The following is a 143,147-nucleotide window of genomic DNA, read 5'->3' on the forward strand; positions in this document are numbered from 1 at the left end:
TGGCTTCAGCTCCCACTGGACAGACTCACGGGGGCTTACCATACCTGCTGGTCACCCTGGCTCCAGTGCCCTGGCAACACTGGCTCCTGTCTCTGACCCACTAGACAATCAGATGGTGGGGGTGTCTTACTCAGTCTGGGCTGCTATACCGAAGTACCACAGGCTTATGAACAACAGGAATTTCTGTCTCACAGTTCTGGGGGCTGGAAGTCCTTGGACTTCCAGTCAGGGTACCACTACGATCGAGTTCTCCTGAGAGCCCTCTTCTGGGCTGCAGGCTGCCATGTTCCTACTGCATTCTCTCAAGGCAGGGAGAGGGAACTCCAGGCTCTTCAGCCCCTTGTAAGGACACTAGTGCCATTGGTTAGGGCTCCACCCTCATGACTTCATTGCCTCCCAAAGGCCCCATCTCCTAATACTACCACATTGGGGATTAGGCTGCAACATATACATTTGGGGAGGGGGGACAGTAATTTTTTGGCCTTGCCAAATACTGGAGTGCTTCACCATCCCACCTGTCAACATGTGATAAATTCCCTGTATTATATTCTCTGGTGTTCTCTGGCTTTAAATTATCTCGAGTAGTTGCTATTTTTCTAGTTGGATCCTGACTGAATCAAGTGATCATTTAGGAGGGAATAAAAATCTCATGGGGTCTTTGAGAACAGGAGAATTCCATGAGAGTCTGGTTTCAAGAACAATCCTACCAGTACAGACTTCATGCTTCAAATCCCAAACCTCTTCTGGTGCTTCTTGTCTGACTTAAGTAGCATCCCATGTTGCAGACCACAGTTTCTGCCTTACTAGTCACTCTTCTCTGGGTTTCTGCAATTCCATTCTCTGCCCTCTCTACTCCTTCCTGTCGTTGGCCTTCCTTTTTCTCCCTGCAGTGTGTCTCCCTGAGCAAATTACTGTGGGTCCGTGGCTTTGACATTACTCATTTCAGTTCTTCTGAGCCCCAGGTACAAATGCTGATCTTTCTACTGGACATCTTCAGCTGGGTACGCATCTCAATGTGTCCAAAATAAAATCTGTCCTTTCCTCCCAGCCAAACTGTTTATCCTCCTTTTTCAACTAGTCTTGGTGTCCGTCTATAAGCAGCAAACTCAGTATGTGTATATTACAAATGTCTTCATTTCACCTTCCCTCTTGAATAATTGTTTAAATGTATGCAGACTTCACGGTTGACATTCTTTTTCCCTTTGTACTTTGAACGTGTCCCATCGTCCTTTGGCTTCTACTTTTGGTAGTTGAGATGTTTACTCATAGTGTAATTGTTATTCGTTTAAAGCTGATATGTCTTTTCCCTTTGTTAATTTCTAGAAGTTTCTCTTTGAATTTGATGTTTTGCAGTATCTCTGGTGAGAGTGCCTTGGTATGGATTTGTTTGTTTGTTAATCTATGAGGACTCATTTCTTTCCATTCAGAAAAGTTGTACGGCAAGATTCCCTCAAGCATTGCTTCTACCCCTTTCTCTCTATTTCCTCCTTTTGGACTCCTACTTAGTCATATGTTGGATCTCTTATTCTTGATTTCATGTGTTTTATCTCCCATCGGGTATTTTCCACACCTCTGTGTTATATTCTTCCTGGTGTCAACTCTAGCTCTCAACAGATCAAAATCCAATGAGGTTTTTAAAAAATCGCAATGTCTAAAATTTTCTTATTTCTAAAATATATGTGTTGGGAAGTGGGCTGTCATGACATCGACACCACTTGTAATGTGGTCCAAGTCTGATTTTCCATGCCGTTTAAACTAATATACTCCTTTCCAGACCACCCAGCGACAATTTTCCCCAACGTTTTCTCCTTCTCTTTTCTCATTCCACCCTGCAGTTATATGGGGGCTGCCCAGGCTCTGTGGCCCAGCCCCTCTGGCTACAGGGACTGGCCTGTGGCCCAGGCCCATCCAGTCACAGGTCCTAATCCTGTTGGCTGCAGTAATAGGTTCCGGGATAGATCACGATGAGAGCTTGGCTAACTCTTCACTTTCCGCAGTGGAATGAGTGGTAAAAGTTCCCTTTCTTCTTGGGCAAGTGTTGGCAGACTTTTTCTTTAAAGAACCAGCTAGTAAATATTTTAGGCTTTGCAGAACAAGAGGCAAAATAAAGATATGGCGTGGGTACTTCTATGGCAAGAGAGAAAACACATTTTTACAAATTTTTTTTGACAAAATTCAAAATATAATAATAATCGAATGCTATTTTTCATAATATAAGTCTATTAATAAGAATAATAGAATTCTTTCTTGGGAGATACCATTTTGCTAATTTGGTGTTTGATGTTAGTGTTCTTATTAAAATCCATTGCACATTTTCACATGCTAATGCTGAGACGGCGTGCATTTCATTACTGAAAATGTCTTCCCATGCAGGTAAGTGCTGTCAAATACTGATATAAAGCCATGATTTTATTGAGAGTGTTCATTCCTTGGAAAGCAGTGCTACAATTCTATGACTCTAAATACTTGCATTTAGCATGCCATTGCATTTAAAATGAACCACTGCCAGGGGAAGGTTGGTGGAGTTTCTTCAATTGCGTAGTTCAATAGACTTTGCAATATGGAAACCTGCTTTTTGCTTGCATCAAGATTTGACAAACACTGCTAGAACTGCAGGTTGAGCTAAAAAAAATACATATATACATTTTTGACTTTTGACAGCATGAGAAGTGTATAAAGCTGCTTGACACTATGTGTGGCTTCAATGTTAGTTGTTACTGAAATGGTTTTCCACAGCTTAGGTGTTGGCATGCAAGTGTTGTTTCGCCTTCTAGTTTTTGGATGAATTCATTAAGAAACATCATCAAGTCTGCAGCAGAAATGAATTCCTAAAGCTATTCAGTGTGTGATAATAGGGGTGAAGTGCCGTTCTTTTTGCTCAGAAATTCCACCTGAGCCTTGAGCTGAAAGAGATGCAGTACGACTTCGCCACTGCCAAGCCACTGAACGCTGCGTGGCCAAATAGTCATGACACTGACACGGGTTAAGCCCATTAGAGTGAATAAAGTCCACGATCGATGCTATTTGTTCAATAGCACATGAGGTATTTAATGGTTTCCACCAAGTACCTACTGAAGAATATTACAATGAGTAACATAGGCTTTAAATTTGTAACCTTGTCCAACTAAGCTCTTTTCCTACTTCACACGTTTAGATCACCATCAGAGTAACACATCTTAGCAGATTCCACTTCAAGTTGTATGGAATTAGTATTTTCTCAGCCTCTATGGAAATATCCTTACCTACAGCTCTTCCACACAGACTATAGGAACTAATTTTTTGGTTACTTCAAGCCATTGATTTCTTAAACAAACAACGACAGCTGAGCAACATTTGGTCAAAAGCAAAGAAAAACCACTTGAAATCACTTTAATTTTATTTTCGAGAGAGAGAGAGCATGCACGGGGGAGGGGCAGAGAGAGAAGGAGAGAGAGAATCTTAAGCAGGTTCCATGCTCAGCCCAGAGCCTGACTCAGGGCTCGATCCCATGACCCTGAGATCATGACCTGAGTCAAAATCAAGAGTCAGACATTTAACCAACTGAGCCACTGAGGTACCCCAAAATTACTTTTCTTTTTTAAAAAAGTCTTCAAATCTGCGAGGAACTGTTTCTCACCAAATGGCAATAGATTTAAATAGGTTTATTTTCTCTGAACACGTTTCCTTGGCTACTGCTGGAAAAATATGGTTTAATTAACTCACCATTGGTAAATAGTTGTCCTTGCTTAGCTAACAAATGAACCATTAGGAAATTTACTTTGCAGCCTTATTTTCATGTTTCATTTTTGTGCAGGAATTCTGCTTGATAAGACTTTCTTTTTTAAATGTTCTAATTTTTCTGACTGCTGCTTTCCTGTGAATTGGGCGCTAAGTCTGCTGATGCCAACCTATGTTGTATTCATTTAGCACACCGCAGTGTTCTCACATGATAAAAAATATTGCTTTGCCGTCTAATCTAGTAAAGTCATCTGCATTTTCCTGTGCCTTAAAAGCAGATGTTTGATGCCCACTTTTCTCTTCTTTTTTGTATTTTGGCATGTGTATGCACTGGTAGTAAAACTCAAGATGTCATGATCTACTGGAATCAATGGCAATTGAATGCTGTCGAGTCACAACTGTGTCACTGCCGTGTGTGGTGTGCGGGGCAATGTTTAAAATGACGAGTGTCCTACATGGTCTCTGCTATGCCTACTCAACTTTGCCTGTGGTGCCAGTGCAACCAAATGAATATGTTTATGCTCCAAAAGAACTTGACAGACACAGAGGTGTACATTTCATGTAATTTTCATGTCACAAAATAGTACTCTCGTTTTGATTGTTTTTAACTATTTATTTTTTTTAAAGATTTTATTTATTTATTCGACACAGAGAGAGATAGCCAGCGAGAGAGGGAACACAAGCGGGGGGAGTGGGAGAGGAAGAAGCAGGCTCATAGCGGAGGAGCCTGATGTGGGGCTGGATCCCACAACGCCGGGATCACGCCCTGAGCTGAAGGCAGACGCTTAACAACTGTGCCACCCAGGCGCCCCTGTTTTTAACTATTTAAAATGTAAAACCATTCTTGGCGTGTAGGCTATACAAAGGCAGGAGGTCAGCAGGGTGTAGCTTGTTGACCCTGTACAGCAATCCTAGAACTCCTCGGGACCATGTTTCCTTTCTTTAGGGGTGATGTCATCTAGGATAAGAGAATTTGAGTGTGTGTGCCTAAGTGTGCGTGTCCGTGTGAGTGTGGTAGAGATATAAGTAGAGAGAGACAACTATCGAACTCCCAACTCTAGGCCCGAAGGCCTCAGTTTTTATTGTCCTTTCCTTGATTTTGTGAATAATTCCAGCCTCCTCCTTTTGCAGACAGACAAGGTTCGATTTTGTCATTTGCAAATGTAACTGTTCTAACAGTACTACTGAGTTTATCGACCACCAGCAGCCCTGGATTGGGTGAAAACATTTGCTTTTCAAATGTTGAGAGAGACACAGCTGTTAAGAGTAATAATAACAACATACCTGAGGGCTCCATAATCCTAATCTGATGAAAAACTGCCTCAGGGATGAGGAGGGTTAGTGTGACACTTGTCTTGATGACCGACTTCCTTGTGGCCCCTATTGCTAAGTCACGACCTGCATTTTTGCAACATCTGCTGTTTGTGACGTTCTCTACAAGGTGATTTAACACATGTAAAAATAGATACCTCCTTTTTCCTCCCTTAGCGAAGGCAATTGTCAGCATGCCTTAAGACCACATTTTCCGCATGACGTTTCTGTTCCTGAGAATGTGAAAAATAGGGAGGAAATGATCAGAAAAGTTCAAAGCGCTAACAAGTCCAGATGTGAAGGATTTTATTGAAATCAACCAATAATGCTATTGCTAATTATTGATGCTCTCAGTCCAGCATTCGTATCAAAGTTTTGAGGAAGCACACTTTTTGCCAATGCACATTTATTGTTGTAAGAGCCAGCTCTTCCGAGCAAACCGTCTAACAAAGAGAGCACTGATAAAAGCAAGAGTGACTGGTGTTAATGGAGTGTGCTTGCCGTGGCAGGCACTGTCCGGTCTTACACATACTATCTCCAACCCTCTCAGCAACCCTGAAAGGTAGGTACTAGTGAACACATTCTACAGATGGAGGCTAAGTACCATGATCAGAGCCGCATCAGTCAAAATCATTTCACTTTATTTTTTTTCTAAAGATTTTATTTACTTATTCGACAGAGACAGAGACAGCCAGCGAGAGAGGGAACACAAGCAAGGGGAGCGGGAGAGGAAGAAGCAGGCTCATAGCGGAGGAGCCTGATGTGGGGCTCGATCCCAGAATGCCAGGATCACGCCCTGAGCCGAAGGGCAGACGCTTAACCGCTGTGCCACCCAGGCGCCCCAAAATCATTTGACTTTAAACATGAAATACTGTGCCCTCTCGTCCTCGTCCACGGTGTGGCTGCTAGCCATCCTGTGGCAGGGTAACGCGGAGCTCTCTGTTACAGGAAGCATTAGTCTAAGTTGCTAAAGGAGACTTACCACGCTTTCTCACGATACCTCGCATGAATACATCTCTCTTCTCAGCAGAAGGGGACATAAGAGTATGGGCATCAGAAAAATCCTTGAGTGCTCCAAGCTGTCACCAATGCCTATGACTCATTTTACTTTGGGGACAACATGCACACGTCACAGTAATATGTCCTGTCTCTCTCTTTCTCTCTCTCTTTTTTTTTTTTCAAAGAAAGAATGTTGCTGTGAGGATAAAGTAAGGGTCAGATGCTGAACGGCTCACAACAGGGACCACAATGCAATCAGACACACCAAGCTTTATGTTCTATAAAGCTTCAGAAGACTTCTCGAGCCAACTAGATGGAACTTCTAAGAGCTCACACAAATTGTGTATGCAGTGTTACGGGCCACTCTACAAGGCTCATGCTTCTTTGTACTCATGACATTCCTTTAATTTCAGCAAATCACAAAGCAAATAACCACCTCTATTTGATAAGATAAATCAGAAGGATTTCCTTAGGGAGACTTTGACAGACATCTTTGAAAGGGTCTTGGTGGGTACTTTAGTGTTATTTTTTTTTAACTGTAAGAATACATTTATTGTACCGGGAGAGAATAACCAAACCAGAAAAGCCACATTTCTGTTACGTAGTTACAAGTTCATGACATTCAGATTCTTATCATTTTTCAAGTGAGGATGGAAAGTAGGAGTGATCTTCTTTTTTTGTTGTTGTGGTAAAATACACATAACATGAAATTTACCCTTTTAACCATTTTTAAGCATATAGGTTGGGGGCATTAAGGGCTTTCATATTGTTGTGCAACCATCGCCCCCATCCATTCCCAGAACTATTCATCTGTCCTAATGACCCATTAAATATGACTCCCCATTCTCATGCTCTGCCTCACTTTCTGGCAGCCACCACTCTACTTTCCGTCTCTATCAATGTGTCGACTCTAGGTTCCTTGTACGAGTGGAACCATGTGGTGTTTGTCCTTTTGTGACTGGCTTATTTCACTACTTAGCACAATATCATACTCAAGCTTCCTCCAAGTTGTAGCCTGTGTCAGAATTTCCTCCCTTGTCAAGACTGAATAACATTCCATTGCATGCGTACTATATTTTGTGTATTCATTCATTGACGAACATCTAGGTAGTGTTACTTCATTTTAATTTTATTTAGAAATTCACCTAGGGATGTCTCTTTTGAAGTTCTTTTCCAGTGAACATCTCCCTTAAGCAAATCCAACATTTGGGACCCTGGTATCTGAAGAGAGGATGGCTTCTGGCAATTTCTTCAGTTGCTATGTTATCACTGCTTAATGCTTCACCTTGAACCTGTAGATGAAACAAGGCTTACCAACCTTTAAAATGAAATAAACTGACATCTACTTGTACTGAATCTTCTGCTTGCTCTCCCTTCACACTCTGGGTTTTATTCTGCCAAAACACTTTCGTTGTCCCATTAACATTGAAAAATTCCCCATCTCAGTCTGGAGTTCTGACATTACCTTATGATGGAGATCTGTTACCCCCGCGAGGTCTCTGCCTTTCCCTGATGTTGGGAATTGAAAAGCAATCAGAAAGCTGCACATGAAGTGTGACATGAAGTAACTGATTTTTTTTTTAATGTATGTCTAAATGTATGTTGTCCTTCAAAATTATACCTCTTCAAAATGTCCGTAGAACTATCTTCACACCCATGTTCTGAGTTCTGTTACTTTACAATCACAAGTGCTGTCATGGCGGCTTACCTCGTCCTCTGCTTGACTTAATTCTGTCCTGTCCCAACTTCCTGTGCTGCTGTCATTAACTCGGGGTCCAGTCAGTGAAGTACGAGTGGAGGACGTGAGGATGCGGACTATTTCACGTATGTATTTCATGCATCAGTTGCTTGCCTGCTTGAAATGCTTCACTAAGTGATAATCAGTTGTGCACCAGAAAACCCAGCCAGAGCAGGTCTCATTGTTATAATTCCATGGCTTCATATGCTTACACGGAGGCCATTTTCTTTTTTAAGATTTTATTTATGTATTTGAGAGAGAGGGGGGAAGCAGGGGGAGGAGCAGAGGGAGAGGGACAAGCAGTCTCCACACTGAGCATGGAGCCCAGTGCAGGGCTCAATCCCATGACTCCGAGATCATGACCTGAGCCGATATCAAGAGTCGGTCATTCAACCAACTGAGCCACCCAGGCACCCTGGGAAGCCATTTTGTTACTGTCTTCTCCCCTACCTTCTTGCTGCGTCACGACATCTCACCCCACTCTTGGTCATGTATACCACATACAGTTGTGCAGGTTGTGTACTGATTAAACTCACAATATCACAGACAACATAGATTTATATATTTCCTATGACAACTTCCTGCCAGATAGAAGTAAGGTGTATTGAGAAAGAAAAGCCTTTTTCTGCTTCTCGTGAGAATGCCACATTTTGCATTCTCTGCTTCTGAAGATCCCATGCAGGTGCTTGCTTACATATGCACACATACATACACAGAGAATTTTCTCTCCTGACCACTCTTTGTGCCTAAAATTTCTCATTTTAAGCTTTCATCCCTAGTATGTAAAGTATCAGAAGATCTGAAAAGCATGGATTAGTGGCTGATATGTAATCCTGAAGTAACTGATTAGTTCACTGTTGCCTTATAGGAAACAGTGTTCTGACCAAAGTCCTAGGTCAGTTTTCAGGAACTCATTATGCTGTCTTCCAGCTCCTTGGTTATTCAAGTCTGGAATGGAGGACTGCCTTTACACTAGACAGCGATGCTGCCTGCAGGATATGATATGGAGGCTTTGCTCAAAATAATCTCCTCCAATGATAGTTTTTAGTACTTATAATTCACCAAAAAAATCCCTGAGCTAGAAGGAAACTTGAAGATAGAACCAGGACAACCAAAAGAGCCCTGGGTCTCCCAGGCCCTGCCAACCACGCAGGCAGCACTCCCAGGACAGCACATCTCCTGCTGCTTCTGGACGCACGAGCCCTTCCTAACTCCTGCTTCAGGCAACCCCTACATTGCTACTGCAGTTGGCATGCATTTGAAACCTCCTTGCCAATTCTGAATTCTAGACCAGGAGTCTCATTAAAATGCAAACACCTGCCAGGAAAAACACTTTCAGTCTTCACTGAGTAACACCTCACGAAAACCTATCACCCTGGCATACGACATGAGAGTCTTACGTGATTAATTTTTCTCCCCTTTGACCTCTACAATCAACTAGAGCTTCCACCATTCTACTTCTGAAATAGCCCTCAAATTTATCTCCACCCCCTTTCCACCATGACATCTGGTGGGTTCCTGCTCCTGTCAACCTGGGCTGTTGTGCACCTCCCGTGACTGTTCCTACTCTGGTCCCTGCTGCCAGGAGAGCTGCTGGACAACGGGTGCTGCTGCCCTGGGGGGGGGGGGTTGGGGGGGGTGCAGTCACACCCAGTGCCTACAGACTAAAGACCAATCCCTGAGCCTGATCGGGCTTGGGAGGATATTTTAGGGTGACACTAGAGTATTTCATAGAAAGGGAACTGTATTTGCTTAGAAAGATGGAAGGGGAGGCAACTGGGGTATGGACTGAACAAGGGGACACAAAGTGTACTGCGTAAAGATAAACAGGAATTCCAGGGTTGGGGTGAGATGGGGGGCCTGGGCATGGGGGGAAGGGCAGAGGAGAGAGGAGAAGACAGGGGTGCATGTGTGTGTCTATGTGTGTGTGTAGGGGGGAAGGGACGGAAGACTGCACAGATGGCCATCCCCAGTGCTGCAGCAGTCAAAGAACTCTTAGGTGACACTGCTGTACGGGAGTATTGTAACCAGATGATGAAGCAAACAGACGGTGGATGGCAGGAGCCAGGTTTCTCGCTGGGAGGAGCAAGGGAGGAGGCTAGAGGGATCCACGTCGCAATGGATTGGAGTTGGAGACATCAGGAGAAATGCATTCTGGGACCGGGGCCGGAAATACACAATATGAACCTGGAACACTTGCATGCCAGAAAGTAAGGATGATGGATTGGATAATTGAATAATTAGGTATTTATGAATGGGTTCGATGAGACAAAACTTCCTTAATGAAGAATTCCAAATAACTTATAGAGCTACGACTCCCTCGAGGAGGTGGCGTGTAAGTCCCCACTTCGCATGTGTAGGCTGTGCAGGGCGGCTTTCTTGCAAAGAGGACGGAATGGGAAGGGGACAAAGAGTAGCTGTGCAGTGGAGGAACCTGACAAACACACCTTAGCCAGGCGAGCAAGGCCAACATCAGGCTGTCACAAATCATGTTGACAGTATGAAGCCTTGACATGAAGGGACATAAATCCTATGTGAATGCCAAACGTCAACGACACTGGAAAATGGGTGCCTGGGAATGCCCTGTATTACCTTCTCAATTTTTCTGCAAGTCTAAAGCTGTTATTTTTTGAAGCATAAAGCTATTCAAAAAAATAAGGTGTATTTTTTAAAAAGACTCCTAGGAATGGGAATGTTAGATATGCAATTTCAAATTGTTCACATGGCTGGCATATTAAACCCTCCTGCATCCCCAAACCTGACGGAAGGTCTAGTGTACTCATTCATGCTGGTGCGACAGTGGGGTGGGAAACAAAGCGATAGGGTATGGAGACCTACCTCCCGCCTGTCCGTCTCCTGAGACCCGTGGTGGTAATGTCCTCTAAAAAGGGACTCCAAGGCAGGCATCAGGGTCAGCGCCCAGCAGGAAACTAGCAGTGGCCTCTGGCAGAGCTGGCATGGCATGGAAGAGAGCTTCACGACAAGCAGCTCCAGATTAAACCTCAGACCCGCTAAGGTATTTGCGGAAGATGTGTTCGCCAATGTCTAGTCCCGAAAACTATTCTAAGTATTTCAAACAGAAGGAATGTAATACAGGAGATTGGTGACAAAGCTGTTGGAAGGCTTAAGAAGATAAAGAAGAGAGATTTTGGAGGAATAAGAAAGAATGGAGTGATACCCAGAGATGAGAAGCGGTGAATGGCCCTGGATGGTCAGCCCTGGAATCACCCAGAAGACAAGCCTTGATTCTCCGACAAGATGCTCTGGACTGCTGGGGTCTGGAATCACCCACCTTTGCTAGCAAACAGCTAATGCTAGAAACTTCCAGCAATCACTAGCAATGGCCACCCTTGGGAGCCAGAAGCAGAAGCCGTCTCTTCCTGCCGGTTTTCGACCAGGACCTCCGAGGGGCAGCTCCTGCCAGCGACTGGACAATGTAGTGCATGCACCCTCAGACCCCGCAGAGCAGAACCGAGACCCCAAGTACAGATGGAGGTGGAAGTGACCGGTAAGTTGCCAGGAAAGAAAGTGACCCTTGACCAGGGCCTGACGCACTCTTGGTTTGTACTAAGCCTCAAGGCCTTCCAGAATCCTTCCTTTCCAACATCTGTACCTTCTCTTCTCAATCTCTGCCCCTTCAGCCGACCAAACCTCCCCACTGTGCCCTCTGGGATCCTCTCCCTCCCCAGCGCTCCTGCCCTTGCTATTTACCGAGGGAGACCCCGCTCAAAGTGCGTGAGTAAAAATCTCACCATGCTTTCAAATTCCGCTCACGCAGTTCCTATTCTGCCAAACCTTCCTCTCACTGTTCTCACCTGGACACAGAGGTGTGCTGGTTAAAGGGGAGGAAAAAAAAAAAAAAGCCCTGGTTTATAGCCTCATTGCCGTGGTATAAACACTCGCGCTGCAGCTGCTGCACCTCAACTTTGGTGAGCGTGTACCTGCGGACTCGGTGCCCCGAACTTCCTAGGAGCAGTGCGTCTGGTGAAATGCCTTAGCCTTCCACAGCGCCTGTCCCACCGCACTCACCACTTGCTACTAGGAATTACAGTTGTTTCTGCAAATGTATGTGGTCATTCTCCTGGCCTACAAGGCCTGGGCTAAAACCCCATTCCCAGGCCCTCAGCTACTACTGCCTAAACTCCCAGGGCTCTGTCTCTCCTCTATGAAACACAGCAGCAGCAACAGCGCCCCTATGCCATTGGGCTGTTACAAGAATTACAAGAGCCCACAGGTCAAAGCATCTGGCGTCAAAGTCCCTGGCCCGTGATAGAGGTGTAATGAATGTTGTTTCCTGCCCTTCTTAGGTTTTTAGCAGCCATATTATGATTCAGTTTTTAATCACCCTTTGGAACTAGTAACTGCTCAAAAATATTCTTGTTAACATATCCATAAAGAATGAAGTCCTTGCTAGCAAGGGCAAGGTGGGGGTGGGGACGTGAGCCCAGACCTGTTGGGGTAAGTGGAGGTGGGCGGGTTGGAAATGGACAAAAGAAAACAGAGAAGAGGGGCAGAAGGAATGACAGACTCAAGCCCCTGGTATCTTTGATGAGTTTGGAGGGCCTCTTTGGCGCCTCCTTTCCCTCACGCCTTCACACCTCCACTGGGCACAATGCATACTTCCCAATTCTGGCTTTGGTTGCGCTGGTAGTCAGGGTCCCTGGCCACCAACAGCTTTTTGGTGGTAATGATGGCAGCAGCAGCATTTTACCTGCATCCGCTGATGACATTTCCAAATACTCCAGTGGGGCAGAAGAACATGGCAATGGTATATGGTAGCAGAAAAAATGCTCAACTAGGAATGCAATTTAGTTTTGTACAGAAATAGCGTGTATTTCACAATGTGGTCCTGTTTGAATTGATAGATACCTATCAACTAAATCCTACCTACAACCGAATATGCTTGAAATCTACTTATAGCTTCAATCTGATTTTCCCAGTAGGGCAAGTGTCAACAAAATCTTTTCTCGCATCTCTGCTTCTCACCTTTAATCTAAAACTCACAGGTTCAGAGAATCAGAGGAGCCCAGAGCCCTGCCTGCTCCAGGCACTTGAGTGCAACAGTCATAGATCGAACCCAACCAAAATGTTAACGATAGGTAAACTAAGATTCACAGGCAAAAAGCGATTTGTTCCAGGCTCACAGGTGGGCTCTGGAAACGCTGCCCATGTGGGAACCTAGGCTTCTGGTTCCCATGGTAGGGCTCTCTCTGCCTCCAAACAAAGTAAAGGAAGTATCATCCAGCAGCTTCCTTTGATACTTCAGTCTGGGATCTCGGCTTCTTGAAAGTAGGCCACTCCATCTGTGGGCAGCATGACAGCAGAATGGCTCTTGCCGTGGCAAAACTGCTCAGCATGTTTCCTCCCATTCAGTGATTCTCAGCGAGTCACTGGCGGAGACCAGGGATGGGGGGGAAGGTTGGATTTGAATCACACAATCACAGCATTTGCTCTGTGTAGTTTCAAGGCTGTAACATATGACTGCTTTGACTTACTGCTAGTTGTGTATTATTCTTGGAGATTTCTAATAAAGCTAACACAAAGTATTTGATTTTGGCAAAATGACCTGGCACTCCAGAGATGCTGCTGGCTCCTCTGATTTCTCCCTGTGGCTGAGTATCAGCACTTCGAGCCAGTAGCTCCCCAACATTTTCTGGGTCTCACTTGACTTGGCATCACAGGTCTGTGCGTACCATCTTTTCTTCTCCGTCGGGACCAGCTTTCCGTGGCTCCGACGACAAGCCTCTGGTATCTGTGTACTCTCTGACACACGTCCTTGTCTGCAGCTGGCATTCAATAAATGTTTATGGAATCAATACATTCAGCCACCAATCTGTACACTACCGCAGTTCACCTCCCTAACTACTTGACTATACACTCAACAAAAAGCTTGGAATGAAAACGCATGTGCTGACATGTTCGGTGTTTTTCTCCAGGCGGAGACAAAGCGCGGTTTCATCCCTTCCTTTTCCTGGTTTGTCCTAATTCTATACCACCAGCACTACGTTTTCATAATAATAACAAACTATTTTTAGAAGAAAGACATCCCAGTCCATCATAGCAGAGAAAAAAAACAACGCATCGGGTTTTGACTTCAGTGTTTAGAGAATAATTTTCGCTGCCGCTATTGTAACTGAAGCAACACAACAGCCCACAGAACTGGTCAACTTTCTGAAAGAGGCGTTCAAAGAACTTCAAAGACATGGCTAAATTTAGTATAAATATTTCTTTTCATCGCTACAGATGAGTGCCCACCGCTTGCCACCCGCTGGGCTGGGTTCGGAAACCTGGAGACCGCGGTCCCGCCGTCGGTTAGGTGACGCTCCTTTTAGGTACAGAACCCCAACTGCACCTCGGGGGAAAACAAGCCGGCTGGCGCATGCGCCGCGCCCGCCCCGCCCCGGCTCGCAGCCACATTCTTCGAAAACTGAGGCGCTAGCGCGGCAATTGCGCCTGCGGGGAGAGGGGGCGGAGGGGCGGGGCGTTGGGAGGGCGAAGGAGGAGGCGGGGCGAGGGAGGAGTCGCGCGTGCGCGGTGGTGTCGCTAGCAGGAAACTCGGCGCGCGGGGGCGGGACCGCGCGGGCCGGAGGCAGGGGGCGGGGCTCTCCCGGGCCGCCGCCGCCGCTGCCGCCGCCGCCGCCGTTGCCGCTGCCACCGCCGCCGTCCCTGCCGCCGCGCATTGTGCAGCAGGCGGCCCCGCGCGGCAGGGCCCTGGACCCGCGCGGCTCCTGGGGATGGTGAGCAAGGCGCTCATGCGCCTCGTGTCTGCCGTCAACCGCAGGAGGATGAAGCTGCTGCTGGGTATCGCGCTGCTCGCCTACGTAGCCTGTGAGTTCGCGCCTGGGGCCGGCGGGGAGCCCCATTCATTCCTGGGCGCCGTGGCGGCGGGGCCGGGGCCGGCGGGCTGCGTGCGGCCCTGGGCGGCCCTGCTGCCCGGTCTCCCGTCCGGCATGGGGCGGGACCTGCGCTCCCGGCTTTCACCCCATTTCGGGGGCTGCGGACCGGTCTCCGCCTTTCTGCTCCTGCGGCAAAGCAGTTGGCCAACTTGGGCGCAGACCCTCGGGCCCTTAGGCCCCGCGCGGAGACTGGGCGGCCGGGCGGGTCCTTGCCCCGCGGCTCTGGGACAGCTGGGTCCCGCTCGCCGAGACGCCTCCGGCCTCGGCCGACCTCGCGCGCGCGGCCCCAGCCCGCTGCCTCGGTCCCCCCCGCCCCGACGCGTGGGACTGCTGTCCACGTCGCCCCGGCAGCCGGCGAGGGTCCAGCCGGCGATTCCCGAGCGTGCCGCGCGAGGACACCCTAGGGACAGCCGCGGCCGTGCCGCTGTGTTGGTTAAGTAGGATAAAAATACTGTTGCCGTTGGCAGAGCCCCCGCTTCGACTGTTTGCTCCGCAGGAAAATTACTCAGCATTTAACTGTTGGGGAGCCAAGTGTTGCTGGCCCCCGCTGGCCCGTGGCCTCACCCAGACGTCCGAGTGCGCGGGGTCCCCGGAACGCGGCGGGTCGGCCCAGTGGGAAGGCGCAGCGCCGGGAAACCCGGGGTGGCGTTTTGCTGTGTACGGTGTGTAAGGTTCTCGTGTCTGTCATGACTCCCAGCTTCTGCCTGAGACAAGGCAGGAGCGGCACTTCGCAGGCAGGTGGTAGACCCTTGTCTTCTTAGAGGCAGAAACGGTCCTTTGCTTGCTTGCTTTTTTTCTTTTTTTAAAGATCTATTCGATGGGAATATATTTTAATTGTTGCTATTAATACTTTGCTAACTACCACAGTTGGACTAGAAATAGCTCCCAGCGTGAGCTCCGTTTGAGTCCTAGCCACCAGATACACTCTTAAATGAAACAACCTGCTAACTGGTTGAGTTACGAAGATCTGATTCCAGAAGTGACAGGGGACTTGAGAAAGTGACTTCAGTTGAGCTCTAGGAAGACATGTGTTATTCAGACCCAGACTGTCCAGCACAGCCCAGCTGTTCCAGGAGGTGGAGCAGAGAAAGCTCCAGCTGGGCTCTTAGATCCTAGACAGTTTCAAGCCAGGGATGGGTGTTAGATGTGAGTAGTTTGAAAGGGAGAAAGCTACTCTTAAGTGCTTGTGGTCAATCTTGAGTAAGAAAGCTGAGACCCAGGGGAAAGATCACTTAAAATTGCATAATTATTGTTATGAAATAATAATACCTAAATTTGCTGAGTGTTTACATGTATGTGCAGGCATGAGTGGCACTGGCTTATTTACCTCAACAATCTTAGGAAATACTATGGTTATTCTTATTTTAGAGGTGAGGAAATAAAGAACAAGAAAAACTAGTAACATTTATGGATGATTACAGAGGTGACAAACGATAGAGAGCCAAGTTTTGAACCCAAAAAGGCCAGGGAGCTGGGGGAGGACCCAGGCTGCAGCAGGCTCAGTGTCGATTATAGAACTTCTAAAGTTGGACAGAGGTGTTTAGAATTAATAAAAGGGGATCTAGGGAGCCATGGGAAGTTTTTCACCATCCAGTCCACCAGGAAATCCTGCCAAGTCCTTACCGTTTTCTGTGACAGTGCTTGGTGTCAGGGGACGCCTAGAAGTGCCATCTTGGCGCCTAGAGCAGTGGTTCTCAAACTGGAGTGTGCATCAGAATTGCTCTGAGGGTTTTCAAATTAGATTTTTGCCTCCCACCTCAAGTTTTTGATTGAGCAGGTCTGGGATGTGCCTTTCTCATAGCTTCACCTGGGAAGCTGTTGCTGTGATCTGGGGACCACTGGCCTAGAAGGTAAAGTGGCCAAGAATTAGATAATCACACCAATGAGGGTTAATTTACAAACTGATATGAAGGAGAGGAATGCATGAGAGCTTATGACAGGGACTCCTGAGTTAGAGTGATCAGGGGCATTTATTTCCATGAGGAATTGAGGCTCTCGCTGAGAATTGAAGGATGTGTAGAATCAGGAGGTCTAGGAGGGAATGTGTTCTAGAAAGAACAGCATGTGCAGAGGTCCTGTGGTAGCCAGGAACAGGGAGTGCTATAGGAATGCAAAGAAGGGTAGTGTTCTTGGAGCATGAAAACAAGGTACAGCAATGAGGCTGGCCAGCAGACAGGGGCCAGAGTGGGCCAGCTTGGGAGAGGCCTTGGGCCAGCTTATAAAATGTGTGATTTTAGTTATTAGGGGCTCAAGAATAGGGTGAATCAGTGTTACTAATGAGCAGGGATGGTATATCTGAGACAGTGCAGGAAAAATGTTACTGGGCTTCTGATTGGTAGTGTCCTAGGACACTGAAAATGTGAGTCAACAGGGAGCCCATTGACAATCTTGCCCTCCCTGTTAGGAGTGAAATCTTTTTGAAATAACCGTCCACACTCCCACTTAACACACACCGTCACAGCTAGCCAGTCCTTGTTCTGGAAGTGCACTGCCTGTTCCTCTCTCAAGTTCTGCTAGGCTTTCTTATTCCACTTGGATCTTTCTCAAAGGTTCTTTTTGTTTGTTTTTTTTTGTTTTTTTTTTTTTTTTGCCTACTTGGACCAGAGTCTCCCTTGCTGCTCTCAGTGAACATTCTGGACCATGCCTAGGGGAGTGAGCCTGTGCCACCTTACACTGCACGTGCCTGTGTTTTCTGCTCAATAAAATTCCCAGTCCTTGAGGACAGGGATTGTCTCTTAAGTGTTTCAGCCCTCGTAGCACTTGGATCAGTGCTATTAGCTCTTTGGAAGATCTCAGAGGTCTGACTGAAAATCATGCCAGCCTACTAGGCAGAGGCTCCCCAGGCAGAGGCTACACTGGAATTACCTTTAGTGTTTTTTAACATGCAAATAGTTTGAAAAGTCAATAGCCTCTGTGGGGTTTGTTAGGCAAAACAGAGTCCCTGCCTCTATTTTCCCCCACTCAGAAGCGAGCGCTTAACTCTGGTATTTCTTTGTGCCATAGAATGATATGCTTTCTGATTTGTCATTTGTAGGTATCACCTAGTGACTTTATTCTTTGGAAGATGATTGTTTATTCTCTTAAGCTGCGCTCCCCGCCCCCGCCATGTTCACCATCTCCCATGTAGATGTGGTGTAATTTTGAGATCAACATTTAGTATATATGTGTATGACTAAATGCTGTTCTGATTGCTAGTGAGCCATGCTGTGCGCGACTTTGTTTTCCCTGGAGCTAATCATTGACTTTTCTTTCCTTTCCCTTTCCTTTTTCTTTTTCTTTTCTTTTCTTTTCTTTTCTTTTCTTTTCTTTTCTTTTCTTTTCTTTTCTTTTCTTTCCCCTCTTTCTTTCTTTCTTTCTTTCTTTCTTTCTTTCTTTCTTTTTTTCTTTTCTTTTCTTTTCTTTTCTTTTCTTTTCTTTTCTTTTCTTTTCTTTTCTTTTCTTTCTTTTCTATGTACTATTTCTGATTCAACTCCAAACGCTTTCTCAGTTGTTTGCGTCTTTCCCCAAGATGTTCAGGAGCAGCAGGACCTCTTGACAGGAAACCTTCCTCAAGAAGGGCCCCCAGAGCCCTCGGACCTGCCCTGCCCATCACAGACGTCCTGTCCCCCGACTTCCCCTTGCTTATTTCACTTGAACACGCATTGGAGGAGAATCTCAAGACTGTCATAAGTGTCTTTCTTCACCTTTAATTGATAAATTGATAATGTAGAATTCTAGAACAAGTTTCCTTCAGAACTTTTGAATGGTTCCATTACTTTCTGGCTTCTAGTGTTGACAAGTTGTTTCAGGTCTGTCCCTTTCCATGGGACTTGTGTTTTCCTTCTGGAAGATTGCAGGATCTTCTTATGGCCCATAGTAGTCATCGTCAACCACACATTTCCAGCATTCTAGAGCCCCACGGCCTCTGGCAGTCACCATGCCCAGCAGTGGAGGTGGGGTGGGGGGAATCCCTGCTTCACTTCTGGACCCAGTGAGTGGTCGTGAACATGTTGCCTACCCTCTGGTGTGATAACTGGCATCATTTAAGGTGATGGCACTCTGTGTGCAGCCCCTCCCCCCTCCCATCTCCCACTCCCTTAGAGTGACATGAACTTCAAGAATGCATCTTTGTTTTTAAGTCTCGTCAGGTCTGGGGCTTCTCTTGCTGCCATTCAGCAGAGCCTGCCCTGACCAACCTGTCCCCTGTGGTCCCAGGGGCGCCTGGCCCGCCTTGCATGCCTCTGTGCACCGCGTGCTGGCAACCCAGAAACTCTTCCGTTTCAGTTCCGGGGATTTTCTTAAATGATTCTTTGGTTGTTTCCTATCCTCCAATCTATGTTTTCTCTCTCTGGAATATTATTATGCTGATGTAGCATTGCCAGTTTTAGTCCTTTTATTTTCTATTTTCCCCCCTTTTTAAAGGTTTTGCTCTACTTTTTGGAAACTTTTGCTTTGTATTTTAATGCTTCTAGTGATTTTTTAAAAAATTAACTTTTGCTAACGTTTTTCTTTTTTTTTTTTAAAGATTTTTTATTTATTTTTATTTATTTGACAGAGATAGAGACCGCCAGCGAGAGAGGGAACACAAGCAGGGGGAGTGGGAGAGGAAGAAACAGGCTCATAGCGGAGGAGCCTGATGTGGGGCTCGATCCCAGAACGCCGGGATCACGCCCTGAGCCGAAGGCAGACGCTTAAACACTGTGCCACCCAGGCGCCCCTGACGTTTTTCATTTTAAGAGTCTTTTTTTCTTCTGGATTTAAAAAAGAACTAAAAAAAAATATGGTCTTCATTTCATGGTTATAGTCTCTTCTTGGAAGTTTTGTTTGCTCTTTCTCACTGAAGAGTCTGTTCCCTCCGGGTCCCTTCCCACTTTTCTTGTGCGAGGCTTCCCTTGGCTTTCTGGTGGCCCTAAGTTGTCTGCTCCTGTTTGGGAGGAGTACTGTAGGTCTGTCCTCTGGGCTCTGAGCTCTGGCGACAAGGCTCTGCCAGGCTTCTGCCAGACAGGGAGGTGCCTGTGTCTTGGGGGCCCAAGGGGGACAGGGCTTCGGGTCCCAGCAGTACTTTGATCATCATCCCAGGTGGACTTGGGCTCCCCAGTCCGAGACCCCCTTCCCAGGATAGGTCTGCCCATCTTCTGCCAGGGCAGGGAGTGGAGCTGCCACTCATCCTGTTGTTTAGACAGACTTGAGAGTCAGACCCTCCGTCTCAGTGGCTTTGTCACCCCATTTTGGGATGCATCAGGCATGACTATTCCTGACACCCGGGGTGTGGCCCGGCCTTCCCTGCTTCCTGCCTCATCCTCCTTTCAACTTCTAGCCTCGTTCTGTTCCCCTTTACCCATCTACCTAGGCTCAGATCTTAAGCAAGAATGAAAAATAAGTTTATTTGCTGATGTTGTAGTGAGTTTAGGAGCCATTATTTTCACCTTCAGCTCTTGAAATGTAGTGTTGTGATGTCCTGTAATATTCATTTGGTGTATCATGGATCTCGCGGTAATGACACTACATTTGTGGTACTTCCTGTCCTGTTGCTCTTACTCCACTGGAGAGGAAAGCCACTAAATGAAACGCTGAAAACCATATAGAAGCATGGTGTTTGCATTTATGGAAGAGACTTCAGCCTTGTCTGAGTTGGGCTTCCCTTAGAATACTTTTGCCCTTAAGCTAATCAGCCCCACGTGGCTAGGGGACTGTCCTCGTGAATTCCCTCAGTAAACATCCACTGGCCTGCTGCCAGGGAGACACAGGGAGTTAGCATCGTGATGCCAGCGGACTCCAGGGAGAAAAGGTAGGGGGAAAACAAGCAAACAGTCCAGGTACTCGTTCCAGATTCACCTGAGCGCGAGCATCAGCTCTGGCTTGTTGCATGCAGGTTCTCAGGATGGTCCTGAAACCCACCAGGCAGAAGCCTGGGAATCTTCCTCCTGTTCCTCCTTGGGGGTTGGGGAGGGGCACTTTGAAATTGTTTGGCGCCCTCAACGTTTTATTGTAAGAATTTCCACACCTATTTTCTATTCTTTCTGTTGAAAGAATAATTCAGTCAACACCCAAATACTCCTCTGCCCAGATTTACCAGCTGTTCTTCGTTTCCACATTTGTTCTTTCTTTCTTAATGTATACATTTTTTGTTGAAATATTTGAAAGTTGCAGACATAGTATTGCTTCACCTTTAAATACTTTAACGTAGACCTCCTCAGACTAAAAGCATCTTCTGTATAATCTCATACCCTAAAAATTAACGTAAACAGTATTGTCTAACATACAGTCCATGTTTGAATTTCCCCCAATTGTACCGTCCACGTCTTTGACAGCCTTTCCTGTTTTGTTTTGTTTTTAACTGTAGGATCAGTCAAGGTTTATATACTGCATTTGGCTGTTAGGTCTCTAATTTTTTTTTGATTTTTCATAACACTTACCTTTTAAAAAAAGCCCAGGCCAGTTGTCCTGTAAAACGTCTTGCATTCTGTGTTTATCCGATTGTTTCCTTACAATTAAATTCAGCTGGACATTTTTTATAATAGGGTTTGTTGATTTGCATTCCGTCAGGGTTGTCGCACCCTTCATCATACGTTGGACGCCTGGAAGGGCTGGCCGTCACCGCATTTCATTGTAAAGGTGCCCTTTCCCTGTACACAGTCCCGGTTATTGGGGACTCTGAGTATCTTCTTGTCCAGCCAGTGCATTCAGTGTCCATGGGCAGTCCTCGCCTGGATCACTTTTTACGTTGGGAAATCCAAAGTGGTGATTTTCTGATTCTATAAGCCCTTCTGTGTTTATAAACACGTGTTCTTCTGGAAAGAACTTGCCTCCCTTGTTCATCTCTCGCTTTCGATGGTAGTTTCCTGTGCCTACTGTAAGAAATTGCCGCAAACTAGGTGACTTTCACATAGGAGTGTATTATCTCACAGTTTGGAGGCCAGAGGCCTGAAATCAAGGTGCTTGCAAGGCCGCTGGCCCTCAGAAGGTCCTTCGAGCCTCCAGATATTTGGGCCTGTGGGTGCATCCTGCCATCTGTCTCTGTGGGTGGTCACATTGCCTTCTGTCTGTCACATCTCTGTGTCCCTTATCCGGACACTTGACACTGGATTTAGGGCCCAGCTGGATAATCTAGGGTGAACTTTTTGTCTCAGGATCCTTAATTATATCTTTTAAGGACTCCTTTCCAAGGGAGATCCCATTCAAAGTTCCAGGGATTAGGATGTGGACATATTTTGGGGGAGGCGTCACCAATCAATTCACCTCTCTCCCCCGTTTTAAAACAATCTTTGTGGACTCATAGATTCTTTGAGTCTTTGGGCACTTCCTTGCTCTCCAGATTTCCAGGCTCATCTTGCTCTTTCCCTGCGCTAGTTCTGGAATTAGCTATTTCTTGAAGGAGTCCTGCTTCCTTTCACTGGGGAACATTGTTAAGGAATCAGAGCCTGCGCCCTGGCCGTGTGCACTGCCATCGAGGTGTCCTTGCTCCCTTCTCTTTCAGGGGACACAGCCAGGAAACGTACACACTTTTTCCAATAATGAGTTTATGCCCATACTACCGGTTTAAATCTTAACAGGTTTCTGCCTTACCTTCCCCCGTTCCATATTGCTGTGTCCTTTCTCCCCCACTGTAAAAATCTCATTTCTGATATCGATAAGAAGTCATTGGCTCTCTACCACTGTACAGACAGAACGGTTTCAGAATTACTATGTCAGTACCATACCAACAACAAACTTAACCAAATTCAGGATTTCTTTGTACTTTTTGTCCTCCCAATATGTCCCACTGAGGATGTGCAGTTGGAGTATTGTGTTAAAAAGCTACTTGTGATGATTTTTTTAAATACCTGATACAAGTCAGGTTCATTTCTTGGTTTGTGTTCCGTTTTCTTCTTCTTTTTTTTTTTTTTTTTAAGATTTTATTTATTTATTCGACAGAGAGAGAGACAGCCAGCGAGAGAGGGAACACAAACAGGGGGAGTGGGAGAGGAAGAAGCAGGCTCATAGTGGAGGAGCCTGATGTGGGGCTCGATCCCAGAACACTGGGATCACGCCCTGAGCCGAAGGCAGACGCTTAACCGCTGTGCCACCCAGGCGCCCCCGTTTTCTTCTTTCTGATAAAGTATTTTAACCATATACATGGTTCAAAAGTCAAAGTACCTAAAAAATTAGCTGCCTCTTGGGGACATCTCACGCCTTCTGCACCCTTTCAGTGTGTTTTATCCATCTTGCTGCAAATGTTGGCACGTGTCTGTGTGGATGCGTGCCCTTACGGTGGGTGTTTACCCAGCAGGTAGCATCCTTGCAGACTCTTTGCCTCCCTTTCCTGGAGAGCGAGTGCTCGGTGTGGATGCACACAGATGCCCCCGCACTGTTGTGCGGCTGCCTGATACTCCGTGCACACACACCTGTCTCCTATGGAAGGCGTTACAGTGATGTCAGATGTGCTGCGGTCGCAAAGACTGCTGCAGCGCAGAAACTCGTGCACACGCCCCCACCAGGGCCACGAGCAGCTGGTTCTCTCAGCCTCCCCAGCAGAGGCTGTGGGCAAATGTTTGCATTTTCAACAGTCTGAAAAATGGCATCTCCTCGTTTTAATTCGCGTTTCTCTTATTGGGAGTGTTATGAAGCATCTGAGAACTGTTTATGGGTTTGCTCATTTTTCTATTGAGTTGTTGGTTCTTTTTTCCACTCATTTTTTTTTAAGTAGTCTCCACACCCAACATGGGGCTTGAACTCACAACGCCGAGGTCCAGAGTCACATCCTCCTCCCACTGAGCCAGCCAGGCACCCCCTCTTTTCCACTGACTTTTAAGAACTCTTTATAAATGTGTTAACTGTTCTCTGTGAAGTAAATGGTGATTATTTTCTCGTGCCTGGTGTGGTGTGGAGAAAAATATATTTGGTCTTTGTCACCTGTTGGCACAAAGGTCCTAAACCTCTTGGGATTTCCTGAGTGATAGGAGTGTCTTTTGTTGCTCATGAGAGCACCTCTTTGGTCACACTTGAGTTGATGCCAATGAAGTGATGTAGGGTGGGCTCCTAGGTAGCCAGGATGGGGCCGGTCACGAGAAGGACCAGCCCTGTGCACAGAGGGTTGGCACTTCAGCCCCACCCGCCCACCTCCAGGAAGAGAATGGGGTGTGGAACTTGAGCTCTTGAAGTTGAACAGTGGGATTTGTAGCGCTCCCCAGTTGTTGACCTCAAGGGGGCATTGGGAGGGCAGTATCCCAGAGAGGACATGGAAGCTGTAGTCCGCTCCCCATGCCTTGCCCTGGGCATCTCTTCCACTTGGCTGCTTCTGGGCTGTATCCTTTATAATGAACCAGTACATGTAAGTAAACTGTTTGCCTGAGTTCCAGGAGCCATTCTAGCAAATTATCAAACCCAGCAACGGTGTGTGTGTGTGTGTGTGTGTGTGTGTCATGAGAACCCCCAGTTTGTAGCTACTTCATCAGAAGTATAGGGACTTGTGATTGGTGTCCGAAGTGGGGCAGCCTTGTGGGACTGAGCCCTTAACTTGGGTCTGTCCTAACTCTAGGTTGTTTAGTGTGGGACTTGAATTGAATTGTTGGACACCCACACAGTGAGTGTCCAGAGAGTTGGAGAATTGGTTGTTAGTGTGGAAAAAAACAACACATTTGGTGTTAGAGGTGTTCTGAGGGCAGAAACAGATTTTAGGACCTAGGAATCTTTATTTTCAACAGTTTTCCTATTTCCCCACGTCGTTCTTAAGAAACTGGTCAAGGTATTTGACAAGAGCATTGAGACTAGGGACTGGGAAGGAATAGGGGTGCCCTCAAGGCCGGGGTTGGTACTTCAGAGGATGGAGAGGATTTGGACAGGAGGGTTGAAGGCAGAGGTGGCAGCATGACCACGGGCACGGAGGTGATGGTGCAAGGAGCGGGTCCTTCTGGTCCGGAACGGCAGCATTTGAAGTCTGCCCCCACATAAACTTCATTCAGTGAGCTGAGTAAACATTCGATCCAAATTCATGCAGCATGAGAAGGTAGAGATTTCGATGAACATATTTCACGATATGCAAGCATTAGGGCAGGGCCAGATAGAATTAGCTTTACATTTGAGGGCGGCCAACCTAGCCTGGCTGTTGCATTCTGCTGCAGGCATCCCCCTACCTTGTGTAGATGTGCTGGCAGGTTTTAGGCCTGGTGTGTGGTACTGCTGTGTAGGCCAGGATATTGAGAGCCTGGTTGTTGTGATGTCAAAGAGCGTTCATGAGTAGATGTTTAACAGGCAGGACTGGTTGCCAGATTCTCCATAAGCGTTGAATCCATATTAATGCCTACTCTTCCCCCTTTTTTTTCTTGCTTTATATTCTACAAATGTTTGGGTTTTAGGAGCTCCTGCAGGGTACGTGTGGGAGGAATGATTCAGGGTTGGCCCTTTTTGGAGAAGGGCAATTTCATCTGCCTTCATTCGGCTCATTCTGTGGCTTGGGGACAGTTATCTAACCCTGCTGTTTCATTTTCATGCACTTACAGCATGGAGCGACTGTGTTCTCTTATACCTTGCAGGTGATAATACTTTTTTAGAAAACACTATGAGGGGCGCCTGGGTGGCACAGCGGTTGAGCGTCTGCCTTCGGCTCAGGGCGTGATCCCGGCGTTATGGGATCGAGCCCCACATCGGGCTCCTCTGCTATGAGCCTGCTTCTTCCTCTCCTACTCCCCCTGCTTGTGTTCCCTCTCTCGCTGGCTGTCTCTATCTCTGTCAAATAAATAAATAAAATCTTAAAAAAAAAAAAAAAAGAAAACACTATGAGGAATTGACAGAATTTCTTTAAACAGATGATAGCTTCATTTGTGAGCCACCTGGGAAAAAGAATATTTCTAGGTATAGGTGTGAGAAAGTGATGGGTGGGGAGGGCCTGTCCTCATGTAGGAAGGTCAGTGACAACAGGCAAACAGGTGTTCCCCGGAGGGTAGGCCAAGGTGTTCTTTCTCTCCATTTCATACAGAAGGGCAAGGAGTGAATTTCAAGTTAATCCATGAGTTTCTTTGAGTTTTTGGTTAAGCTTTCTATTTTTCTAACCAAAATAAGTAAGTGCCATAAAGCAGCAGCAACAACCACTTGAACTCCCCTTATCATAGTCTTTTTCAGAAAGAGTCTGAACATCTTGGAAAATGAAAACAATTTTGATAGGGTGGTGAGACCTTGAAATTTTATTCTTAGTATCTTTGAACATTTTTATACTCTTTCTGAAAAACAAGCAAGCTGTTTCTAAGTTAGAATTCAGTTGACATATGTAATGTAAGTGAGCTGAGTTTCGTTTATTTATTTATCTATTTTTAAAGATTTATTTTTTTCATTTAGAGAGAGAGTACACGCAGGGCGGGAGGAGCAGAGGGAGAAGGAGAGAGATAATCCCAAGTAGACTCCCTACTTAGTGGGGAGCTTAACACAGACTCGATCCCACCACCCTGAGATCATGACCTGAGCCAAAACCAAGAGCCGGACACTTAACTGACTGAGCCACCCAGGTACCCCTGTTTGTTTATTTTTAAAAATGTGAGTGACAGCTGTGTTATACCAGCAACAGAAAATTGAAGGGGTAGGATGGCTCCGTTGGAATGAAGTGAAAGAATCACATTAATCTGACGCTGTCAGGGGCCAATGACAGTCCTTGTGGAAATGGTTACTAGTGAATGATAAGGGACCAGAAATGGTGGTTCTCCTTGAAACTCGCATGTAGCCGAATCAGGATCTTAGTTCTGTTCTTCCTCTTAGTTTTTTTCTTAAATTTATTTTTATAAAATTTTATCCTGTTTCCTTGCTATCCTTACTCCCAGTGCATCTTAATTATTTAAAAGACCAAATTTCTGTCCTAGGCTCTCAAAGTGATGAAAGCCCGCCCCCCACTTCCACCACTGATGCAGGTGCAGAAATGCAGTGTGAGGCGTGACCTACTTTGATAATGCTACTGTTTTGCAGTGAAGCATGGGAGAGGATAATCTCCCCATTTTATAGATGGGGAAACTGAGGCAGAGGGTGATTATGTGACCTGTGCCAGTTCTTAGTCTGGTACTCCATGGTGGTGTAGAGGGACCTGAAGGAACCCCAAGGCTGCATCTACCCCATTTCTTAGTTTCATTGTAGACTTTAAGTGACACTTGTCCTGGAAGAATGTTTCATTTTGAAGCAGCCCTGTTGGGGTGCCTACAAGGTGGAGGGGGCAGGAGGCATTTTAGAGGATCCTTGGGCATTGCCCTTGTCTTGTTGGTTGGTGATTGGCTTCTGGACCTCTTGTTTGGCCCTGCAATAGGAGTCCACCCACTTCTTTATGATTCTAACCTGGTTGATGAGCCTGGTGGGCCCAGGTGACTGCTGGATAGCTGGTCTGCAGTGGAGCCCCCACAGCCCCCATGCCCCAGCTTGGGTGGTTGGAAGGCCTGTCCCTCTGTTCCAGCAGCAGTGTCCTGTCCAGGCTGGGGTGCTGAGTTTGCAAGGCATGCAACCCTTCTGCGCCAGAGTAGCAAGTCTTGTACCTGCACCTGCCTGGCTCACCGGCCTGATCTCCCACCACGGAGCACCTGGGACCTTCTTGGGGCCTTTAAGGCACCTGCCCCGTCATGCTCCAAACACTCCCTCCCCCCACCCCACCTGCCTGCCACCCACTCTTACCCTTCCCCTTTCCACATGCTTACCTCCCCCTTCTCACACACCCAACCCACCTAGTCCCTGGTAGTACACTCCCCCCACTGTCCACTCACTTCCCCCTTCCTCTCTCCTCTCCCCCTCAATCTCACCCCTTCCTCTACAGAACGCCTTACTCTCTACCTGTCCCCTTCTCCCCTCCCCTGCTGTCCTCCCCACTCCCCCACCTAGGCCATACTACTTCCATCTCTTTCCCTCCCTGTTCTCACCCCCTCTAAACACCCCTTCCACATTAGCCCGCATCTGGCTTCTCCCATGTGCCCCTTTCCTCATGTTCTCCTGAACTGTGCCATCCCTGACAAAGGCTTGGGCAGAAGGCTGGCATTTTCCAGGCCTGTTAGGGTGACATACAGACACAGCCGTTTCATGTGATTCTGACCCTGTGGATGGCCACCCCACCAGTGGGAAATCTGTGCACTGGTCCCAGGGGCGGGGCATACCTGGGTGCCATCTAAATGACACCAGTGGGTGGTTTGAGATGTCCCTCCTCAATCCCTCCCGCACCTTCTTTCCCTCTCCACCTCTTCAAATACGAAATGAAAAGGCCGACTTAAAAGCATTGTCAAGGTTTTTACAGTTCCCATTTAAAACTAAATAATTTGTAAATAGGGAAATAGTGTACTCAATGTGGAAAAACTAGAGAGTGAAGTACAAAGATAAAATCTCAATCCTCACAATTTTAGCATTTTAAAATATCTTTCCCTACAGAAATAGTGATATCTCTTCATTTTAAATGAGGTCTTTCTTTTTGACCCTCAATAAAGTTTTATAATTTCTTTCATGTAGGTTTTGTATATATATATATTTAAATTTTATTTATTTATTTGACAGAGAGGCAGTGAGAGAGGGAACACAAGTAGGGGGAGTGGGAGAGGGAGAAGCAGGCTTCCCGCTGAGCAGGGCGCCCGATGTGGGACTCTATCCCAGGACCCTGGGATCATGACCTGAGCCGAAGGCAGATGCTTAACGACTGGGCCACCCAGGCGCCCCGGTTTTGTATATTTCTTGTGAAGTTTATCAAGTTTCTCTATAGCATTCTAAGTAAAGATCCAATAGCAAATATATTATTAATAAAGCAACTTTTAACATCAGGCTGCAAAATTACTCCCTAAAGCTGTATTCCATTTTGTAAAAATATTTCTTCTTTATGCTTTACACTAATTCTTACATATACACATATTACCTTCTCTTTCTGTCTTGTTCTTAATCATAGTGTTCTGCTTTCTAAAAAATGTTACTACACCTCTAGGTGTTACCTGGTATCTTCGCATTCTGGGTTTGGTCACATGATGGCTCCTTTCTCCGTTTGGAAGTTGTGATGAGGAGTGTGAATTTTCCTTTTCTTCCTGCCTACTTAAAAATTTTTTGGGGGGAGGTGTTCTTTGCCTTCAGTATTCTAAAAATAGATTCAACAGCGTTTGTTATCAGACTTGATAGGTGGTGTTCATGGGAAGCTGGTTGGAAAGGAAGTGCTTGTACAGAGAGCTGTGGCTTTGTCCGTTTTCAGCAGATTCATCACCCACTTGGCAGCAAGTGTTTCTTGAGTGGCCTGCTCTGTGCTGGGATGTGCAAATGCACGCTTTCTCCTGACTTCTGTTTCCATCGGTGGGTCAGAAGGGAAGAGCCCTGGTCAATTTCAGAGGTCTGTGATTGTGACTTAGCTCCACGGGCTGTCACAGGGACAGTGCAGGCAGGTGGTGCTTTCATCTCTCCTGCCCCCAGCCCCAGGCTGGGCTGGGAAGGATTCACCCTTTGTTGCTCTCCTTTTTCTTCAGTGAATCTTTTTCTTCTTTTTGTCAGAAAACTAAGGCAATGCCTTTATTTGGTAGCCTCAGGGGACGTCTATTTCGGGTTCTATTGTTGGAGAGAAAATATTGCCACACTTCCGTAGGTTGAGGCTACATCTGTTTAAGTGGGAAAAAGCAAAAGAAATAATGTGGCCACTTTGTATCATGCTAGACATCTATTGGTATCCTGAAGCTACAGGAGGGGAGAAGGGAGAGTCTACTTCTTGTCACTTATATCTGTCTCTAGTGTGATTTGAAGAATCAAAGTGCATGTTTGCTTTCTGGGGTGGTCTGGCATTTTTCTATCTTCTTTGTACCTGTTTCTCTAAGCAGCTTTCGAATGTTTAATTAAATAGTACTATGGGACATCTGGGTGGCTCAGTCAGTTAAGCATCTGCCTTCAGCTCAGGTCGTGATCCCAGGGTCCTGGGATGAAGCCGCATGTTAGGCTCCCTGCTCAGTGGGGAGTCAGCTTCTCCCTCTCCCTCTGCAGCTCCCCCTGCTTGTGCTCTCTCTGTCAAATAAAGAAATAAAATCTTAAAAAAAAAATAATAGTACTGTGCACTAGAACCTTGAGAATATGTGTGAGTGGAACATGTTTACAAATTTATTGGTGTCCTGTTGTGAAGAGGCGGAAGTCATTTTCTTAGGTGAAGTTTGGGGACAGAACGCATCTTAATTCCAGCTGCAAGAAATAGACACATAGTCGTTATAACATATGGTAAATATTGTCGTAGCTTTCTGTTGATAGATTGTTGCCTCTGAGTATTGACTTCAAGAACCTGGAGGAAACTAAGATATTTTATGGTGGTTAAGAGTTTGTTACAGTTTGGATGCAAAGTAGGGCGCAAAGGGCATTGGTCTTTTATATGTCTCCTGGGGCTTAGTTTTAATTCACAGTTTTAACATTCTAACAATATGGAAACATTTGGAAGATCTCTTTCCTTTTTCCACCTTCCAGCTAACCCTGTTTCCCTTCCTGTCAGTTACTGGTTGACATTTTAGTATGTATGTATGAATCATCTAGATAGTTTCCTCTGCATTATGTGTTCATAAAATATATTTAGGTACTTCTAAGATGTAAATGATTTTATACCTTGGATTTTTCTGTGGTTTGCTTTTGTACTTAACATATGGAGAAAATCTTTCAATGCAGAGATCTCATTTGTCTAAATGGTTGCCTAGAGCTCAGTGGTAGATGTGTATCATGAGTTGTCCTCACTTAAAGGAAGGCGTTGCGTGGCTGAGGCTTTCAATGGGACAGTTCTTTCCCTTCAAACTTGTTCTTATAGCTTTCTTGAATAAAAGTGACACCTGTTAAGTATCAATATTTAGAATTTTAAACCTTTACCTTAAAGACTGTCTTGGGTTTTCAAGGTCAGTGTGTGGAATTTCTGTTGTAATTTTCATTCTGCTAGTGTTTATGTTGCAGAGTAGTACATAGGATGGATAGAACAGGGGACCTTGACTTTGACCTCAGCAATCTTGGTGGGGAGATAGAGACAGAAGCAGGTATAAGGCTCTGCAGTGGTGTGAAAGAAGGGTCAGAGAGGGCATCTGAAGGATGGTAAGGCACCGCAGAGCTTGGAAAGACAATAGAACAGAGTCACCCAACCCAGAGAGGTGGAGGGGTAGGGAGGGCCTCTGTGAAAAGGGGAAGAATGGGGGCCATGATTTGAAGTCAGAGAAAGTGCAGTGCACTCCAACATTGGGGTTCAGTGTTGTGGTGGAGGGGGGAGCATGAGGGGACAGTGACTCCTGGGAGGTGAGGCTGGGGGGGCTGCAGATGGGTCCTTTGGACATCTTACTGAGGAGAATGGGCAGGGGGAGCCCTGGGATTGGCCTCTTTGGAGAGGGCACTCCTCCTGGGCCTCGAGCATGAGGGAGCCAAGGGAGGGAGCATTGGACACCCTTTGGGGAGAAAGTCAGTTGCCACGGTTATGCCAGGGCTTTGCTGTGCAGACTGACTTGGACACCCAGTTTCTGTCCCTGAGTGTGCCAGGTTGAGCTCATGGGGACCCAGTCCTAAGCAATCTTTGTCTCAGTGGCACCTTGCTTTCTATTAGAGATGAGACCATCTATGTTAAGGCTCCGATTATTTCATAATTGGGAAGCACAAATATGATGTAAGAATCCCCCATACATTCAGTGGGGTAGGAAGTCTGGGGAGGGTTGAGTGTGTTCAGAACTGCACTGGCCTGCTGGTGACAGGTGATGGAGGAGTGCGGGCCAGGGTGCTGGGGATGAGGGCGTCCTGTGTGGTTGGCATTAGGGTGGGTGGGGGCATGCCCCATGGAACCCTTCAGATGGAGGCAGTGAAAAGAAATTCTGGAACATATATATGCAGTTTTTACCTCCGCCTTTACAGTGTGCATATACATATAAATATGAGGTGCTGGGGTTCATGCTCAGGACTTTAGATAATTGGAGTGGGCAGTCAAAATTATTTGGAGAACTTGGAAATCTTGAGCAGGAAAATGACAAAGGCAGCAGCTTTCAGGACAGGACACCTGGTAAGGAGGGAGAAGTGCCACGCGGAGATGGATTAAGTGGGAGGACTGCAGTGGAGGGCTTCTGGTCTTGGTCGTGCAGTGATCAAAGCCCATGCCAGAGGCTGGCACAGGGTTGGAATGGGGCATGAACTGAAGGGACGTGTCACGTCAGGGTTGGCCAGTGGCCTGGGAAGGAAGGGAAGGCAGTGCAGAGGAAGAAGGGGCATCTAGAAATGCGCTACGATGGGAGGGAGTGTCCGCAGTGGGCTTATTTGGACATTGTTCAACTCTGTTGTCCTCTTAACAAAACTGTGTTAGGAGGATGTGAGTGGGGGAGAACAACAGAGATAGGCAGTTTACCGCAGGGAATCTCAGATTCTGGGTGAATCGGCATCACCTGGAGCTCTCATTAAAACCCAAGGGCTGTGCCCCACCCTGGAGCTTCTGATGCAGGAAACCACAGTGGGCCCTAGAATCTGCGTTTCCGACAAGTCCCAGGTGACGCTCCTGCCACTGCTCGGGGGACACACGTTGTGTAGCTCTGTTCTAAGCAACCATTTGTCCTGTACACCTATGGAGGGTCCCTGTGGAAGAGAGTTTCTCTTATCCAGGCTTTTAAAACGGAATGGTAGAGTTCTTTGATACGATAGTTGTCCTCACTTAAAGGAAGGCTTTGCATGGCTGAGGCTTTCAATGGGACAGTTCTTTCCCTTCAAACTTGTTCTTACAGCTTTCATGAATAAAAATGACACCTGTTAGGTGTAAATATTTAGAATTTTTAATTGGATTCTGGATTTTTCTCACTTACCAGTTTGGGGGATTTTAATAGGTCACCGTGTGCTTTTGCAAACCGTGATGCTGCCCACCTGGAATGGATAGAAGCAGCTCAGCGTCCTCTCTGGACCTAAAAAATGGATCTCAGACTTCCTTCCTGTGAGTTGTAGAAATTAAAATAATACAGAACTATATAAAAAGGTCTTACCCCATGTCTCTCAGACCTCTGTGAAGACACTTGCATGTAGTTTTAAACATGGATATAGTTTTAAAAAGCAAAAAGTTGATTTTACTAAGTTTCTGTTTTCACTTGGTATCGACATTTTTACATGTAATAAAGACTCTTCAGAGGACCATATGTCCTCTGCAAAGCCCATGGTTTCTTGCCTTTTTAACCACTTTGTAAAAAAAAAAGGAACATCTTGGGGCAAATTTTTTTCCCATGGGAATGTCAGTACAATTTTATTAGATAAGCCTATGAGACTGTATGAGTCACTTAAAATGTTTTATAGCTGAAGTTTGGGACCTGCCAGCTGGGACTGCAGGGAGCACAGGGCAGGGCCTAGAAGGTGCTGCTGTTCTGCCTCCTTCTGGTACTTGCCTGCTTGCACAGCCTGGCCTGGGGGAGGCCCCAGAGCGGGGCGAGTGTCACGGGGAGGTCGCAGAGGCAGGTGCCAGCCGTGAGGCTTGTGAAGCTCGCCAGTTACTGGAGTCTGCTCGGCCACCCCAAGTAGCCTTTTTGTCTGGGACAGTGTTCATCCTGTCTAACTGCTCAGGACAGTCAGAGGCCTCACTGGCTGGCTGCGTGGGGTTCAGGGTTTTGGGCTAGGCTCCTTCAGGGTAGGCAGGAGACAAAGATCCCCATTCAGTGACTGCTACGCTTTGAGGTGTGATGCTGCCTGACCCTGAACCCCTAATTCTTTTAGTGGGAACTGGAGGTGGTGAATCTCCCCCCTTCTGCACATCTCCCTTTCTTCGAAGAATTGATAGCAGAAGAGTATCTCTTAATTTGAACCTTCTCTATTTTAACAACTCTTTTAAAGCTTTTCTTATTGCAAGAGTAGTGTATTAAAAAAAAAAAAAAAAGAGTAGGGGCGCCTGGGTGGCACAGTCCCGGTAAGCATCCAACTCTTGGTTTTGGCTCAGGTTGTGATCTCAGGGTCGTGGGATCAAGCCCTGCGTCAGGCTCGGGATTCTCTCCCCCTCTCCCTGTGCCCCTCCTGCTCATGCTCTTGACCACTGTCTCTGTCTCTGTCTCTCAAATAAATCAGTACATCTTTTTAAAAAGTGATATATTCTTACCTTCTTTGAAAAGCATGTCAGTTGTGCTACTTCCGAGTTTACCCGAGGGGACTCAGGTATTTGCCGTGTTCTGGTTCGAGGATTGTTGAGGTTCCTTGGTGGTGAGCAAGGGGTGCCTCTTTCCTTGGCACGTTTGAAGTTCTGTTCGGGTGGAGGCAGGCAGCCTGGGTGGTTGGGGAGGGAGGGTTTCCCCAGGTGCAGCCTCAATCCAGGCTTTTTTTTTTTTTTTAAGATTTTATTTATTTATTCAACAGAGATAGAGACAGCCAGCGAGAGAGGGAACACAAGCAGGGGGAGTGGGAGAGGAAGAAGCAGGCTCATAGCAGAGGAGCCTGATGTGGGGCTCGATCCCATAACGTCGGGATCACGCCCTGAGCCCAAGGCAGATGTTTAACTGCTGTGCCACCCAGGCGCCCCGATCCAGGCTTTTTACCAAGGCGGTGAGTCTGCAAAGGTGTACCTTGGGCGTGGGGAAAGGTGCAGGTGCACTTGGTGGGGAACGCATCAGGTGGGAGGGATGAAGCCCTGTATCTTGGGTTGACTTAAGGCCCGCCTCAGCGCTAGATTGAAGGGCTGGGGACATGCTGTTTTGATTCTGCTTATGTTTTTGCTGCTTGACGAACTACTTCAAAACTCAGGAGTATAAAATAGCAACCATTTTATTGTGCCTATGGGCTCATTGGGTCAGGAATTTGAAACGAGGACAGCTCTCCTCTGCTACATGATGTCTGGGACTTGAGTTGGGATGGCTCAAACAGCGGAGGCTGGGGAATGTACTTCCTGGGGGCTTCTTCGCTGGCACATCTGGCCCCTGTGGACAGGCTCAGTGGGGACTGGCTCTTAGCACCCACGCAGCACCTGCTGGGACCCGTCTAGCGGTGGGGTGGGCAGACTTTGTCCACAGAGACCCAGTGGCCCCAGAGACAACATGCCAGCGAACTCGAGGGAAGAGCATGCTGTTTATGACCAGCTCCCGCAGCCACATCAGGTCACTTCCGGCATCCCCCATAGTGGAAATGGTCCCACGTCCTCCCGACTCAAGGGGAGGGTGCACAGACCCCACCTCCCGACAGGAGGCGTGTCACAGAATTTTTGGGCTGGTGTTATGGTGCCACCAGGAAGGCGCTGTGTGAAAAACACAATGACACCATACAGCTCTGCAGTGAGCACTTGGCACAAAGTGAGTCATAGCTTAGACGAGGCGTTCTGTTGTAGTTAACACGCTCAGAAAACCTGGGGAGGAACAGTAAACAGAGTCACAGCGGAGCGCGCGCAGCAGGGTGGATGGGCTCTAGTGTTGCTGCGACTGCCTCACCACTGATACTCATTTGCAGGGAGCCCGAGGTGCCCAGTGTTTGTACGGGCTGCTGATTTGCATGCTTCTCTCAGAGTGTTCTTGGCCTGAGCAGACGGGGATTGGAATTGCTGCGCAGTCTCTCGAGACACGGAACCTCCTCAGCACGTACAGCAGCTTTGCTGTTCCCCGAAGGATTTGATGACCTCGGTGTTACTCAGTTTTAGCTGGCGCACCTGCCGCACACAGGGCTCAGAGGCCAGGGGATTAGCTTAGAGGACAAGTTTAGAAAAAAACAAAACCAAGGTGCCTTTTTTCACTGGAGATGGTGGTGACTCTGGGGCCCTGGATGAAGTCTCCCACTTGGAAGCATTGGCAGAGTGTGCATGGTGACTGGCCGTGTGACCTTGCGCAAGTCCCATGAGGCTCCTCTTGGTGCTGGCCTTCGGCTGTGAAGCGGAGGTGACAGCGTGACCTCGTGACTAGAAACAGTGAGCAGGAAAGGCTGGTGTGGGGTAGCTGGCGGCAGTGACATCATTGCGTGCTGCTCGCATGCCTTGGCCTTGTCGTGAGACTCCCCAGGGCTGTGGCCGTCGCCGGGCTGGATGCACAGTCAGGGCCACGTTCTGTTGAACCTTTGACATGCTGGCCTCAAGCGGGTGCCATGCCTGCACCTCCAGCTGGCGCTGGCCTTCCCGGCTCTGGGCCTCGGTTTCTACTTGCCTGGTAGACGGCTTTAGCCTGGATCACTACAGAATGCTTCCAGCGGGAGTGTATGCTAATCCCCTACCAATATCCCCTCCCCGCGCCGCCATCCTCCACCTCTGGTGTTCTTGTCTCCTGATTACACCCATTCACCCTCCCACCCTGATACACCCGCCCATCCCCTTCTGTCCTCGGCATTCTCAACCCATCTGTCCCTCACACTCCTGCTTCCTGTTCAGCCAGAACACAGCTGCCCTGCAGCACACTCAGAGCCATTGCTGGTTGCCCACCCACCAGAGCCCCGCTATCTTGGAATGCTAGGAGGAGGAAGCAGGGTGCTCAGATTTGGTTCATCAGCAGAATGTCCATGGTTGGGAGGCGGGGGAGGCGGGGCAGGGGCAGAGCTTGCTAAGAAAACCACCTTGGCCCATCTGAGCCTACACCTTCATCTTTCCCTTCCAGGGTACTTCTGCTAGCATTGCCCTCCCCACCCTTCTCCTCCAAGGACATCTTCTTCACAGGCCAGTAGACGTCCCCGCCGTGTGCCGCCCGCACCCCCATCTCCACAGGTCACGGACCTGTTGCCTCCTCTCTGCTCCCCAGGACTGGGTCACCTACAGCCTTTACTTCTCTGATGTGTGTTATGTAGAGGTGGCTTTGGCACTTCTCCCTGTGACGACAGGACCTCCTACACTGGAGTGACACCTAGTCCTTCTGCTATCTCTTAGAGCAGGGATGGATGAGCAACTGTGGCCCATGAGACAAATCCAGCCCACCCTTGAGCTAAGGAAGTTTTAACAATTTTTACATGGTTGAAACAAAGTCAAAAAAGGAATGTATTTCATAACACACGACATTCAAATTTCTGTATCCTTGAATGAAGTTGTGCGGGGCAGGTCATGCTTTTACGAATTACCTATGACTGTGTCACACTTCAGTGGCGACGTGGAGTCGTGGCTTCAGAGATCAAATGGCCCACAAAGCCTAACATATTTACTCTCTGCCCCTTTACAGAAAAAATTTGCTGACTCGTGCCTTAAAGCAGTGATTCCCAGGTGTTTGGGAGAGCTTTTCATTCATGCATTCGTTCTTCCAACAAATATTGAGTGAGCACTGAATATTTTGTGGAAGTATCTCAACATCATCGAGAACAGCAGTGAACAAAATAGTCTTTGCTGTCTTGAGGCTTCCATTTTCATGGCTGGAAACATAAGCCCAGAGGCTTATAGATAGAAACGTGGGTATATTATCTGGCGGTAAGTGCTGTGAAGAAAAAGAAAGCAGGTTGAGTGTGGGTAGGGAGGAAAGAGGGGAGTGGGCGGCACTGTTAGGGATAGATTGGTCAGGAAGACCTCACTGAATTGATAACTGGATGAACTGAGGAAGGCAGATGAAGAAGCATCTGGGAGAAGAGTACAGAGTACAAGGACCCGGCGGCAAGTTGGAGAAATTACCAGGGACCAGAGTGGCTGGAGCCTGGACTGTCGGAGCAGATAGTTGGGCAGCCTTTGAGGTGTGCTGTGACAGGCCACCAGATCCCTTGGGATGCAGGCTTTCCACCTTCTCTCTCCAGGGGACTCTGCCCCCTGGGGCACTTGAGAAAATGCAACGCCTAGGCTCCTCTGCAGAGATCCTGATTCACAGGGTCTGAAGACAATGTAGGGCCTCCCAGGCTCTGGGAAGCCCAGATTTTATCCCTTGAGGCTGGAGAAGGCAGACCCTGCCTCCCCTCTCCCCCTAGACCTCCTGCCAGTTCCTAGTCACTGTTAGGTCCTGGAGAAACTTTTCAGTCTAAAGGGCACCATGGATTAGGAGCCTTTGCTGCAAGACCTCATCAAGGGCCTCACTCCTAGCAGGGACTCAATACCCAGAAGTTTGCGTTTTTAAAAAGAGACTTGCATTTATGCCAGTGACCAGCCTCTCCTACTGGAGTTTGTGGGCATGCCGTTTCTCCCACTGCCCTGTCTTTGAAGGACTGTTTATGATCTGGGTCAGTTCCCCATTGTCTTGTGGGTGGCTGGCGAGCCCCACCTTTTCCTGCATGAGCAGGGTCAAGCTGTTTCCCCTTGTGGTTCCAGGTGGACCCCTGGTGCGTCTTGTCAGCCTCGCCCTGCCTCCTCCTCTGGCCCACCTCTCTTGGGGTCCTCCCTTACCATCATGTGTATGTTGCCTACCATACAGGTGAGGTTGTGCATAGGGTCTTAGTGCTCTGCTCATCTGTAGGCACCAGTTTTGTTGGACCGATGGCTGGTGGATGAGCAAAGAAAGGATTCTAGCAAATACTGAAGACAGAATGCAAATCTTGCATGGGTTCTCCATGCGGTTATTCTGTCTAATGTCACCAAGCCGAGTTGGTGAGCCCCTAGCATGCTGGTTTGTAGGACGTCTGGTTGTCTGTGCTTGCTGCAGGCATGCTGGGTATAATTGTGTGCAGTATAGGTGTGTGCCCATTAGCCGAGCTGGAGAGTGGTTCTCTAACTCACACTCCTTCCTCTGACTTAGGATAAAAAGTACATGTGCTTTCTAGGTGAAAATGGTGACCAGGATGCCCAACAAAAACATGCTAAAGCATAGTGCAGCCGTTTAAAATGTACAGGTGTGAGAGGGAGCTGGTTTTGTTTGATCCAGGATCATAACTACTTAAAATAGGGTAATAGGATTCCTGGTGAAGAATCCGCAGCGTCTGTGAGGCCTGGCATTCGAGGACTCAGAATCTATCCCCATTCTAAAACATTCTGAAACCAGCGCACCTCTGAAATTTCAAGCTTTTCTGGGGGATTTTTTGAGAGCTTTGTATGCATGGTTTTGCATGGACTTTCAAGGATTTTCCCCCTAGACTTCCTGAGATTCATTCAGGAATCTGGTGGAGACCCACAGGTTTCAGATTGAGAAATTATGTTCTAAAAGGATTTGTCTCTAGTGCTATCTGACTAATATCTAAAGAACCATGTTAGACTAATAGGGACTACGAAAGCATTGAGCATTTTAATTTTTTCTCTGTTGGAAAAGGACACTCATTTTTTTTTTTTAAGATTTTATTTATTTATGTGACAGATACCAGCGAGAGAGAGAACACAGCAGGGGAGTGGGAAAGGGAGAAGCAGGCTCCCAGCGGAGGAGCCCGATGTGGGACTCTATCCCAGAACGCCGGGATCACGCCCTGAGCCGAAGGCAGACGCTTAACGACTGCGCTACCCAGGCGCCCCAAGGACACTCATTTTTAATCATACTCTTAAAAAAAAAATCACTCAATTTTTTTGCCCTCGATGAAAATTTCTATGTGAAAGATTTTCTTGAACGGGATTTTCCTGCATAGCATGAAGTCTGGATACAGACAGAGAATTGGGAAACCAGTGTGCCTCAGTTTGGGTACAAAGTATTTTTAAAATAAAAATCAGAATAAATTAAAATATCTTGAAAGCTATGTAATGGAATTTGATTTTAAGCCCTTTGTCAATGATGGTGAATGATTATCTTTTTAAAATACTTTTCTTAATACCGAGTCCTTGTATGTAATTGACTTAATTTAGTTCCATTTAGTTCAGGTATCTGTGGAGTCAGCTCTTAGTAATTCCCAGTGATCCCTTTGCGTCACTGTAAGGTGGGTCAGATTCACTTAAGCAGGTTGCAGAATTCTAAAAGCAACATTAATTTTTAATACTGTTTAACTTTTAAACTCCGTGCCCTCCAAGGTTCCAGGCCAATCTACACAGAATACCGAGAGCAAGGCTTCGTAATTGTTGGGAATTGCCTGTGTTTTCCTCCTTGGAATGAGTCCGCAGTAATACAGGAACTTTTCCTGCCTGCTGTTTGTCTTTGGTCTGTGCTGGGTGCTGAGTCCTTTTTGTTCTCTAACACAAAGCATGCGGAGCTTTTGAGAGTTTAGAAGGAGGCCAGAAACACTTGACATAAAAACATCTTAAAGATTAATTGGTAATAACACCTCTGAAGAAAAAAAGTACAAAGCACGGGATAAATGTAATAAAGTGAAAACATTCTTTGACCTCCTCCATTCCTCTAATTTTGGTGGTTGGCCTGCTTGTGTTTGGTGTTGCAAATGTGAATCAGAAACCCCTCCCCTCAGGGAGACCCACCTGTAAACTGCCAATTAAAAAAAAGTATGTTGTGGGTGCTGTGACAACTCAGAGGGCTCCTGATGTCCCCTGGAGCAGGCAGGGAGGTTGGCGAGGTTTTCCCAAGAGTGTCATGCTCAGGTGAGGTGTGTACGCTTCTGGCCAAGGAAAGCACTGTATTTGGAGCTGCTTTAGGGAGGGTGGAGGCTGCAAGTGGGCAGGGAATGTTGGGGGGGGAAGCCTTACATGGAGGACTGATTGGTGAGGAGGAGAGATGGGGTTCATGAAGCTCTCTGGTGGTGAACTGGGAAGAGCAGGATGAGTTTCCAAGTGCAGGGAGCCAATCGAAGATGTCTGAGCCAAAGAATGGGTTTGGGCGTTAGCCATGTATGGTCGTTATTACCTCCTTATAAAGGGTTGCAAAGATGTGGCCATGGGCATCATTCCCTGGGGCGGATCCCAAGGCCCTCACCTGCTTCCCAGGGGAGGGATGCTTGCACAGGACCAGTAGGAAAGAGGAGAGCCCCCGGAGCCCTAATGTCGTACTTCAAGGAGGGAGAAGACATCCAGGAAGGGCAGGTAGCCTTACGTGCTCTCAGATGGTCTAAGGGATGATAGAAGGATTGAGAAACATCTCTGAGACAGACCTTTTATTTATTTATTTATTTATTTATTTATTTATTTATTTATTTATTTATTTAAAAAGAGTTTTTATTTATTTGACAGAGATAGAGACAGCCAGTGAGAGAGGAAACACAAGCAGAGGGAGTGGGAGAGGAAGAAGAAGGCTCCCAGCGGAGGAGCCTGATGTGGGGCTCGATCCCAGAACGCCGGGATCACGCCCTGAGCCGAAGGCAGACGCTTAACGACTGAGCCACCCAGGCGCCCCTGAGACAGACCTTTTAAACTAACTCAAGAAAAGGCTAAAAAGAAAACTAGTAACCATGGAATGATTTGAAAAGGTTGTCAAAGGGCATTATCTACCCTAAGGCATCTTAAGGAGTAGGTAATTCCCCTCCCGAGTTTCCACAGCCAGAGAGGGACCACTTCCTGGTGTATTTAGACAAGCAACAGAATCCTAAAGCCAAAATGAGACAGTATGTTTATTTGAGATACACAGTGAAGAACAGGGCCCATGGGGTTTGGCAACTGCAGGTTCGTCCACAATGCCAGCTGCCTGAGCTGACCCCTGGCCCACGAGTTCCCAGGTCTTCTGGGGGGAGGGGCATGGCGTTCAGCAAGGGTTTGGAAATCTTTTCCCCTTTTTTTAAAAGCCAAGGTAAGAACATAGATACAAGGAAAGATAAACAATTATGTCACCATTTAAACTATATTTTGGCATCTTCAGACAGTCTTATTCTGTGTGGTTTTTAGTAGAAGTCATACTGCATATATATTTTCTCATCTGGAATTGTCATAAGTGCATTACCATGTTACAGTGTATTGTCATAACCATATTTTTAAACCAAGATATAATTGACATGTAACATTATATATAGTATTATATTAATAACATCTGTAATATTACAGATATTATAGCAGCTCCCCAATAATATTTGTAATATTACAGATGTTATAGCATCTCCCCAATTGTAGGATATTTGGGTTTATTTCCCTCTTTTTTATTTTTAATAAGTAAAGCCGTGATTTGTGAAGGCAGCTTTCCCGTACATATTTGTATATGAGGATAATACTCAAAAGTAAGCTCACACGATCCAAAGGTATAAACAGTCTTTATTTTTTTTAATGAATAAGGAATATAGTATGGATTTAGTTTAATTTCTCCTATTTCTTTCTTATTCGGCACTTTAGTTATTTATTGCTATCTTTTGTATCAGTTGCTTACTACTCTGTTTGGAGAGGAATGTACTTGTATGGAATCAGCAACACGTGATTTTGGAAACTGAGTCCTATTCAGTAAACATTTATTAAACCCCTGCTATGTACCAGACAATGACATTAAGAAGATGCCTGGGAGTAGATCCTAACCTGAAGGCCTTCCTGAGCTCACAGAATCGCCATCTCTGGGATTGGGGGTGGGGGGGGTGTTTGCATTTGCTCTCTGTTTTTCTCTAGCACCTAAGAGCATCTGGCCCCTAGGAGGTATTCAGTATTTGGGGAATGACTACAGGAGGGCCAAAGAGGAATGAGTACAAATATTAGAGACACCCATTCATGGGAAAGATTTCTTTATTACAGAATTCTCTGTTCAGTAACTTCACGTGGTGGCTCATAGTCTAGTATTATGTTTTTAAGGTAATCCATGGCAAAACTTCACGGTGGCAGCTGGGCTGGTTTATTCCCATTTATTGAGCACCAGCTGTGTACACATGATAACCCTCCCTCCAGGTGTCTATAATCAAGGGAGCAGGCCGGCAGACGGGAACCTAGACTATAAGAGAGATGTGGGAAGTGTGAGAAAGGATGGGCTTCCAGGTGAAGGTAAGCCCCAGTGTCAGGCCATTATCTAACCTCCCTGGGTTTTGGTTTCATAGACATTTAAAGGAAAAGGCTGGACTGAGCGCTAGGATCTCTTTCAGACATGCAGTTCTTTGATGCTTATGATGGGCTCTTCCTCAGACAAAGGTTGGGGACATAGTCTTTATCAAAACACAAGCACAGCTGAACTCCAGACCACAAAAGAGGTTTTCCAGAATTAAAGAGCTGTATCGGATCCTCTTTTCACTTATTTTTGGTAGGACTTAATACTTCAAAGTATGTGTTTTGTTGTCTTCATGAGCCATAATTTAGATTTCTTACTGTACTTGAAAATATTGGTTAAACATTAAAATTGTATTAGTTGGAATCCTTGAATACCACGAAGTTAAATATTGACCTATTTTCTTCTTCTTTCCCTTCCAGCTGTTTGGGGCAACTTCGTTAATATGAGGTAACTGTTTTTAATAACTTGATGTTGTGGTCGGGTTTTATGGAAACATTTCAGTTATTACAAATAGACTGTAGATGGCAGGGGTTAATTGAACATTTTAAAAATGAAACTTTTTTTTTTTTTTTTGCCATTCACACATCTGAGCTTTGTCTTTTTTTCTTATGGGTATTCTCGAGGACTACATCTGATTTTACTCTTTACTCTGGTAAAGCCCCTTTCTCCTGGCCGGCACCTCAGCATTGCCCACCTCAGGATCCCTTCCGTCGTTTTGTACACAGGAGAGGGTTGAGCCTAGTTTTTACCCTGCTAAAACGTGATTGTGTTTCTGAGTGGCTTGGACAAGAACACGGTGGGGCGAGTGTCTTTCCAAAGCCTTTTGAGAAGGGGGCTGTTTTAAGGAAAGCCTGCCTGGCCCCCGGCCCTGGGAGCAGACCAGTGCATTCTGAGGCCACCTGCTTATCTCAGGATTCAGCGCCGAGGAGCCTTCTGGCCCGAGTGTACATTATCTGTGCTTTGTGATAAATGTAGGAGGGGCACTCAGAAGAGTAAAATCCTGTGTTGATATTCTTAAAAAAAAAATTAAGCATTTGTTGTAAAAACAAATTTGGCACTGCTAGTACAGTTTTACATTTAAAGAAAAATTCGTTCCACTTTGTATTCCTTGGTCGTGAAAATCAAAGGGCAGCAATCACAGTTGCTGTGCTGGCGGTGGGCTTGGCAGTCAAATGCCCCTGCACTGGGCTACTGGGTCAAGGATTGCTGTGCCCCCGCCAGGCTTTTCATATTGAGTACGTCTCGCAAGACTAGTGGGGTGGTGATGATCTGATTCCTACCACCAGGGTGTAAGTGTCTCCTGACAAAGACTTCTGTGTGTGGCTGGGAGGGGTGCTCAGATCCAATTTAAAGAAACTGTTTTTTCACTTAGAAAAGCTCCATTTTGCATCAAATTTCCAGGAAAGCCCAGCAGAGAGACTTGGACTCCTATAGACACACTTCCTGCCTCTAATTTAAAATCTAATTTAAAATTTGAGTATAACGTTAAAGTGAGATTATTTTAGTGGAATAGAAATAACCCTTAAAAGGTAGAGGCGAGATGAATTTGATTTCCTCTCCTCCATTGTCTCCCGTTCCTCTGGTGCACCCCCTTCTGGAGGGAATTGGAACCCGGGACTGATGTTTGGGAAGGGGAGTAGCGAGATGGTCTGCAGCCTTTGGTTTGTGTTGTCATTTGTTCAGAAATAAATCTTGAGGTCATCAAGATTCTCAGTGGATCTCAGTTTCGCAGCTTTCTACTCAACAGGTCTATCCAGGAGAATGGTGAACTCAAAATCGAGAGCAAGATCGAAGAGGTTAGTTCCTTTCCTGTATTTTGCTCCTGGTTTCTCATTATGTCTGTCAATTTCGGTTCCTTTGCTTGTGCTGGTACCTTTCTTGTGGGAGCCTGATGCTAACCTGTGATTTGGAAACATCTCATCAAAAATTACTCCCTTTCCAGCTGTTACGCTGTGGATACACCTCTGTGTCAGCCATTTGATCAAGGTGTGATGTACTAAATTCTCCCTCAGGGGCAAAATGGGATTTAAAAGTTTGTCTGGCTTTTCAAGTGACCTTCCCAGAATTTCTTAGAGAAAGGGAAGCGAGTACCTTCATCAGGGATGGAGGCAAGTGCCAGCCAGCATCCACTCACCCCAGCAGTTGCTGTATGGAAAACTGGGATGCTGGGACTCAGGGAAACATAGGGAGGTTCCACATGCACACACCTGCTCACGGAAAGCTGGCTCCTCTGGTTGATTATATACCTTCTTTTTAAAAATAATTACTTCTGTTTTTGTCAAATAATTACAGATACAGGTACGCTAGTGTAACGTGGGCTGTGGGAGGAGATGGGGAGTCAGTCATTTTGATCTGAAGCCAATGTCAGAGTCATGGGGAAGCTCTAAGACTGCTCTTTCCTTCTGTCCCAGCTCCCGGTGTTAACACGCAGGAATAGGGTCTGCTCACAGCCTGCCCTTCATTTGCGTGCTGAGTAGATGATGTGGAGATAATGTGCAGAAACAAGGGGTTAAGCTTTGTGGGCAGCATTGAGGGGATTCTTTCATTCCTGAAAAGAAGAGGGTGGTATGGATCTGCCTGTTTTTGTGAGCCTCAACCACCTCGCTTGTCGTAAGGAAATTAAAAGGTTAATTTTCCCAGAGACTTAAGCGTCCGTGGAGTAAGAGTTCCGACATGCAGTGTATCATCTTGATTCTTGACTTGTGATTCAAGTGGTATAACTTAATCTCAGACTGAAGGTGGATAGAAGAAATTAAAATCTGTTTTGCGGGGTGTCGTGCCTGTGTGGAACATCAGAGAGGGGGGAAGTGGGGGAGAACTGTGTTTGCTTCAAAACTGATGTTGGTTATTTTTGTTTTAGATCGTTGAACCACTAAGAGAGAAAATCAGAGATTTGGAAAAAAGGTATGTATACTTTTGAGTTTTTGGTTTTTGTTTTTTTTAGGAAAATACTTCTATCTTGTTGACTTTAGAGGGTCAGTATCTGATATAAATTCATCTCAACTGTGCAATTCTTTTTTTTTCATCTGTGTAATTCTGTAATATGAAAGATATCAGGCACTTTCAACACAGGAGCTTGTCTGAGAGAAGGTAGATGTTTACTGTAAAATTTGGATGCAGTGTTTTTAAACTTTTTATTTATTTTTTTTGCTTTTATCATTATGAACTATTTCTGATGAAAGCTGCGGAAAGCTTTTTTGGAAGCTATGGAAGCTTTTTTTTCTCTCTAGGAAGAAAATTATTTATTTTAATAAAGTTATTTTTTTCAGGAGTCTTCCTGAAGCCCAGCCACACAGATCCTACATTAAAAGTCCTTCCTCTGTTATCCTCTGTCAGTTTGATTTCTACAAACTATGATGATGTCAACAAATGCCCATATAAATGTTCTGGCTTTTTTTCTTAACCCTGATTTGAATATGATACTCAAATAGTCCAAACATTAGAAGAAAAGAGGATCTAGGTGTGTTGAAATCTTCCTTTTCCAAACCCTGTGAATTTCTCAATTCCTACAAATTCATGGCATACAAGTTGAGGCTAAGCCTTACCTTCTTTTAAGTTATGCAGGGCGATCAGGTGGTTTCTAGCATATATTGATTCGTCTGAGAGAATTCCAAAACAAGGAAGTAAAGCTGAAAGGGCCTAAAACCTAGTACTGTGTGTAAGTACTGTAAGAAATTAGGGTCAGTTATTTGCTTGTCACCAAACACCAGGAAGGTTCCAGAAACTGAGTCCAGGTAAAGTGGCTGGAAGGGAAGAATTATATAATACGATGGGAACTTATTTGAATGAGATACCAAAGCAAATTGCTTCTTACCTTTTGTGGTGTCGTGTCCTGTCCATGCCCCCCCCGCCCACCACCATGTGTGGCTCTGCTGCACCCACATTCCCTCTTTTTCTAAAACAGTTGAGCTCCAGGTGCTGGAACTTTTCCCTGGAGTTTATCAGGGAACTGTGTGTTGAGAGTGACAGTTGGGTCTTTAGAGGTTTGGAATAAAAACTTTCATTAAAGTTTATGTAATTTTTTTTTTCTTTTCTTGGGATGAGTTTGGATGATGCGTGTCAGCGTTTGTATGAGCCTTTTGTCAAGCCCAGATTAAAAAGAAAGAAATGGAGAGGAGTTTTTCTTTGGTTTCCGTGTTTACAGTAAGTGATCAAAGAGAACTAAGGGTGGAGAAGAGTCATCAAACAAAACACATTCATTCATTTTCTTCTTGTCTTCAACTGATTATATGCAGTCAGGCAAACTATTAATTTCAACTCTTACTGGGCTACAAGTTATTTTTTAACAGCTCAGATTAAGTAATATAAATTTGTTATTTGTACTTTAAATTTTCTTGCCATCATTTGGGCTGAAATTATGCTGCTTCTAACATTACATTGGATGGGAGCCAGAAATTCCACCTTCAGTAAGGCTGGAATAATTTGAGAGATTTTAACTGAAACTTAAAAAATTGTTTATGATAAGAATAACCCACCAGGTTTTATGTTGGGTGCCCTCCTAAAAAATTGCTCACCACCAATATATTCTTTAGAGAGTAATATTTACGAAAAGTGACTTAATTGGATAACTTCCTTAAGGCAATGGTTTACAGACACGATCTCTTGAAATAGGAGAATTTTATGATTCCTTTTGATACTTTGGTGATTTTCTTTGTCCTTTTTAAATCGGAAAGTGAAATACAAGTATAAATATAATCTTGAAGAATGTACCAGTAACTCATTCTTGTCAAACTGTGAGAGTTACCTTTAAGATAGGTGCAGAGGTTAAGCGTTTTCTACTTACGACTGCTTTACTAGTTACTCATCCTAAAATGGTTCTGGTCTCTAGGTTGCTGAGCCAGTCAGGTGACAGATGAGCCCCGGTTGTTGTGTTAGCTAGAAAGTCAAGTACGGACATGACTTTGTGGTAGAAATCGATGGAGCTCTGTCTGGTTTTATTTTTCCTGACTGATTTGTATGATAAGAATGATCAAACACCCATCTTGACACGAACAAGATAAAAACGTAACTGGACTATGTTGTCTTGATGTGCTTGTCATTTGGGGGCAAAGTGACCGCCAGGAAATAAGGATATTTTTGAAAGGTAGGGATTATATGTATATGCAGAAAGAAATGGGGACATTCCATTCTAGAAGCCTGAGTTAGTGGGTTATGTGAGTTTTTTCTCTTCTTTACTACACCCCCATTTCTTAACAGTTTGATTGCCTGCCATTTGTTTAATTTCATCTCAATATCTTTAAATGTCCTGTGACTAGATAGGAAGTAATGATGAGAATTTAAATTCTAAGTAAAAAGGCTTCTTACTGGCTACCTTATTGAACAGGAACGTTAGAGTCTGTAATGGCATAAAATAATTACTAAAGGATTAATTTTGGGGTGTAAGAAAAGATCCATTATTCAATTCCTGTTTCATTCACCTCCCTTGCTTGTCTCTCTCACACTCAGAAATGCAGAATGCAGGTTGCATGTAGGCAAGGCCTTGCCTCTACGTTGTTTTCTTCTGTGTCCTCAGTGTGTGGCACAGAATAGGTGCCCACTAAAAATTTCCTGAATAAATGAGTATATGGATGAGCCAGTACACTGCTGCATAGGGTTTTAACCTACTTCAGGCCTTTAAAAAAGCCCGTGCCTTTCCCTTGCCCACTTTGCCCAATGCTGTAAAGTGCGGGAGGGGAAAGCTGAGTGGCATGGTGAAGGAGTGGCCCAGCTAGCACCGTGCCAGAGTCACCTCACACAATCCCCTCATGCCATCACCTCAGAGTCACCTCACACAGTCCCCTCACGCAGTCCCCTCAGGGTCACCTCACACAATCCCGTCATGCAGTCCCTCCAATCACCTCACACAGTCCCCTCACGCAGTCCCCTCAGGGTCTCTCACACATTCCCCCCAGAGTCACCTCAGCAGTCCCCTCAAGCTGTCACCTCAGAGTCACCTCACACAATCCTTTCACACTCACACAGTCCCTTCACACAGTCACCTCAAAGTTATCACTCAACCCCCTCACTCAGTCCCCTCACGCAGTTCCCTCAGAGTCACCTCACACAGTCCCCTCATGCAGTCGCCTGAGAGTCACCTCACGCAGTCCCCTCAGAGTCATGTCACGCAGTCCCCTTACACGGTCACCTCAGAGTCACCTCACACAGTCCCCTCACACACCCTCTTAACTCTGTCATCCGTGACTGCAGGAAGGCAAAGAGTGTAAAGTGCAGACTGAGGAGGACCCTGAAGGAGCTTACCCCTGCTCTTATTTCTGGCTTTGTGTGCCTGACTTCTCAAAGGAGGAAATGAGGGTTATAAGAAAGTTCTTCCAACAGTCTAATAACTTGATCATACTTATGAAATCTGAAACTTGGTTTGCTGCATGTTGAAGAAAAACAAAGCAAGAAGCCCAGCCAGTGTTCTCGTTTTTTAAAGGTTTTAGCACAGTGTTTGAAGTAGGTTAATCAGTCCGTGCTCCACATGGGTCCACGTGTCAGGCAGTTGTATTTTTGCTTCAGTTTTATTGAACTGTATTCTTGTAAGAAAACTGCTCTTTTGTCTCCGGTACAAATGGGCAGCACTGGACAGGTGGGAGAGGGTCAGCCTGGAACGAGAGAGCCGCCGTAGGTGCGCCACATGGCTGGCTGCGGGGTTTGGGCTGGAGGCTGGAGGGGTGGATGTGGGGTGCTTAGAGAAGACAGTGGATGTCAGGGCCATGTGAGGGTTGCACACAGTCAGTGCTATGGTTTGCTTGGCCACCAGCTGACTGATGGGGAAAGTATTTGGAATGACAAGAAGTGTCACTTCACAAACAAGGCATCTGTGAGGCTCCCTGAAGGCTTCCACTGTTCCAGCAGGCCAAATGTGCCCTGCCCCACAGCCACTGTGAGAACAGTCACTGGGCCACTGCTGTGTGGTCTGTGGTAAGGACAGCTCCTTCCCGGGCAGCCCTCTGGGGAAGGTGCTGTGATTACCCTTTGACGCAGGAAGCCCCGAGGTGCACAGGGCTTTTGGGGGTCTTGCTCTGGGTCACAGAATAATAAGAGGGAAGGCCAAGATTCTCACTTATTCCCTCAGATACTCCCACTTGCCTGCTTCTGGTTTTGTAGTCTGCAAGGGGAACTTGACCTTTCGAGAATCAGGAAGCTCTTAATAGGGGAATTAATCTGCTTTGTAAAAGAAAGCCCTCCTGCCCCAAGCTCCAATTTAAGCATGTTTCCACTCTTCCAAGAGATGAGAAACATTTGCTTCAAGGTCTTCTGTCTAATGACCTGTCATATTCTGTTCAGTTCAGCGTCCATTAAGGAAATGCCTTCTGTATCCCAGCTGGGGATGGGGAGGGGATGAGACAGTGCCCCTGGCACCTCTCCAATTAAAATAATGACTGTGAAGTTGGTTTCTCTGAATTTACTAAAAGCACTTTTGTTCCTAACTGAATCACTTAACCACTTTAAGAATGGATATTTCAAATCTTCATTTATCAACTCTCATTTGATCTTTTATCTGCTGCTTGCAGTGCCCTGCTCCCGAAAGAAACATCGGGAGGGGTTGGGGACCCATGTGACCTTTTCTGGGGGCAAGAGGCATTATGGAAAAATGAGGTGAGACTTCAGATGGGTTCAGAGCAGACCACGGGAGGCAGAAAGTGCTGATGCCCAGCTATTTGGTCCAGGGGCACCAGTGCAGAAGGAGGGGCTTCCATTGTGAAATTGCGCAGAATGAGGGAACAGGCTTAGTTAGTTTTTTCTTTTCTTCCCCTTGCAAGACACAGTGTCCTGCTTTGGGTCTGTGACGTCATGCAGCTGCTTTCTTCCTTCCAGACATCGATACAGCATTGTGAGGAGGCCACCACATCCCTTACTTTGTGTTTCGCTCTGGCTGCTCGTAGCCTGTACCTTGGTAAATTTTCCTTTCTCCAGGATGGAATCTCTACCCCAGCTTGATTCTACACAAGGAGCAGGTTGCAAATTTCTTGAATTCCTATGAGCCAATAACCACTTGGTTCCTACAGCCCTCCCTTGGAATGGATAAAAGGAGCAGACAATAAAAATGCCACAATCTAGCCTTTGTTTTGATGTAGTAGAGAAAACCCCCCACAGGAGATGTTTGACTTTTCTTTTCTCATCTCTTCATGTTCTACAGCTTCACCCAGAAATACCCGCCAGTAAAATTTTTATCAGAAAAGGACCGTAAAAGAATTTTGGTAAGTTTGTACATCTGATTAATATTTGTAGTATCAAGAAACTGGCTTTTTAAATGGAGGTATAATTCACATACCCTAAGTCACCTGTACAGAATGTAAGTTTACTGCTTTATTGTATGTTCACAAAGTCCTACGACAGCACTGCATTCTAATTCCAGAAGATTTTCATCACTCCAGGAAAAACCCCATCCCTGTTGTCAGCCATCCTCCTCCCAGCTCCTGGCAATCACTGAAACTACTTTCTGTCTCAATGGATTTGCCTGTTTTGGACATTTCCCATGAATGAAATGATACAATATGTGGTCTTTAGTATCTGATTTCTTAAACTTAGAGTAATGTTTCTAAAGTTTATAGCACAAATCAGTACTTCATTCCTTTCTGTGGTTGGATAATATTTCATATTATGGATATACCACATTTTTGTTGATCCATTTGTCAATTGATGGACATTTGGGGTTGTTTCTACTTGGAGGCCATTGTGAATAATGCTGCTATGAAACATAAGTGTACAAGTTTTTGTACAGACATAGTTTTTTGGTTCTCTTGGGAATATACCTAGTGCCACTAGCTGATGAGACTAATCGTGTCCCATTGAATTGTTTTGGCACCCTTGTCAAAAATCAGCTGACCATAAATGAAAATATTTTTTTCTAGACTCTTAGTTCTGTTCCATTGATCCTGCCTGTCCTTATGCCAGTACCACTGTCTTGGTTACTTGGTTTATAGTAAGTTTTGAAATTGGGAAGTGTGAATCCTCCCGCTTTGTCTTCTTTTCCAAGATAGTTTTGACTGTTCTCGATCCCTTACAGTTCGTGGTGAATTTTAGGATTAGCTCATCAGTTTGTTCAAAGAAGCCACCTGAGATTTCATTACAGACCACATTGAATCTGTGGATGAATTTGGGCAGTATTGTCATCTTAACAGTATTGTCTTCCGATCCTTGAACATGGGGTGTCTTTCCATTTTATTTAGGTCTTCATTAATTTTTTTTAACATTCTTTTTATAGTTTTCAGAGTATAAGTTTTACACTTTTGTTAGATTTATTCTAAAGTGTTTTACCCTTTTTGATATTAGCATTCATGGAATTGTTTTTTAGTTTCATTTTTATATTTTGTATTGCCAGTAAATAGAAATATAATAGATTTTTGTATTTTCTTATATCCTGCAACTTTGCTGAAATCTTTGGGTTCTAATAGTTTCAAGTAGATTCCTGAGGAGTTTTTATGTACTGTTCAAGATCATGTCATCTGCAATTATGGGTGTTTTAACTTCTGCCTTATCAGTGTGGATGCTTTCTTATTTCACTTCCCTGCCTAATTGTCCTGGCATAGAAGTGGGAAGAACAGACATCCTTGTCTTGTTCCTCATCTTAGGGGAAAGCTTTTAGTCTTTCACTTTGAGGTATGATGTTAGCTGAGAGCTTGTCATAGATGCCTTTTGTCAGGTTGACCAGATCCCTTCTAGCCCTGGTTTGTTCAGTTTGCAACCCAATCTTGCATATCTGGGGTAAATCTCTATTGGTTAATGTATAATCCTTTTTTATATACTGGTAGATTTGATTTGCTAGCATTTTGTTGAGGATATTTTTGTCTGTATTTATGAGAGATTTTGGTCTGTAATTTTCCTTTCTTCTGATGTCTTTTGCTTGTTTTGGTATCAGGGTAATACTGACTTCATAGGATAAGTGGGAAAGTGTTCCCTCCTCTTCTATTTTTTAAGATGAATTTGTGAAGATTTGGTATTAATTCTTATTAAAGTGTTTGGTGAAATTCACCACAGAAGTTATCTGGGCTTAAGCTTTTTTTTGTTAATATCTTTTTTAACATTGCTAATTCACTCTCTGGTTATAGATCTATTCAGATTTTCCATTTCTTCTTGAGTTATTTTGGTAGTTTGTATCTTTAGAAATTACATTGCTTTAGCCGCCTACCCTAAGTTTTGGTGTGCTAGTTCCTCATAGTCACCCATTTCAAAGTATTTTCTAATTTTTCTTATAACTTATTCTTTGATCCTTTAGTCATCAGGAAGTGTGCTGGCTAATTTCTGCATACTTGTGAATTTCTCAAATTTCTTTGTTATTGAGGTCTAATTTCATTCTATTGTAGTCAGAGAACTTACTTTGTATGATTCAATTCCTTTTAAATTATTGAGGCTTTTTTTATGGTCTAGGATATCATCTGTCCTAGAGAATATTTCATGTACTCTTTTTTTTTCTTTTAAAGATTTTATTTTTGAGTAAACTTTACACCCAGTATGGAGCTTGAACTCATAACCCTGAGATCAAGAGTCTCATGTTCCACTAACTGAGCCAGCCAGGCGCCCGTCATATATTCTTAAAAGGACTGTGTATTGTGCTGTTGTTGAGTGTTCTATAGATATCTGTTAGGTCTAGCTGGATTACAATGTTTTTCAAGTCCTTTATTTCCTTGCTAATCTTCTGTATAGTTCTGTCCATTATTGGGAGTGAGGTGTTGATGCCTCCAGCTATGATTGTTGAATTCTCTAGTTCTTCCTTCAGTTCTTTCCACTTTTGCTTTTTATATTTTGGGTCTCTGTTAGGTGTATAAATGTTTATAACTGTTTATCTACTTGATGGATTGACCCTTTTGTCATTATAAAATGCCCCTCTTTATCTATTAACATTTTTTTGTTTTAAAGTTTATTTTGTCTGATATCATCATAGCCACTCCAGCTTTCTTATTATTTCTATGCTATGTGTTATACTTTTTTACATTCAACACATTGTAACTTCCAGTCTTCAGTCTGTTTCCTTAAGATTTTATATAGTTGGACCTTGTTTTATTTTGTTTTTTTCCAGTCTGGCAGTCACTGCCTTTTGAGTGGTTGGTTTAATCCATTCACATTTAATGTTATTACCAACATAGTTGGATTTATAACTGCCATTTTATTTTGTGTTTCCCATATGCCTCACATCTTCTTTGTTCTTCCAGTCTTCCATTTTTCTTTTCTTATGCATTAAGTAAATCTTTTCTTATGTGACTTTTGAATTCCTTTAATTATTTTTTACTGTATTTTAAAAATTCATTTTGTTGCTATTTATTCTAGTGGTTACCATCTACATTTTAACTTAGGATACTCTACTTCAGTTTTATACTGAGTTCCAGTGAGATATAGAAATGCCAGTCCTACGTAGTTCTGTTACCCACCCCTTCTCGTGATATTATTCTATACATTTTATGTATTACTTTAGTCCAGGTTATAAACTCCACAATACATTGTTATAATTGTTTTATATTTTATAATGTTTAAATTTTATATCTTTTAAATAAGCTGAGGGAATAAAGGATAGTTAAGATGTATTTACAGAATTTGTTACATCATCCTTTTCATTACCCTGTCTAGTTTCCTTCATTTGTTCCTGTGGGTTTGAGTCAACTTTTGATGTCATTGCCTTACAGTAATACAACTGCCATCTACCCACTTCATGCTGTTGTCAAATATATTTCTGTATTTTACAGGGCAAATAATACAGTAATATACATATTATTTTATACAGTTGTTTTGCTGTGGTGATGGTGGTCGTAAAATATACGTAACACAATTTATCATTGTATCATTTAAGTATGTAGTTCTGTGGCTTTAAGTATGTTCACATTGTGCTATACAATTTGGTCTTTAAATCGATTAAGAGTAGAAAGGAGAGAGTGCCATTATATTGTCTTTTATAATTACCTAATTACTTTATTTGTTCCTCCCTCTTTTGTTTCCTCTGTGGGAAATGCTGCCTGGGATCGTTTGCTTTCAGCCTGAAGAACACACTTTAGTATTTCTTGTATGGCGGGGCTGCTGGCAATGAATACTCTCATTTTTTGTTTATCTGTTTTTGTTTTTCAGTTTTAGAAGTTTGAGTTGTATATAAAATTCTTGGCTGACAGTTTTCTTTCTTTTCTTTCTTTGAATGTGTTACCCCACTTCTTCCTCCGCTACTTGTGATCGAGAGTAGGCTGTTATTCATGTTAGGGTCCCTTGTATGTGAGGAGTCCTTTTCTTTGTCTCCTGTCTACTTTCTACAGGCCTCTGTCACAATTATGAGCTCAGCAGCTTAAAACAACAGAAACTGAAACTCTCCCACTACTGGAAGCTAGAATTCTGATGTCAGGGTGTTGGCAGGGCGCTGCTCTCTCTGGAGTTCCTAGGAGGAAATCTGTTTCATGCCTTTCTCTTAGCTTCTGGTGTGGCCACTAGTCCTTGATTTCTTGTCCTGTAGACACATCCATCTTTGTATCCATCATCACACGGTGTTCTCCCGTGGGTCTCATACTGGATTCAGGATTTACCCTACTCCAGTATGACCGGATCTCAACTGATTACATCTGCAGTCGCCCTGTTTCCAAATAAGGTCATGTTCTGAGATTCTAAGAAGGATATAAATTTTGTAGGGCAGTATTGAACCCCGTACAACCGCTTCCAAAATTTTATCTCTGTCTCTGATTTTCAGCATTTTTAGTATGATCTGACTACATGCATCTATTTCTGTTTGCATTTATCCTGCTTGGATGGAATTTGTTGAGATTCTTGAATGTGTAGATTCATGTGTTTTATGAGTCTGGGTAACTTTTCAGCCATTATTTCTTTGAATATTTTTTCTGTTCCTCTCTTTCTTCCTTTCTGGTGCTGCCATTACATGCATGTTGGTGTGTTTACTGGTGTCTCATGCTGGTCTGAGGTAATTCACTTTCCTTTCTTTTTTCTCTCTGCTCTTCAGGTTGCATAAACTCTCTTGATTTATCTTCAGGTTTGCTTTCTTTCTTCTGCCACATCCAATCAGTTGTTGACTCTCATGAATTTTTCTATACCTGTCAACCCCCAAATTTCCATTTGGAAATTTTTAGTCTCCGTTTACTTCTTCAAGCATGGTTTCCTCCCATTCTTGTGAACTTGTTTATGCTGGCTGACTTGAGGACTGTTGAATGTGACAGCTGGGCCCTGACACAGGCAGTTTTTGTCGCCTGGTGGTTTTCCCTGTGTCCACATCCCACATTCCTGTTTCTTTGCATGTCTCAAAGTCTTTTGTAGAGAACTGGGTATTTTGGGTAGTATATTGTAGCAACTCTGGGTACTATTTTCCTCTTTCTCCAAGCTTTGTTTTATTTTTCTTGTTTGTTTACTTGTTTAGTGACTCGGCTGGTCTCTTTCAGTGGTGTCTGCTCCCCTGGAGTATGGGATTCTGATGACCGCTGCTCAGAGGCTACAGCCTTGGAGATGGACACAGTCACCCTGGGATGGCAGTGGTTCTACCAGGGCTCTCTTTGACCATCTCTTAGCCTGATTTCTCTGTTAAGCTGTCTGCCTTGTATGGTATCACACTGACCGTTAGGCTCTAATAATTGCTAGTTGAGCAAACTGTGCTTTAATCAATGCTTTGCATTATAAATTGCTCCTCAGTCTGATCCCATTAAATTCTGGCCACTTTGCGGAGGTAGATTTTTAGGCCAGTCTTTGAGGTTTACTCTGACCCCAAGAGAGTCTGAGACGTGTCTTTCCCTGGTTCTCTCTACTAAACTAGCTGGCCTGTGGCTAAGCTTGTTGCTTTCATAGAGCTACGGGCCTCTTTTTTGTTGCTTACCACTTAAATCTCTGGTTTTTGAGACAGCCTTTATGCTTGAACTTTCCCACTTTCTCTTTCAAATTAAGTCCATCTCTCTGGGGAGGGCTTTGGAACTCTTGTGTTTTTATTGACTGCCTCTGTCCCCAGGGGAAAATCTCTGAGCTACTACTGTGGAGCTGGAGGAGGGAGTGACGTTCCCTACAAGCAGGAGGCTGGCAGGAGCAGTAACCCTGGTCTTCTTGCCTTATCTCTCTGGGCATGGAATCCATTCCATGAGTGAGCTGGGGCAAGGGTGACCACAATCCCACTACTCAGTCACAGCCTGCCATGCCTGCAGTAGAGCCCCTGCCACATGAGTGGGAGCTGGAGGAGGAAGGTGTCTCTTAACCACTTGGCTCACACCTCAGGAATTTAGCCTGTGCAGCTCACAGCTGGGGGGAATGAGAAATGTGGATGGCCTGCCCTTCCTGGGGAGATACCATTTATCTTTTGACCAGGAGCACCATTGTTTTGGCCACACCTAACACCCACCCACTCTAAACTATGAGGGTGGGAGTGGGCCATGGCCCAGGTGTCACTGATTCTCTCTGTTCTTACTGAATTTTAGTAGATCTTCTTGAATAAATGTTTCTTCATTTGCTTTATACCCTTAAGACAATTTCCAGAAACTTTAAATGGCTAGATTTTTATTTTTATTTTTTATTTTATTTTATTTTATTTTATGTTTTTTTTTTTGATTTTTAAATTCTTACCAGTTATGGTTCTTTTGCCGGGGGACAGGTCTGTGGAGCACCTCACCTTGCCATTCTGTAAGAAATATTTTATCTGTGACTTTGATATATAAATGGTTGGTACACAAGGTTGTTTTTTGTTCTTTTACCTGTTATCTAGGCTGTAGGACTGTGTATCCCAAACACCAAAGTAGTAGTCTTGAATCAGTATTAAACTGATTCACCCATAATCTCCTTTTTCTTCTGGAAGTTATAGAAAACCTCTTGCCTTTTTAGATGGTTTATATAAATCTCACCCTGAGCAGACTCTTAACATCTGTTATATTTGCACACCCATATTTTGGGGTTATTTCTACCATATCAAAAATGCGTAGGCATTTAAGCATGAATTGAGAAATATAACCGTGTCTTCAACAGCAGAGAAAAGTTAATTTTCCAGTCTTTCTGCTGCCACATGTTGGAGCGATCAGAATATTTGATGCCCTACACTAATATATGAGCCATGCATAGTTTCGCAAGGGTTATTATTATATTCACATGGGATGATCTTCCCATCGATGCTGAGTATTACCGAATTTATTTCACTTTTCACATAACCACAGTAAGTGGACTGAGTGTCCTTCACTCCTCTGCCATCTCGTAGGTTAAGCCGCATTTCATAGTCATCTGGTGCCACATTGTTGCTAAAACCCAAAGCCTTTTCAGTGATTGTGGAAGCCTTGGCACAAAGAAGAGGTTTGTCAGAAAGGCATTCTTCTTGCTGACTGAGCAGCATGAGTTTGAATGCTGCCCTTGAACTGGACCAGGTTCGCTGCCTGTGAGCTCCCACAAGAGCAGGAAGTACAAGCAGTTGAGATGAGCTCATAACTGCAGAGCCGTGCAAAGCTGTGTGGAGTCCATTCAGTTCCACTGTAAGAGGTCTCCTGTCCTTTCTTCCTGCTCTCTTTTTGGGGTGTTAGCTCCTTGTTATTCAAAGGATATGCCTGGGTTTGGCGATTTGTTTTCCTGGTAAGTGATGAGATTCTGCCAGTTTTGTTTCTGTTTGAAATGCTTGCCTAATGGGCTGAAATTGATTAGGGAGTGACATTGTATAACCACCAGCTCCGTTACATAAATCTTTAAGTATTTTCGATAGAAAGTGCTTACTCAAGAGAAAGAGTTCAAATGCATTTCAACCAAGGCTGAGGCGCTTCCAGCAAGTTTATGTCACCACTAAAACTAGTGAAATGTTGGAGGCAATCATGTATAATTTAGTACGCTGCATTTCTGCTAGCTCTGAGTAGTCGCTCGGTTATTTTAGGTGTGGAGATAAAGTTAGCATGTGACAGAACATCTTAGTTTAGGGAACATTTGCATATAGATATAGAGTTACATTAAAAAAGGTTGAATTTCTTCGAAAAGAGATGTAATTTTTCTGATTTATGAACTGTGGAAGGCTTGGAAAAATGGAATAAATGAAGTCCAAATAAAATGAATTTTCATCCCTCGAGTTAAGCACTAATAGAGCTAGATTTGGAATTCATGTGTTTTTCCTGAACGTTCTGTTTTCAAATCATCATTCGGTTATACAGGTGAGATGTAGGCATTCTGAGGATAAAACATGAACCAGACAAATCTACAGGTAGTGGAGAGAATATGAAATTAGGAAGACTCTGAGCTTATTCTGTCCTCACTAGTGATCTGGGGATCATGGTCCAAAATGCAGTTCCCCTGGGTGTCAGTTTCCTATCTGCGAAGCAGAGAGGGTTTAGGAAATGGTGCTCTCCTTAAAGAATGAATGCAGCTGTTTGAAAGCTGTTGAGCGTCAGGACTTTTCAAGCATCCACGTTCTCAACCATGATACAGCTGACCCTTGAACAACTCAGGGGTGAGAGGCGCTGACCACTCACCCCCCACAGCCCCACATGCTGTCCAGAATCCGTGTGTAACTTTTGACTCCTGTTGCCTGCTGTTGACTGGCAGCCTTACCATAACACGAAGAGTCGATTAACACATATTCTGTGTGTTACATGTATTACATATTTTGTTCTTACAAGAAAATAAACTGGGGAAAAGAAAATGTATTAAGGACATCGTAAGGAAGAGAAAATACATTGACAGCCCCGTTCTGTGTTGATGGAACACAAATCTGCATAAGAGTGGAGCCTGCAGTTCACACCCATGTCCTTCGAGGCTCTGCTATGTTTGCATTTTCATCAGAGCATATGTAAATGTCTGGACGGGGTTGACGTGGTTCTTCTGCGGCTGGCATGACCCCGCCCCGTCCCCCAAATCTACTTCCTTCGCCCCTGGCTGCTTTGCTCTCGCCCGTGGTGAACATTTGAATTATGTGTCAGATTTATCTGCACTTTGTGGCAAACTAAATGCTTTAAAACCGTGTGCCTAAGGATTTATGTGTGGTTTCTTTTGTTGTTGTTTTTTTTTTTTTTTGTAAAAGAATTGGCGTCTTAACTCCTGTTAATTCTCTCAGTTTGGAACAGGAGGGTGGGGTGAGTGCAAGTTTGACGGCAGAGAAGGCAGAGCGGAGAACAGAACAGGGCAGAGAAAGTAGTTTCTCATGGCTAGTCTGCTTTCTGAGTTTATTCTTTTCACTCCTTCCTCCCCAAAATGCAGTATGGTTTTTGTGGCCCCCTCCATTTATACTGTTTAATTTGAATCAAGTCTATGTATTAAATAGCGTGTTAAGTCGTGATTGCCTCTTCGCATTTGTCGTGGCTCAGGTTTTGGAAGCACACTACTGCCGGCCCCCCGCCCCCACAGCGGACCCCCTGTCCCCATTGGGCCCTTCAGCGGACCCCCTGCAGCGGTCGCGCTCCCGCTCAGTCACCGAATGGTGGAACTTAATCATTTAGGGCTCTGGTCTGCAAACAGCATCTATCGCTTATTCATTTGTTCTCATAAGCAGTTGGAAAGATAATTGTTTTTTATGACCTATCTGTGTCCAGTTTAAAAACCACATATATTATTTGGTCGTTCACTGAATCTCTGCATGTTGCTAACCACTTTTTAAAAGAAAGTCATTCTGAAACTTCGCAGGAGTGGTGGTAGAACGATACAAGTGATATTCAGTGACCTCTCCGGTATAAAATAAGAACTTTCTAATGTAAAATTCTCTGTCAGAGGAGACACTTGGGAACTTGTAACTATTGCGACAGCTTCAAGTTTTAGGCTGCTTAGAAGTTGACAATAATATAACGACTTGTCCTGGAGGAAGAGTGAAGATGCTGTCGGTAAACTGTTAGTGTCTTCCTTCCTTGCTCTCCTCCCAAGTTTGAAGCTGTGGCTGCACCAAAGCCATATCCCCTTGAAGTTGGTTGTCACCGTGTCCTCTTGTGCTTTCTCCGGGGATGTGGGGCATGTGCAGATCACCGGAGGAGCGGGGTTCGTGGGCTCCCACCTCACCGACAAGCTCATGATGGACGGCCACGAGGTGACTGTGGTGGACAACTTCTTCACGGGCAGGAAGAGGAACGTGGAGCACTGGATCGGCCATGAGAACTTCGAGCTGATTAACCACGATGTGGTGGAGCCTCTGTACATTGAAGGTGGGTGAAAGTGCACGCTGACAGTGCCTGGAGCCTGGCGGGTGGGTTCCTCAGAGCAGCCGGACCCCCGACCCCCCGGAGCCTTTTGACCCGGCCACAGTGAGTGTGAGTTGTGCCTCGTTTCTGAAATGGTCTTACTGGGTACAAGGCACTCTCCTAGTTTCTCTGATAAAGAGCAGTGGTGGCAGTGTGGGCGCTTGACTGCCCTGTCCCGAGCACTCCTGGCTTGGAGTGTCACTGTCTGTTCCATAGGGCTGGTGTCGTGCACGACCCTTCCCACTGCATAACACATCCAATGCCTGCCCCATTTGTGTGAAAGTACTTTGAGCTTCCTGCGGGTGCTAGTTGGTGTGGAATGCTTTTTTTTTTTTTTTTTTTTTTTGCTTTTTTTTTTATGATGCTATGTTAGTCACCATACAGGACATTATTAGTTTTTGATGTAGTGTTCCATGATTCCTTGTTTGCGTATAACACCCAGTGCTCCATGCAATCTATGCCCTCCTTAATACCCTTTACCGCGCTAGCCCATCCCCCTGCCCCCTCCCCTCTAAAACTCTCTGTTTCCTGTGGAATGCTACTTAATAGTGAAATCCCACATCAAGAGTTTAAAGCCTCAGTAACTTTGCCACTCTAAAGGAGTCAGGGATTGAGGGCTGTAGTGGGTTGGACGGTAGTCCCCAAAAAGATACATCCATGTCTTAATCCCTGGAACCTGTGAATGTGAGCTTCTGTGGGAAAAAGGTCTCTGCTGATGTAACGAAGTTAAGGATCTCTGGATGAGATCAGCCTGGATTACGCAGCTGGGCTGTACTTCCAATGGTGAGTGCCTTTCTAAGAGACAGAATGGAGAAGATGCAGATGCATGGGGAGAAGAGCAGGTCTCACGAACACCGAGGCAGAGACTGAGGCCATGCAGCCCCAGGCTGAGGACCGCCTACACGGCAAGAGTGGTTCTCCCCTAGAGGCTTTGAGGGAAGCGTGGCCTTGCCAACACTGTTTTCTACAACTGGGAAAAGAAATTTCTGGTGTTGTAGTTCACCTAGCGTGTGGCACTTCAGCTAAAACAGCCACAAGAGGCTAGTGGGGGTGGGGGTTTGTCTGAGGTGTGCTGATGAGAACCTCTACCTGGTGCTTGCCTAGCAGGCCTCTTGGGATCACCAGACTTCACCTTCCTTCTCGTTTAAATCTGACCAGAACCCTGAGAGGTAAGTGGTATCGTCCCCCCTTGAATGTTTATGGAAAACGAATTGGGCTGTGGTCTGCCCAAAGCCATGAGGTCTGTTAAGTGGTCAGGCCGGAGCTCCGCCTCAGGTTGCAGGCTCGGAAGCTCGAGCGTCACCTGCCCCTCGTCATGCATGGATAGGGTACCGTTCTGCTTTTCCACGTTATTCAGTCATGGATATTTTCCCATGTCAATACAAAGTATCTTGCAGAACCGGTATGGTTGCTGAGCAGTGTTTATCATATGGGTATACCAGGCTTTATTTACTCCTATCCTTAAACGTTCTCCAGTGTTTACTTATAAGTATCTTTGTCTGAATTTTATTTCCTTAATAAAGAGTTCGAATGTGGATTTTGCCATATGCTGATCTGTCCTCATTGTTTGGTGTTGTCTGTTTGACTAACAGGAGTAGCACTGAGCATTATCTTCAAAAACTACTAACAAAATAGTTTGCTAATTTGATAGAAAACACATGGTTCTTTGACTAAAATAGATTTTTTTTCCTAACAAGTTAAAATTCACAAAAGAAATCTAAATAGTTCTTTTACCTTTTTTAAAAAAAATTGCTTTTCTTAGGGGTTCTTCATTATAGGGATATTAATCATTTGGTATATATTTAATATTTGCCCCTCCCCCCAAATCTGGTTTTTGTCTTCTAATTCCATTGAAATTTTTATAATTACAGTCTCATGTTTATTTTCCCCTTTGTTCTGTTTCTTTTATGCTCTCAGTGTCCCAAGAATAGAGAAATATTCAGCCCTGGTGTCTTGTTTGTGTGATTTTTTTTTTTTTTAACATATAGTTTTTAATCTACCAGGGATTTATTTTGTGGTTCGGCTGTAGTTTCTGAGGTGAACCAGACGATCTAGGTAATAGATATATTGGCTCACATTCCCCCTGGACTTGATCGTGGGTTTGCTGTGAGGGTTAATTGAGGTAATGCACATGGCAGGGCGCTCACAGGCAGGCTTGCAAAGTGTGGGAGTCTGCGCGCTGCGGTGAAAGGCCTCGCTCGTGGAGTTAAGGTCATGAATCCGCTGGTATCAGTAAGATGCCGAGATTACCTGGGGCTCTGTGGGCGGGCCCACACAATCATGCAAGTATTGAAAAGCAGCGGCAGCAGCAGGGGGAGGAGCGAGTTGGAGAGACCTGGTAGATGGGATGCCTCCGAGACACAGGCACAGGGAGGTCAGGGGGATTCGAGGTATGAGGGGGACTTGACCCACGGCTGCTGGCTCCATCAGCGGAAAAACTAACGTGGAAGGGAACTATGGCAGGCACCGTACGCACAGGCGAGGACAGGTCACTCAAGGGTGCCCTCAGTCATGTCATCCCTGTGTGACAATGCAACCCCGAGGGGAGGGGGCAAATCAAACTGAGTTCATCTGGTTAAATTCATGCTGTGTCTGGCTGAGCCTGTGGGCAGCTGCTGGGAGTTCCCAGCCCACAGCCAGCAGGGAGACTCGGACCTCAGTGCTGCAGCCTCGTGCAACTGAATTTTGCCGACAGCTTGACTCACCCACTGATGACAGGCATGCAGCCCTGCTGACACCCGATTTCAGCCTGTGAGGGCAGAGGGAGAACCGGCTGAGCCACAGTGCGCCTGACCTGCAGACCCGGTAGATCATTAATGGGCATTTTTTTTCACCTCTAAGTTTGTTAGGGCATCAGTAGAAAACCGCAGGGCTTAGCAGAGGGCCTGGTGCCTCAGAAGTGCTCCCCGAATAGTAGCTGCTATTATTATTCCTCTTTCCCCTTTTTTTGCACATGGCAATAAACACTTGTGAAATGAAACAATTGGTCACATAATTTCAGTACTATCGAGAAACCAAAACTTAGTAAAAACAGTGTGTTGGTAAGTAAATTATCTGCTTTTCCTCTGAGCTTTGACACCAAAACTATTGGAGACCATTTCTCCCACTTCTGGCAGTAGACTCCGTGTGGAGGGCACACACAAATGCACCGAATGGACTCACAAGAACGGGGTCGCACTTCTGCCCTTCGCTGGCAGTGGGAACAGCACCGTGTGGGAGAGCATAAGACACATTTCTCCACCTTCATAGTCCAAAGCCTGTTTTTCACTTTCTCCAACCTTAGCGTAAGGGGTTTTGACATGCCTGGGACAGTCTCCCCAGCCCCTCCCCATCTCAGTGCCCATCTGACTCAGCCCCAGACGGGGAGGAGAGCATCCATCACTGGATCCTGCTTGTGGGTACAGTTGTACGTCTCAGGGGTAGTAATCCTTCCCCCCCTGAAGCCAGACACAGCATGAATTTAACCAGATGAACTCAGTTTGATTTGCCCCCTCCCCTCGGGGTTGCATTGTCACACAGGGATGACATGACTGAGGGCACCCTTGAGTGACCTGTCCTCGCCTGTGCGTACGGTGCCTGCCATAGTTCCCTTCCACGTTAGTTTTTCCTCTGATGGAATGTTACAGCCTGTGCTCATCCTGAGTGGAATTACCATTTGGTGTAGCGTGTACTCCAGTCTTTTAGCGGCAGTGAAGGAGTTAACGTGTCCTGTCGATGTGATTGAATTATTCTTCTCCTCTGTGCGGGAGAGAGTGTTACAAGGCATGTACACCGAACGTTTAATGCGTAACTCTACTCTTGAGTACCTTTTTCCCCAGAAAAGACACTCCACTTGAGTGGTATTGACACCGCAGCAGGAACGTTCTTCGGCTCTGAAGAGTATTGTATGGAATTTGTTTTGGTTTCTTTGTCTTTCCGGGGCTGGCGGGTTGTTTGGGTTGTAACGGGGTAGCAGTGGGGACACCTAATTCGGCAGCGTCCTAGCGGAGCTTCATGAACTTTCCTTCACAGATTGCCGCCTCTCATTATTTTCCAAGTGTAACCAGGATGCTTCAGAGGCAGAGGCATTAGCTGTTTCACTGTTGTGGGAAAGTAACTGTTCTCTGCACTCGGAATGTGGCGGTGGCATTTGGGAAGGGAGAGAGTGATTGCCACATCCTCGGGGTCGGGGCTGAGGGTGGGGTCCCCTGGAATTTGGGGATGGCCATGAGGTCATGAATTGTAAAACTGAAAAAGACCAGTGGTGCTGGTGTCATAGGGGTTCTGCCAGAGGCCCTGCGTGGTCTGGAGAGAAGGAATAGCGCTGCTTTGGAGGGAATTATAATACTCACTGAAATAAGTGAATCTGGTTTTAGATTGCTTTAAAAGAACTCTGGATTTTACCAAACGAGACATTGAAGTTTCAGATGATGAATCTCTGGAAGGAGTCAAGTTAACCCTTCCAACCCATGTATTAAGGGTTCCGGGAAGTTTCAGACAAGCCAGGGTTTGGGGGTTGTGGGGTGTGTTCAGGTTTTGTGAAGGAGATGCCAGGCCACGGAGATGGTGGAAAGGAGGCGCAGCGTTGGGGCAGCGCCTCGTTCCAGCCTTGAGGGCTGGCAGGTGGGTGTCGGCCACAGGCAGGCTCCCTGAGAAGAGAGCATGTCTAGACAAAGAGCCGTGTGATCATGGCAGCAAGGATTAGGGACGCATAGGACACTGAGCACTGACCCTGGAGGCTTTTTCAGAGCAGAGCCGACTCTGCTGGAGGAGGATGGAGGTCTGGCCAATCCCTGACTTTCAGTGGTCAACTTAAATGATTTTCTGACTTTACAATGGTGTGATAACAGTACACATTCAGTGGAAATCATATGTTGAATTTTTTAAAAAGATTTTATTTATTTATTTGAGAGGGAGAGAGAAAGAGCAGGAGCAAGGGGGAGGAGCTGAGGGAGAGAGAGAAACAGACTCCCCGCTGAGCAGGGGTCATGACCTGAGCTGAGTCTAAGGCGGACTAACCTACTGAGCCACGCAGGCACCCCATACTTGAATTTTTAATCTGGATCTTTTTCTGGGCTAGGGACATGTGGTCATGTCTTCTTGTGATGCTGGCAGTGGCAGGAGCTGCAGCTCGCAGTCAGCCAGCCAGCGATCACGAGGTCAGCAACCGATAGATTTACCACCACTCCATACCCAGACCACCCTTCGGCTTTCACTTTCAGTACCATGCTGATAAGGTGCAGGAGATATTCAGCACTTTGTCACAAAGTAGGCTTTGTATTAGAGGCTTTTTCCCAGGGGTGGGCTAATGTAAGTGTTCTGAGCACATGTAACGCAGCATAGGCTAAGCTATATGTTCTGGAGGTTATTTTATTAGCACTTCCGCATCCTGTGAATATAGTATGGTTTTATTATTGGTGTTGTTGGCTATCTGGGGAGTTTGCAAGTATGGGCCATGATGACCCCTCCTTGAGAAAGCTGCCCCGTATACACATCAAAGTCACTTGTCATTGCCTTAGACTCATGTCCAGGCTCATGGTGTATACAGCCCGTGTCCTTCCCAGAAGCTATCCCAATTTACTTGTCCACCGTCTACACAAGCAGGAATCTGGAAACCAACATTTCTATAGAGACGGAAGAAGACAGAGACACCCATTGCTTCATGGGGAGCCTGCTCCTGGAACATGCAGTCCCTGTGAGTACGAGGTCCAGGACAATGAAAGCAGAAAATGACAATCGTAAACACTTCATGAATACTCACTGTGTTCCAGGCACTGTTCTAATCACTGTGTATAATTAACAGATTTAATTCTTTCAATGTACGGGTGAGGTAGGCAGTTATTATCCTCGTGCGCAGGTGAGGGAACCAGTGCGTGGAGTCCTGTAACCCACCTTGTACCCGGGTGCAGGGATCCTGTGCAAGGCCAGGAGGGGTGGGTAGCAAGACAGGGAAGACACGAGAGGCTGGACTATCACACCCAGGTGCCCTGGAGTTGACCAGGAATGGTGGATGGAAACTGTGTTTGCCAAGAGCATTGAGTCTGTGTTGATGTAGATATTTGAGGAGTGCTATTTTGATTAGAATATTTTTGTTGGATTATAATTTAGAATTTTTTTCTCCCGTTCAGTTTTTGTTGCAAATGTAAACATAAAATGCAGAGGCTACAGATGCGAGATCCCCCCTCTGTTGAAGTTGGAGCCGTGGGGAATTCCTGCAGTGAAGCTCTGGGACCTTAGCTGCCTTCTTGCCACGGTGTTAGCACGGTGACCCCTGAGCACTTGGGGGATGTTCCGGGGGAGGTGAGGGCCCTGCTGGCTGCAGGAAATTGACAGGCAGCAGTGCTGACCAGAACTTTTGATCCTGGGGCTGAGCCAGATCTCTGGCATGTACAGTCTTCCCTTTGCATTAAGTCAATATTTGATATGAATCAAGGCAAAAAATCCCACTCGTTTAGTTCTTTGTGCCAAGAGAAATTTGGTCTTTACACTGAAAAGTCCTGCATCTTCTTAAATCCTGTTTTCCATCATAAATACCGGTGTTGAGGGACAAGGGTTAAGGCTGCACATTCCATGTGGCAGAGAGGGGCATCTTGTGCAGTCTTTATGCCAGGGCTCTGGCCGGGACTGCAGGGAGAGGACATGCTGTATAAACAGGAGTATCTTTATGCTGGGATTTTACTGTATGCTAAATAATCACACAAAGTCACAGCAAGAACCAACCTTGTTTTACTATATAGTTTTTCCAAAGCTTCAGGGTGCAACTCCTTGGTGGGTATCTTACCAGTTTATTATGGTGCATCTCTGACACAGGGAAGCAGTCAGACACAGGCTACACTAGGAACTTATATTAAAAAAAAAAAAAATCACGGGGAGGTGTAAACATTCAGTTGGCTTTTACATGGATTTCCCCTTCGGTAGGAGATTACACTTTTTTTTTTTTTTAATTTTTATTTTTTTTTTTGAGATGTTATTTATGGGGGGGGGAGCATGAGCAGGGAGAGGAGCAGAAGCTGAGGGAGAAGTGATTCCCTGCTGATCAAGGAGCCCCAGGTAGGGCTCGATCCCAGGACCCCGAGATCATGACCTGAGCCAAAGGCAGATGCTTAACAGACTGAGCCTTCCAGGCTCCCCTACACTTGATTTTTTGGATGGAGTCTGAACAACGATTTTGGGTGATCTGGAGTTGTTCGATTTCAACACCTTTGTCCTTTTATATTTGTGTATCATCTGTGTATTTCCAGGCACAGTGAAATTCATCCTGAAAACCTGTGGGAAGCTGGTTTGTGGTTAGTGTCGCTACAGGATCGTTGTTTTGAGAATTCACTGTGGGGCTGAGCAGGCCTCAGCTGTACCCCACCCCTTGCCCATCCTCTTCCCAGCATAAAAATAACGTCCTGTGGGGGCGCCTGGGTGGTGCAGTCGTTAAGCGTCTGCCTTGGACTCAGGGCTTGATCCCGACGTTCTGGGATCGAGCCCCACATCAGGCTCCTCCACTATGAGCCTGCTTCTTCCTCTCCTATTCCCCCTGCTTGCGTTCCCTCTCTCGCTGGCTGTCTCTATCTCTGTCAAATATATAAATAAAATCTTTAAAAAAAAAATAACGTCCTGTGTTTGTCAGGAAGGCTGTTTTGGACCTATTGAAGGAAATTCTGTGAAAAAGGAAAACACCAGTTTGCCTTACTATTTCCCTTCCTTGATCATTAATTTGAGCTCTTTTAGGGCTCATTGCTTAGGCTCCTATTTTTCTGGCCATGATTACCGCACGTGGCCCTTGTAAATGCTTCGGGCTCACAGGAGGGTCACCTGGCGGTCACGTTGAGAGGCACAGCTCCAGCGAGTGAATGGCCATGCCTTTCTTTCTCTTGTTTTTTTCCTCTCTTCCTTCAACTTAGATTTTTGAATGTCATGCTCATTTTTGGTGTAAGTTTTTTATGATGCAATTGACATCTTTTGAGGGCTTTTTTTCCCCCTGGGCTGTGAGGGTTAATTTTGCTGCTCTGTTATTATTAATATTACTCAGTATTTTTGTAGCACTTCTCATACTGATTATTTATGCTTGTTCTAAAATCCACCCCCCCCCCCCGCTCTCCTCTTCACAATTTCTTATGCAAATAATTACTCAGCATCCCCTGTTGCTTGGTCCTTTTTAGGACAGGAACCGGAGTTACTTTCATTAATGCTCCTAGCAGAACACATTCTCATGGGAAAGAGGAGCTATTGGAAATACTGATTTTCCGTAAGACTTCAGGTTCTTCTTCTTCTTCTTCTTTTAAAGATTTTATTTATTTGTCAGAGAGACCACACACAAGAGGGGGGTGGGGGGTGGCAGGCAGAGGGAGAAGCAGTCTCCCTGCTCAGCAAGGAGCCGGATGGGGGACTCGATCCCAGGATCCTAGGATCATGACCTGAGCCGAAGGCAGACGCTTAACTGACTGAGCCACCCAGGTGTCCCAGACTTCAGGTTCTTTTTAAGCACGATGCATCAGTGTTGCTACTTAGACTGGGGGACATAGTTTTTAGGGCACACCTTAGCCTTTCCAGGTGGGATGACCAGGGAGCTGCAGTCAGGCTGAACTACAGATGTGAAAACAACAAACCAGATGGAATAGCGTTTTAGATGAAGAGGCCCCGGTCTATGGCTCGCCTCTTCACTCAGCTTGCTTTTGGTGAGCACAGTTCCCAAACTGGCCCCGGCTATGGCAGGAAATTGGTTTTCCATCACAGATCCCCAGGCCCATCTAGCCCTACTGATGCATTAGATCTCCCCAGGAATCTGCATTTGTGCGTGCGCCTAGGTGACAAGGTGGGCACACCCTCCTGCAGAGAGCAAAGCTGCATGGACAGCCTAAGGAAGAAGAAGGATCGCTTGTCCTCAGTGACTTTTCATCCGGTGAAGAGGACGTGCGGGAAGCTCTGAACAGGGCAGAATGCAGTAATTAACCAGTGGCATGGGCAGCTGGTAGGGAGGGTGATTATCCCCAACCAGGGCATGCAAGAGGGGTCACCACACAAACTGACATCTGAATTGAGCCTCGAGGGAGAAGGCATGGACTCCTGCATTCGCAAAGGAGACAGGGAGCAGGTTGGAAATGTTCGCGTCTTTTGCTTAATGTCGGACTTAACAAGGGATGAGCTCTTAGGGCCCCCTTTTCATTAGTCTCTGATGCTCTGAAAGACTTTCTTCACTGCAGATATTGTCACCTCAAGAGTAAAAACAGTGCTAAATGATTTCTTCTGTGAGATCACAACCCATACCCTTGATTTAAATGGTCTTTGGGAAGCACATGGTGGCAGCACCTGTGTGAGCAGAAATCTGAAGGGCGCCAGCTCCAGGGCCAGGCACGTGGGCGTGTGCTCTCCAAGGTGGTGCGCAGCTCTGGAGGCCTGGCCAGATTTGTTCCGCGGTGGATCTGAGAGCGGGGTGTGATGAAGTGCTTTCCACGGAGGAGGTGCAGCACGTGCATGTGGAGTTGGTGGTCTGCGTACACCTGCAGTCCTTGAGCTCTGAAGCAGGTGAGCAGGGACAGCAGTGAGCTCTTACTGGTCCTGTCTGTAAGCTGCAAGGGTAAAACAGCCTAAGAAGGATGGCATTCCGTGAGACCTGGCTTGTTAACTTACACTTCACACAATAAACTTTTTGTTTTTTATTTTTAGCTGTTTATCAGCTCAGAATGACTTGGGAGTGCTCAGAAAGATTCACAGGATTTTCCTCTTATTAAGATACTCTTAATGAATTTGCATGTTAAGACTATTACCAATTTCAAAAGATTTTTGGGTTTTCATAGTTTTCTTGAAGAAAGACTAGTCTTTCAAAAGTGTGGGTTCTATTTTTAAATTAGTAGTTTTCAATTGTGGCTTTAAAATGTGTGTGTGTGTGTGTGTGTGTGTGTGTATGTGTGTGTGTACATACACATGCATAAATATATATATGTATATATACACATACATATATATGTGTCCAGAGTCTGCCCACGTGGAGCGTCTGCATCCGGGTGCTGGCGGTCCAGGTATCCCTCATTCACTGGGTAACTTCACTGGGTGACTGCTATATAGCAAGGATTGAGTGAGAATCTTGAATGATTGAGTGAGAATCTTGAATGGGCAGTGGCCCAGGAGCCTGATTTTAGCTCTTATATTCCCAGGGTAGAGAAAGGGAGGAGAACAAACCATTCATTTTAACTTCAGCCTTAGTAAGTTACACCCTTTTTCCACTATTACTCTTTTTATCTGCTTTTATTGCTCATAAGTATCTTACTTTGGTTTTTTGCCATCATAACCGTTTTTCAAGTGTACTAGCCAGTAGTGTTAAACTTACTGTGTTAGAACAGATTCTCAGAACTTTTTCATCTACAAACTGGAACTCTGTACCCTTTGAACAATGGCGCTCCTCCCCCAGGCCCCGGGACCACTCTGTCTCTGAGTTTGGTGACTCTAGGTACCTCATGTAAGTGGAGTCCTACAGGATTTGTCTTTTTGCAACTGGATTATTTCACTTAGGGTGATGTCCTCAAAGTACATCTCTGTTGTAGTGTGTGACAGATTTTTTTTTTTCATTTTAAGGTTGAATAATATTTCACTGTGTGTGTGTGTGCGTGTGCACTGTATTTTGTTTACCTGTTCATCTGTCCATGGACGCTTGGCTTGCTTTCACCGGTTGGTTATTGTGGGTAGTGCTGCTGTGAACATGGGTGTGCTAATATCTCTTTGAGACCCTGCTTTCAGTTCTTAGGGGTATATACCCAGAGGTAGGATTCCTGCTTTTATGTTAGTTCTATTTTTAATACTTTGAGGAATCATCACACTGTTTTCCATAGCGGCTGCACCATTTATATCACCACCAAAGTGCGCCAAAGTTCCATTTTCTCCACATCCTCAACAGCACCTGCTATTTCCAGTTTTCGTTTTCTTTTTTTTTTTTCCCTAATAGTAGCCGTCCTAATTGGTGTGAAGTGATTCCTCATTGTAGTTTTGATTTGCCTTTCTCTGATGATTAGTGATGTTGAGCTTCTTTTCATGTGCTTGTTGGCTATTTGTATGTCATCTTTGGAGAAATTATTCATTCAAGGGCTTTGCCATTCTCTGAGTTACTTGATTCTGTTGTTGATTTATAGGACTTCTTTATATATTCTGGATATTAACACCTTCTCATATATATGACTTGTAAATATTTTCTTCCATTGTGTAGTTTGCCTTTTTACTGTTGATTTTGCCCTTTGATACTGTCAGAAGAGTTTTTAAATTTGACATAGTTTCATTTTTCTATTTTTGCTTTTGTTGCCTTCGCTTTTGGTGTTACATCCAAGAAATCTTTGCCAAATCCAACATCCTGCAGCCTTTTCCCTTTTTTCTTCTAGGAGTTCTAGGAGTTTTATTGTTTTAAATGTTACATTTGGGTCTTTTGTCTATGTTAAGTTAATTTTTATATGTAGTGTAAGATAAGGATACAACTTTATTCTTTTACGTATAAGATCCTCAGTTTTCCCAGCGCCGTTTGTTTAAAGAGACTGTTGTTTCTTCATTGAGTGGCTTGTTATCCTTGTTGAAGATCATTGAACCATGTACACAGGATTTATTTCTAGACTCCATATCCTTTTCCATTGGTCTGTGTGTCTGTCTTTATGCCAGTAACAGACTGCTTTGATTACTGTAGTTTTGTATTGTTTCGAAATCAGGAAATGTAAGTCTTCCCACTTTGTTCTTTTTCAAAATTGTTTTGGCTAGTCAGGATCCCTTGAAATCCCATACGGATTTCAGGATGGGTTTTTTGTTTTTGTTTTTTTTGTTTTTTTTTTTGGTTTGGTTTGGTTTGGTTTTTTCTGTTTCTGCAAAAACCACTGTTGAGGTTTTGATAGAGATGGTGTTACAGCAGTATTTTTAAAATAAGAAGACTTTTAAAACAATCACTTCAGGAGTTGGCCTGAATAGGCTTAGCCAAATAAAGCCTCATAAATAAGTATCCAGAAGATGAGACCTATAGTCTTTTTCAAGTTGTTCTTGCCTCCCTTGAGGTATGGTCATGGAATAGGGAAAACCATTACTAGGTTGTTCCATGAGCCTATGCAGTACCTAGAACCCCTTCCCAAAGATACTATCTGCTTAGAACCGTCCGCTTCCCCCTTCTCCTAGTGTTAGTGGCTCATGTGTACTGAGCCTCCCAGTTGTGTTGGGCTTGAAAAACTGAGATAATTAGGGTAAATTAAATGGAGACCAAGCTCACAGCCTAGAATACCATGCTCTTGTGTGGAACCACCACTTCTGCCCCTCTGGCCCGTCATCCGGCCATAACGATAACCTGTCATCCGGCCCTCACCCCTGAGTGGGAGAGTGTGTTCAGAAGTTGCCCCAGCCCCCAGAAGGCACTGAAGTGATTCCCATGCCATCCTGGGCATGACGGGAGATTTTCAGTGGGAGAAAGGTGGTGCGTGGATGTGGGTGGGGTGGTTGGGTGGGAGGGAATGTTTTCTGAGAAAGTTACATTGGAGAATTCACCATGGGGACTGTTTTCCCCCATTTGCCTGTTTTGCCTGTCGTTTCTGAAACCCAGCCCCTAATGTGCTGTTACCTAAAAGAGAGCAGTGGTCCCTGGTTGGGAAGAGGGTGGGAGGCCAGGGAGGTTCCCGTGGGCCCTCTTGCATGGGGGCTGAATCTGTGTACAGGAGGGTTCATTTTGGCAGTGGCATCTCGGATCCCTCCATCCCTCGGCTCGCCGTGATGGTGGTGATGTTTTCTCTCACCCGGAGCTGAGTGGAAAGGCACAGCACAGAAACACGTTTGTCTGCGGGGAAGGCCTTCTTCTATGTGCTTCTTCATCGCTTCTATTTAGAGGGAGACGTTGCTTCCCAGGGCCTCTCTGCTGCGTGGCCGGTGCTCCCTGACCCTGGAGAGCTAGGGTTGGGGATGGCGATGTTACGGCGAACACCTGTGTGCGAGGGGACTTGTGCAGAACACGATCGTTTTGACATCCACGGCTTTAACAACCACTCTCCCGACTCTAGCTCTACTGACGGTAGTACCATATGATGCTCAACAAGCTCTGGGTGCGGATTCATATGGAACTGGGTTCAGATCCTGTCATTGTCCTTGTTCAGCTGCTTCACCTACAAGCTTCTTAGTCTCTTATGTAAAACAGGAATAATGGTACTTTGCCCTCGCAATTATGATAATAATTATACTGCATTATCAGCTGCTTAGTGTTTGGTGCCAAAATCTGTGTCCTCAAAATGTCTCCTGCTCACAACTCATTATCAGTGCACATCCAGACTCTATCCTGGCATCTAAAGTCTCATACACGGTCACCATACCAAACTTGTCCCCTAGACCTTTCAGAGCCTCTGCAGAAATTCTTGTCTTTTCCCATCCCTGGTGCACAGCACCCTCATTCCCAAGTAGCCCACGCATGAATGAGCTCGCAGCCCAACTCTCCGCACAGCCGGGCCCACCTAGAGACCACATCCCCCGCCTGTCTCCTTCATCAGACCGGGATCCTCCGAAGCTGGCAATTTGTCATTGTATCTCCGCCTGTGTCCTTCCTGAGATGGGCATTTGATGACCGAAACTTGTTATTAACCTTGGTTTCCTATGTGTCTTTTTGCTCATGAGCCACTGAGCAGATCCTCAATAAATAATCAGTCAATGAAAACAAACAAAACAACCCTCCGACTGTCCTCTCAGGGTCTGGTTTTATGTACACAAAATATGCAAAAACAAAGCAATTAAAGCATATTTTAATGCTTTTATGTCAGATTGGTTTTACAAATTAAAAACCTTGCTTGCTTTAGATAGTCATGCTTTATTCAGTGTCTGAAAAATCGGTCTTCCTTCTGATTTGCGTGCTGTATCTGGGACAGATCTCAGAAACAGTCAGCTTGGTAATCAAATTGCCTCTGATTGGAGAACAGGCCCAGACAGTTAGACTTTCTGTTTTTGTTTAAAGTTCTAATTGCAAAAGCAAATTAGTTTTTATGAAGAATAAAAGAGTAACGACTGGAACTTCAGTGAAAGATATAGAAATGCCTTTATCGTACAACCTGATTCTTAGGAGTTTAGAATGTTTTTAGTATTTTCCTTGGAAATCACACACTTCCATTTTTGTCTCCTTTAGTTGACCAGATATACCACCTGGCCTCTCCGGCCTCCCCTCCAAATTACATGTATAACCCCATCAAGACCCTGAAGACCAATACGATCGGGACACTAAACATGCTGGGTAAGTTGTCCTTTCTTTATTTCGTAGCTGTTGCTAGGAATGTTCCAGACAATTCCAGACATAGATCCTTGACATTCCGTTAGAGTTTGATCTTGGTCTTTGGACCCCTCCCTCCTCCCTTGTCCATGTTCTTTCAGAGTGCCTTTATGAGCCATCGTTTTCACGGGGAACACAGTCATCATAGTAACCGACCTGCGTGGCCTCAGTTAAATCCCCTGGGGGTGACCACCCATCACTGTGACCACACATCCTTCTTCACCTTCCCCTGTGACATGGTGTATATGCCTCTGGGCTGGAAGAGGCACTGGTGACTCTGATCCAAGGTTGGGTCGGTGTGGACTGCACACATGGGGGTGTAAGGAGCTGTCCTGAGAGGAGCAGACCAGCCGAGCTAATGGGGCTGTCGAAGCTGAGTACCTGAGTCTAGACTGAAGTGCGGGATTCAGTTTGAAGGTGAAAGGTGACAGCATGAACACTGATAAAGTGGGCCACATGTGTGCATTCACAGACACGCCTCAGATTCATAGCTGTGGGTGACATGTGCGTGGTAATACTTAAATTAGAGATATCTGAAGTTTGACACAGGTTTCAAAAACTAGGGCTTTGATTAGTTGCAAAGTAGAAAAAAGGACCCACTTTTTAAAATGTCAAGTGAAAAATGGATTTAATTATGGGAACATTTAAAACAGCTTCTATAAATGGATTTGGGAATTACAGCACTAAATTTTAATTTGAGGAAACCTGGAGACGGGATTGAAAGGGCAGCCCGAGGCTGGTTTTCAAATCTGTCAGACTAAACATTCTGGGGGGGTCAAGCTCTGTGTGAAGTAAAGTGATTCATTCTCCTAGTCAAGAAAGGGCATTTGTTCTCCTCTTTGTGGCAATCCCTGCCCTGGCCACCAGACAAAACAAAGTCCCCACTTGCGCTCAGAGGTAGGACTCTGGTAGAGCTGCTTGCTGCCCATCCTTGCCACTGCCGGCTCCTACCCCTGCCCACATTCCGTCTACCTCCCCAGCCGCGTCCTTCGTACCTGAGCTGATACACCTGGGGAAAAGTCACGAAGCCCAGGCTGTTTAAGAAAATAGCATTCATGGTGAAGTCACTAGGCCCAGGGCACTGTCCTGTCCTCAGATAAGGGTCATCCTCAGCTCTTCTGCCTGGGAACTTGACGTTTCCTGGAGGAGGTCATATGGGGCCAGGCACCAGTGACACTGAGGAGGAAGGGACCTTTCCAGTGAAAGCTCTTAGAGTTCCAGGTGGAAGGGACCCTTGAGCCGTGGCTGAGATCACACCTGGAAGACTTGAAGGAAGGGTAAACTCCTTTCAGGAATGACAGGGACAAAAGGCGAAGAGGCTGGGGGGAGACAGTTGCTAGGCCGCGGAGACCCAAGCAGGACTTCATATTCTGAACGGAGAGTGGCACTGTCATTAATAATTTTGCGCTTGAGACAAGATGCAGTGAACCCCTCACAGCCCCTTCCTGGTGGTGCCCTTCCCTGTCTGTGGCTCACCACTTCCCTGGGCCTGTGCTCGGCTGCTTCAGGACGACACTCCTTTGTCCTATCTCTGCATACACAGCTGGGCACTCTAGTGGCACCCGTGGCGTCCCCTGGCTCCCCCACTGAGGGGTCCTCATGGTGACGGAGAAACCGTGTCCTGAGTGTATCCGTGTCAGTGTCCTGCGTGTGATATCGTACTCTAGTTTGCAGGGTTTTACTGTTGGGGGAACTCAGTAAAGGGCATACAGGGCTCCTCTGTATTACTTTGTACGACTGCAAGTGAATCTGCAGTTATCTCAAAAGTTTATTACAAAAAAAACAAAACCAAAAACCAGCTTGGGGTCCTTCCTTTTGAAACTAGTATCATTGTGGTATAAACTATAAAGCCTATAAATTCCATATCTGGCTACGTCCCTCTGACATTTTTGTTCCCCTGCGCTGTGGCATTAGCACAGATGATCTCCAGAGCCTTACTGTTTGGCAGCCCAATTTTCTTGTTCTTGTTACTTGTCTTCCCTCTTCACGGCTCCCTGCTTCCCTCCCCCCAGTGCTCCCACACCCACCCCTGGGCCCCGCACGCTGGGGCCTTTCTAGGTCGCCGGCTGCCCCTAGAAGTGCCTGCAGGTGGTGTGTGCATGCCCAGCACTTCACGGGCACCTCAGTGTGTGGCACAGCTAGTCCCTCGCTCTGGTGACATCAGTGCAAAAAGGCTCCGTGGGGGAGTACATTCTGGAGGCCTTGGGTTAAGTGAAGGGCAGTGGGTTTCTTTGACTCAGGGCTGCTGTGAGCCTCTCTGATGAACTGCTTAACGTTGGGAGTTTGTGTCTGGAGGACTTCCCATACTTACTTGACCACCATAGAGCACGATGTTCTAGTCTGTTCTTCCTGCGAGGGGCTTATGCAGGACACGGTTCAGATCTAGACATAGGAATGTGGCTTGCTTTGGAGAAGGGGCCGTTGAAGCTGAGCCTTGAAGGAGATAGGAGGATAGGGCAGAGAGCCCAGCCAGGGAGACTGGTTTGGGCACACTCGGAACGCCAGGCGGCATGTTGAGGAAGTGGCCCGTGGACCGACGTGCGGGGCGGGGGTGTAGTGGAAGTGGGGGTGTGAATGGCCTTGCCTTCTGCCTACCAGTGGTAACCCTGAATCCACACCTTTCCAAACTAACAGACTCTCCATTTGACCCTGCCTCCACTTATCAATATCTGACTAAATACTGTGCTTCTAAGGGTTCATTTGTGTTTTTCTTACTGTTTATATTTTGGTTCCAACGTAGATGCAATATGAGTGGATGGTTCGCAGTGCACAAATGATCAGATACGATTCATACTAAAAAAATTGCATAAATTGTCTACAAAAATATGCATGCACATGTCATCTCCTTGTTTCCTTGAAGCCGACAGCTTCTCTCATCGTATCTTTGCTTTCTATAGGACTGGCCAAACGAGTTGGAGCTCGTCTGCTGCTGGCCTCCACCTCAGAGGTGTATGGAGGTGAGTGGCAGGGCCCCCACAGGACGCTGGCTCTGGGCCCATGGGACTGTGTTGGGTGAAGAAGGAAGCAAAAATGAGTCCAGGATTCCACTGTAAGAAGGCCCTGCCTGCTCTCCCTGTTTGTGTGAGAGCAGCAGAGAGGCTTCCATATCTGCTCTCAGTGGACCGAACCCCTTTTCCTCCTGCTAAAGAACACATGTCCTGTCACCTGGCTGCTAAGGCCCCACCACGACGAACCCATGGAAGTACTTGTTCCATTCTTCTCTGAAAGGACCCTGGAGATCCTTGGTCAGGGATCTCTTTTGCCAGTTTAGCTCGTCCGTGTTATTCTTCCGTGTGAGCAGTGGGTGCAGTGAGCCTGACCCACTGAGGTCTCAGAGCTTGGCCTTTGCTCGCTTGGCAAAGAGATAGGTACCGATTGCCTTGCCTGTTGTATAATGACTTCTGGAAGAATCTTAAGTAGGTAGTACCAGGAAACTCCTGAGCCTGCTTTGCCAACCTGCAGCACTCGCCACCCTCGAGGCCGTGAAGGCAGCCAGCATTCGGAGCAGGCCGAGGGCTGCAGTTCGGTTCACAGTGATTTCTGTTCGGCCCCAAACCGACTGGGGCAGGCTTAGTTGAAGCAGCAGAAGCTGGACTCTGACATGGTGTAATTTATCTGCTGCACATTACTGTTTTGGACGGAGAAATGAGGAAGTCAAAGGGCAAAATAGGAAGAGGTGTGTTTTGTTTTGTTTTTTGTTTTTTTTAAATAAGGAAACCAAGTGAAAAAAAATTATAGAAACAGAGAAATTCTACTAAATGCAGTTGTGTTCTGTGTCATCCCTATGAAAAGGGAGAGCACATCCACTTTGAAATCGTGGCAGTTAAAAACATCCACCGCCAACCTGTGCGCCCCGTTGCTTTTGGAACAGGCATCGAGTGGACTTGGATTCCCCCTCCCTGTCCTTTCCGTAGCAAGACTTACCAGGGATCAGTATGTTTCCCTTTATAGGGCATTGGATGATTCCCCGAGAGGACGTGTTGATACAGTTCAAAGGGCTAAGCCTTTTTAAATGTCTCAGATATAAAGATATTCCTCTTAGTGGTCCAAGAGTGACATGTTTTCCCTGTCCAGCCTTCTTCCTCCGTCGCCTCGTTTATTATCTGCATATTTGATGACACCTCGTGTTCCTTAGGGTTCTTAAATGACATCAGGGTGTAACTGGCCGGCTCCGGTGTTTCATCAGTGCAGTAAACGGACGCTTCATGGAGTGGGTGTTCGGTGGGTTAGCCTCACAACATGCTGAGAAGGGGAGACTAATTGGAAATCAATTTCGACTCTAGATCTTTTATGACAGTGAGAGGACTTTGTAAAGCTGTGTCTTGAACCTTGGGCATCTGGACACCTCAGCCAAGGGGTGCCCATCGAGGAGATGGAATCAAGGGTGTGCCTGATCTTCTCTTTCTTGCCATTTGCTAAATTTCTCACAGTCTCTTTGGAGTCTAGGTGGCCCAGCTCTTGTCAGAAATCCCCAGAAAGGGTCTGCTCTCGGTCGTCTGTTACATCTGTGTGAAATTAAGTCACTGGTTATTTTCTTTCAGGGAATATTCGCCATAGACCTTTTCTCTCATCCTGCAGTAAAACTATTCCCCCTTCTTAAGACAGTTTTAAACCACAGCAGTGGCTAGAGAGGTCTGATTCTGTGCCTTGATTCCGTCACCCTGCAGGGGGGTGCCAGCCTCCTAAAGGGGACAGCCAGCTCGGGTACCTGTGTATTCATGTCTCTGTCCTGCCCAGGTCCCGTTGTCCCCACGAACTGAAGTCAGGTTTTGGCTTTAAGATAAGCAAGAAATGAATTTAGAATATAGAGCTCCTGTACATTGTCTTGGTTTCTTGGCAAAGATTTATACATTTTATACTATGGCTGTATGTACCATATATGTTAGGTATTAATTCACATTCCAAAAATACACTAGTGTTACAGAAGAATTTGTTACTAGCTTTCTTTAAATAGTCTGTTCCCTTGACACATGTTAAAATGTGATTGATTTACACACCAGAAAAACAAGAATTGGGAAATAAAACGTGTGCTACAGGAACAAGCAGTCATTTGCCTCAGGGCACTCCGTCCTTCTACCTACACAGACCAGGGTACTGATCGCCTCACTGAGATTCCCAGTGAGGTTCTCAAGTTTGTCCTTGTGTTGTTGGCATGTGGGAAAGTCTTCGTGTTCCACAGAGATACTCTTAAAATTATTTCAATAAGTACATGCTTTACTATAATTATGTATTTTATAAATATAAAGTGGAACCATATATCCTTTCACGTAGATTACGTTTAATTACAGCCTGTATAATTAAGTGTTAAGAACAATTTACGGGAGAGAGGGGAGACTTGCAATTGAGAGACCTTGGTCTTTTTATTTATTTTTTTCCCTGTAAAATACTGTCCTTAATACGAGAGGTAAGAGCAGTGCATCCCTCTGGAACTGGGGAGAATGGACGGTGCCGCATTGTATGTCCCCATTTGTAAATGTTTACCTTGATCTTTCTAGAGCAGTCTCGTGCGTCATAAATATTCATCGTTCAGAATGCATATGAGCTCGATGAACCCACAGTCTCATTTTCCCACACTCCTAGATCCTGAAGTCCACCCTCAGAGTGAGGATTACTGGGGCCACGTGAATCCAATAGGACCCCGAGCCTGCTATGACGAAGGGAAGCGCGTTGCCGAGACCATGTGCTATGCCTACATGAAGCAGGTATTGAACCGTGTTCTGGGGGCTTGGGGTGTAGACGTGTGGAATGCCTGTTCCACCAAGTACAGAGCGCCGTCCAGGAATTGAAATGGTGTGATTAAGTTTGCCCGATGGTGGCTACTGGGGAAGCTTAGTTTCCCACTACTATAAATTAATAGTATTATCAACAGTTTTTCCTGTGTATGTCCTTTTTAAAAAACGATTTCCTGGAACTGAATTTTTCAGTGTGGAATGCTATTGCATGGCTATGGTTGATACATTTCTCTATTGCCTGATTTCTCAACAGCAGTTAGTGCTTCTGTTTTCCTGAAGCCTCCAAATCTGTGAATTTTATTATTATTATTGTTTTTACTTTTCTTTGCGTTATTTAATAGGTATAAAAATGAATTTGTGATTGCTTTAATTTGGATCTTTTTAGGGATTGTTATTTATAGTTATTTACTACTATTTCCTGATCTCTTAATTACTCTTTGCCGCACTGGGGGCTTCTCCCACGGATGACGTCATGTTGCAGATCTGCTCACGTGCTGTGCAGAAGGAGCCCACGAGACCGAGAGGTAGAGGGTCTGGGTTCCCACCCTGGCTCTGCCTCTGTGTGCCTTGAACCTGTGACTCATCCATCACAGCGGTGTGACTTCAGGCAAGGGCCCAGGCTAGCCTGTCCTTTCTGCAGTCACTGTCCCTGAGCTTGGACCAGCTTTCTGACATCCTCATGGACGTGCCCTCTGGTAGAGAGAGGGGCCTGGGGGCAAATCACTGTAGACTGGAGTCAGCTGCTGTGACCTGTGCTCCTAGGACTTAGAGACTTGGATGTGTGTCCCTGGGAGCAGCATTCCGAGGCCGAGGGTCCCGCCTGCAGGCGAGCTCAGGTGGTCATGTGTTTTGTGTGACGGAAGCGGCACGTCAAGGTGCCGGCCACTGAGTGTCCCTGAGCATCTTTTATTCTCAGAAGAGAGTTGTCCGGAGCTTTTTTCCTCATATTTTCAATGAAATACCACCATTAAAGACCCACAGAATACCGTGCCAATGGAGGTATTTATTTATTCTGTCTTCTTTCTCAGCCAGAGAAAAAACTAATTGCTTTCTAAGCTACTTTGGGCAATCAGCTTGTATTATCTATTTATTTTAAGAAACATAAATGAGCTCTGGACAGGATATACCTTTATCGTTCTTGAGTCCAGAATACTTGACTCCACAATTTAGGGTGGTCTCCCAGATACCGAGAACAACCTCTGGATATGTTGGTACTTGAGAAAACTAACCTGACAGCTTGAGGGCCATGTGTTGTACTTCACTGCATAATAAGTTTGAAGACTGTTGTGTTTCTCAACTGTTTGCTTGTGCTTTCATTCTTGTGGTATTTCTTAGTGAACTTTTATATAGGTTAAAGCTGGTGGGCAAATAGGACATTTTAATTGAACTCTTGGTTTTTATTAAATGAGTCTAGTGAGTGTATAGGTAATACTTACTTCCGCAAGGTATGAGCTCATGGTAATTGTAGTATTTAGTAAAAATATAGCTAGCATTTATTGAGCACTGACTGTATGCCAGGAGCTGTGATACACACCCAGGCACTAACCAGGGTACTCCTTTCAAACACAGACTAGCACTGCATCTGTATACGTCATCCGGCTCATGAGCTCAGGAATATAGCATCTAGAAAAATCTGGATCTGTCAGCATTTACGTTTCTGCCCACAGAGGTCTTAGGAGGTTAATGGCATAGGTAGCATTGCTGTAAAGTCATGTTCCCATTAGAAGCCCCTTGTGTATACAGTTGGTCTGTGCCTAAGTGTCCCTGATAAGAGCTCTGACAAGAGGGTGTCCCTGCATAGCAGGCCGTCCTTGTGAAGGACAATCACTCACTGGAATGATGCCTCTGCTGTGGAATGTCTGGCATGTGCTTCACACCCCAGAGGCCCCAGGGGACAATTGTTGCATGGATGGAAGAGGCACATTGGTGCTTCTCCTTGGGACACCGAGGGCTCTGCATGTGGGACCAGTGTATGGATTGCTTTCTCTCGTGGTACTAGGGTTGAGAAGGCTTTGTGGAAGAAAGGCTCTGTGCTTTTTAAGAAGCTTTGGGTCTAGACTGATAGCACCCAGTAGTCTGTAGATGCGTCCAGGCTCATCACATTGCTTAGTACACCTATTGCCCAAGGACTCATGTCTGCTTGGGTGAGTGTTATGGCCGCTGTTGTCTGGAAAGACCACCTGCCCCTCATGGCGAGTTGGGACTTCTGAGCAGATGTGACGCACCCACCTTCCCCCGTAGCGCTGTTCCCGCTCCTTTGGGATGGCCATTAGGTCAGGGAGTGACCATGCCTCTGGGTGGCAGGATCATGTCTGGTTCTGGTGGCAGCAGACAAGTGGAGGTTATGTGTCTTGATGTGGGAAGAGCGTGGCCAAGCGCCGGTGGGCTGGGACAGAGGTCACTGGGACCTTGCCCGAGTTCTAAGAGGCCTGTGAGGAAGGCACAGCATGGGCTTCCCACCGTTCCTCCCTTAGTATTTGTCTTACAAATAGTCTGCTCCCTTGCGGGGAGAGCCATGGGTCCCAGACCAGGCCCCCGTGGGGTTCTCTCTCCCTCTTTGTCTGGATCCTTGCTGAGGAGGAGGAAGGAAACGTGGGTGCATTTCCTGTGGTTGAGAGGTGTTTGTGTTCCTGCTTGGGCAGGACACGTGGCCAGGAACAGAAAATAAGAAAACACAGATGAGCAGGAAGGAAGAAAAGTTGTTATCCATAATCCTATCCCAAGATGAAAATAAGGACAAAACAAAGGAAAATAAACACCACCATGTGAAGATTGTGAAAATGTAAACGTTTAGGACATTAAAACAAATCTTTTACTAAGGATTTTATATTAGCTACCAGAAAGAGTGGGTCAGAGTACGTCCTGCCCACATGCGCTTAGCCCGTCTGGGTATCAGGGTTGGTCTCAGGGGGTCAGGGTTGGCTCTTTGGGTGTGGCCTGGTGGGGGGGGTGGTTAGGGTTGGCCCCTCTGGGAATGGCCTGGTCTGGGGCACATCAGACCCTCTTTGGGGTTACTCCAAAGTGACTGATTTTCAGAACTCTAACTTTGCTGCGTCTCGTCCTTCCTTAGTGGATGTAGGCCTTCTGGACTCTGAGCGCTCAGTATGGCACTCTGCAATCCGGAGGCTCTGCCCTGCAGGCTTGCAGTGGGTGTTAGAGAGGAGGCAGACCCTGTGGGCCAGGAGTGCCTGTGCTGTGCTGGCCTCTGTTAGGGCTCAGCCTGTAGGGCAGATCTGTTTAATCTCACCTCATTCTCATGACCCCTTGGACGTAGGGTTGGGTAGCCCATTTTACAGTTGGGAAAGTGGCCACAAAACTTGTGTTGAGCTCCTCAGCCGGTAAGTGGAGTTTGAACCCACACCTGGCTGTCCAGCTGCCAGTGGCCCCGGTGAGGCATTGTAGGTGAGGAAGCTTGGCTCAGCAAGAGAAGATGCCACTGCAAGTCCAAGGGCATCGACGCTCCTCTGAGGCACGCACGGGCAGCGAGGAAACCCAGAGCCAGCAGTGCGCACAGCTTTGCTCTGGAATTGCCAGCTGCTCCTTAGAGCGGTGTGGTCAGCCAGCGAGGAGCGGTGTCGTGATGTGCTCAGTTCATAGTTAGAAATATTCAGCCGTTCAGGACAGCAAGATAGATTCAAGACTTTAGGTGTACCGTTTATGCTGTCTGTCTGGAAAGCAATGAAGAAAGAATGACCAGAGAGAAGGGGAAACCATCATCCTTCGGCCGATTTTTAATTAATTATTTTAATAACTTTAACTCTTATTTTTTTTCACCTGACACATCCTTTCTTAAGTTGTCACTTCATTGTGAAGACTGCATACGGTATGTGGTTTTATCTTACTTGGAATAAATCCCAATGTATAAGGATTGAGAATATAGTCAAGATAAACAGAGATATGAATTATCTTTTTCTAAAGATTTTACAGACGTGTTTCTGAAGAACTTTTCTAAAGATTTACAGGAAGATTTTCCCTTTTCCAAAGGATTCTCAGAATTCTGAGTTCGTTTTCATGTATGGAAATACCCTAATGTGTTTGAAATAGAACTGGATTTCCCAGAAAGATCTGTGCCACATACGCATTTCCAAATGCATCCTTCCTGGAAAAGAAGCTCCTGTGACCCTCCTTCCAGGGGATGGAATGAAATGGAACCAAAGAGGATTTCCACCTTTACAAAAACATGCGAAAAGTGAAACTAGTATTCAAAGTTTGTTCTGTGGTGAGCCGTTACAGAGGTGGTGTACACCCTGAGTCCCTCCCCGGGGAGCCACACTCAGCATCCCGCCAGGTGCCCGAGCTCTGACCTGTGTCTGTGAGCGTCTAAGTTTCATCTCGATTTATTCTGTTCTTGTTAGCAAGGTGTCTCAGTGGGTATCAGAAAAGCCTAAGAGAGGTTATTTTTGGGGTCTGGGAAAGCTCAGAAATCTTTCCATATAAATTGATGGTAGAAGGAGGAGAAAAGATGGCGGAGGAGTAGGAGACCCTTTCTCAGCTGGTCCCGAGTCAAGCTGAATATCTACCAGACTATCCTGAACACCCATGAAATCAGCCTGAGATGCAGGAAGATACATCTGGATCTCTACAAACGAACATTTACAGCACTGAGTATTGAGGCACAGACTTGTTAGAAAGTACTTTGTGGGAGATTGCACAAGATGGCGGAGGAGTAGGAGACACCGTTTTCAGCCGGTCCCCCGAGTCGAACTGGATAGGTACCAGACCAGCCTAAACAACCACGGAACCAGCCTGAGACGCAGGAAGATACATCTGGATCTCTACAAATGAACATCTCCAGTGCTGAGTATTGAGGTACGAAGCAGGGAGCCGTGACACCGCGCACGGATATCGGAAGATAAACGGAAGGGGGAGGGAGCCGCCGCGTTCGGGCGCCAGGAAGCGGCAGCCACCTGCACGGGGGAGCGGGCGGACTCGCGGACGGCACCCGCAAACTGAGACCGTGAGCTGGGTGCGCGCGCCACCAGGCATCTCGCGGAACTCCAGAATCCAGGTGTGCTGACTGGATTCAGACTGAGACCGGGAGCTCCAGGAGCGCGCGGGGCGGCTGGCGGCTGGCGGCGTTAGAAACACAAAGGACAGAGATGTGCCGGCCCTGGAAGTGAGGGCTGGGACGCCAGGTGTGGGGCGCACATCCCGGGACGCTGCAGGGTTGAGCAGCACCAACAGTAACGGAATTAAAGTGGCCGGAACATCAGTGGAGAACGGGCCGCGATCCCTCTGTTCTGTGACAGAGGCTGAAATTCGGCCTCTGCTGCTCTGACTCTCAGAAGAGGCACAGCAAACCGCCAGGGAAAGCCGCCAGAGCACAAAAGCCTGGAAATACCGGCTCACAGCGTGCCCATCCCCATCCCCCCTCGCAGGGGACACGGAGACTCTACCCAAACAGGGTGGCCTGAGTATCGGCGCGGCAGGCCCCTCCCCCAGAAGGCAGTCTGAAAAATCAAGAAGCCCACAACCCGGGCGCCTGGGTGGCGCAGTCATTGAGCGCCTGTCTTCGGCTTAGGGAGGCTTAGGCTAAGCGTGATCCCGGCGTTCCGGAAAGGAGTCCCTCATCGGGCTCCTCCGCTGGGAGCCTGCTTCTTCCTCTCCCACTCCCCTGCTTGTGTTCCCTCTCTCGCTGGTTGGCTCTCTGCCACATAAATAAATAAATAAATAAAATCTTTAAAGAAGAAGCCCACGTCCCTAAGATCCCTATAAAACAAGGGGCACAGCCTGGGACCCATTCAGTAATTTGGGCTCTGGACAACCCCACAACCTCTCCTCATCAGAATGACAAGAAGAAGCCCCCCCACCCCCCAGCAAAGAAAAGACAGTGAGTCTGTGGCCTCTGCCACAGAAATAATGGATGTGGATGTAACCAAATTATCAGAAATGGAATTCAGAGTAACGATGGTCAAAATGATGAGTAGAATTGAAAAAAGTATTAATGAAAAGGTTACTGAGAATATGGAATCCCTAAGGACAGAAATGAGAGCGAATCTGACAGAAATTAAAAATTCTATGAGCCAAATGCAGGCAAAACTAGACGCTCTGATGGCCAGGGTCACCGAAGCAGAGGAACGTGTTAGTGAGTTGGAGGATGGGTTAATAGAGGAAAAAACGAAAATAGAAACTGGTCTTAAAAAAATCCACGTCCACGAATGTAGCTTACGGGAGATTACTGACTCAATGAAACAATCCAATGTCAGAATCATTGGCATCCCCGAGGGGGTGGAGAAAAACAGAGGTCTAGAAGAGATATTTGAACAAATTGTAGCCGAAAACTTCCCTAATCTAGCGAGGGAAACAAACATTCGTGTCCAAGAGGCAGAGAGGACCCCTCCCAAGCTCAACCACGACAAACCTACGCCACGTCACGTCATACTGCATTTCACAAATATTAGATCCAAGGATACAGTATTGAAAGCAGCCAGGGCAAAGACATTTCTCACGTACCAAGGCAAAGGCATCAGAATTACGTCAGACCTGTCTACACAGACCTGGAATGAGAGAAAGGGTTGGGGGGGGGGCATTTTTAAAGCTCTTTCAGAGAAAAACATGCAGCCAAGGATCCTTTATCCAGCAAGGCTGTCATTCAGAATTGATGGAGAAATAAAGACATTCCAGAATCGCCAGTCATTAACCAATTTCGTAACCACGAAACCAGCCCTACAGGAGATATTAAGGGGGGTTCTATAAATGTAAAAAGGCCCCAAGAGTGATACAGAACAGAAAGTCACAACCAATACAAACAAAGACTTTACTGGCAACATGGCATCATTAAAATTCTGTCTCTCAGTTCTTAGTGTCAATGTAAATGGTTTAAACGCTCCCATAAATGCCACAGGGTTGCAGATTGGATAAAAAGAAATGACCCATCCATTTGCTGTCTACAAGAGACTCATTTCTAACCCAAAGATGCATTCAGACTGAGAGTAAGGGGATGGAGTACCATCTTTCACGCAAATGGACCTCAAAAGAAAGCTGGGGTAGCAATTCTCATATCAGATAGATTGGATTTTAGAGACTATAGTTAGAGATGCAGAAGGGCACTATATTATTCTTAAGGGAAGTATTCAACAAGTGGATATGACAATTATAAATATATATGCCCCCAACAGGGGAGCAGCAAGATACACAAGCCAACTCTTAACCAGAATAAAGAGACATATAGATAAAAATACATTAATAGTAGGGGACCTCAACACTCCACTATCAGAAATAGACAGAACACCCTGGCAAAAACTAAGCAAAGAATCAAAGGCTTTGAATGCCATACTCGACAAGTTGGACCTCATAGATATATATAGAACACTACACCCCAGAACCAAAGAATACTCATTCTATTCTAATGCCCATGGAACATTCTCAAGAATAGACCATGTTCTGGGACACAAAACAGGTCTCAACCGATACCAAAAGATTGAAATTATCCCCTGCATATTCTCAGACCACAACGCTCTGAAATTGGAACTCAACCACAAGGAAAAATTTGGAAGAAACTCAAACACTTGGAGACTAAGAACCATCCTGCTCAGGAATGACTCGATAAACCAGGAAATCAAAAATCAAATTAAACAATTTATGGAGACCAACGAGAATGAAAACACAATGGTCCAAAACCTATGGGATACTGCAAAGGCAGTCCTAAGGGGGAAATGCACAGCCATCCAAGCCTCACTCAAAAGAATAGAAAAATCTAAAATGCAGTTTTTATATTCTCACCTCAAGAAGCTGGAACAGCAACAGAGGGACAGACCTATCCATGCTCTAGGAAGCAGTTGACCAAGATGAGAGCAGAAATCAATGAATTAGAAACCAGAAGTACAGTAGAGCAAATCAACAGGAGTAGAAGCTGGTTCTTTGAGAGAATCAATAAAATTGACAGACCACTGGCAAGACTTATCCAAGAGAAAAGAGAAAGGACCCAAATTATTAAAATTATGAATGAAAAAGGAGAGGTCATGACCAACGCCAATGAAATAAATTGATGGTAATTGCTTCTTTGTTTCATGTCATTCCTGCTTCTGAAGGGTTTCATAGGAATGCTGTACTTTCGGATACCAGGAGAAACCTGTCCTTTGAACTTGTCAGAGAGGAGTTTCTTTGTGCACTTGGATGCAGTGCTTTTTAAATGTGGGGACTTTAAATGTGGGGACTTGTCTGCATGCTGTGGTCAGTGGTTGGTGTGCATTTGAGCTCTTGGCCCTGCATGAGTGTGACTGTCTGGGGTCTGTGGCCCACCCACGGGGCTGGGTCTGCAAAACAAGCCGCTGTTCATAAAACTGTAGATTGGCAGATCAGAAAGACACAACACTCAGAAATCATCTAGCCAAGTGGTCTCAAGGGTTTTGTTTTATTTTTTGGCATCAGAATACTTTTTAAAAATCAAATAGTTGGTATGTATATTTTAGTTCAAAAAATGGATATTCAGCAAGCAGCTAACAAGTCAAATGTTTGAAGGTAGTATTCGCCCTTTAGGGGTGAAGACCCAGTGTCGCCGTGTTTGCAGGCTCTGCTGCTTGCTCGCTGAGCACCTGCCCTCCACACCCAGAAACTGGCAGAGTAGTACTTGACCCCTCCTGGCCTCGCTGTGAGCCTTGGCCTAGCCTGCTGCATAGCGAACACTCTGGACTGATTGTTAAGACTAAAGCAGGGCTGTTGAGGGAGATTGCCAGACAGACACGTCACTGCTGTCCCCTGACCTTGTATGGCCTTGTCCCTTTGCCACCACCAAGAGTGACTTGCAGCTTTTTTAGCACCTTGGAGAATCATGCTCAGCAAGATTGCTCCCTGTTCTGTAATGGCCTCCATCCTTTCCCCAGGTAGGGAGCAGACCCCATTAGGATGTATTTAGGAGAGGCCATAGGGGAATTACACAGTGTTCAGGGTCTCACGGCCCTGTTGCTTTTGTGATGTGTGTGCACTTCTCCTGGAGGCGTGAGGAAGATTAGGGAAGCATCACAAAGTCAGGCCCATTGTACCTGGGGGCACTTTTTGTCATTTCTCTGAGCCCATCCCTGCCTTAGATACCCCCTTCAGGGCAGGCTGTCTGCACCGCAGAGGGGGTGGCAGACGGTCAGCTCTTGGTCAGCACCAGCTTCCTCCCTATGTGGGGCTTCTGTGTTCCATCTTCCAGCACCTGCCATAGTGCAGACAGTGACTGTGACCATACTGTGGTGTTCAGTGGCTTGAGACAGTACTCGCCAAGGAATGATCGCATTTAAAAGAGAGCTTTTGAGGGAGAGCCCATTTAATCCCTACTGGCAACATTTCTGTCCTCTGGAGATATTTGGGGAGGAAAGAGTCTTCGTCCAAACGTCACTGTATCTCTTGGGTTACTGCTGGTTGATCAGTCAGCCCTGCCTACCAACCTGCTCACCCCTCCTGGCATTAGAAATAGGGAAAGAGACATTCCGATGGCAGCTCACCCATCTGGGCTTGTATATTATTGTAGCCTGGCCACTGTTTCTGAAGCCCAGTTATCAGAGCAAGCCACGTGCTCTTTACCTGTGTGTGCTTACATACACTCACTCGAGTGGTGCCCTGCGCGTTGTCTTCTCTTACGTTGCTCCTGGTTTTATGTTGCTGTGACTCGAACTTGGAGGAGTTGTCCTGATGCTTGACAAAAACTTCTTAATGCTTGGAATCGTAAGTGAATGACTCCAGATCCCCATCTGGGACAAAACCACCGGACGCAGGGAAATCCAGCCATTCTTAATGACCCGGCAGTTCCTTTTCTGAATCACTGTTGCATCTGCAAGTGTGCAGAGACCCTGCATTGTACCATGGTGGAAACTCAGACGTACCAGCCGGTAGCCAGCAGGACTCTGCCCCTGGCAGATGGAATGTTGAATATGAGTTAAGAGTTTGTGCATGTGTTTGCTTATTGGTCCTGCAGAGGAGGGTCTCCCTGAAGAGGTATCACGGCCCGTTCGGCACTTTCTGGGTTTTCGTTCAGGGAAGCAGGCTTTGGGTCAGACACTGACCCTTTGTTCAGGCCTGAGATGAGGAGTCACTATACTTTCGTCCAAGGTGTGGATGTGAGCACCCACTGGGCTGCCACCATAAGCATCCTTGTCAGTACCTGCTGGCGGGTCCGCCCTCCCACTTGGGGCCCCTGCGGGATCCCAGGGGATGAGGGCTGATGAACTGTGCATGCTGAATGGGGGTGACCTTTGTGTCCTGATGAAGCAGTACACAAACTCTAGGAGATGCCAGTGCATGACAGGAGAGCAGGTCTTAAGTTGAGTGAGCCTTGGGGTTATGTTTCATTTGAGTTTGAGAGCTGGAGTTTTCAGAAAAGCATGCTCGCTACCCCAGCAACTGTACAGGTCCAGAGGCACCTAAGTTCACAATTCAAATGGGAAAACCAAAACAAACAAGTCTGTGTACATGCTGGCCAGTTCATGTCTGCAGAACGCAGCTTCTGTACGGCTGTGTTCTGGAGGGTTGTTCCTGAGGACAGAGAATTCCGGAGGATGAAAGCATTTGATTTGTTACAAACCTTGCGTAGCCTATTGAGTTTTTCCTCTGCTGGGCATGTTGGTTTGACTCTTGTAAATCTGATGAGGTTTTTCCAGCCTTTTTCTAGAATAACACCATATTCATTCGCTTCTGAGTATTTCTTCATCTTAACAATTAAATGCAAGTGGATGCTTTTTGAGTTCTTTTCTGTTGAGATCAACATTTCTGCTTCTTTCTCCCCCAACCCCCATTTTGGAAATATTCTCTGATTAGTTCAGTAGAGAAAGGAGTTGATTTATTCGTGGACCTAGGATTATAGCTCATACCATAATCCTAAGACCCTGAGTAGCTCACGTGAACATTATAATGCATTGCTGGGAAGAATTAGCAAAAATATAGCTGTCTGGTTTCTAGAAGTGAGCTGTATGCTGGATCCATGCTTCCCAACCTTTTCAGATTTCGGTGCACGTAAAAACTGCTCGTGTTTGTCTAGTAACTGGGGCAGAGATGAGGCGGCGGTGGGCAGAGACGGCCAGCTGGGTGGCTCCAGCCACAGGAAGGCCCCATGAGTCCTTGAGACACTGCACCTCACCACCTCTCCCTCATAACACTGGTGGAAAAGTCTGCCGAATCAGCCCTGTTCGTTGAGGATCCTTTGGGTCCCAGCCTGTGCCAGACCTGAAGCGGTAGAATTAGAAAAGAAAACTTTCTGGATGAGTAGAGACAACAATAGCAATTACTGCTTTTTGCTCCCAGGCCCGTGCCAAGGGTTCTCAGGGATTGGCTTCCTTTTTGTGAGCCCCCTGTGGGGTGAGTACTGGGCCTCTCCCAAGTCCAGTACAGCTGTGCGAGGGTAAGTGGAGCTGGAGGGCACACAAGCCCCTGGGCCTCACCCTGCCATCCTGCCTGGCCTCAGACACCTGGAAAATGCACATCCGTAGTCTAATGGGTGAAACAGATTAGACACCACAGACGCTGTGAAAGTCCACGAATTCAGAGTGTGATAAAAACATTCATTTAACGTTTGATTCATGAAGAAGCAGCCTGTGAAATTAATAATTGCCTGAGATAGTTTCAAGAAGGCTTTGGGGGTGTAAAAAAAAACCATACTTTCCTGATTACATATTTGAAATATACTTTTCCTGATACAAAAGTAATGTATATTTATTTTTTAAAAAAATAGAAAGATTTGAAAAACACATAGAAGAAAATGAACACCTATAATCTGACCACATAGAGATAGCGGTTCTCAATAATGTTGGCAACGATCTCTCCAGGCCTTTTAGCTAATCGCCTGAAGGGGGCGCTGCATTGTCTTTAGTTTTTCACTAAAACAAATTCGTTTTCCATTGGAACAGATTGGGGGTATAGGGCAGTGTGCCTCTTTAAGAATGCGTGTGTGCCCCTCCTTTTCCAGGATAAAGCACTTGCTTATTTTTCTTTGCATCAGCTATTAAACATTCATTGACTTTTAAGTCACTATTGACTGATAAACTTGCGTGAAATACCATGTGAAGATTATAAAAGAGTCTGTACAGCATGGCCCTATTTGGGAAATAGATATTTATTTACTGGGGAAAAAAATGTTTTGCAAACATTTTTTCCCCTTGCATTGTTTGCTGCCTGGCAGGTTCTCTGCCGGGAGGTCGATGCCAGTGGCCTGATGGGGGTGGACTCGGGGACACATTCGAGTTGGTATAACTCCGTGCAGTGTTCAGATTTGTTAGTGAATGTATTATATAGACACAACCAGAAAGCCACGTTCATCTGGAATAGAAAAGCAGAGTGCTTTCAGACTTCATTTATGGGCCAGGCACCGGAAGCGTGAGGTGAAATGAAATGTATCCCACGCCCTCTTCTCCTGTTCCAGGAAGGCGTTGAAGTGCGGGTGGCCAGGATCTTCAACACGTTTGGGCCACGCATGCACATGAACGATGGTCGGGTGGTCAGCAACTTCATCCTACAGGCACTGCAGGGCGAGCCGCTTACGGTATGTGCCAGCCTGGAGGGAGGGGTGGGGGGGGGCAGAAAGAGTTGGCAGTCTGCCAGCAAGTGACAAAGGAGCAGTGCCTCTTGGCTTGGGGAGTTACTTTCCTGAGGTTGCCCCTTTGCCTTGGGTACATCCTGCTGCCCTTGGTGACAAGGAGGGGAGGCGCGGGGGGTAGAATTCAGCAGAGGAGTGACAGAGCCCTGGTGGCCTTGCCTAGTGCATGGGCTGCCACCGGGACCTTGGGGCGTGTCTGCCCCCACCAGCCTGCCAGCCTTTCCAGACATTCTCCTGCTCCACGGGCTGTAGCCAGGGCCATGTGTACCCTCGGTGCCCCTCAGGTTGCTGAGAAGTGAGGTGTCTGGGGCAGGTCGTGGCAGTTTTCTTGGTGATGCCCAGAAGCATGCCCTCTGCTAGTCACGCTCAGCCAGGGAGGCTTCTGGAGCCCAGTTTCTGGTCCTCTGTCATCTGGGGTCAGTGGTTCAAGTGTATGGTGGGGGTGGGTGAGCACCAGCAGCCCGGTGCCCTCAGATACCCGCCCTGCGTTAGGGTGAGTGGCTCATTCCACACACATCCCCACCGCCCCCGTCCCCTCCTCAGGGAGGAGTGGCCCTCTCCTGCTCTACGAAGGGTTTGCTGAATCAATTCGGTTGATTTTCTTTGGTTTTGCTGAATTCTCAGTGCTCTCTTCCTCTCCTCTTCCAGCTCCTCTGTCCTCTTGCTTTTCTCCTCCCTCCTCCTCCTGTCTGCCTCAGCGTCCTCTTCCAGCCCTGTGGCCTCTGCATCCTCTCAGGCTGAGTGTCTGGTGGGCATCCAAACACATGTTTGCATCTTGTCACTCTGAAAACTGCAGGAGGGTTTCCTTATCAGCTGAGTGATTTCCAAGGGGAAAGTTACAGCTCTGTGGACATACATATCCATCTGTCTGTCTGTTTCTCAGTAGAGTAAGTTAACTGTTTTCTATTCAGTGATGTTCACATCCATTAATTCACTTTGCCTGATGCTCACAACAGATGCATGGGGCCCGGGTTCTGTTATTAGCCCATTGTCTAGATGGGGAGACTGAAGCGTGGAGGTTAGAGGAATCGCCCAGGCTTCCGTGGCCGGACAGTGGCTGCTGGTGTCTGAGCCGGAGCCTCTGCTCTTGATCACCGTCCTTCATGGTGCTTGTTTCTTCTTGGATGGGTTAGCTACACTGCTGCCAGTTCAGAACAAAAAGCTGCTACAAAATGGTATGCTCACCCCCACCCCCACCCCAGGGCAAGACACATGTTACAGGTGACTTTTGCTGAACACATGCAGGGAGAGGTGAATCCCAACCCCATCTCAGGGTGTCAGTGCCCCACTCCTGCTCTCTCCTCCCCCCTACCAGCTTTAGCTCTATGCCTGAGGGCCTGCAGACGGCCAGGCCGAGGTCGCCCTGGGTCGTCTTCTTCTCACATCACGTATTGCTCCACTGATACAGCCTGGTGGTCTTGCCCTAAGCAGATCCAGAATCCATCCCCGTCCACTTCTCCCACTGCCCCTGGGCCTCACTGACGTGTGCTCCCACTTTATTGCCCTGGCCTCCTAGCCACTCATTCTCCCTGTCAAGGGCTCTTCACCCAGCAGCCAGGAGAGCCTCTAAAGAAAAGCAGCAGCTCCAGGGGGGCTTTCATCTACTGAGAGCATGATGCATGGGGCTCCCTGTGCACCCCAGCTTCACCCCTGCTGTTCTGCAAGCTCAGCCCCTTGCCCCCACTTGTCCCAGGAGCACACTCCTTCCAGGCATCTCCCTCCTTCTAGGCATCTCCCTGTTCAGTCATCCTCTCATTAGGGGAGCGCTGGACCATTCTATATGTAATGACACCCAGCCGCCACTCTACCCGCTCTTAACCATGCTTTCTGTTGTTTTCATTGCACTTCTCAGTGACTGAAGTATTATTTTTCCAGCCCCCAGCCCCCTTTCGAGTATAAGCTCTTTGAAATCAGGAACTGGTTTCATTCATGGCCATGTCCCGAGCTGCCAGGAGGGTATCTGGCGCCCTGGTGGCATGTGATAAATGCTGGTCAAGCTAAGGGTTGGGTTTTGAGTGGCTGCTTGCCTTTATGATGAGCACAAGTGCTCTGTGGCTTGTTCTGGAAGTAGTGATCCTAGTGTTACTGCAAGGTGAAGGGGCCTCTCACCCGTGCTCCCCTTCTGTCCGCTGTTTGGGTCCCAAGGGTTCCTGCACAGGGACCCCTCAGCCAGCTGCTCGGTGGAGAATTCCTCACCCTCAGAGACACTCCTGGAGCTTTTTTAGCCACTGCCCTCACTAAGTCTCCTCACACCCACGGTCAGAGCTGCTTTGTTGGCAGAGCAAACTGGAAAAGCCTTCTGAGAAGCGGCTTCATGACTGATGCCTCCTGGGCAGCAGCCAGGGCCCCAGTCAGGTGGGCCCGCCCAAGAAAGCACCCATTGTGGCAGCCGGCTGTAACTCATGTGTTGTCGCCTTGGTGCCAGGGCTCGAGGAGCGGGGTGGCTGGTGCCGTGTAGGACCTCAGCTTGTCCAAGACGCTGCATTTCATCTTTTCTAGGCGCCTCTGGTGGCAGGAGTCCTCAGGGAGGCCTCTCAGAAGTGTGTGGTCCCTCTTGTCACACAGAACTCTGTGTCCCCTCCGTGTTTTGATGAAGCCGCTCACTCTTCACCCTTTGCTGTCCCGTTGAGACAGCATCTCTTGCTTTTGTCAGGCGGCTGTGGAGAAGTTCTGGAGGAGGGGGTCATGCGTCCTGACCCTCAGGCCAGCCCCGCTTCGGGAGCGCTTTGTTTATCCACGAAGGAGAGTCAAGAGGTCCATCCATGCTTTCCTCTCCCGCTCTGTTTCCAACATGTTCTTTCCAAGACCAGAGACCTCTGTCGTGACCCCTCAGTATCTCTCCTTCCCCTTTTTAAGCTGGATTACTGTCACCGCTTACCTTCCAGCTGCTTCTTCCCGAAGCCCTTTGTTATCTTACCTCGGGGCAAATTTCATTCTTTGGGCCTGTCCCCCCATCTTGAGTCACAGAGGTTTGTCAGGGTAGCTGGAGGAAGCTTTTGCTGAGCTCTGCGAGTCACACACACAAGCTGTGTTCTAGCTTGAGCGCACAGAAGCTCAGAAAATTCCGCGTTCAGTTAAGAAAGTTGGGAAACAGATGGCATGCGTCAGGTAGAGCGAGCTCAGTCCATTTTGAAGAGACTTGAGTTCACCACTCAAAGCCCTCGCGTGTGTGCACACGTGTGAGCGTGCACACATTCACGTTAGCGTTTAATTCTGCTTTCTCACCTACTGTGATTTATTCCAGTTTGCAAATGAGAGAGAACAGCTTGACTGAGGTGAATTTTTCAGATGTGGCCGAATTGGGGTTGGAGTCACAGTCTGTATCTTTTTAAAAAGCCCTGATGTTTTTTCTAGAGGGAAATTCTGAAGAAACCATACTTCTTAGACCAAAATCTACATTTTATTTACCCTTTGTATTTACCGTGTGGTATCAGAAGTGATCCCTAACTTTGGGCCTCATTCATGGAGGCACATGAGGCACAGCAGTGGGATTGGGGTTGACATAGTGCCCCCCATGCCAACCCACCGTGCTCCTCATGCCTCACTCCCTCCCCCCACGTTCCTTATGGTCCTGGGCAAGCTTCCTGGCAAGCTCCCCGTGGTGCTCACTGTGCTCCCCTATAGTGCTCCCCTGCAGTGTTCATACTCCCCCAAAGTGCTCCTCATACCCCCCGTGTTTCTGTGCTCCCCTGCAGTGGTCCTTGTGCTTCCTGTGCTCCCCTATAGTGCTGCCCATGCCCCCAAAGTGTTCCTCGTGCCCCCGTGTTTGTTGTTCTCTCCCAAAGGGCTCCTCTGTAGTGCTCCCCTGTGGTGTTCCGTCCGCAGCCCCCCCCCCCCAGCTGCAGTGCTCCCTGGTACTACTCCTTGTGCTCTTGGCTCCTGTCCACCCACCGGTTTACCTCTTCCTTTCGGTGATTCCGGAATCACCATGCCGCTTTGACCTGCACATGGCCCTGGTTACCCAGACTGAGCAGGGAGCTGAATCTGCTTGCACCTCTGTCGTTCTGGGAAGTGAAGCCAGAGCTGCTAAAAGCCTGTCTTCTCGTAGAGGCAAACAAGGCGGCTGTGGGAGCTGGGCAGGGTGCTCACCATCCGCACTAGACTTTGTGTTCCTCCTGTCGTAGCATCTGTCACTCATCTGCTTTTGTCCAGGTCTGTAAGTGAGGTCTGGGCTCTGCCCTGGTGTGCCCCACCGTCGGGCAAGGGGGGTGCAGGGCCTTCAGCTGCTCCTGAGGTCAGGATGGGCGTATTTGCTGGGGGAGGTGGGATCGCATCTCCTTTGTTGCACACACACTCTTTTTTACTTGTTCATGTTACATGCGTGCAGAGTGAAAGTACACGCAGGAATTAGATGTTGTTGTATTGTAAATACGAAGACGTACGTAGGGAGGCTGATTTAAACCAAAATAGAGATGAACAATAGAACACGCTACAGAAACTTAAATCCAACAGGACTTTATAAGGGTGTCAGGGAGGAAGGGTCCAGGGGTCCCTGCTTACACTGCACTTTAACTACGTGCACGCTCTGGGGCACGTCTTCAAGGTTGATTATCGACAGGACCCAGGAGAGTTGTGCATGGGGGTCCCCAAGATCCACGCATTCCTGCCACAGCCTGGAGAGAGGGGCCTTCCAGTGGCTCCTTCTGTAATGAGGGCTTTTCCCCAGAGGCCCGGTTGCCACCCATGTGGACATGAGGTGGGACCTCAGCGGTAGGGTATCTGCAGTGGGGGTGCTGCTGAGGGGCTTTCGTCACTGGACCTGGAGGGAGCAGGCTGAGCTCCCCTGACGACTCTGGTACCTACAGCTCAGCTCTAGGCCCCTCGAGCCTTATGGGGATGTTGTCAGGTAGGGAGGGCGCCTGAAGACACCCTGGCCTTCTGGCCATCACTGCCCCCCCTCCAGGAGGGTGCGCGGAACAAGGCAGGCGCAGCTTATTTCAACCTGCAGGAGCTTTTTTGGGCTTCCCAGTGCGAGGCTCTAAACCTTCGGGTTTATGACCTTTTCTGCCAGTCAAGCCACTGAATGCCGCCATCACTGATTCTCTTGTTCCTTTTGTTGAGAAGGTGTTTGGTGTGATTCTTCAGAACCCTAACCCTGGAGGCCCATTCACCTCCGCCTGGCCGTGGCTGAGCCAGCGCACAGTGCTGGGCCATGTCCCTTCCGTCACATCCGCTGGGATGGACGACTGCCCCCACGTGTTTTTCTGTGGGCTCAGCTCCGGTGCAGCACGGCTCGGAGGGCTGATGGGAGGGAAGACCAAGCCTTCAGAGGCGTGGTGAAGGCCGCTCTTGCTCTGCACGTGCACTGGGCTCTCTGCGAGTGTTGCCGGCACGCAGCAGCAGACCCCCTGTGGCAGGGACCTGACCAGGGGTGGTGCCAAAGTGCCGAGAAAGGAGACAGAGGAGGGTTTCCGCTTTGACTGAGCAAACCCAGGAATGGTAGGTCCATGCAGGTAACCAGAAGTATAGCTCCACACCCACAGGCCTGTGCGTCAAGGATGCTGTAACTCAGATTGATGGGTGTTGTGCAAATCTGATGCTTTATAATGAGATGGGAGCATGGCTCAGTGCCAGCTTCCTGTGGGCCATAGTTGACAGCTGGAGCTACAGGCGATTCTGAGATTTTGATGCAGTGGGGTAAGGAAAAGATTCCTGAACTTGGAGTCAGGATAGATTGTACTCTCCTGGATGCCAGTTGCTGCAGCACTCAGAGCTTCCCTGACTTCATCTGTGATGAGGTTGTACAAAATAATAACAGGTATCCCACCTGCGGGACTCCCTGGGTGCAGGTGGATTTCCAGGATGACAGACCAGCGATGCAGTCGTGGACGGACCCCCTACCCCCCCAACCCCCATCCTTCTTCCTACTCATTGGGCCCGTGGCTTCCCTTCTGACTTGCCCAAATGTATCAGGAGGGTCGGCAAGACCGGGGAATCGGGTTCAGGCAGAATTGCCAAGGAAGGGTGAGTCTGCTGCGAAGAGGCCCATTCATCTTTCTTCAACGTTCCTTTACTGAGTTTGGCTGTTGCCAAAGACTTGTGTCTTGTAGACAGAAACCTCTGTAAAGCCGCTCCCTGGCCCCTTCTCACTGGGGGGGCCTCTGCCTAAGTAGGTAAATCTGGTGCCTCTTTGACATCGGTATATGCGAATGCTTATTAAGATAACAAAAACAGCCTTCTAAACCTGCTTTCAAAAAAAGAAAAAGGCAGTGGGTCCCTATGAGGCATGCTTTTCTTCCCTTTCCTGTTTCTTCTCATTTGCTTCTCAAATCTGATGGCCTGAGCCCTGGGGAGCCCGCTTGGAAAGCAAGGCCAGCGGGGCTGGTATGGGCTGTGGAGCTGTTGGCCTCTGGCTCCTCTTTGGCATCAGGTGGCCAGTGACAGGAGGCACCAGCATTGTTCTGTTCTGAGCTTGGAAATCAGGCTTTTCTAGAAGGCAGTACCTGCTCCCAGCTGCCAGCTTTCCACCACTACAAGCAAGCCCACAAAAACCCCCTGGCTCCTTCTTTCTCTGTGACTGTAGGATGAGGGAGTTCCTCAAAGAGCCTCTGTCTCAATCTCTCCATTCTGAGTGGTATAAACTGCACACCCCACAAGGTTGTTGTTCAACGCATGTTCATGGGCGCAGTGGGGCGCAGGTGAGCCTGACCCCGGAACCTCACCGCCTGGGAAGTTGATGTGAGTGGCGGAGTCTAGAGGAGTAGGGGAGGGTGGCTGAGCACGAAGGGCAGAGCCGTTCATTCTGGCTGGGGAAAGAGCCGGAGGTGTGTCACAAGGAGGGAACATTAAGGGGCGCCTGGGTGGCACAGTCGTTAAGCGTCTGCCTCCGGCTCAGGGCGTGATCCCAGCATTCTGGGATCGAGTCCCACATCAGGCTCCTCCGCTAGGAGCCTGCTTCTTCCTCTCCCACTCCCCCTGCTTGTGTTCCCTCTCTCGCCGGCTGTCTCTATCTCTGTCGAATAAATAAATAAAATCTTAAAAAAAAAAAAAAAAAGGAGGGAACATTGAGACAAGAGGGTCTGTGGAGAAAAGGAACCGAGTACAGGCCTGGAGACATGGCAACGTACAGGGGACACAAGTGGAGAGTGAGGGCCTCCCCCGCCCTTCCTTCCACCACCTCCGTCTCCTATCCGGAATTTCCTGGGTTGTTCTCAAACTTGGCTGCATGTTAGAATCAGCCGGGGCTGCCCGCCACCGCCTCCCCAGAGATTCTGGGCTGGTCGGACTGAGCGCCCAGCTGTTCTGCTGGGCAGGCAGGGTGCAGGACCCGCGTTCTAGGTGCTGCTTCCTGCTTGTGTAAGTGCGTCCGTCACCCTGCTGGACTTGGAGACCCCAGATCCTAACGTAATCCCCGACGCATCACACTGTAATAGGAGCCGACTCCTTCCACTGCTGACTTGGAAGGACAAACCTGATACATGGATGCATGACTTCCCCACTGTTGGGGCATGACTTGGAAGTTCAGAGTGAGTTGTAGCATCACTGCCCCTCGGCATCAGTTCTGAGGCCAGTCTGTGCCCCTGGAGTTTTAAGGAACCCCGTATTCCCATTACGGTGTGGTTTTCTCGGGAGGCCTAACTGTTGCTTTCCTCCTAGGTGTACGGGTCCGGATCGCAGACAAGGGCGTTCCAGTACGTCAGGTAAGGCAGCCGGCCTGCAGTGCACCACTCCGCCTTAGCGTTGCTTCCAGCAGAGGCGGTGTAGACCAAACAGCCCGCGTCTGTTCGACACGTTCATTATTTTCACATCTCTAACATGGCTTGGTTTAAAAGTCCATTTTAATTTTCAGATGGGAAAGCCCTCGGGGTTCTCTGTGCCAAAGGTAAAGTTTTAGGGGTGCCTGGCTGGCTCAGTTGGTGGAGCGTGCAACTCTTAAATCCCAGGGTTGTAAGTTCGAGCCCCATACTGGGTGTAGACTTTACTTAAAGTCTTTAAAAAAAAAAAAAGTTAAACTTTTACCTGTTAAGTCTGTGACATTCATGACTCATGTGCTAATCTTTTACTGCCACCTAGTGTTCTGTAGGGAAACTCGCCAGTTCCTGAGGGCGACTTGATTTCAGATCACGCCCGTTGGAGAGCTGGCCTTCATCATCCAGCAAACCTACAGGTGCTGAAATCAGACCCATTTTAAACGTGGCTTTCTGGGGCAGGTGACTGTCTTCATTAAGGGAAAGATAAGGTAGATTGTCCTCATGTCAGATTTTATGTGGGACCTGAATGCAGATAAAAATACATTTGAGAACCTTGTCAAATAGTCACAGTGGTAATTATTATCGCTTTCTTGTTAATCCTCCTAAGTCTAGTAGTTTTGTTGGTCAGTTCGGTTGGTGACATTTAAAAATGCGGTTTGGACTCTAGGAGAAGAATTACCCTATATCAGTTGCGTAGAACAAAATATTTCCCCACATGACACGTTACTATGAACTCTGTGTAAGTTTCTGATATCCTGAATCATCATAAAATCCAATTCTGTATTTTGGTACCATTTATTTTCACTTTGCAGTGTAAATACCCTGGAATGCCTGTCAGTCCGAAAATGCTGCTCCTGGTGTGTCCCGAGGGCATCCCGGGGTGCTGTAAACGTGAAGTGGTAGCAGTGGGGGTGTAGGTCTGGGCCACCTCGGCCAGAGCAACCACGTAGACTTTTGTCTGATTATGTGAGAATCCTGGGGAGAAGTCTCTTTGAGAAAAAGAACTGCTAGTTAAAAAAAAAAAAATTAATAAAAATAAAAACAGCCACTGTAGATTTTTTCCCCCAAATTGTCTATCAGTTTTTACATTTAGTCTAAAGGAAAGCTATGAATAAGCATACATCGTGGTCAGTGTTTTTTTCTCCCCAGCCATGAGTGTCTTGCCAAGCAGGACACAAACCCTGGGAGTAAAATAAAGCTGGCACACTTTGGTGCCTGGGTATCCTAAGAAGAGATTAACCAGGAAATAAAAGTCCCTGTAGGACTGTTTTCATTTCAAAGCACTTACCCCAGGAACCATGTGCTCAGAGAAAATGAATCAAGCCACATTTCTGTATCTGGACCATCTTAATTGGACTTTGTGTACTGAGTACTTTTTTTTCATAATAACACACCTTCCATCCTACCCGCCTTCACCCACCTAACCCCCCGCCCCGGTCTGTGTACATCCTGAGGGAGTCGTGTGGTTGTCAGTGACGTGGCATTACCTGGAACCACCTCACTGGTGGCCCCCAAACTTCTCCAGCTGTGACAGCTCATGCAGTGTCAGGGAGTCTGCAGTAAAAGGCAGACCAGTTAGAACTCACTCTTCCTAACTGTGCTCATTTACTCCAAAGGCAGCACACACAAAATTCATTTGGAAGAGCCTCAGACTATTTCTGCCGGTAATTAAAGATTATAAGAATTCAGCGGTGCCCGTGCTGCACGCCGTCCCAGCTCAGGAGCAAACGTGCCCGTGGTGCACGGCCTGCCCCGATGTGCTTCCACGGTGTACAAACTCAGGCAGCTTTCCTGACTTCCCGGTTTTGTTATTTAAGACTCAGTTGAGATAGATAACTTACAGTTTCGCTAGTTTTAATAAGCTGGGATCTTTTTTTTAGAAACAGAATTTATTTGTCTGAATCCATAGTTGCCTTACTAAGTCAACTGTTTCCAGAATCCACCATTGCCTTGAAGCGGCAGTTCCCGGTTCCTGAGGTCCGGGTGATCATACCATATGCATTCACATCTTGGCATGACCGTGTCTGACGTTTTCCCGGTCAGGTTACGGCCTCATCCCCATAACAAAGGCATGCTACCTTTTTTTTAAAAAGTCACTTTGTCAAAATGACACTTTTAAAGAGCTTCAGGTTAAATGGGTGTGATCTATGCAATTTTGACCTTAAAAGTTGCCAGTTGATTACATAAAAGATGTGTGCCCCTGCCACGAGGATGCTTGCATGAGTCCGTTGTCTTCCAGCTTCATGTGGACCCCCCCATTTCAGTATTAAAATTGATTGTGGATGCTGATGAATGGCAGCTTTTAATGTCTTCTGACAAATATGCAGAGACCTATGCCATGAGAGACGTGTTGTGATGTAATATAATAATTACTGCCATCGTGATGAAGTGACTTTTTGCCAGTTTCTAGAAAAGTCATCCAAAGTCAGCAGTTACTTGCATTTGTACTTGACCTATGAGAATGGAACGGACTTTAGGCATGTTCACTTAAAATACCCAATCATCGGAAACAAAAATTCGGAAAATAGTTTGTTTGCCAAATACCCCGTACCCCCAATTTTTTTTTTTTTTTTTTTTTGGATGAAAAGGAACGCAAAAACAGGTTTTGTTTTGGAAGTTGACCATAGCAACCTGCTCCTTTCTGGTAATGATGGAGGAGGAGGAGGGGAAGGTTTCAACACAGACTGCATTTGGGTCCCCAGGACAGAACTTTAAAAGCTTCTGAGAAGTACACCCGATGAAAGTAGACGTAGAGAACATGCTCGTGTGCAGCAGTGAGGTGTCATTTTTACGAAGTAACTTTTTTTTAACAGAGCCACACTTTAAAGCCTCTGAAAATAAGAACCAAACCTTGGTAAGCGAAAGTTTGCTTACTTCTCTTCACCTTCATGGCCCAGTCGGTCACGATCCATCCGAAACATCCAGACCCCCGACCGTTCCATGCGAGGAGTCGCGGGGGGCGGGGAGGGGGTGGTGTGGGGAATTGAAGGTTGAGGGACAGGGAGCAGCGGTCCGGTTTATTTCAGCACTGTGTTGTTTGGCTTTATCTGTGATTTGCCAGTATGAGAATTACATACTGGAGTGCATTCATTTCAGTGGGTCTTACTGTTTTTTCAAATCATTGCTTTTTCATATGGACCAGCTACGTGGGCTCACATTTAAACGTGGACTCTTCATCAGAAACTGTATTAACACCATCTTTTGGGGGGCGTGTGTCTATTTCATTTTTATTTTTCAATCGTTAAAGGGTTTCAGAAATATATGAAAGTAGAGAACTTAAGCCCATCCTCACTTCCATTCCCGTTTACCCTGTGCACTGAGAGCGAATCCCAGACATCCTGTCATCATCCATGAATACTTGAGCATTCTCAACGCCGCTTATTTGCAGGATTTTGTTTTGACATCGGCTTTCCATTTGGGGTTTGGTTTTCTTCCGGGAGGTGGTGTGGGTCTGCTTGGCACCTGCACGCTGCCCCAGGCGGCGCCTGACCCTGCGTTCCGTTCTTTTCCAGCGATCTGGTGAACGGCCTCGTGGCTCTCATGAACAGCAACGTCAGCAGCCCGGTCAACCTGGTGAGTACGTCCACTCCTTGCATGCCCCTGGAACAGGTCAGAGTTTCGTGCTTTTGTAAAACCGTAAAGAACAGCCCCCTTCACTTTATTTGCCATAACACACGTAGGGCATGTGTGTGTTTGCTTGCTCAATAGTAGAGGGGGGGAAAGCACAGAATAAGAGTATGCAAAGGAGTAAAGTGTCTGCAGGGCATGGGTGAGTGCTGTGATAAACACTCACCCACCTCTGCCATCCTGAAGGACTGGGTTTGGGAAAGCCGTTCGTGGCAGTGAGTGGACAGTTTTTTGTGTGCATTCGTTTCTCCATTGTTTGGCATAATCTAATCTCTGTAAGACTTGATTAAGTGAGCTTTAGATCAGGGAGGTTAAGAACATTTCCCAGGTTCTGATCACGTCTGTAGTCCAGCTCGCTGCTCTGGGCACCTTTGTTGCTTCTTCCTTCATTGCTTTCTATGGTCCCAGAGTCTCCCTGTTGGAGGGATCGTAAGGTTCTTTCGCTCTGTGTTTTTAAGCAGTTTTACTGCTTGGTGAATGTGTGTCTCTTCAAAGCACTTCATTCTGTCCCTGGCCGGTTCTCACTGGCAGGAAGCGTTTCCTTATATTTAGAACTAAAATATCATTCTCCACGAGCTACCTACTGGCCTTACTTCTCAGTGTGGGGGCCGTTCAGGCTAGTCCAATGCCTCCGCAGTAAGGTAACTTTCCAGGGATGTGGAGGGCAGGGTCATTCCCTCTGAGTCTCTTCCTCCCCAGCTCTCTGCCAGAGTTCGTGTTCATGTCAGTCCTCCTACCCACTCACTCACTGTCCTCTGAATAGCTTCATTCCATCTCATTTAAAATGTGAAGTGCTCAGTGCAGACCGTCCATCGTTAAAAATGTTCTGCTTCGGCCAACGGCCCCTGACGTTAGCTTATCGGGAGCCATGGCCTCACCTTGACAAGCCTTGGAGTCCGCTTCAGGTGCTTCTCCCCAAGCACCTCATGCGTCCTACAAGGTTTTAAGGTTCACAGGTGTGGCCATGCCTGCTGATTCCTCAAAACCACTTCACTCAAAAACCTTTCTTTGTACTTTTCTTTGTAACCGGCAATCTGAAACATGTTCTGTCGCATTCATTTTTCACTGAGTTGGGAGGGAGTTCTTACCAAATAGAAAAGGTGGAGATGTCACTCCCTTCCTTTTTGGGCTGTTGACCAGTTTATGGGTGCTGATGGCTGCAAGCATTCAGCCAGGGCTGCTTTTTGCACTTTTCAAGAAACATGATATTAGAAACAGAATGAGATATGTCTTGTGAGCCTCAGTTTCTTTTGAGCATTTACCTTCCTGATACTGTAAAGGCCATGCCACCTTCATCCTGGGTGTTGCTCCAGGCCCTTTAAAATGTGCATGCTGTCAGTGATGTCCCCCTCTCCCCAAGGAACTATAGTCTTGTTTTTAGATACTAGGTTCCTTCTTTCTTTTTGAGGGGCCTTGACACAGGGCTCTTTGGGACCTCCCGTCCCTTGTAGAAACCTGTCTTCCCTGAAATCTGAAGAGTGTCTGCCAGTAGGCCTGACAAAGACGGGGCCCCTCCCTCCCAAGTTCCCATCACTCCACTTTGCTAGTCAGTCCTTTCTTGGTGCTCGTATGTAGAACTAGGGTCTCTTCCTGCCTTTCTTTCCTTCCAGCTTCAGGCCAGACCAGGAAGTTGGGAGTGCAGCGTATGTAGGACACCTAATTGTCACACTTGATGGTGTTCTCCTCCGAGGGGGTGGGGGTGGCAAAGAAGAGTAGCAGGATTGGGAAGGGAAGAGGGGCAGTGGCTGCTATCTTGTGTGACGGAAGGAAGAAAAGGTGAAAATGGTTTTCCTTGATGCCTCCTAAAGGCAAGCTCACTCTATAAACCACACTGAGGCTTTCCCTCTGGTTACCCAGAGCCGTCATCTGCGAGTGCCTTTCCGTTCCATTACGGCTCCCACGTGCAAGTTTGCAAGTCTGTTACTGCTCAAGTTGTTGACACAGTGCACCCTGAAGAAAAGATATTGTCTTAAGAGAGCTTGTTTTGCAGACCCAAACTTCTATGAAAGTGACAATGCAGTTATAGTAACGTTAGATACGGAAATTGTCCTGTCTCTTGGCCAGGTACTACGTGTCCATATTAGTTACTCTTGACCTAGCCGAGGGGCATTCTTGTCAACAGACAGTTAGTCTGGAGGACAGAAGCAGGACCAGGCATAGCCTAGTACTTCACTAGGTGGTCAGTCATCATCTGGATCAGGGAGGCACCCGAGGAAACGTGAAGAGGCAGGAGCCTCATGACTTTCCAAGATCCAGAGTCAGCCTGTGGATACTCGGAAGACATGCGTGTGGTTTGGGTGGTGGTCTGTGCTATTCTAATGACACTTATAACCAGCAACCATTTCTTCCTTAGGGGAACCCGGAAGAACACACAATCCTAGAATTTGCTCAGTTAATTAAAAACCTTGTTGGTAAGTAAGACAAACACGTCGCTGAGTGAAATTGGCTGCACTCACCCTATCAGTTAATAACACCCTGATTAGAAAATGTGTAATTAATACAAGCTAATTGAATTGGATAAAAAGCAGAACTTTATCAGGAACACTTAATTGTCTTCTGATTCTTTAATTAAGTAACGGAAAGATAAAGATGAAGGGGCATGGGAAGGGAGGTTGGTTGTGTTCACAGTTGTATCAGCAGGTCGGGGTGGAGTGGGAGGAGTAGATTTGTTCCCAGGGCTTGAGATGCGGTTGTGGTAGATCACTCTGCACAGGTGACAGGTGTTATTTCCAAACACGGACAGTGATGAGAATGGATTTCGAAGAGCCAAGAGGGAGCAACACCAGCTTGTGAGTTTCTGATGGAATCCATCGGTGATTTTCGAGTTTTTGGCAGTTCCGGCCAACCTGATCACAACACGTTGGCAGCAGTGTAGACATTGGGAGTATCCCCAATCAAGGGCGTGCTCGGAAAGTTACAAGAAGCTTTTGTGTTTTCAGACAGCACTTGTGTTGCACATGCATACTGGGTGAGCCCTTTGTCACATCACAGGCTTCCTAGAGCTCTGGGAAGTCTGCGGGGGGCTCTGTTTTCCATGGTTGATCAAGAAATTTGAGTCAGGACACAGCTAGATTAGAGTGTGGCTGGCTAGACTAGGGTAACCATGATACATAGGACATTCTGGAGTACTTGTCCAAACCCCATACTTAGCTGGGTTAATTCTTTGGGGCTGTCCTTCCTGATTTGGAACTATCATCTACTAGCATGTTCTTAACAGCTCTGGACACTTGGACAGGAGGGAGGCTGGCCTTCCTCAGGCATAAATTGCAGGATCTCATGGCCCCAGCAGCCTCCCCGAGATCCGCTTCCCCAGCTTTCCCACTCTGGGTCTGCCTGTCTCTACCGAGGTAAGGAAGGGATGTTCTCATCTAACAGTTTTTCCGGGATCTAGGCCATCCAAATCCTCTACCCCTAGTGCGGCCCTGGGGCCAGCATCTTCAGCGTCACCTAGATGCTTGTTAGAAAGGTAGACTCGCACACCCCACCCATGTGTTCTGGATCAGAATCTGCATTTTGACAAGATCCTCGGGCATTGCAATCATTCTAGTTCTACGAAAGGTTGAGTAGCACACCACCCCAAACTGCAGAGGAACTGTTGTATTTGTCTGCCATTCTGTGCTCAGGGCTGGCCTCCGCTGGGGGTTTCCTCTGCAGGTCTTTGCCAGTGGTCCCTAGCGTGGCTTCATTCTGCTGGCCAGTGAGGTCTGGGCCCCGCTAGGGTGCTGGACAAGCTAGGCTTTCTGTCCTTCTGCACGTGGTCTCTGCAGCAGGGTAGCTGCACGTCTTATGTCTCGACTCAGGGCTCACCCCTGCAGGTACATATATGGTTAGGTCTTCCATAAGGCATCAGCCCAGAACTGCTTGGTTAAACAAGTTGAAAGGCAGCCCACGTCCAGGCCAGGGGCTCCTGCAGTGCGTGAATGCCTCAGGTGTGGCTCACTGGGGCCGTCGGCATCACAGATGACCGCACACCACATTTGCCACTTTTACTTTGGAGTCTGGCTCTGTGGGCATGCCTGCTCTGTTAGCTGATGGTGGGTGGTCTGCCTGGGAGCCCTGCCCTTTTCCTTGGGGTGACTCAGGCCTGTAGAGGCAGAGTGACTGCCTCTTACCCAGTTCTTGTGGGGCCAGAGTGCAGTCCCCCACGTGAGTCAGTGACTCCGTGAGAAAGGTGTTCTGTCAACTGCAGCCTTATTCACTGCATGAAGAGGTACAGTAGAAGTCCCACCCAGAGTGGTTTGTGATTCTCTTACCTTTCTTTTTTCTTAATTCAGGTAGTGGAAGTGAGATTCAGTTTCTCTCCGAAGCCCAGGATGACCCACAGAAAAGAAAACCGGATATCAGAAAAGCGAAGATGATGCTGGCGTGGGAGCCCGTGGTGAGTACATAGCCCCATGCTGCCCCATCGACAGTGGCCCACGGTGGGTCCTCGAGGGCACTGGCGTGCTTGGGCGGACCGGACTTAGGGGTTTCTCCAGGCTGTTAGATGACTTCTCCTTTCATGTGTCTCATTCTGTGATGGGGGAAATGGGAGCCCACCGTGGAGTCTGCTTTTGTAAACTTGCACACACACATGGCTTACTCCGTGAAAGAAGCATCCAGGGCAATGGCCACGTGCACTCTGGGCCTGGGTTGTCCTGGCTGACCTGCCTGTCTCCACTTGGCTCAGGATGTCCTTGGATGTGCAGGGTTGGGCGAGCTTGCCGCATGAACCAGGGTGAGCAGAACCACCCCAGTTCCCAGGAAGGTGGAACAGCAGGTTGGGAGTGTGAGAGTTTGAAGGCCAGGGAGCAGTGACCCTCCATGCCTTTCTGTTCCTAGACAGACTCCTTGTGGCCTGTGGGAAGGTGTGCAGGTGGATTCACAGGCGGCCCGCAGGTAGACGTGGGGGATCCCCAGGGAAAAAAAAGTAACTCAAGAGGCGGCTTTAGAATTTAGGCCTAAATACCATCTTAATAGGGAAAGAAGAGGGACTCCTGAGCCTCTTAGAGGACAGTAAACGATTTTTAAGAGCTGTGACCGGGCCCTATGAAGAACAGAGGGAAGATAGGAGGCTGGTGACAGTTTCCCTGGTGCCTGTGTCTCGGGCCCTCTCCTGTGGTGAGAGTCAGTGCTCCCTGGTGGATGACACCTCCAGGAGGGGGCTCAGGACAGCTGAGTTGCCATTGGAGGGCCTGTGTTTGGGCTGGTCGGAGAAGTTCAGAGACAGCCTCGCCCTGTACTTGTTCAAGTGCCTGAGCCCAGCATGGTCCATATAGCAAAGTGGCAGATTTGGGAGTGATGCGTCCTGAGCTCTCACAGTCATGTTTTGGCGTAGCCTCTTCTGCTGCCGTCCAGAGAGCTGAGTGAGTAGAATCTTACAGTGTTGGGCCTTAAAGGGACTTGAGAGTTCCAGTCCCATCTTATTTTATCACTGGGATCTACAGGTCTGAGTGATCTGAAGGCCGCAGGGATTTGTTGAGTGCACTAAAAATAGGGTCATGCGCAGACAAAATTTATTACGTCAGAATTCCCACCGCACAAAACAGCAAGTGCACGTCTTCATTTTTAGAATGCCTTTGCCATTGGTCCTTTTGTGAGTAGAGCCTATGTTTAAACAAAATGTTTTTTAAAAAGCTAAACGCACACTCGCCATGTGGTAACTATTGCTTTTATATTGTGTGAGGCATGTCGGTACTTTTATTTTTCCGGAGTTTAGATGTATAACACTCTAACACGTTTAGAAGATGAGTCATCTACCACTAGTTTCTCTTCCTACTAATTTCAGCTCATTAGTGACTTTTGAGGGATCTTCTCCAAAGAAGCATTTAGTCATATACCCTTCTTGATCCTTCTTTTTGACAGTGTTGTTGTGGTACAATTTGCATACAGCACACTGCCTATATTTAAAATGTACAACGTGATAAGTTTGATGTATTTCTATACCCGTGAAAGCATTACCACAGTCAAGGTAACAGGCATACCCTTCTCCCCCAACAGTTTCTGGGTGCCCTTTGGCACTACTGACCTTCTGATTTCTCCCCTTGTTCTTCTCATGGCCAGCCAGTTGGATTTCCTGTTGGCTGCAGTGAGGGGCTCTAAATTAAGATTGCTTCCGTGGTGTCGTCATGGGTTCTTCTCAGACTCAGCCTGTTAGGTCACTGGGAGTCAATGTCCCGTAGGAGAGTGAGGGGTGTGGGTCACACATGGGTGCTTCCCAAGGCCCCCTCCCTCCATCACACACTTCCGAAAGAAAGGCACACACACCAGGGCTTTATTCTCAGGTGCTCTTTGTGTTTGATTCAAACCGGATAGACCCCAAACCAGCAAGAGATGGTTCAGGGTCTTTGGGGATTAGAGCTCCTCTTATGTCCGTCGGGGGTATGATTTGTTAAATTGCCCAGTGTGTTCTGAAAGCAGCTTTGGAAGGACCTCCTCCTGGCCAGCCATGATGCCATGTGACCCACCCGCGGTGCCGTGAGTGCCCCTGCAGAGGGCGGACTGCTCATCAGCACTTCCTTCCTTCGAGGCCCCGGGCATGTCTGCTGTTTCTTTCAACAGTGACCTTGTCTCCCCTTCTCACCTTCTCTTTTAAACAGGTCCCACTGGAAGAAGGTCTAAACAAAGCCATCCACTACTTCCGTAAAGAACTCGAGTACCAGGCAAATAATCAATACATCCCCAAACCAAAGCCCGCAAGAATAAAAAAAGGACGGACACGCCATAACTGAAAACCTCACTTCTTGGGACAGGAGACTCCGTTTCACACTGATGGGATGTATTTTTTTTTTCTTTTTTCTTTTTTTTTAAAGAAAGACTTAAAACAGGTGTCATGAAGAACAAACTGGAATTTCATTCTGAAGCTTGCTTTAAAGAAATGGATGTGCCTAAAACCTCCCCTCAGAAAACTGCAAATTTTGCCTTGCACTTTTTAAAATCTGTCTTTTTATGTAAAATAGCGTAGATGCATCTTTGCGTATTTTCACGTTTTTTATCTTGCTATGAGAGCATATGTCGTGACTGTCATTGACAGTTTTATTTACTGGTTTCTTTGTGAAGCTGAAAAGGAACATTAAATGGGGTGAAAAATGCCAATTTTATTTATAAAAGTGGGTACTTATAAATGAGACATTATACTATGCATAAAGGACAAAAAAAAAAAAAAAGCAAATTTAGCAGTATTGTCAGGTGGGTGACACACCGGCATTTATTCTTCAGGCAGATAAAAGAATTCTGTTTGAGAGCTTTATGTTTCTTTTTAATTCAGAATTTTTCCAAGGTCTAGTTTTTAGTTGCAAACTTGACTTTGAAATACTTCTGTTGGTTATCACGATCAAGGATATTTGAAATCACTACTGTGTTGTGCTGCGTATTTGGGGTGTGGGTGGGGGGGGGGACAAAGTTAACGTATTCTTGGTTAACAGTGGTTAAATATGCTATTTTAATAAAATATTGAAACACACGTGCAGTTTTAAAGGTTGGCTCTCTGCTTTGCACAGTGCATTGTTGGATTGCTAAGAAAAATACTGTAGAATTTAAAGGAAAAATCCGAAAACATCCAGGTTTGTATATGTAACTTGATGAGTGAATATTAAAAACATTGCTCTGCTCCTGGGGCTGAATCTGCATGTGATATTAACTGCTGTGTGGAGAGACTTTTCCCGTCTCACCCAGGGTTTGAATCACTGTGTGTCCTTCTCTGACAGCACAGACCAGATGGAGAAAAAGAAGTGCCATTTGTTGTAAAATCTGTAAACTAGGCACACTGAGTGAAAACTTTGAGAGCTTTTGCTTTCATTAAGAATTTTTCAAGCTCCAGTGTTAGGAGTTTTGTGTTCCTTTTGTAATAAATGGGAGAACAATGCAGGGAGTTAAAGCAACTACATTTTCCAAGCCAGCTGGCTCTGCACGACAGCAACAGAACCTGACCTGGCACCATGAGAGCTTGAGCATTTGAGCAGAATGCGTGTTTCCATAACTAACCAGGGTAAGCCAGACTTGCCTGCCCTTCACAATCACTTGGGGATTTTTTTTTTTTTAATTGGACATGTTTTTCCTATCAGAATCACTGAGGCCAGGCCAAGGAAGCTGTGGTTTTGTTTTATTTGTCATGCTAAATTCCCCAGAAGATTCTGGAACTCAGTTGTTGCTAGATCAGACATTGTGTGAAAAAGAAAGAGAGGATTGGCAAAGGTTTCTTTTTTTTTTTTTTTAAAGATTTTATTCATTCGACAGAGATAGAGACAGCCAGCGAGAGAGGGAACACAAGCAGGGGGAGTGGGAGAGGAAGAAGCAGGCTCCCAGCAGAAGAGCCTGATGTGGGGCTCGATCCCAGATCGCCGGGATCACGCCCTGAGCCGAAGGCAGACGCTTAACCACTGTGCCACCCAGTCGCCCCTGGCAAAGGTTTCTTATTTTAATTATTATTTTGGCCCAAACTGTGCGATACACCATTTACTGGGCAGAGGTGAACAGAGCTGAGAAGTTTGGGAGCTGCTAATGGTGACCTCAGACACCGCAGAATGAGCAGAGACCTGGAGGGAACTTTTGTAGAGCTAAGCTGGGCAGAGCAGTTTGGAGGTACCCAAAAAAGCCCTGGGGTTGAGAATTCTCTTACCTTTTTATTTGCTCGTGTCTAGAATTCTGGAATTCTTTTGACTTTCATCCCCGTGATTTTCATAAAAGTTTTCAGGGAACAAGGAAGAAGGGGAAGAGGGATCATGTCTAATTCCCCTGAAGGAAAAGGGTAATGCATCCAGGGAAATAATGTAAGCTTTGGAGTGAGCATGTGACTGTCCCAGGGAGAGAGGAAAGTGGTAGTGAGGGAGCCTGGGAAGGGCAGGTGGGTGGTTAGATGATGGTGTCCCTGCATTTCAGGATTGGCTCCTGACCTGGGTTTCACTGCTGGGGTACAACTGCTCTTCCTTCAATGACAGTGAGTGAGCTCAAGCAAGGTACACATTACAGAGTCAGAACATGCTGGATTTCGCCTATGTGCTCTTCAGTACTGAGCCTGGCCCACTGGCCCCAAGTAGACTCTTGCAGCAGCCTGGCTACTCTTGAACCCTGGTGGAGTCTTTGGTCATGGCATGGCACTGGGGGGGCTGCCACTCTAATAGTTCCGAGTTGAACTGGGAGCTTGACTTGGTTCTCAGTCTCGAAGTTGTATTGAGTGAAATGCTGGTCTGGCCATGAAAGTGAGTTTTAATTTGGCCACATAAGAGACGGTGGGAAATCTGGGAAGTCCTCAGTGATTTCCTGGGGCAAAGGAGGTGTGAGTTTTAGCGTTTCAATTTGCATAGGAAGGTGATTTGTGTGTATCACCTAGACTTTCTCTGTGGTTGATTATTACATTTGATAGGGAATTGAAAAATTGCATTGCCCTGAGAACCGTTTACTACAGTATCTGGAGGTGGGGGTGCACACTGCTTCAATGACTCCAATAGGGCTTTGTTCTCATTACCAAGATTAACCCACCTGTTTTCTCTGTATTAAAAATTCTTGACTGTGTCCTCTTTGTACCCTAGGCACATTTGGGGAACAAGGGTCATTTTTATCTACAGCTGTGCTATGGGAAGGAAAAGTAGGGATTTCACTATCAAAAATCTTGGGTTTTTTTTCCTCCTTTTAGGTGGGATAATGTCTAGGAGGGCTGACATGATTTCCCTTTCCCCAGGTCAGAGTTAGGCTCTGATACAGAAGCCAAATACCATGTGAAAAAATTGCAACTGACCCCCCCCCCATTCCTGCCAGCAAAGGCCAAGTGGGGCCTGAAGTTCCCCTTGCCTGGCTTTACAAGATGCTTCAACCCTCTCCCCACCCCACACCCCAATTGTATCAGGGAAGACCTAGCAGGAGCTAGGAACTAGACAGCTGGATCTGGGACTTGCATCTCTGGTGGGTGGCAATGACCCCATCTCCATTATGTCAAACCGTGTGGGGGTCCTGGACTTCCACCCCCACTAGCAGTATTGACACACCCCTTTCACTTCCCACTGGGGTGGTGTCAGAGGAACCCTAGTGGAGAGTCAGGACTTTCAGCACTTTGATCAGTAGTTCCAAAGCAACCCCAGTAATGGGGTGTGCCCTCCCCTTCCAGCCTGATTATCATCATTGAGGAGCCTGGACTTCTACCCCCACCAGGCGATAAAGAGCAGTGCTCCTCACTCACAGGAGTGGTGTCAGAGAAGGCCTGCCAAGGCCCAGAGTTTTATCTTAGAATGTTCAACCAGGTTTCACATCACCAAGACGTGAAAAATCACATCACACCAAGAACCCAGAAGATCTCAAATGAATTAAGAGAAGATGACAGATGTTAGAATCATCTAACAAATACTTTCTTTTTAATTTTTTGTATTGGATTGTAGTTAAAACGCCGTGTTGCATAGTTTGAGGTGTATAGCATAGTGATTTGGCAATTCTATACATTACAGTATGCTCACAAGTGTGGCTACCGTCGGTCACCATTCAGTAGACACTACTTCAATTACTGATACTATACCTTTCTCATCCCCACCTGACAAATATTTTGAAGCAGACATCATAAAAAATACTTCAGTGAGCAATCATAAATGTGCTTGAAGCATGAAAAATAGATCTCAGCAAAGAGGAGGTATAAAGAATTAAATGGAATTTTTAGATGTGAAAAAAAAAAAAAAAAAAAAAAGCTCTGTGGGTGAATTCAACAGCAGAGTGGAAAGGGCAAAGGGCAGACTCCATGAACTTGAAGATGAAACAGTAGAAATTACCCTGTCTGAACAAGTAGACTGAAAAAAAGATGTGTGGGACTATAATGAAAAAAGTCAAGTCATTGGAGTCCCAGGAGAGCTCGAGAGGGGGAGGTGGAACTGAAAAAAAAAAAATTCGAAGAAAAAGAATGGACAATTTCCTAAAGTTGTCAAAGCAACATAAACCAACAGATTCAAAATGCAAAGTGAACCCCCGATAAGATAACCCCAAAGAAATCCATGCCAAGATGCATAATAGTAAAACTGAAAACTAAAGCCAAAGGAAAACAGTTTCAAAGACAGTCAAAGGGAAATGACACATTGCCTCTTGGGGCAAAACAATTAGGATGGCCATGAGTTTCTCATCAGAAATCATGGAGTCCACAAATAAGTGGCACATTTTGCAGGTGCTGGAAGAAAAGAACTGTCAATCCAGAATTCTATATCCAGTGAAAATATCCTTCAGAAATGGAGGGGAAAGCCTTCCTTCCTCTCAGATGAAGGAAAAGTATGAGAAGTTTTCACAGCAGTCCCATCCTAAAAGCATGACTAAAGTAAAATTATTTAAACAAAAGGGAAATGATAAAAGATGGAACCTTGGGATATCAAGAAGGAAGAAAGAACGTGGAAAGAGCAAAAATATGGGTAAATGTAATAGGTTTTCTTTCTCTTAAGTTTTTAAAATTATGTTGGATGGTCGAAGCAAAAATGAAAACACTCTTGTGGTTTTCAATTAATTTAAAGGAAATAAGGCAACTGTATATAAATGCTGGAGGGTAAGAAGTTTCCATGTTACACTCAAACTCGTAAAAGTTGACCTCAGAAGATTTTGAGAAGTCACATGTATATATAATGTAATATCTAGAGTGACCACTGAGAGACCTATACAGAGACATACCCCAATGAGCCAATAGAATTGTAAAAATAAAAGGGGGGCAGAGTGACCCATAGGAAGGTGGGGAAAGGAAACAAAAACACAACAAGCAGAAAACAAAAAGCAAAAAGGCAGATTCAAGCCTTAACATGATAATTACATTAAACGTAAGTGGCCAATGACACCAATTTGGAGACATCAAGAGAATATAAGTGAATAGTAGGTATTGCAGGCCTCCTGAAAAACCTCCAGACCCAGAAGGGTTCACTGGAGAATTCTACCAAATATTTAAAGAAGAATTCACATCATTTCTACACAATCTCTTCCAGAAACTAAAAGAGGAAGAACACTTCCCAATTTATTTGATAAAGCAGTATTACTCTGACATCAGAACCAGGCAATGAGTACAATAAAAGAACTACAGAACAATATCCCTCATAAATATAGGTGCAAATTTTTTATTTTACTTAATTTTTAGGTGCAAAAATTTTAAATAAGAAGTTAGTAAATTGAATTCAACAACAGCATAAAAAGAACTATGTACCATGACCAGTGGAACTTATTCAGGGATACAAGGCTGATACTGTATTTGAAAACCCTGATCAATATATTCCGCCATAAATGGAAGGGGGGGGGAATCACATGATCACACGATGCTGAAATCCAATCATGTGAAGTATTCCAGTTATATCATGGTTGTGCTTGATGCTGTGTGTTGTCTTCCTGACAAAACTTGAATTTGAAAGATCACTTTAAAATCAAGGAAAATTTAGTAGGCATTGTGAAGGATTAAATAAGAATCAGGATCTAAAAATGGAATTTCATTAACCAAGTATTAATGAAATAAAACTTGTTGAAGATACACAAAAAAGACGTAGGTGAAGGTGATAACACCTGATTTTCCTACTTTAAATGTGACCGTGGGGTTGCCGTGATACACAGATGTGAAGAGGAAATGATGATAATTGTGTTTATTCTTCCCACAACAGAACCCTGTCTGAGTCAGCTGGCCAGCTGGAAAGGTCATGGATGGACAATTAATCAAAATTGTCATTCCTAGTTTCACAGATCAAATGGCAGGAGGTGAAATTCATCTGTTGTCAGCGCAATAAGGACCCTCCGTCAGCGTTCCTATCAGCATTTGGGCTTCTTTGATACTGGATGCTTATTTACCATGTTCTATTTCACCATTTCCTGGTTTATTTTCACAAAATCCATTTCTCAGCAGAAAGGGAAAAGGAACTGGAAATCAGAAAATAGGATGACAGAGCTCAATTAAAAACAACAACAGAAAACTAGCCATGAATTACATCCAACGCACCCACACATCCGTTATAAGAGTCTACTCCACACATTTTGTTCAGAACTACTAGAGCTGCCTCTTCCGCTGCTTCTCGGCCTCTGTTTAATGCTGATGGTCACAGCAGTGGCACCTCTGGGTGTTTTTCTCTGCCCTCTCCCCGGGCTGTTTTATGTTAGGTGGACTAAGTATTTATTTGCAAGAAAAGAAATGAACTTTCAAGGAAAAGACACAGCTGTTATAAATCCAGATTTCCTGAATATATTTCCCTTTTTTCCTCTGGTTGCTACAATATGATGCAGAAGCAGGGCAGATCCCAAACTACCAGAAAAGTAGTGACAAGACTTCCTTGAACATTTATTTAGCGGTCCGTAGCCTGAATGGGGTGTATTTCTTTTGGCTCTAACGTTTCTACCATTATCTAGTCTTGCCTATGATCCTTATGTATATACACTCCTAGTTTTATGAGAGAAAAAAGTTTAGTCAGAGGAATCAGGTCCTAGATCTCTTCACAAGGGCTCAGCGGGGATGGAGAAGTGAGTCGCTGTTGTACAAGAATCACCACTGGGTATCCCATGATCTCAAACTTGAAGAAACTTTGATCTTCAAATGCAGAATTTTCAACAGTCTTCACAAAATGTTCACTCACCCTGCTGGAAACACTTAACTTTGTGAAGCAACCCATTCTATGTTTGGAAGTTTGAGCTAAAATTGAGTTCTGATTCTGCCCTCGGGGCTCTCCAAGAACAAGACAAAGACTTTTTTCTCTGAACAGCCCTTCAGATGTTTGAAAACGAGCAGTCTGGTACTCCAGGCATCCCATCCCCAGCATGGATTCCTAGTCATGTTCCCGCAGATGCTGTCTACTCAGTCTTTAAAAGGATGCGGTAGAGGAAGAGGGGGAGAGCAATGTCTAGGCACATGCTGTCCTTCCATTTCCATTCTTTTCATCTTGTTACAATGACATTTTTTGCCCTTTGTTGAAGCTTTATAGGAAAGTAGTTGGTTTATAAAGTTCTGGAGAGTAATTCTGATCCATAAAAAAAAAAAAACAGTATTTCTTGATTTAAAAAGGGACACTCAGAGAATTAGATGGGATGACGTGGAAGGCACTTGGCCAAGGGCCTCTGATCAAGCTTGGGAAAGCTTCCCACCCAGCCTGGCCTCAAGTGCTCACCCTTGGTCACGTGAGCTTCTGGTCAGAAGGCTATCAGTGCAGTGGTGAGGTGAGGAGAAGTTGATGGTTTCCAGTCTGAGTACAGGTTCAGAAAATTCTAGGCCCATTGAGGCACACTTTGGAGGGAGGAGGTGGACACTGCCATAGGGGTGGGGAAAAAAACAAGCTAAGGTATGTGGTACTTGTCCTGGGGAGGAAGGAGAGAGATCATCTGGTATGGGAAGGATCCCCAATACTGGCTTATAGTTCCTGTACCGTTCCTAACTCACTTTGTATCTTAGGAAGTGTCTGTCATCCAACTCTTCTGGCTATTTTCCTCAAAAATGAGACTAGATCAACGTTTCCCTTCCCAAAAGCAGTCAGGCTCCATCCAACCCAGACTGAAGAGCACTTACTCTGATGGGCTCTGTGCTAGGTTCTGGGGATTCAGTGGTGAAGAGATGGTCATGCTGTCTGTCCTGGAGTTTACAATCCAGGAGAGAAAGAGGTTTGTCAGATAATGGTCCAGGTGATGATTTTCTCTAGGGAAGTGCTGCATCACAGCACTGTATCAGAGCCTGTGCGGGGAAGCTGGCCTGGAAGAACTGGGGAGGGGGAATGACAACACTGAACACTGAAGGAAGTCTGGGAATTAACCAGGCAGAAGAAGGAGAGAGAAACTTCCAGAAGGAGAGAGTAGATGGCATGCTGAAGGGATTGAATGGCTGAAGTGGCTGAATCACAGAGCAAGAGGGAGTGAGGACAAGAGGAAGCTAAAGGAAGAGGCAGGGCCCAGAACTTGTAGGACTCATCATGTGTTTTCACCTTTAACATAAAAACAATTGGGAACTTTCACTCTGGATATGCTATAGGAATTGGACTGGAAATCCCTTTTAATAAAGAGTTTCATGAACTTGAATGGGGGAAAATCTTATGTTATTTGTTTTTACTACCCCCTAACTCAAATCTAGACTTTTCTTTAATTATAAATACAGGCAACAAACCGCAATAGTCTTAGCTCTTACCTGGGATTTTGTCATACATACAAATCAGATATGCCTGGGATTTTGTCATGCATACAAATCACAATATACTTTTTATGAATATCTCGAAATACTTTCACTACTTGGAAATTACTGTAATTGTCTACCTGTCACCAGATCTTGTTACTTATAGCACATTTATTACTATATCACAAATGTGTCTTTTAATATGTTGGTGACTTTTTCAGTATAATTGGTTTCATTTGTAATCCTATATATTTCATATATTAAAAAGCATTATGCTTCAGAGAGATTCCTAGACACACAAAAAAGGTGAAGAATGTCTGATTTGAAATAAATGACCAAATAGTAGTATGTCAGATTAGATAACCCGAGTAAATCTTCAATGAGGGCAAATAAAATGCTGAATATAATTTTTTTAAAAAGTTGTTCTAGATGTATCTCTTAAATGATACAAAAGTAAGGAATCCACCTAGATGGATAAATAAATAAGCCCATCACACTGAAGGGGGCAATGAGGATGCTTTCTTTCAAACAGCTGGGTAGGGATGGATGAGCGGGTGTGGAGAGAGCACCCAGGAGAATCTTAACTGCAAGGTGTCCATATGGGGTCTATAAATCCACAAGTGGAGAATTTAATCTACAGTGGTCCCGGTTTGGTAAGACTCCCCCTCCCCCTGGCCCTGCACCCAAGAGCACTGATAAAGGGAGATGCAAGTGACATCTGGAAGAATTCAGCTTAAATCAGGCATCAAATATTTCTCGATCGAATGAAGCTCTAAAGAAAAAGAACAGGAATTAAGACATTACACGGAATCAAGGAGAAGACATTATGAGTGAAAAACAATGAATGGAAGACAGAGGGTAACAGATCCACAAAGACTTCTTCAGATATTGGAAAAAAAAACAATAAAAAAAGAAGTCTAATATATTTAAAGAAATAAGAGAGAAAATTGAAAATCTGAGTAGGTAACAGGAGACATATATTTGAAGAAGAAAGGAAAAATATAACTGAAGCTAATATACTTGAATAACATTTTGGGAAGAGATAATAGAGTATGGAGGAAACAACACTCAAAGAAGTAACGCGGAAGATTTTCCAAATTTGTTGAAAGACACTGACCCTCAGATTAGGAAGCCCAACAAACCCCAAGCAATATCAATACATATAGACCTAGCTGTAGGAGATAGGAGGTATGTCGGTTATAAAAGACAGTTGGAGGGACAGTGTCACGCACAGAGAAGTGATGGATGAATAGCAAAGTTCTTCATGTCAACGGTGGAGACCGTGAGACAGAATCATATCCTCAACGTGCTGAATAACCAAAAATTCTGTACCAAGTGAAACAAGGGCAAGGGTCAAACTTGAGAGTTTACCACCAAGTGACCCTCACTAAGTGGATTCTGAAGGATATCATTCCAATCGAAGGAAAATGACTGCAGGTGTCTGGTCTGAGCGGCACGGAGAAATAGTGAACCAAGGTAACTACGTGGCAATCTAAACAAACTAATGACTATACACGAAACAAAGATAATCTATGGGGAAAATAAAGCAGGCTAGATTTAAAATGCCAAGATACAACCACCTAGAAGTTGGGAGAGGAGACTGAGAGTAAGGTTTGGCAAGGTCCATTTATTGTCCAGAAGACCACGGCCACCGAGTGCCTGTCATGTTGTTAAACAGGCATTAAAAAGAGCACACACTAATAGACTCAATGTATACCTTCAAAAGAAATAACGGGAAAAAAAGAAACCAAGGAAAACAAGGCAGTCCAAAGGAAGGCAAGATAAGAAGAACAGGGACAGGAACAGGTGAAATGGAATGAGTCAAAAGTTCAAAATATGGGGCACCTGGGTGGTTCAGTCAGTGAAGCCTCTCTCTTGATTTTGGCTTGAGTCAGGATCTCAGGGTCGTGAGGTGGAGCCCTGCATCAGGCTCTGCGCTCAGCATGGAGTCTGAGGGAGATTCTCTCCCTCTCTCTCTCAATCTGCTCCTCCCCCGGCTGTGCTAGAAACAAACAAACAAACAAACAAACAAACAAACAAAATCTTTTTTAAAAAGTTCAAAATGTGATGTTAGAAATAAAATGAGACTGTTAATTACGGTAAGTGTGAGTGGACTAAGTTCTCCCAGTAAGGCCTTAATAGTTACACCATATTTTAAAAACAAAATATATTTCAGCTATCTACTCTTTACAAAAGACACACATAAAGCACATAGAAAAAAAGACCAAACTATGGAAAAGATATACCAGGCACTTAGTAACCAAAAGGAGGCAAATATAGTTATATTAATACCAAAGGAGAATTCAGGCAAAACACATTATTAGAAATAAGAAATTTGCTACATAATGATTAATGATTCCATTCACCAGGAAGAGGCATTGATTCTAAATTTGTGTATACCATGTAAATTTGCCTCGTATGAAGCCAGACTGACAGAATTCAAGGAAAAACTTGTCAAATCCATCATCATAGTAGATTTTAACACATTTGGCAGTCATTAGTAGGTCAAACAGACAAAAAAAAACAGTAAGAAAATAGAAAAATCAAGCTTGAACTTACTAACAGACATGACTGCATCTGATGTCTGGAAAAGACACAGCCCTTTCAAACACACACGGAACACTTGCTGGGGCTGATGCACTGGCCAGTAAAGCTGACCTCAGTATAGTTCAAAGGACCAGGGTCTGACTATAGTTGGTTTTTTTTTAATTATTTAAAAAAAAATGTTTTTACCACAGTGCAATTAAGTTAGAAAACAAAGCCAACACAATAATTAGAAAAATCCATTCACTTGGAAATTTAATAACACTTGTAATCAACTTAAGGGTCAGAGGAGAAAATATAATTGAAATTAGATGATTTCATCATCTTAAATTTTCACATCAAACTCATGGGATACAGTTCTTGGAAGGAAACAATATTAAATGCCTTCAAAAAAAAGTAAGGCTCAAAATAGAGCTAAGATCTAATATAAATCAAAGACCCACAGACACAGAAGGAAGGAAATTAAGAGAAAATAAATTCACGAAATAGAGAAACATACAAAAGAACAGATCAACAAAGCAAAGTCTTCACGTTTGAAAAGATGATTCATTTTTTAAAAAGGCACAAGTGGAACGGAATGAAAAAAAAATAAAACTACAGATGCTACAGAGAAAAGCAGTAAGAGGATACTAAGAACAACTCTCAATACTTTAAAACTTTGATGTAATGGATGCCCACCTAGAAAGACTGAATTTAGCAAAACAGATCCAAGGAGAAACACAAAGTCAGAATAATCCTCTACCTGTAAAAGAAATGCAATCGATAGGAAACAATTTTACCAGAAAGAAAATACCGCATTCAATTGGCCTTATCTGAATGCTACCAAACATTCAGGAAACAGATCATTCCATTCCTACAGAGAATAGAAAAGAAAACAAGTCAATTTAAGAGGCCCGAATAACCTTGATATCTAAACTGACAAAAACAAGCAGAAAAAAAACACTGAACATGTATGTAAGAATTGAGAACACATATCCAACTAGATCCAACAATAAATGAAAAGAAATCACGATCGAGGTAGGTTTCACTCCAGGGATTCAATTCATTAATATTAGAATTTTATTAATAGAACTCACATTAATTAACAGATTAACAAGGAAAAGTTGTATCATCTCAACAGATAAGGGAAATAGAAATTGACATCCAGACATGACATTTAAAAATTATCTTAGCAGATTTTTTAAGCCAGCATGATGAATAGAAAACCAATTTCCTTAACTTGATAAATTTCCTTAATTTGATAAAAGACATCTACAAAAATCATTCAGCAAACATACTATATGGAGAAACACGGTAAGATTGGGACTGAAGCTGCGATGTCCTCTCCATCACCCCTCCCTCCCTCCTCTTTAATTGTGCTGGGGTTTGAGCCAGCCTCATAGTAGACAAGAAAAAGAAACACATTTCAAGGGTGAGAATGTAAAATAGGACAGCCACTGTGAAAAACATGTATGGCAGTTCCTCAAAAAATTAAACAATTGCCACATGATCCAATAATTCCACTCTGGGCATATGCCCAAAAGAACTGAAAGCAGGGATGTGAAGAGCTATGTGCACATCCATGTTCATAGTATTATGCACAATAGACAAAATGGGGAAGCAACCCAAGTGTCCATTGACAGATGAATGGATAAATAAAATGGGGTATAAACGTACATTGCAATATTATTCATCCTTAAATAGGAGGGAGATTCGAACACAGGCTATAACGTGGATGAATCTTGAGGACATTTTGCTGAGTGAAATAAGCCAGACACAAAAAACACTGTATGATTCCACTTAAATGAGGTCCCGGAGGTAGTCCTATTCACAGAGACTGAAAGTAGAAAGGGGGCTGCGGGAAGTTGGGGGAGGGGGATGGGGAGGTCATGTTTCATGGGGACGGACGGAGTTTCAGGGCAGATGAAAAAGTTCTGGACATGGGTGGTGGTGATGGTTGCACAATAATGTGAAAGTACTCGATGCCACTGAACTGTACACCTAAAAATGGTCAATTTTATGGTATGACTGTTTTATGAGAATTTTTAGAAGTTGCAAGGACTCCAAAGGAAGAAACAAAATTACCTTTATATGCAAATGTTATGAGTGTCCATAAACACCACTCTCCTGAAGCTAGTACTTCCAACTAAGCTGGCTTTTTTTTTTTTTAATTATTTACCCATGATTTGTGAATGGAGATGTGTTTCCACTATACACAAAATTATCATTTTGGGACTGTATACAAAATTACCATTTTTATGAAAAAGAACAAAAAGCTTCCATTAGACTGTCAGAGGGTCTGTGACCCACAAACGTGTAAGAGCCATTTTGAGTGCTCCCCGCCCTCTGCCGCAGCTCTGCGGGCATTACACAGGCTGTGACCAGACTCCCTCCATCAGTAATGCCTCAGGAGTCCACCTCACTTCCCAAGCCCCCCCTATCTTTCTCCCCTTCCCTCCCCCCACCCCCACACCACTTTTCTCTTTTATCTGCTCAGGTTGTTTAAATACTAGGTGAATTATATTCTTAAATATTTCTTGAATTCATTGGCGAAGCTTTAATTTTTTTAAGAGAACGGAGGCCTTGAATTCACCCAAACTTTAGCTTTTTCCCTATGACCCTTCTTTCCCTGCATGGTCATATTAAACAGGCCCAGTTCTAGCTCAGGGCCTGGGGCCCAGAAGCTCTCAAACACCTGTGCAGTGATTAGAATACTCCAAACCGTGTTCTGTCACCTTAAATAATTTTTGACCAGATTCTCTTGCTGGTTTCCTATCTTGTATTTTGCAGGGGCAGAATTTTAACAAGCAAAAGACCCCTGCTCGTTCCCATGGTCTGCCCGGGCGGTGGCGCGGATTCCTGGCAGGGTAACGGTGACAGAGAGCTGCCTCTCCAAGGAGGATTCAACTTTGAGAAAATCCAGGCAATGAAAACAGTGGCCGGCTTACTTTCCATGCAAATGAATTCTGAGACTTTTGTTTTCAACAAAATGCTTTTATTTCTATTTTTTGATGGGATGCATTGTTAGGTGCTTGCATGGAATATCAAAAGGCATCGATGCTGTTTTAACTTTTCCTTCCTGGTTGCAGAAAGGGGGTAGAAAAGATCTGCTGAAGGAAAGCCCAGCAGAAGCCACATGGTGCGAGGCAGTGAAGGGGTCATTTCCGTGGCTGGCCACGGAGCGCGGAGTGATGATCAGTAGTCATCGTAGTAGTTGACGCTGGCTCCGTGCCTTAAGTTGTTGGGGTTCTGGGGACCAGTCGCTGCGTCCTCATCATAGTGTCGCTGGTAGTAATCGTAGTCGTGCCCATTCCGACCTCTGTTTAGCCAATAAGTGATGTCATCTTCAAATTTCTGGAGAAAAAGAGAAAAACAGAACAGATTTAAGGACACACACTCCCCCTAGACTACATCCTATCTCTGGCTCTTCTCTGTGACGGCTTTTCTTCAGTGATTAACAACTCTTACCAAGAATCACTCTTCGTGATACTATTCTGTGCTCAGAGGTCAACACAGCCCGCTGAAAAAAGCCATTGTCCCCAGAGGAGTCCAAGTCCTTGAAAACGTTTGCGCCGTGAGTTCTAAATACACCCGACACTCAAACATTGTTCTCTTTCTTGGGAGATAAAATGGACATCTCCCAAAGATAGCAGTAGCTTGGCCTGACCCCCAGGCTGCACACATCTCACAGACATTGCCTTCTCTCCCTGGCCTGCCCTGGGCCTGTCCCACTCCAGTGCACAGAGTAGATGCTTGATAAATTCAGTCACCCCCACCCTGGCATGGCGGAGCCACGCGAACTTGCAGTGGCGGCTCTTTTATGCCCGTGGTGTTGGCTAGCGCTGGCACGGCTCCACTTGCTCGTTCCACAAACCCTGACTACATGGGCCCGGCCTGTCAGCCCTGTGCCGGCCACTGAAGGGCCACCCAAAGCAAGTAGGCCGGACTCCCTGCCTTCCCGAAGCCTGCAGTTGCTGAGAGACAGTTGCAGTTAGCAGGAATGAAAGGGAAGGGGAAGAACTGAAGCGAGTGAGAAGCACGGAAGGACTTTTAGGTTTACAGCTGGGGTCACTGGTCTTCGCTATGGATGCCTCTCTTAAAGGAAAGACTAATTCTCTGTGGGTACTGAAGGTGCGAGATGAATGTAGATGGGCGCTCGCATGTGTCAATGCTGACGGCTTGGTGAGAGGTTTGGTGCGAGGCCAAAAAGGCGGGGATGAGAGAAGGATGACCTAGGGAGACTGCAGGGTATTTAAAAGTTTGGGTCCAATTTTTCTCAAAGTGTGGCCAGTGCACCCCTGCATCCTAATCTCTAAGGATGCTGTACAGCAAGTTCGCAGCCCCCCCCCGCCCCGCCCACTGCCTGGATGGAATTTTCCCGTGGTTAGGTTGCAGGCGTCTAGTAAGAATGCCAGGGAGCATGAGTATTTGAGCACTGCCTGACGCTGGAAGGCCCGGCCTCACCCATGATGGTGTTCTCTGTGGCCGCCCCCTTCGGGTGAGCAGTGGGTCAGCCCGTGCCACGCCGGTGAGCACCACTGCTGCCCTCCTCTGCCCGCCGAGCCCCAGGGGCTCTGGCGTCTGCTCAGCCCTCCCTCGGCCTCTGCCATGAATGTGAGAATGTTTGCTTTCCCCACAACACGGCAGCTTTTCCCAGAGTGAAATCATCTTTCTCCTTGGTTTTTCGCATTTTATAATCATGTTTGAAGTTTTGGCAAAACTCAGACCTTGAAACATCAAGGTTTTCCATAAATTAAAGAAATGTTTTGTGAGTACAGAAATAACGCAGACTCACATTTTACAAATTGATACGTGGGAGTGGGACAGAGAAAAGGGGGATCGTAACTCCACTGCCAAAGACAACCACAACTGACATTTTTGATGTATTTCCTTCTAGTCTCTTCTGTGACTGTTTATTTTTTTTAAAGATTTTATTTATTCATCAGAGAGAGAGGGAGAGCACAAGCAGGGGGAGTGGCAGGCAGAGGGAGAAGCAGCTCCCCACTGAGCAAGGAGCCCAATGCAGGACTCGATCCCAGGACCCCAGGATCATGACCTGAGCCAAAGGCAGATGCTTAACCGACTGAACCGCCCAGGCGCCCTTTTCTGTGACTATTTAGTTATAATCTTATGGATCCTCACCTTTATTCTGGTTTTTGTCACCAGTCATTATTTTAGCCATTTCTCCATGTTAGACTCTTAATACATGGACTACATCAAAGAAATGCAAATTACTACAAGGACATACCATTTTCATGTTCAAGCAAAGTACTTTTTTTTTTAAAAATTTTCAGTTAGAATTCAAGGTGGTGCTGAAGATGCCAGAAAATTGGTGCTCTCGCACGTGACTTCCGGGAATGTGCAATCCGACAGCACCCAACGACCCTCAAGTGAGTCTGCCTTCTGCCTGAGCAACTGCACTGGGAAGACTGCAATGCCAACTACGGAGCAAGAGGCACACAGAGATGTGAATCATAGTACCTGTCGTTTGGGTTGCTGTGATCGTAAGTTAATTCATACAGGTGCTTAGAATCCTGCCTGGCAGAGTCTGGGTATACGTATTTAGCTTTTTGCACAGAAAAAAAAATTATACTTGAGTAGCAGAAAGATACTTAGGGAATAACTGATATATCCAATGATTGGGAATGGGAAGGAAATTATAATCCAGCTACACGACTGCATTTTATGCAGCCATTAAAAATGAGGCTTCTAAAGAGTTTAATTTTGTGCTATATCTATTGCGATGTCTTATACATCCCCTATGTACAGAATGCATCTTGGGCCCTTTGGAGAAGTACTTCTCCAGCTGCCCCCGCTTGGAGATGCTGCCCTTCATCTGTCCCGGTCCCCCTTCCAGCTGGAGTGGCAGCCTGAGTGTTCTCCAGGCCACAGCCGAGCCTCCAACACAGCACTCCTGCTGGCGCCGCCCTGCTGGTCACTCTGTACAATTGCTTCTACGCATCAGACCCTGCGACTTGAACTCTGCCCCCAGCTACAGTCTGTGATTGTAAACATTCTTTTTCCTTGGCTTAGTGAATACATCCACTCATCCCCCTGCCTGAACACATGAATGGAATGGCACCATCTCTTTCTGCAAATGCATCGCCAGATTTTCCCGAACACATCTGCAAAGACCCATCTCTCTTTAAAAAGTCACTTCTCATCTCTTCCCATTATCCTCACGGGTCTTTGCATCAATCTTGTTGTTTCTGACATTTGGGGGGGTAAAGCTGCAAATGTGTTTTGGGGAGGTTGTGAGTTATTTCTTTTTTAAGATTTTATTTATTTATTTGATAGAGAGAGAGAGCACGCACAAGGAGGCAGAGCAGCAGGCAGAGGGAGAGGGAGAAGCAGGCTCCCCACTGAGCAGAGAGGTTGATGTGGGGCTCGATCCCACGACCCTGGGATCAAGACTCTGAGCTGAAGGTAGCCAGCTGCCCAACCAACTGAACCACCCAGGCACCCCGGTTGTGAGTTATTTTACAGACACCCAGGCAAACTGTGCAGATAAATTACATGGGATTCCGGGATGAATTTACGTGCCAGCCATTTTGGACAATGGCTTCCCTGGAATCCCGCTTCTCAGTCACGTTGGGAGAGAGTCCCATTTGCATGTGGTATGTTGAAAAATGCCAGCTGATGTCCCTGTATCCCGATGGAAATGTTATCCAATGCCTGGAGAGGACTTGGCCTGTAATGGGGGCTCATCCTTTTTGGAGTGAATTCTGAAGCCTAATTATCTGTGCCCTGTTTCCTCAAGACAAGCCTCTGTCCCCACCCCACCGCCCTGGGAGGAGCCAGGCTGCCAGTGGGTGGGAATACCCACCGCTTCGTCGAAACCCATGTAGAGGAACTGCTGGTACCACTGCTGGACCTCCGGCCGAGAACGGTCCCACAGCTGCCGCTTCTGGCGCTTCGGGCTGTTCAAGAACTCTTTGGCCTTGCTCTCGTCCACCACCACTTTACCCTTGGTCGGAGCGGGGGCTGAAATGATCAATCCCCCCCCCCAAAGTACAAAGAATGATTTCTTTTCTTATTGGGATGAATCACTAGTATATACCCCGCACCCCAAGCCCACCCTGCCCCAGATGGTTTTGATTTTCATTCTTACACCACATGTGATAAAATACGGCCACCTGTCATCAGTCTCCATGCCCCTTGGTAGTAAGCTCTCCATTTGGGGGCAGCTGTATCAAGGGGCACAGGCTAGCCCCCATCTTCTAAGGCACAGGGAAGAGATAAGATTTAGCCCATCCTCTGCAGCGACTCACCAGGCCTGGACCCCAGGCCTTAGGCAGGGGCTGGCGGCATACCCCTTAAGCGTTTAGGAAACAACTGGATGTCTAAGGCCACGCAAATGTATGTTCCTTGCACATGCCAACCAGAGAGCGCTGTGCTTGCTTAGGATAGGAGACCACGGAGAAAAAAGACCTGGGATGCTGAGCCCAGGCCCAGCCCGGCGGTGCAGCAAGCTCTCACCCTGGAGAGCTGGAGCAGACCGGACCACCCTCCGCGGGCCTCACAGATCTTCAATGATTCAACCAAGTCTTGACGGGTACTGGCCCTTACTTTCACACTCAGCTTCTCCCAACATCTTCCCATTGTGGTCTCAACTGTTTAAAAGGCACCACTTGTGCAGGCTGGGCTCAGGGGAGGCAGCTGTGTCACTGCGTCTGCCCCTGCTCTCGGCCCCTCATCTATTAAAACTCAACTGGCAGTCCCCATCTTGGTGTTGTCATGAAGGCCGCATAGGATGATGGGAGTGAAGTGTGCTGTGTGATCCCTGGTCACGTGAATAAGTAGCCATGGATTTGTTTCCTCACTTCCTGTTCATCTATGTCTCTCTCAGGGCTTGTTACAACTCTTTTGTGCATAGTAGGTGCTCAATATGTGTTTCTAGGCTTGGCTCGAGTAAGCGCTGAGGATGTACACCAGGACTCGTGATTATCTTGGTGGTCTGCTCTCTCTCCCCTCTGACAGGCTGGCCCTTCAAGAGCTTCCATCGCCCTGGGTGTCCTGGAGGAGCGGGCTGCCCAGCACAGAGATCGGGGATTGGCCAGGGCCTGGTGAGCAGCTGGAAATGCTGAGAGAGATGCTGCGAGCTCTCAGGAGCCTCCTGCCCCTTTGAGGGGCCCCACGTGCTCAGCACCTGGGGGATCTCTGGAGGGCTGACTGAGAAGCATGTGAACAGCACTAGGGAGCCACATGGTCAGGGAGCAGACTTGAGCCTGCCAGAATCCCCCCTTAACTGGGTGGGGGGCGGGGAGGGAAGAATAAGGGATCAACGGTTCACATCAGAAACGTGGTCACACTCCTAATTTCCAAGAGGTAGACAGCTTCTTCATTTTCCAGGCGAAGATGACAGTTCCAAGGGAAGATGGCCTTCACAAGACCCATGACCGGTCCAACTGGTCTACCCGATTACGGCGGGCCCGGAAGGCACAGTGCGTGGCTCCCAGCACTTCTGTTTCTGCCGCCGGCTACCACATTCGTCACAGGAGTATTTTTTCACAACAGGTGTTAGTAACAAACCAGCCTTTTCTGTTCCACCCTGCCCCCACTGTAGCACTGTTTCTTTTATTTGGGGTCCACACTGACAGCTTTCAGAGAAATAATCTTCAAATTTTTACCGGCAATAATATTTACCTAATGAAATACCACACGCATAGCCACCGAGTAAGCCCTTCAGATCTGCCAACCTTTCAAGGAGTAAACCCTTCGATGTTCCAAACACAGACCCCAGTGGGCACACCCAACGTCGCCTTTCGCTGCGACCCGCTAAGAAGCCGCCCTTCTCCGTGGGGGGTGCCCTTACCTTCCCGCTTCTGAAGCAGCAGCTTCAGTTTATTCCCACTCACGCCACCTAATGGGATGAACAGAGAAGTCGTGTCAGAGTTGCACCAAACCCTTTAATTTCTCAGGTGCAAGAATCAGAGCTGGAAAAAGTCCCCGCCCGCCCGCATCTCTGTCTGGTAACCTGAGTTACCAGAGTCAGCGTTTCGCCGATGGCCGCGTTCCCTGTCATGCAGGAAAAGCAAACCAGGCTGCTCATGACCAGACCGAGGACAATGATGGTGGCTGAGCAGGGGCATTACGATTTGAGATACTCCCTAGGAGAAACGACATTGTCTTTCCAGCCCCTTATGTCTTATTATGAGGCCGGGCCACCCGGCATGCGTACCTTCCTGCAGACTTTCCCTTTTTATGGCATAGTAAGTGGAAGTGTTCCCCCCAAATTCATATCCAGCCAAAACCTCTGAATGTGACCTTGTTTGGCAAGAGGGCATTTGCAGATGTAATCAAGGATCTCAGTTAACTATGAGGGAGATGATATCACCTGGCTCTAAGGTGGATTTTTTTTTAATGATTTTTTATTATATTATGTTAGTCACCATACAGGACATCCCTGGTTTTTGATGTAAAGTTCGATGATTCATCACTTGCGTATAACGCCCAGTGCACCATGCAATACGTGCCCTCCTTACTACCCATCACCAGTCTATCCCATTTCCCCACCCCCCTCCCCTCTGAGGCCCTCAGTTTGTTTCTCAGAGTCCATAGTCTCTCATGCTTCACTCCCCCTTCTGATCACCCCCCTTCTTTATCCCTTTCTTCTCCTACCGATCTTCCTAGTTCTCATGTTCCATAAATGAGAGAAGTCATATGATAATTGTCTTTCTCTGTTTGACTTATTTCACTTAGCATTAGGTGGGTTTTGAATCCGATGGTTGGGAACTTTGGAGGAGAGGGAGAGGGTACAGAGAAGGTCGCCATGTGAAGACAGAGGTGGGCAGACACCGAGAAGTACCATTTGCTGTGATTTTTATTCAGTTCTGAAAGTATTTCTAAGCAGCTAAACATTTGAATAGAAAATAACATGCCTGGCCTGGTAGGATACCCTCCTCTTCCTGGTGCGCAGGTGTGAGGAGGACCTGTAGACACGTCTGATCCTTCAGCGCTTTATGTAGGTACAAGGCTCTCCCCTGAAGGGGTATCCATAGCCCCTGGGAGAAAAGTGCGGCCTCAGAAGTAACGAGCCGAGTGTGCTCCGGTGTAAGGAGCTGGTCAGGCCCCAGGTTGGAGGGGGTGCTGTCCACCTTTTCAGGCAGGTCCTTCACCTCCCCATCCCTGGACAGACGCTAAGGCCTGTGCTTGCATCTGCAAAGGTGCAGTTTTCTGGGAATAGCAGCCATAGTTTTAGCCAGCCTTTCAAAAGTGTCTGGGACCCGGGTAAGATTAAAAACCACCCCCTGCTTAAAGAATTTGCTATGTAATTGGGGGGAAAAAAGCACACTTGGGACCAAAGGTCACAAATGGGCGGCCCGCAGCTGAGCTTTACCTGCACAAACACCCAGTGTTTACAAAGCTTGAATTTGAATACCTCTGGGCGGGAGTCACTCAGCACACCGCATGGTCCATTGAGAGCCATCTCACTTAGGAGCCCTCTGTGGGCATCTGAACTTGAGCGCCACCCAGCTGCCTTTAGAGGAGGTACGCCCGCCGGGAAACATGGTTGGGAAGAATTTCTAGGAACCAGGGATTTGGGATTTTTTCGTACATCAAACATTTATTACCAACAACCCTCTCAACCCCAAAATTAGGCACAGGGATTAGAAATAAAAATACATCGCACTTCTCAGTAAAGCATTACTAGCAACTTTCACTAAAAATGTATAAACTTTGTTAAAAATTTACCAAGCCTTCAAATGATTTGATTATAGATATTTATAATACGTACATTCTAAACTATGTTAACTGGTACAGTGGAGTACCATTTGAAAAAATGAGTCAACAAATAGTTTCCAGAAACACCCCTGGGCCATAGATTAGGGCATAAACTAAGGTTTCCAACACCTGGGCAGCCACTCCAAAGATGGGGTGAGTCACCCCACGAGGTTCCCCATCAAGAGTAAATAAGCAGAGATGGGCACTTGATGGGACTCCTGTAGAGGGGATTATTTAATTAGGGTGGGACTACACTTAAAGGCTGTGCTTCCCATCAGATCTTAAGAGTCAATAAAGAAATCTATGAACACATTTGCCAAAGCAGACAGATACATTCCTTGGCACAAATATTAGCATTCATTAATATCTTAACATTGGTCCATCTCTAACAACAGTGTGGCACACACAGAATTAAGTATCGCCCCTCCATCTGTTTGCCTTCTTAACAATAAATGAATGAAATGCCGCCTGATGTTGAAACAGACATTGAATTCAGGCATTTGCGATCTCGTTGCAATTTCTAGCAGCAAATGTGTCACTACTGTTCTGGAAATGAAAGCCTCACCAGATCTCATCTCTACAACGGAAAGACACAGAAAAATCCTAAATGATGAATTATTGATGTTGCCACTGTGCCAATTACTAGACACTGAAGTATAAATAAATACTAATACATGTGATTGGACACCACACTAAATTTGTTTGAAGAAAAAAATGAACAACTGAATAGCTGTGAATTTTTTCCTATAGTATGGATGTTTTTTACCCCAATATCATCAGTCACTACTTCTAGGCTGATAATAGGCACTCCTGAATTTATTAAACCTGACATTAGCTCTCCCAGCAGATACAGAATTGCAGGACGCCCCCTTTGAAGGCGCTGACTATTTAATAAAACTCTTCAAGAAGGAGCAATGATCATTTTCTCCATTAAATGTTTTTGATGTCATACAGCCACCTGTGGGACTGGATGTATAAAGATTTTCATGTTATGTCATAAGAACTTTCACATTCCAGCTCAATGATGATAATATTTTAGCTGACACCTTTCATCGCGTTCTTGGCACAAATGAAATAAAACACATATCTGAAAAGGAGTGGCTTATAGCAGGTGCTCGCTCCTTTAATTCCGATGTGCTTCTGAAAATGGGAGGAACAAAGTAGGAGGGGGTAGAGCAATCATGTAACTGATTAGCCTCCCCTGTGGTTGTAACTTAGAAGAGCAATTCTCCCCACTGGAACAGGTCCCCTGCTGTTCTGGAGGCCTGGGGCTTTGGCCTCAGGCTCCTAGGGCAGGCTTCCTCCCTCCCTTCCACCAGGAGTTGGCTTTTCCATTACCTGTTTTGAATAAGCAAAGCAGGGAAGCAAAGCAATCACGGTGTCATTAGGCAGCTACTTTGTAGGGGGAAGAGCACCAGTCTCCTGGTCCTGGGCAAGCGTTCCATGCCTTCCTGCCCCAGGACCCTTAGCAGAGGATCTGGGATCATCCTATGCCTCTCAAAGTGGTGAGCCTCAAAGGCCCTCATGCAGGCATGAGGCCCCGAGTGAACCATAAAGGGTCCTACAAGTGGAAAGGTAGTCCGGTCAGGACAAAACCCTCAGGTGGGGTCTGTGGACTCCCAGGGTTCAGATGCCTGCACCCCCGGCAAACGACTTCATTTTGGGGTTGTATATGAATGTGCTCATTTTATAGGGTGCGAACCTGGAATTTTCAACTGATTCACTGAGGGCTCCACGAAGCACAGAAGGTTAAGCATTTCTCCTTTAAAAGCATTTCCCCCATAGGGGATCTGAGGCCTGTGCACAGTCTGGCAGACCTGGAACTTGACTCAGTTGGGAGATGCTTGGTAGGGAATTGCCTGGAAGGACCTCTCCATAATGACGCTTTTGGGCTCCCCTCAGTCCTGGAGGGCCCCCACTGCTGATAGCTCCCGTTACCCCTTTGCCCCTTATATTAGGTCCAAAACACTTCTTGCCCCTCCTTCGGACCTTGGCCCTCATTCTTTCCCAAGGTGACCACGCATGTCTGAGACCCTGCCCTTGACCCTGGTACTCTGTCTGAGGGCCCAAGCGCACCGCTCCCACTTGTGCATGTGCAAAACCCAAGACCCCTATCACCCCATGGTACTTGCCCAGGCTCCGGTTGGGTCCCTCCGCCCTCACTCCATCCCCGATCTTCCTCCCAGGCGCCCTGCCATCGTCCCACTTACCTGGGCCCAGGCACAGCAGCAGGAGCAGCGCCAGAGCGATCAGGGCCAAGACGGTGGGCCGCGCGGAGTAGGCGGCCATGGCTGCAGCGAGAGGGCGGGAGGGAGACGCGCACCTCGAGCCGCTGCGCTAGAGGACTGGGCGCGCCTGGACAGGGGCGCAGGCAGGCGGGCGCTCCCTACATTCCAGCCGGGGCGGGACCTGCCGGCTGGGCACAGAGCCAACGGGCCGCGGGCCAAGCGGTCGCTCGGAGCGCCACCAAGCCCCGCACCCCGGCCCCCGTACCCCCGTCACACCGTCACCCCCGCCGCCGCTCCACTGGGGCGCCGTCCCTCGGCTCCAAGGCCACGGACGCGCGCGATGCCGGGGCCACCGACGGCCGCAGGGGTCAGGGGAAGGGATGGGGAGATGGACTACCCGGTCCCAGCTCAGGTTTCTCTCCCCCCTTCCCCTCTCGGCCGGCCTGGCTCGCGCACTGCTCGCTTTCCCCCCTTTCCCCTCCCCGCTGATGCTTCCCTTCGTCAGCATCTCGCTCCCTCGCGGGCGCGGGGCCCTGCTCCCGCCTTGGCTTCTAAAGTAGCCTTTGGAATTTCCTTAATTCTGCGCGCTGGGCTTAAAGATGCCTTTGGCGGTGCTGAGTTTTGTGAGATTTTGAAAGACTCCACAGTCTGGATTCAGAACTGCTGTTCAGGAAGACTTCACCCCCCAAACTACTCTGGTAGAAAAGCCTTTCAGAAACCAGGAACCTGGTGAACTCCGTAGGTGTTCGCAGGACAAAGGGGCCCCTCTGTGCGCCCAGTAACTGGTGCACACCTAGAAGATACTAAAGGGAGGCCTGGTGAGCCCGCAGCAGTGCCACCCCCGTGCCAGGCCTGCTCAAACACAGAGGATGCATTAAGGGGCAGTGTGGGGTGGTGGAGGAATACTAAACCCAAGTTGTCCCAACTGACCTCGAGCTGGTCACCTGCATTTACAAAATGGCCACGGTGCGGATATTACTTTAGCGGCCCTTCCCACCCAACATCTGCTCTGAGCTCAGCTAGATTGCTTTTCCTCAGCTGGTTTCTCCCTTGTTATACCTTCCCCTGGTCAGTGTTTACCGTCCTGCCGTAGGATCCGCTCTCCATGCGAAGCAGTTGGCTTTCCCCAGCAGGCACTGGGAAAGAAGCACCTTAACCCTGAGCTACAGGAGGCAGATGGTGGCCGAGGGTCACACACCTGACGATTGTAGGGAGATGCTCACCAACCCTTGGGGGAACGGAGGAACCAGGGAGAAGGAGGAAAAGCATGGTAGCAAAAGGTGATGGATTTACTTTAGCCCAGGGATGAGACATTTACTAGCAGGAAGAAAACCAAAGCAAATACAAAGCCAGTGTTCTGTTTGGATTGGTTTAGGACACACATTAAAGATGTTAATTGTAACCTCTCATTTATCTTGTGGATATCATCCCCTCTATGCTCCAAATCTCCAGCGGAATTTGCTTCTAATAGAACATTTAACTTCTCTCGTAACTAGGGTCCGATCAGAACTGAGTTCGTGTAGCCATAGTAAGGACAGTAGCCATCTCCCTGGACAGTTTCCTTCTTCTGTCTTTTGGATGCAGACCTACATTTCCTCCCCTCCCCCATCCCTTCTCGTTTTTAGCTGAAAATACAGAGCAGTGATTTTATTTTCTCATAATTCAAAGATTCCAAGGGGAAAAAAGGTCTGCTTTCATCAGCTTATGCAGTTGTAGTATTTGAAGACGAAGTGGATATTGAATCCTAATGTTTCCTGAGCCTGTATTTTTTAAAAAATGAACTTTGATTTAAAAACAAACACTGATGTAGAATTGGTAAGACAAATCAAGGATCCTACAGAAAATTTTTTTAAGATAATTGCCATAGGCGGGAAGAACAGTTCCTGAGATCAGGCTCCGATTCCTTTGCAGGGAGCTCATTCATGTGCCACCTCCAGTCTGCTCCAGCCAGCACCCTGGGGCACCGGGAACAGCCGCATCTTTCACAGGGAGGGCGGTGGTGAGAAGACGTTGCCAGAAGAGTACGCGGAAGCTCAGTTTACACCCAGCAGATAAACATGATCATGTTTACTTGCAAAACAAGGATGGTTTTCCAGAAGATTTTATGGTTCCCGGAGAAGTGGATATTACACATCCCAACTTATGACCGATTGGTCCATCTCTGCCAATCAAAGAGACAGCCTCTTCGGGTCAAATTTGTATTGGAATATAATCCAAAGTGTGGAGATCAGATATATGATACCAAGATCAGGAAACAACTTTATCAACCCGCCAGGGGCCCCTCCCCACCACCCCCCTACCCCACAGGTAATGTGCCATGATAGTTTGATTTGAAGCAATCGTCTTTAAAAAACATTTTAGGGGCACCGGGGTGGCTCAGTTTGTTAGGTGCCCAATTCTTGATTTCCGGTCGGGTCATGGTCTCCGGGTCATGGGATCCAGCCCTGCGTTGTTGGGTTACGTGCTCAGTGGTGAGTCTGCTTGGTGATTTTCTCTTTCCCTCTCCTCCCCACTCGTGCTCTCTCTAAAAAGGCAAAATTTCATTGGTTTGATTTTCATTTCCTTAAAAAGAAAAAAAGCCCCTCAAAATAAAGACTTAGGGTTACCAACAGGAAGACATTAATAAAAAGAGCTATTAAAAGCATCAGATTCATGACTGTGTCCATCGAATCCTGTTCAGTTCTGTTCAATCCTGTCTCAATGTTTATTTCTCAAAATGCTCACTGGGCGTCCTTTGCCTCGACCGCATTCCAGAGGGAAGTGTCTTCGGCTCCAATATTCTCGTCTGCTTTCCACACCGGTAGTAACATCTTATCACCACTGATAGAACAGCACACGGCTCTCACAACCACCCATCGCACTCAGTCCTTTGTTCACGTTCCTTCAACCTGGTCCAGGGTTACTACATCCTGCTTGGTGGGATTTCTGCGTCTCTCCCACACACACATGGGACAGTTCAGTTGTCAAGGGGGCTGGGAAAGCTTGGGCCTCAGTGACCGTTACTGTAGCTTCTTCAATCAGAGGTTCCCAGTGTGATGGAAGTCTCCGTGCTCCCCACAAGGTAAGAAGCCCTTTCATAAGCAGTATTTGGTGGCAGGGAGCCACCAACTCTGCCTTCCTCGGGGGCTGCGAAACTGGGTGCTTCACCTGGAGACACTGTGTCAGTTCCTGATACCAAAGTTCCTTTCCACGTGCTTACTCAGCAGTATCTGTGAGCACGAACTACGTACGAGGCACTGTGAAAAGTCCTTTTCTCCCTGTTTACTTCAATTTGACATCCCGCTCAAGTGCATGGCTCTCCTTACTCCCTCTGCTCGAGCTCGTCCCATTCTTTATTCCAGTGTTTCTCAAACTAGGGCGAAACATCCCAAGGTGCCTATTAGTGCATGTTCCTGGGTCAGACTCCCAGGAATTCTGATCCAGTCCATCTCGGGTGGGCCCAGGGCTCTGCATGTGTTGTAAGAAGTGGCTCTTCGAGGGTGCTGATGGCCACCGTGCTCTCGAGTACGTGCTGAGATGCTGGGCTCACGGGGCTTTCCATGAACCTCGCCTGCTTCCCTCAGTCTGTGCCTGGCCTCCCTGCCCCCAACAGCGTACATCCCCCCCCCCATTTCCCAGAGTAGCCCCAGGGGCTTAATTTCTGCCATTTGGCACAGCAGCGAAGAACGCAGGCTTTGGAGTTCTGGTTCATTATGTGTTGTGTACTAACCATGCACATAAATCACGTGTCCCCTGTGGTTCTGTGGAATTCGAGAAACATCATCTAGCAGGTGGACACCAGAAGTCTCATGTAGGGAGCTTGGTAAGGAGTAAGCACCTGAGAGAGGTTATCTTTACCAGAACTTCCCCGTGACCTCTCCACTCACGGTCTCTGTGTTCTCTCCTCACCCTGCAGGCTGGCCCAGGAGCCCAGGAGCCTTCCTTAAGGATGGGTCCCCATCTTCCCTACACCTCAGTATTGTACGTTATCAGACTGACCTCAAACAGAGCCCTGTCGTGGCTCCCTGACCTCAAAATGCTGCCCTGACCAACTTCCTCCCTCTCTTCCTGCTCTCCTAGAGCCTGCTGACTGATACACTTGGTGAGGGCACCAGGAGCCCAGCGCACGCTGGGGAACTCTACGGAACAAAACAGCACGGGCAAGAGGGCAGCGTCTGACACGCCACTGCCGTTTCTTACAAGAGGCCTTAGAGACCAATCAACCGAAGGCAGTGTGGGACCCAGTTTGACTCTGAGTCCAACAAACCAGGACTAAGAACACAATATGAGAACTTCGATAGGGGAAACTTGATTATGGAATGGGTGTCTTACTAAGATTGTTACCTCCTTAGGCATGAAAATGACTTTACAATTACTTCTTAAAGCCCTTATGTGTTAGAAGATTTATGGATAAAATGATCTGATGTATGGGATTTGCCTAAAAATATTTCAGGAAAAAAGACTGGCAAACATCGATAATTCTTTTGCTAGGAAACCACTTAGACGTGGCTTGAACCCCAGTGGTGATGTCTACAGAGGATCATTATATTATTTTCTGTGTATATTTATAAATTTCAATAATCACAAGTTGAAAAAACATAGAATTTTAGTGGCACCCCATTGACTATAGAATATATAACACAACATATGACCTTCAGACTCTTTATTTAGCCTTGAACTATGGATAATAGTTATTTTTGTCCCTTACACTTCCTGTAAGTTTACTGATTTCCCCAAAACTCAAATTCTTGAGTAGATTCTCTTCATCTTCATGCCTTCGTGGCTTTGCCCACCATGTTCTCCTTCTCTGGGATGCCATCGGGCCATCATCTGTGCGGGTTAAAACCGTCCTCTGCTGGCCACCTGTCCCTGCAGGGCTCAGCTGGGTGGTTCTTATGCTGCACATGGTGGTGATGGAGCTCACTCAATAGTGCTCAGTTGGCAAATGGGCTGCCCTGGACAGTCCTGGAGAGCTGTGCTCACGTGTCTGGTGCCTTAGTGGGGTTATCTGCTTAGTGGGCTCAACTCAGCTGAGACTGTCACCTGAAGTGCTTCCATGTGGCTTCCATGCTGGTCTATCCAGCATGAGGATCTCAGGATGGTTCCTACAGGGAGACCCGTGGCTCCCAGAGAGACTATTCCAAGATCAGTTGTTCCAAAAGACAAGAAGACGGAGCTGCCAGTATCTCAAGGTCTTGGCCTAGAAAGTGACATGAATCTGTGCCACCATCCTCTATGGATTGAAACAGTCAGAGAACCCATCAGTTTTCAGGGGGAGGGACAAAGATGCCATTTCTCAATGGAAGAATGTCAAAGAATTTGTGACCATCTCTAACCCGCCATACCCACCCAACCTTCAGGCCAAGAGGTCTCTCCTACTTCTTTTGGGCCAGGACTATGTTTTCCTTTGAATTTGCGTGACCCCGAGTTCCCCCTGAATGTTTCCCCATTCCTCCTTGGATTTATTTGTGTACTTTATTTTTCTTTTCTCCAATGGATTTTAAGCTTTTGAGCTCCTCAATCTGTTTGTTCTCGTTTTTTATTGCCCCATAAAATCAAACACTCGGTAAATATTTGATGAATGAATAAACGTTGCCTTCTAAAAGCGAATTTGCAGTCACACAGGTTGTGTATAAACAAGAACACCTTGTATGTTTCAGTTTTTTATTTTAAGTGAGATATCAGAAAAATAGATGTTACACATAGCAAAAGGTCATAGCAACTTCTCAGTTATAATAATAAGGAAGGACCATTGCATAAAGACCCCTGCCAAATGCCAGCCGTAGACACTGTCTACACCTAGGGCCTGGCAACTGGGGGTTAATTTTCATGCTCAGTGGTGGGTCTTCAAAACTCCTTTCTTGTTTATTAAGCATATTTCTGTGTTGGAATTTTAATAACTTTTGCCATTTCAAATAACTGAAGCCAAAGGCAGGGAAAGTGGGAAAGTTTCCTTTTGATCTAAAAAAATATTGAGAAGCACAAAGTCCTCATTATGCACAGTTCTGGCTCACTGAAGGGCTCTGTATAAGCAGGGCTCCTGAATTTGCCAGCAGGGCTCCTGGGGAGGTGCCCAGGATGCCACAGGCAGATGTGGTCCTTAGCGCAGGTGAGTGTAAATCCTCCACTCGGGGGCCTGGGGACAGCTGAAGAGTCTTGGGGGGGAGAAAAAAAAGGTTATTTGTATCCCCAGGTGACCTCCGTGAGATAGGTGATGTGATCAAAGCAGATTAACGTGTGGAATGGGGCCAGTTTTCCAATCTCTTCGTGCCTCGAATAGGCAGCATTCTAACAGAGAAGATCCCGACAGCTGGGGGAGACCACAGAGCCCCAGAGCAGACTGGCATGTAGAAGGGTAGCACAGCTACCCACGTTAGCGCAACTCCCGCGCACATTCCCCAAATTCCTTTTACTTGTGGGGCAGAGGACCCCGGTGGGTTATAAACACAAAGCCCAAAGCAGCCGCTCAACCACTGCACAGAAAGTATGGCTTTGATAGGAGGGGGCTCAAGGTTCCAGAGGTGATGGACAGCAGCACTGGGCACCAGGACCAAAGCCGGAGGCCTGCTGCCCGAGCTGGGTCCTACACACCAGGCGGCACTCCGGTCAGCTGGGAACCAGCAAGGCCAAGCCACCCCTGGGCACTGGTGGTGCAGGCAGAGGCCAAAGGAACCGACAGGCGCCACTAGCACCTTCATGATCTCTGGCTTTATAAACAACTCAAAGCAGTCCCCTCAGCTTTTAACAAACTTCTTCTTCTTTTTTTTTTTTTTTAAGATGTTATTTATTTATGTGACAGAGAGACAGCCAGCGGGAGAGGGAACACAGCAGAGGAGTGGGAGAGGAAGAAGCAGGCTCCCAGCCGAGGAGCCCGATGTGGGACTCGATCCCGGAACGCCGGGATCACGCCCTGAGCCAAAGGCAGACACTTAACGACTGCGCTACCCAGGCGCCCCAGCTTTTAACAAACTTCTTGAATCCCAAAAAGGTGGAACAGATACCCTGTCGTGGTGCCGCTCCTGTGGATCTTGGAGCGTCGCTGATAGAACCCTACTGAACTCTATTCAGGGCCAAATAATAGAGCTCCAACAGGTAAGTGCAAGCAACACCCACATGATCCAATCCACAGAACTCCTCTGATGACTGTTGCTCTTCTTGTTCATTTCCTTTTCTTTCTGGGATGTTTCACTTTGTTATCTATGTATGTTGTTAATTACCGCGCGTGGAACTGAAGAGCCTTGTACATGCAGAGCCAGAGAGAAGATGCCGTTCCGATTAGTCCCATGCCAGCGTCAGACATTCGTGCCTTCTGTTAAGGCACGGTATCTCTAAGAGCTCTGCGAAATGAAAATACGATATAGTAGTAACGGTTAAAGAGCCTCCATTCATTGAGGGGAGAAAGCAGCGATGCCAACCTCCCCTCCAGGCCTGTTATCCATCCCCAACGGCACCAGCTCCTATGAGGACAAGGGGCTGCCCGAGTAATGCCAACCCTCTAGTTTAAAGGCCACTTGATGAGTCCCAAGTTGGTCCTCTCCAGCTCCTGCAGGGTGGGCAGGAACAGAACCGCCCTTTTCCAGATAAGGAAGCCGAGGGCCAGAGGTTGTGACTTGCCCGTGGGCGGTTCTCCCCAGCATCGAACATTTCCTGACTCAGTCCTCGCTCTTCCATTTCTTGGGTCCATTTGCACTCTGGGCTCGCCTTCTGTGTTGGGTGCTGGGCACAGGAAGGTGTGAGCCGAGTCTGGTGCTCAGGGGACCGGCGGTCTAGTCAGGCAAGCAGCAGGTGGACACTAACGTCACAGACTGCACTTCGATTTTGCCAGCTGTTTGAAAGTTATCTGGGAACTGGCATTTTAAAGACCCCAAATAATCCCGATTTGTCTTATGAGAAACAAGAGCGGTGAAGGCTTCTGTGAGTGATTGAAAGTCTATGCAGCACCTTCACTTGGAGTTCATCATTTCGAACCCGTGGTTCAGGGGTGATCTTCTTCCCGTCTGCCAAACACGCCTCTTCATCTTAAGATTCTGCTCAAGAGCCTTGTCTCACCCAAGATATTGACACAGGGAATTTCCTTTTCCCTTTGATGTTTATATCCTCTTAGTCTATTAGTTTGAAATAGTTTAGGTATTTGCTTTGTGAGCTTTGTCTTTGCTCTATTTTTTCCCCTATGCGTGTGTGTTGCAGAGACGGGAGAGGCGGCTGTGTATTTTGAAGTCATCTCTCACACTGCATTTGTCAGACCCCTCCAGGCTTCGGATATACACTCCTGACTCATTCATTGTTTACTCCCTAACCCGTGAGCCTCATCCTTGGAGAGCCTCAGGGTGCTGCAGGAAAGGGTGGGGTAGCCTGGGTTCCTGGAGCAGCTCCAGGTGGAGGGGTGGAAGGTTTTGTCGTGGAGGTGGCTCCCGGTGGCCCTTTCCATTAGTCCTGTCTCTACTTTGAGGGTCCTGGCGGTAGGGGAGCTCCTGCACCCAGGAAGGGGGGACAGCAGTCACAGGGCACAGCCCCATGATGGCCACTGAGACCATTGGGTGAGCCCTGTTACCCTTTTCTCTGCCCTGATAAGCCCTGGGGCACCAGTCCCTGGAAACGCAGCCCCAGGGCCCAAGAAGTAAAAAATTTCTTGGAGCCCTGC

At 46.4% G+C, this 143,147-nt stretch overlaps 2 protein-coding genes across 3 annotated transcripts; one reads left to right on the plus strand and one right to left on the minus strand.

The window, feature by feature from the left end:
- The first annotated feature begins 14,371 nt into the window (after positions 1–14,371).
- On the plus strand, positions 14,372–111,155 carry UXS1 (UDP-glucuronate decarboxylase 1). Of its 2 annotated transcripts, none has more exons than XM_087863231.1 (15): positions 14,372–14,593; positions 42,581–42,608; positions 43,894–43,957; positions 45,022–45,065; positions 50,284–50,344; positions 60,010–60,190; positions 74,307–74,411; positions 77,345–77,404; positions 80,028–80,149; positions 92,514–92,633; positions 100,284–100,327; positions 103,891–103,951; positions 106,359–106,416; positions 108,280–108,383; positions 110,584–111,155. In XM_087863231.1, the coding sequence occupies exons 1-15, from the start codon at positions 14,500–14,502 to the stop codon at positions 110,713–110,715; spliced, it is 1,278 nt and encodes a 425-aa protein (XP_087719357.1). In that variant the 5' UTR covers positions 14,372–14,499; the 3' UTR covers positions 110,716–111,155. The 2 variants fall into 2 exon arrangements, with proteins under 2 accessions (XP_087719357.1, XP_087719358.1); XM_087863232.1 differs by having other exon boundaries at positions 43,909–43,957.
- A 13,395-nt stretch (positions 111,156–124,550) lies between these two features.
- Positions 124,551–134,722, minus strand: ECRG4 (ECRG4 augurin precursor). Its single transcript, XM_045771737.2, has 4 exons — positions 134,510–134,722; positions 130,390–130,437; positions 128,401–128,558; positions 124,551–124,928 (listed from the first exon to the last, which is right to left on the minus strand). The coding sequence occupies exons 1-4, from the start codon at positions 134,586–134,588 to the stop codon at positions 124,770–124,772; spliced, it is 444 nt and encodes a 147-aa protein (XP_045627693.1). The 5' UTR covers positions 134,589–134,722; the 3' UTR covers positions 124,551–124,769.
- Positions 134,723–143,147: the final 8,425 nt, after the last annotated feature.

This window comes from Ursus americanus, chromosome 7 (genome assembly GCF_024610735.1).
Source record: "Ursus americanus isolate L20-20 chromosome 7, mUrsAme1.1.p, whole genome shotgun sequence".
NCBI lineage: Eukaryota > Metazoa > Chordata > Mammalia > Carnivora > Ursidae > Ursus > Ursus americanus.

Excerpts from the sequence above, each read along its gene's own strand:
- UXS1 (XM_087863231.1), top strand. The coding sequence starts at position 14,500 with ATGGTGAGCAAGGCGCTCATGCGCCTCGTGTCTGCCGTCAACCGCAGG. Across the intron at positions 14,594-42,580 it reads GCTGCTCGCCTACGTAGCCT|CTGTTTGGGGCAACTTCGTT; the intron begins GTGAGTTCGCGC and ends TTTCCCTTCCAG. Across the intron at positions 42,609-43,893 it reads GGCAACTTCGTTAATATGAG|CTTTCTACTCAACAGGTCTA; the intron begins GTAACTGTTTTT and ends TCAGTTTCGCAG.
- ECRG4 (XM_045771737.2), bottom strand. The coding sequence starts at position 134,588 with ATGGCCGCCTACTCCGCGCGGCCCACCGTCTTGGCCCTGATCGCTCTG. Across the intron at positions 130,438-134,509 it reads GCTGCTGTGCCTGGGCCCAG|GTGGCGTGAGTGGGAATAAA; the intron begins GTAAGTGGGACG and ends TCATCCCATTAG. Across the intron at positions 124,929-128,400 it reads ACATGGGTTTCGACGAAGCG|AAATTTGAAGATGACATCAC; the intron begins GTGGGTATTCCC and ends CTTTTTCTCCAG.